Below are 142,031 nucleotides of genomic sequence, written 5' to 3' on the forward strand. Positions count from 1 at the left end.
GTAATCACTGGGTGCTAGCAAATTAAAAATTTGCTAATATTTAGTCATTTTTTAAGTACCCTAGTTGCTTTCTGAGGAGAAGGCCGATATCTTTGTTTTCCAAAATAAACAGAGTAGTGAAAATTTATTTACTGGCTGGCCATGGCATATGTGTCTTACTCTTTAAGCAATACTAAAAACAAGAAGAACAATATGGAGAGGTGTACATTTACCTTTCTACTCCCAAGCTAAGTTGGTATAGGTGTAGAAGTAATGGAATATATCTATTAAGAGAGATTCCCCTTTAGGATAATATGTATTGGGTACTAGGAATGATTGTTCCCCCTGCCTTTCTCTTACAGCCAGCAAGAAGCAAAAGAAAAAGAAGCTGAATCCAAAAGACCTAAGAGAGGAGCTGAAAAGGTAGTTATTTTGGAAGCTTCATACCACAATGCGGTTTTGCAGTTTCTCTTTAAAAATAACTCATGGAATCACTGAAGGCCTATGTGAGAGAACTCAAGGTTTAGTTAGTCCAGGGGTTGATAAAATTTTCTTAAAGGGCCGGACAGTAGATATTTTAGGTTGTGACCATTCAGTCTCTGTCACAACTACTCAACTCTGCTATTGTAGCTCTAAAACAGCCATGGATGATATGCAGATAAATGGGCATGGCTGTGTTCCAATGAAACTTTACTTACACAAAAAAGGTGGTAGGCCAGATTTTGCTCATGGGCCATAGTTTGCAAACCTCTGATTTACTCCATGCCCTATTTTTAAATGAAGATTTAAAATCCAGAAGGAGGAAGAACTTGCTTACAAAGGTAGTGAGACTATTGGTATCAGAATCTTCATACTTTTTCAAAGTTCTCACAGCTGCAAAACAGAAACAATTCAAACTTAGACTTCCTGACACCAAATCTAGCATTATTCCTAACACACTATGTAGCTTTGGATGAACACATTTGGTCAAACCAGGTGTGTTCCTTGCTTTAACTTTAATTATCTCTGGTGTCAGCAGTTGGCAGAAAAATAGAAGAGCAACTTTCCCCAATAATATTTTCTTGGTTTCAAAATGAATGACTCCAGGTAGATTTCTCCAGGTTTGTGGATATTTCCTTGCCCCCATCAAAAACTATTGATATTAAAAATAATCTATAATGAAGTATCACTTGGAATTCTGTATGATTGGTTTGTTTACAGTTATTTTTCCCACAATTGTGAGCCTGAATTTAAAAATAATATGAGTAGCTCATATGCTTCCCTTTTCAACATCAATAAGAAAATATTCTTCAGTATCAGACGATTTCTGATTTCACATTAGCTACTACCCATAAACTATCCTCTCATATCATATTTCTTTTGCTAAATATGACCAGTTAGGGAATCAGGCAGTGAACCTTGAAGGAAAGCTAGGAAAAAACTCACTCTTGTCCTCGCTGAGTTTTGACTTGAACTAAAAGATACAGAAAAAAACACAAGTTCAATCTTACTTGCCACCAGTAATTAATTATATGATCTTAAGTGATTTGCTTATTCTATCTCAATTCCTCATAACTCTGAAGCTAAAATTTACTGAGTACTTCCTAGATGTCAGTCATTGTAGATATAGTAGATATACATTATTTCACATTATTCTCATAACAATTCAGCACATATATTGAATACTTGATAGATATTGGCCATTATTATTTTAACTGTGTGGAACAGATACTATCATTATTTCCATTTTATAGAAGAGGTAACTGAGGCACAGAGAGGCAAGACCCCCTCATCCAAGGTCTCTTGGTGACAGAATGGAATTCTAACTAATGATATTATATAGCTGTCAACATATTGGGCTTGTCTGGACATACCTGGAATATTATGTTAAATTCTTTAGGAAAGGGGAAGAATTAAGAATGCAAAATGGTGCAAATGACTGAAACAGATTGGAACAGAAAGACTGAAGTATCTGGGGATGCTTTGCTCTTGGAAAAGCACATAGGGAGCTATGGAGAAGGACAAGAAAGCTTTCTCCAAATATATGAAGGACTTTCTGCGTGCAGGAAGGAAAATATACTCAATTTTTCTGAGGGAAGTAAAATATGTTGACTTTGCTTACTGGTTTGAAAGAACATATTCATCCCATGCAGTGACATCTTAGAAGAATAAAACTCTAAGAATAAGGATCCTATAGGATTGATTAGAGATATTTTCCAAGATCCTCCCAAAGTAGCACTATGGCTAATCTGTGGGAATGATCTAAGAAATTTTGGAATGAACTATCTGGAGGGTAACGAACTCATCACTGTAGGTATTCCAGTGCAAATTAGACCACTTTTTGGCAGGTATGACATAAAGGGGATTGAGACGTAATACAGATGGTTGCACCAGGTGAACTTCAAAGTTCTACCTAAGCCTTAATTCTTTAAAATTCTATGCCATGTGCAGTGTTTTTATTGCATTATAATATAATAGAGAGGGACAATAAAATCTTGACTAAGGACTGTGACCAGTCTGCAGAGAACCCAGTTTATTAAGAGGTTCTTGCTTGTGTGTGACTGCAGGTTCAGTGGATTTGGAGGCTATATCTCAAGGAAAAAGAAACAGAAACCTCTTTTTAAGTCTTGTGTGCTTACTAGGATTTGAACAAAACAGTTGCCAGAAAGAAACATTCATAGGTCATTTTCTTTTTTTTTTTTTTCCAGGAAGCACTTAGTAGGGACCCAACAAAGTAATTTCCAAGAAAATACCCAAGCTCTTGCCTTTTCTCCTCCTTTTAGGATACATGCAGTGAATTTCGGAGCCTTCTGAAAAATGGAAGTCTTTTCTGCACTCGAGAAAATGATCCTGTGCGTGGCCCAGATGGCAAGACCCATGGCAACAAGTGCGCCATGTGCAAAGAAGTCCTGTGAGTGCACAGATGAAGCCCATGCTGTGGGTGGCAGAGCCGGGAGGCAAAGAGCTGGGAAGATAATATAGATTGTGTTTGTCCTTTCCTTACGTGTAAAAATGACAAATGATGATCTCTAAAGCATTTTGGGGTGAATCTCTCTTTACAGAGGCTAAGATTCACAATTCTAGAAATAGGCAATAGATGACTAAGTTATTACACTACATTCTCCATTAGTTCTGGGGTAGCACCTTACAATGATCACACCATCTTTCTTGATAAAATCTTAAGCCCTTTGCTGTCAGGTGGATCCCTTTTCTGGATTATTTTGTAATCCCCATCGGAAAGAACATACACAGATTTTACTATCAATCTAACGCCTCTACCTGCATTTTTGGAAAAAAAAAAATCACATTTCTAGGAAACTAAAAATAGCTTTACACAAAGTTTGGAAGTACACCTAAAATATTTGTCATTAACAGTCATTTGCTGAACATGTACAATGTATAATGTGTATAACGGTCGGTTATACAAAGTTGAATGAAACAGTATTACCAAAAATCATATAGTTCAGTAAGGTTTAGACATGGGCATAAATTAATATAACACAAAGGAGGAATTGCTAAGTGAAAAATGATATATACAGTGTGTTGTGGTAGTTTAGGAAAGGGAGCGTTAATAGAAAGTTTTATGGAAGAATAGAATTAGATCTGGTAATTTGGATCATATGTGAACAGTATGGGAAGGAATGAGAGGAAGAAGGAACAGCGTAGGTAAAATCTAAAATTAAAGAAACTGTACTGTATGTACATAAAGAGAGCAAGTCATTTTAGTTTAGTCAGAGCTTACCCACTTCACCAACTGTGAATGCCAGATCATGGATTTTGAAGTCAATTCTATATACAGTGGCAAGCTGCTAAAATTTTTCAGCTAGGAGAGTAAGTGGCGTAAATATGGTTCCTTTCGGAAGATTCATATGTCAGCAGTAAAAAGAAGAAAAGAGGAAGGGACTAAAATTCAGAATACCGCTGGCGGTAGTAGGGGATTACAATAATCCAGTGAGAGGTAACTAGAGCAAGGGAGCTAGAATAGAAGGTGAGTGGGTCAACATAGGAGACACTGTGAAAGTGAAACCAACGTCCTGTGGCAACAGCTATGCGAGCTGAAGGAGAGGGAGCGGTTAGGGATGGCTCCAGTGTTTTGTTCTTTGTGAAAGAGAATCCAGGAGGAAGAACACATTTGGTAGAGAAGATAATTATTTTGGGACCTTTTGAACATGAGGTATTTGAGAGAAATCCAGCTGGAGGTTCACATGAGCATTTACAAAATGCTAATTAATTGTTCACCTAGTCTTGCTTGAGGTTATGTAAACGCTGGTTTTCTTCTACTGCAATGAGAGCTCTTCCAGGCAAAAGGATGCGACATAATTCATCTTTCTATTGATATTTTCAAAGAAGAGGGCCTGCAATGTAATAGGTGTTCAATAAATGCTGGTGAATTCCATACAAATCTAATCTGGTCATATGATGAGAAACTCACAGAAATGCATTCCACTCTCTGTAATCTATTATTCCCTACCTCCCACTTTCCAATTTCCAGCCAGAAAGAAGATGAAGAAAGAAAGAGAAAAGAAAAGGAGAGAAAAGAAAAGGAAGGTCAGAGAAAAGCTGCACGGAATGGTTGCAAACGTGGCAGAAGAGGGAAAGCTCAGGTGAGAGCAGCCTCTAATTTCCATAACCAGAGTGGGCTCAACTCAATGGCACTGGGACCCCGGCAGACCCTATGGTCAAAGGCTATGAATGTATGTAGTGCTGAGTTGGAAAGCATCCTTGGAAGGACAGGGGATTTTCCCCTTAAGACTGTAGAGTAATATCTGAGCAATTTTTAGTTTCTCTAGGGCTCACTTTGACTTCTTTAAACTTGGAAATAATTAACATGAATACCAGACCCCAGTCTCTTGACTCCTCTTTATATCATCTAGCTTTCAGGCCAATAAATGATCCTAGGAGAGTAAGTGGTATAAATGTAGAGATGTTCCACATCAGCATCACATGCTCTTCATTTCCTTTCATTATTCTCTCTTTCCCTGAATGGAGCCACTTTTTGGAAGTATATTTTCTGTTGTTCCTAGGCAGGATAATATGGTAAAAGAGCACAGGTTTCCGAGTCAGATAGTTTGAGGTATCATCCTACCCATGCCACTTGGACTTGCAAAGCACTGAATAAATCACTTCATCTCACTCAACTCTAGTTTCTCTTACTTAGCACTACTCTTATAGGGATACAATAAAATAATTTAGGCAAGTGTTTAGCACATTTCCTGAGACTTTTTTTTTAAGTGTCAGCATGACAGTGTTGCATGTAAGCTTACTCCTTGGGCATGTGAACACAACTGCCTGAGATCACAGCCACCTTATTTCTATTCTTATGACCTGGGGATATCAAGACCATCTCTTTGCCTCCAGATCTGACACAGGCCCAATATCTGCCTTTGATAAATTTTGGCTTTTCTGTTTTTCCATATTTTCTCCTGTAGGAACCTGAGTTCTCACTCTCAAATGATAGACTTGTTAAGACCCTTTTTCTATCTTCATAATTTGCTTAAGCCTGTCTTCCTTGGCATTTTGCATGATTCTGTGCTTTCTCCCAGCACTTCTTTCTCCCTTCTATCTACATTAGAGGTCAGCAAATTTTTTTTTTTCTGTAAAAGGCCAGATAGCAAATATTTTAGGCATTACGGGTCACACGGTCTCTGTCGCAACTATTCAACTCTGTTGAATAGCCACTATTGTGGGAAAGCAGCCATAAATAATATTTAAATGAATGAGTGAGGGTGCGTTTCAAGTTTTATATATAAAACTTCATATGTAAGAACAGACAGCAGGACACATTAGTCCTGTAGGCTATAGTTTGCTTACCCTTGATTTGTGCGATTAAATCCCAACCAGCTTTATAATTTCCCTTTGTAGAACCTTAAAAGCAACATTACCCATGACAACAGATGTCTTAGAATATGGATGATTCCAGCCCCTCCTCTTCTGTAGACAGCGATCCTAGATGTTACATGCCTTATAAGAGGACATAGACAAGAACTTCTTACTCAAATTATTTAACAAACTTAATAACAATACAACAGACCAAGTCATCCAAGAGGCCTGCTTTCTTCTTCCCTTTCAGGACCAATGTGCTGAGTATCGGAAACAAATGAAAAATGGAGCACTTAGCTGTACTCGGGAGATTGATCCTGTACGCAATGAAAATGGCAAATCATACAACAATAAGTGTGCCATGTGTAAAGAGAAACTGTAAGTAATTCTCTCAACCTGCATGTTTAAAAGATAGCCACCTGTTCCTCCTGAATTAATGGTTATTTCTCATTTGCCTATAGCTCCTTTCGTGAACACTACCCTTTTTGTTAATTCTCAAATATTATCTCTTTCTCTTGCATCCCCTAAGGAACAATGAGCCCTAGTAAGGGCAGCTAATCAGTGGCTGATTCCTACTCTATTTTCTATCATAATTCTGTGAACTGTGTCATCATGGTAGATAATTGCTCTTTAGAACACATCATGGCTAAATCCTAAGGATGGTTTGCAACGGTCATTGGAATAGTTAACCAACATAGTTTAAGAGGGTGGCTTCATGTCATATGTATGGGACACATTTATTGCGCAATCCAGGGTTTGTTCCTTCTATTTATTTTCTTTTGGTGAATGGTACTGATTGGAGTGGTTAATGATCCAACTCAGCCACTCTTGATTTGTGTTATTGCAGCAAGTAACATAACCACTATTGGTCCCATCTGTATACTGAGGTAGTTTTCTAGGTAACCTTGATGGGTACTTATAGTTCTAAAATTTGATGCATATATTACAGTGTTATTAATTATGGTATTTAATTGATATGCATTTAATGAGCACTTAATGCTTCTCCACACACATTTTTTTTCTCCTTGAAAAAAATCACAGTCTTGTGATTGTGGTACTACAGGCCATGTGATAAAATCTAGTTATTCCAAATGCTGCATTTTACAGATGAGAAAAACTGAATTTTTTTTTTTAAGTACAAGGTCTCATGGGGGAGTGATTTCAGAGCTGAAACTAGAATCCAGTTCTTCTGAATACCAGCCTAGTATTTATTCCATGTCATAAAATTCTTTAATAGAAGCAGGGTGGCAGAATGGGGCAGTGCTAGGGTATTAGCATCATATGGTTATCTCAGCTCCATGTTCTTGGACAGGTTATTTCACGTCCCTAGGCTTTAATCTGCTCATATTTATAGTGGGGGTGGGGCAGCCATAATCATAGTAGCCACATGATGTTTCTTTTGAAAGTTAAATGAGAAAAACTATGTAAAACTCTTAGCACAGTGCCTAGCACAAAGGAGGTGCACAAAAAATGTGAATGGTCACTATTAGCACTGTCATTAGTGTTCAGTAAATAACAGGTGTCACCATTAATAGCAATAAAAGAATGACTATTATGATCTCTTATGCTACCCTATGTTGCCCCTTTGCACACCTCATACTTCGTAGGTATGATGTACATAATTGAGATAGCTCTTCACATATGACTATTTCTTCCTGCATCACATATTAATAGTGGGTAATTTTGTGAAGGAACAAATGATGAATCTCAGATGCAAACAATTATTAAGATAAAACTTTGCTGATACAATCCATGTCATCTATGTTATAAGATACTTAACTGGGGCTTCCCTGGTGGCGCAGTGGTTGAGTGTCCGCCTGCTGATGCAGGGGACACAGGTTCATGCCCCGGTCCGGGAAGATCCCACATGCCGCAGAGCGGCTGGGCCCGTGAGCCATGGCCTCTGAGCCTGCGCGTCCGGAACCTGTGCTCTGCAACGGGAGAGGCCACAACAGTGAGAGGCCCGCATACCACACACAAAAAAAACAAAAAACAAAACAAAACAAAAAGATACTTACCTGGTACTCCAGGTAACAAAATATTTAACAACAGAACAAAGTATTTAACAACATAAATCAAATAATTTTACAATCTTTGGAACCCATTCATCTGACAATAAATGGTTTTTGACGGCCTACTATATAATAGGCACTCTTCACGGACAGGTGCTCTTCAAGTGAACAAGACAAAATTCCTGCCATATGAAACTATAATATAGGAAAGATTATAAACAAAGAAGTAAAAAGCTACATAACAAGACCAGGTGTTGATAAGTAAAGCAGAGTAAGGCAACAGAAGGGGATTGGAGGTGCTACTTTATGGTGTTTGAGGAAAGCCTGACAGTAAGGGAGACCTGAAAAAGGGAGTGAAATGAGCCAGCTGGCCATCTGAAAGAAGAAAGTTTCAGGCAGAGCAGAAGCCAATGCAAGTTTCTGTAGATATATATGAAATTCGCAAGCTCAGGGAAGAGAGAGGAGGTCATTGTGTCTCAAGATTACTGCGTGGAAAATTGCAGAAATTAATTTGGAAAGATCATGTAAGGCTTTTTTAGGCCAAGAGAAGGACATTGGATTTTATTCTATGTGTGATCAGAAGCCACTGGAGATTTTTGAGCAGAGTTGTGATTGTAGATTGAATTCCACCAGACTGAATCATTACAGGTGGTCTCTTTTTCCTAGTATTTGATTAAGATGTCATGACTTTATTATATTTGTTTGAATCCTCAGGATACATTTACTACCACTTCCCTATTTCTTATATATGAAAAGGGAGCTCTGTAAAATACACACACACACACACACACACACACACACACACACACACACACACATTCATGTTATATACATTCATACACGTTTCTTTTAAGCATAAAGCCAAATGAAACTTTTTTTTTACATCTTTATTGGAGTATAATTGCTTTACAATGGTGTGTTAGTTTCTGCTTTATAACAAAGTGAATCAGTTATACATATACATATGTTCCCATATCTCTTCCCTCTTGCATCTCCCTCCTTCCCACCCTCCCTATCCCACCCCTCTAGGTGGTCACAAAGCACCGAGCTGATCTCCCTGTGCTATGCGGCTGCTTCCCACTAGCTATCTATTTTACGTTTGGTACACAGACCTACTAGAGAATGGACTTGAGGATACGGGGAGGGGGAAGGGTAAGCTGTGACAAAGTGAGAGAGTGGCATGGACATATATACACTACCAAATGAAACTTTGAAGGAGAAATACGTGTACTAGAGTTCTGCAGTATTTGGATCTTGGGTCAACTGCATCAGAATCACCTGGCTTGCTTGTTAAAAATCAGGTTACTGAATCCCAATGTAGATCTTGTCAGTAAAATTGTTGGGATTGACGGTGAATCTGATTTTAAAAAATCTCATAGCTGATTCTTAATGTACATGAAAACTTAGGAACCACTGGCATAAATATTTTATCAGAAAGGTGAAAGGTTAAAAAAAAAAAACCCCAAAAAACCATGATCCTAAGGTACTTCCTATATCACTTGTCTTCTTTCTATCTTGGGCTCCAATGATATTATAATGAATTGAAATGGTACTATAATAGATTGACCTACAAATTGAGGAATAAGAATGGTGAATTGGTAAAGAATTAAAACCACAGCTTATGATAAAAAGGTGAAAGAACTGAGGAAGGCAGACTTGGAGACCTGAAACTTGCCTTTAGATATCTAAAGGATTAATATCAGGAAGAGGTAATGGATTCAGCAGGCTTGTTCTGTGTTTTCCTGAGAATGTGAAGTAAAACTAAAGGATGAAAGCTATAGGGAGATGAATTTGGATACAAATAAAGGAGACTCTGAGATTAACTTGACTTGATCTGCCTAGAATATCTACCCTGTAATGAGGGAGCTTCTTAATAACCAAAGTCACTGTCCATCTGTGAGAGGTGCAGAGAGGTTCTCTGTGAAGGAGGTGATTTAGTATACATAAACTCTAAGGCCCCTTCCAAATCTGAGTATGTGTCTGCAAGATGACTACTGACTCTTTTCTTTTCCAGGCAAAGAGAAGCAGAGGAAAAAAAAAAGAATTCTCGGAACAGATCAAATGGGAATGAATCAGCATTAGGAAAGGTGAATCATTAACTAGGTTTTGGCAAGAATGGTCTTTCTGTAAGTCATTACTTAACTATCAAAAATGTGGAAAGAGGTTGTCAATGTTACCAGTCAGGATATTGCCCTTAGAACATCAGAAATCATCATTAATGGGAATATCTATCCCTGATAACTTTTTCAGTGTAGAAATTTAACACCAGATGGAAATCTTTCGGTCTAACACTTTATAAAACAGTTTTATAAATAGTAGTTTAAGTATCTCAATAGCCTGGTCAACTAAGTTTTTTTTCAACCTCATTTTATAGATGGGGAAAATGAGGTTCGGCTGCTGTAACAAATTACTACCAACAGTGGTAAAGCAACCCAAATTCATCATCATACATTTCTGGAGTTCAGAAGTCCTAAATGGGTCTCACTGTGTTACAGCCGAGGTGTCAGTAGGGCTGCTTTCCTTTTTGGAGGTTCTGGGGAAGATCTATTTCTTTGCCTTTTTTTAAAATTTCTAGAAGTGCCTGCATTCCTTGGCTTGTGGCCATCTTTAAAATCAGCAGAGGCCAGTTGATTTTTTTTTTAAGCTGCATCATTCTGACACTGATTTTCCTGCCTTCCTATTTCACTCATAGGAATCTTTGTGATTACCCTGGGCCCACCCGGATAATCCAGGATAATCTCTCCATTCTAAGGTCACCTGGTTAGCAACCTGAATTCCATCTTCAACTTTAATTCCTGCTTGCCATGTGAGGCTACATATTTTCAGGTTCCAGGAATTATAACTTGGACACCTTTGTGGTCCGTTATAGAGCCTCCCACAGCAAGGTTAAGTGGCTGCCCAACTCGAGTCAAAATCTTTCAATTTTCAAACTCAGTCAAATACTACGTGAAAATAGCCATTTCCAATGTAATCCTTCCTTCTTTTCAGGATGTATGTGATCAGTTTAGAAGTCAAATGGAAAATGGACAACTTACTTGCACCCAAGAAAGTGACCCTGTCCAGGGTCCAGATGGCAGGACACATGGCAACACGTGTGCTATGTGTAAGGAAAAACTGTGAGTTATTTTTCAAAAATGGGCCTTTAGTTGTGAGTCTTAAAGGAAATAATCATTTCTCATCAGCTTGAGAAAATGACAATTATTTTTAAAGCACACCTGAGGTGTTTGTTCACTTTAGTTGAAGCGTTTCTTCTCATGTTTTTCTTCAAGGGAAAGGGAAGCAGCCAAAACAAAAACGAAAGAGCAGGACTGCATGAGAAACACAGTTGAAAAGAACAATGGAAAAGAGGTAATATATGTTAGATGTGCTTATACTTAAATTTGGATGATTGGTTGCAAGATTGATTCATTCAACAAATACTTATGGAATGCCTACTCTGTCCCAGTCGTTGTGGATATAATGATAAACAAGAAAGACATGGCCAGAACTTCAAAGAAACAGCATGGAATTCAATGCCCTAAGAGCAACTCTGATGCAATTACCACACATTTGCAGGAACAGTGGTAATTGTCAAATTATTGTTATTATCAAGTGGATTTTTTTTCTGAAGTTTTAAAACAATTAAGCAAATAGATGCCAAAATTACACACAAGAAAAAAAAGTATCAAAAGCTTGGAGCTCCAGGTGATAAATTCTTGACTTGGCATTCTAGTGCCATCTTGTATTCAATTGGGGGTTTTAAAATAAGGTTCAATGCTTTACGATAGCAGCACATAGAATATGACAACAGCACAATCTCTTCTAATCCATCTATGGACTTCAATTAGAAAAGTGAAATAGTGAAATTTCCCCAGGAAAGTTTTCCCATTAATGAGGCAACTTTTCATGAGTTCTATACTGACTACACAAAATGAAACATTAATAGTAATGTTCATTTTTGAAAAGCATGTTGGGAATTATGCATTTTGGTAGATGAATGGCTTTGAGAAAAGGCTTTACTGTACAACTTCAAATGATCTCTACTGGATATCTATTCTATTTCTAATATTGATCATTTTTTTTCAAGTTTTAAAATATCTATTTTAGCAATTTCAAACAAGAAGAAATCCTCTCTCAGCAGACCAGAAAGGCTCTTCACCCAACTTCCTCCCACTCCCCCTCCAAACCAAGTCCTTTTCCCAACAGCCTGGAATGCTATGCTGAACTTACTTATACTGATTATATACTTATGTAAATATAAATATGTAATTTTATACTTATTATATTTACATTGAGCCTAATGGAATTGCTTTTCTAGAGCTTTGCCAAGGTCAGGAGTAGAAAGAAGTAAAGAAGATATGAGAGCATGAAGTATATTCATTCACAAAGTGCAATCTTGAATTGGGTCCTAGAAGGGAGACTTTAGCACCTAATCTGATGACCCAAAAAAAGAAGAAAGGTATCAAACATGAATTTTATCTAATTATTTTCCCAAATCAAGTAGAATAATAGATGAGTTACACTAGTGAAATACATAGTAATTACATATTTCTAGTAAATTAGGCACTATACTAGGGATCCCTAAGCATGGAGAAGAGCTATTCACAAAATCTGCTATTTTCCCCCCAGCTTTATTAAGCTATAGTTGACATAAAACATTATGTAAATTTGTGTACAACACATTGATTTGATAGACTTAAAGAATGTAAAATGATTACCATTATAGTGTTAGCTAACACCTCCATCACCTCACATAATTACCATTCCTTTTTTGTGGTGAGAATATTTAAGATCTACTCACCAACTTTGAGTATATAACACAGTATTATTAGCTATAATCACCATACCATATATTAGAGCCCCAGAACTTATCTTTTAACTAAAAGCTTGTACCCTTTGACCAATGTCTCCCATTTTCTCCAATACCATCCCCTGGTTAACGACCCTTCTATTCTCTGTTTCTATGAGTTCAGCTTTTTTAGATTCCACATATAAGTGATGTCATACAGTATTTGACTTTCTTTGTCTGACTTATTTAACTTAGCACAGTGCCCTCAGGATTCATCCAAGTTGTCACTAATGGAAGGATTTCCTTTTCTCATGACTGAATAATATTCCATTGTCTGTGTGTGTGTGTGTGTGTATCTTGGCTCTTGTGAATAATAAAATCTGGTTTTTTTTTCAGATTTTTATTGGAGTATAGTTGATTTACAATGCTGTATTAGTTTCAGGTATGCGGCAAAGTGAACGAGTTATACATATACATATATCCACTCTTTGTTTTTAGATTCTTTTCCCATATAGGCCATTACAGAGTAGTGAGTAGAGTTCCCTGTGCTATACAGCAGGTTCTTATTAGTTATCTATTTTATATATAGTAGTGTGTATATGTCAATCCCAATCTCCCAATTTATCCCTCCCAAAATGTGTTATTTAAAAAAAAAAATTTACTGAAGTATAATAGTCATATAGAAAAAGTGTATGTATCATAAGTGTACAGCTATTACTAAGTGATCATATCTGTGATATTAACACCAGATCAAGAAATAAGATATCACCAGCAGACCAGAAACCCGATCATGCTTCCTCCTGAATAACCTGGTTTTGAGCTGAGCTTTCTCTTGGGGAAGAGAACAACATTCATTATTCATTTTGTCATTTATTTAGCTATCATTTATGCATTCTACAAATAATTATTAAGCACCTACTATTTTCCAAGCATTACTGTGCATATGAGAACAATAGCCATAAACAGAACAGATACAACTCTCTACACTTATGGAGTTTATACTGGAAGAACACAGATCATAGATGATGCGAATAAATAAAATGTAATAGCAAGGGGGAAATAAAGTAGAAAAATGCTATAGTAAATGCTGGGATACAATTTTAAGTAGCTTGTACAGGAAAGAGCTCTCTGAGAAGGTGACATTTGCACCTCCTAAAGGGATCAATTCCATACATGTAAGTGAGGGGAGAACATTCCAAGAAGAGGAACAGCAAAGCCTTGAGGCAGGGATCACAGTACAGCAAGGAGCCCAGTACAGTTGACACAGAGTGACCACAGAGACAGTCATAAAGGAGGCAGTCATTAAAGTAACAGGAGGCCATCTTATGTAGGATTTTGTAGACCATTTTAAAGGCGTTAGCTATTATTCTGAATGAAGGTTTTGAAAAGAGCAGTGACGTGATGTGATTTATGTTTTGAAAGAATGACTCTGCCTGCTGAATTGAAAATACACTGCAGAAGGACAAAAGAAAAAGCTAGACAGCTAGTTAGCCACAGCAGTAATCCACAGAGGCTGGTTTATACCATGGTGGTAGTGGTGGAGGTCATGAGAAGTGGATGAATCCTAGGTCCATTTTGGAGGTGGAGAATTTGTTCAGAGTTGATGTGCTATGTAAGAAAAGAGAAGCATAATTCTGTCTTTGTTGCTTCTTTATAATCCTTTATTTTAGTAGTTCAATCTTGGGGCAGCAGATACCTGAAAAATACTAAGGATATACCTGGTTCAGTCCTACCTTTACCAGTGATTATTAGAAGGGGCTTGTCTAAACTCTCCCTGAATTATCTCTATTGATAAGGAACTCACCAGAGTCTAAAACAGTCCCTTTAGATGTTTGAATTATTTAACAAAACAAATTAGAAAATAATTCTTTATACCTCTAAAATAATTATCAACAGACAGACTACTATTACATTTTCTATTTCTTCTCAGAAAGTGGTTTTCAAGGAATTTGTTAATTCCATCTAAGTGGTCAAATTTATTGGCATACAGTTATTAATAACATTTCCACATTATCCTTTTAATATCTACATTTATATAGTGTACCACTTTTTATTTTTAATATTGCTAATGTGTGTTTCTTGCATTTTGTCAATTTTGTAAATAGTTTATCAATTTATTAATCTTTTCACACAACCAATGTTTGGCTTTGTTCTGTTTTCTATTTCATAAATTTCTTTTCTTTATTATTTGTTTTCTTCTATTTCCTCTGAGCTTAATTTGCTTATTATTTGCTAGTTTCTTGAAATGGAGGTTTATTGATTTTAAAACTTTTTATGTATTTACTTAAAACTCTCCTTCAGATCACTGAGTTAGCTACTGAGTTTTGATATTTTGTATTTTCATTATCATTCAGTTCAAAACACTTCTACATTCCATTATGATTACTTTAGAGTCATGAGTTCTTTAGAAGTGTGTTGCTTAATTTCTAAATACTGAGGAATTTTATAGCTATCATATTTATTACTATAATTATTCCACTGTGATCCTAAGACTTACATTTTATGACTTCAATTTTGAAATTTATCAACACTGGCTTAATGACCCAGGATATGGTCTATTTTGGCAACAAATTCATGTCCACTTGAAAGGAATGTATAGTCTGCAGCTGTCAGATATAGAGGTCTATAAATGTCATTTAGGTCAAGCTGGTTAATTTTGTTTTTCAAATATTATACGTTGATATTTTTTGTCTGGGGTATCAATTATAAAAAGAAGTATGTTAATATTTCCATTTATGTTCGTAAATTTGCCTATTTCTCCCTTCAGTCAGTCAATTTTTGCCTCAGATATTTTGAAGCTATAGGTACATAAATGTTTGGGATTGTTAATTACTGAACTTATTATTTTATAATTAGAAATTCTCTTCTTTATCTCTGCTATTACTTCTTGTCCTAAATTCTACTTTGTGGGATATTAATATAGATATACCACCTTTTGTATGATGAGTGTTTGCATGTATATATTTTCCATCCTTTTACTTTGAACCTACTGGTTGAAATATAAAGATATAGTTAAAGAATCATTAGAGAAATGCAAATCAAAACTACAATGCAAATCAAAACTACAATGAGGTATCACCTCACACCGATCAGAATGGCCATCATCAAAATATCTACAAATAATAAATGCTGGAGAGGGTGTGGAGAAAAGGGAACCCTCTTGCACTGTTGGTGGGAATGTAAATTGATACAGCCACTATGGAGAACAGTATGGAGGTTCCTTAAAAAACTAAAAATAGCACTACCATATGACCCAGCAATCCCACTACTGGGCATATACCCCGAGAAAACCATAATTCAAAAAGAGTCATGTATCACAATGTTCATTGTAGCACTATTTACAACAGCCAGGACATGGAAGCAACTTAAGTATCCATTGCCAGATGAATGGATAAAGAAGATGTGGCACATATATACAATGGAATATTACTCAGCCATAAAAAGAAATGAAATTGAGTTATTTGTAGTGAGGTGGATGGACCTAGAGACTGTCATACAGAGTGAAGTAAGTCAGAAAGAGAAAAACAAATATTGTATGCTAACACATATATAGAGAATCTTTAAAAAAAAAAAAAAAGGTTCTGAAGAACCTAGGCGCAGAACAGGAATAAAGACGCAGATGTAGAGAATGGACTTGAGGACACGGGGAGGGGGAATGGGAAGCTGGGACGAAGTGAGAGAGTGGCATGGACATATATACACTACCAAATGTAAAATAGATAGCTAGTGGGAAGCAGCCACATAGCACAGGGAGATCAGCTCCATGCTCTGTGTCCACCTAGAGGGGTGGGATACGGAGGGTGGGAGGGAGATGCAGAGGGAGGAGAAATGGAGATATACATATAAGTATAGCTGATCCACTTTGTTGTAAAGCAGAAACCAACACATCATTGTAAAGCAATTATACTCCAATAAAGATGTTAAAAATAGTTATTATTAAAAAAAGATATAGTTAAAGTATACTTCTTGTAAATATTATAAGTTCAGTCATTTTGTTTCTCCAGTCTGATAATGTCTGTTCTTTAACTGAAGTACTTGGTCCTATTAATATTTAATATAATTATTGACACCACTGAATTTTAGTCTTTCATAATCCTATTTTTAAAATTTCTCTGTGTTTTTTTCCCTTTGGTCATACCTTAAGATTAATAAAGTTGTTGTTATTATTATTATCATCATCATCATTATTAAACTCACACTTCCAAAAGACTAGCAAGAAGAAATAATGTTCCTTCTTCTACATGAAAAATCTATGTATTTTTTACCTTGGGAAACATACTGACAACTAACATATACTGAGCACTTAGTGTGTGCCAAACACTGTATTATGTATGCATATAAATGCATTATCTGATTTGATTCCCTAAAACAAATGAGCTAAGAGCTATTATTATTCATGTTTTTCAGATGAGAAACTAAGGCTCAGAGAAGTCAGATAAATCACTCCTCTAATTAGTGGCAGAGCTGGGACTCAAAAACCCATATGGTTACCCAGCATTTACCTCTGAGTCTCTCCTTTCTAGATTGTATATAACCAGTGTCTTCATTTAAGAAAAAAAAAAGGGATATTATTTCTTGCATGGTAGTTTTTTTTCTATGGGCATACCTCAGTTTATCTGTGCCCAGTATCATGTAGGATTTCTGTTTTCTTATTGCTTTGTTTTTCCTTGTATCTTGGTTTAGCTACTTAACTTCCCTAGTAAAAAGAAGCCAAATCTAGGAGATTAAATCTACCTAACAGTGGTGTGAAACGAATATGTGAGTTTGTATAACCTATGTTACAGTTCCTTTACTAACCATTTATTCATACATGATTGAGGAAATCAAGAGGTTTTCCCCAAGCTCATTATCTCTTGAGTGCCACTGAGCAAATGTACTTTATGTTTTGCTTGTTCAGAACTCTGAGATGTGCAAACACTACCGAGTATTACCCAGGATGGGTTACCTTTGTCCAAAGGATTTACAGCCTGTCTGTGGTGATGATGGCCAGACATACGGCAATCCTTGCAGGCTCTGTCATGAAAATCTGTAAGTATACAAGTCCAATGAGTCCATCTTCCAGTGTAGAGGCTCTTGATGACAGTGCTGACCCACAGCAGTGTACTGATATGAATGTGAGGTGTGTTGCAAACAATTTACTAATCATAGCAGTTAAAATTCAAATGTTGTGAATGATCTTATTCATGCATAAAATAGAGAGGATTTAAGGTTTTCCCTTTAATAAAACTGTTCATATAGTTTACTGAGTGAAAGAGAAAGGAAAAAGTGGTGGGTTACAATAATTAGAGAAAATCTAAGCCCATGTGCACTCATGGGAGCGTGAACATCATCTACCCTTCGTGTAAAGAGAAAAAAGTTGAAAATCATTGCGATACAGAGTCAGCCCAGCCTCTAATCTCTAATGGCCTTATGACTGCCTGATAGTCACAGATTTCCAATCCTCTCCAAGTCTTCTTGGAGCAGGAAGTGCTATCATGCAGAAGAAAGCACACTGGAGCAACCGGCAGACCTATTCTCAATTTATCACAATCTATCTGCAGGCATATTATCTCATCCTGAGATTCACTTTCTTCCCTGGAAAACTTGAGATAGTTCTCTGGGCCAGCTAACTTCACAGGATTATTGAGAAGAATAGCGATTTTTATTTTAGTTAAATACAAGGAATTTGTTTTAATACTTTAATTATTGGTTGTAGATTTGTTGTTGCTTTTCTGCTCGAATGCTATTTACTCTCATCTCCATTCACATTCTTCACCTGTTCCCAGCCTTCATTTGACCAGCTTTAAATAAGGGCATGGTGGCAAATCTTGACTTTTCTACCCCACCCCACCTCAGACTTACATTGCAGTCCATATATGTTCATTCTCTCCTTCTTAGAACACTGTAAGCAAGGCCCAGAATTTAAGGATGGGACTGATATCCTGCTTTTCAATCCCAGGAAAATATCTGAATTTACATTTATTTCCTTTTAAATCAACTAACTCACAAAAGCAAGAGCCATTCTGCAGTTCATATACATAGACTAAAATCTGAATATGAGTGCTTTATGTGTTATATCTGTAAGTAAGTCACTTTCATATTCACAGTTTCACTGAATCCTCACTGCTCACTACAGAGTGGTATCACCTTCATTGCACAGATGGTTAATCTAAGGCTCAGAGAGTCCAGGTAATTTGTTTAAAATGACAAAGCTAGGAAGTAGATCAGACTGGATTTTAATCTTGTTGATTTGGGTCTAAACACAGTTTTCTTTTCTCTCCACTACACGGCTGTTAATATCCAAGGCAGTAGTTCCTTAAACATTTGGGGCTCAAAGATTCCTTTGATAATACAGAGAAAGTTACCTCTTTCCACAAAGGAAAAGAAAATGATGAAACATTAAAAATGTGGGCACATAAATCTCTTGAGATCTATCCATGGATCTTACAGAGTTTTAATAATTAAGGAATGTTAATTCTTAAATGTCTTAAATGTTTAAGGAATGAGTACAACCATTCATGAATCTGTTGCTATATATGTCTTATTTTCACCCCAGAAATCCTTCAACTTCTCTTTATTGTAAATGTCAGGCCCTAAATTATCCATCCAGTGCTCTACAAGCATTCCATTCACTGTATAAACCCACAGTAAGTTTACTCAAGGGAGCTTCAGAAATTATAGAAATGCCCATAATAAAAATATTGATAAAGTATTGTTTAGCTAAAGAACTGTGGGTATACATTAGGAAGAGAAGATTCAGGCTATCCCAGGCAAGATGGAACATTATTGGTTTCCATGGTCTTAGAGGAAGTTATAGGGAAGCAGTTTCAACTTGCACAATGTTCAAAGACAAAATGAACTGTCCTGATAGACAGTGAGTTTCCTATCACCAGAGCAAACAAGTAGATGTTTGCTATATAGTATTTCTTACGAGAAAGTCATTAAAATTCATCTTTTAAGATTCTTTCCAACTATTGATATAAAATTCACACTCTATGATCATATATTGTTATATTTTATAACATGCATATAGAATTTATATATATTTATATAAAGTAATTTTACAAAATATATTCTATTTTATAATCTCCAAGTCATATTATAGGTATCCAATAAAGTCAAACTTCTCTCTGGGATCCAGTTTTCCCATCTATAAAATAATGGCTTTTGCTCTAAATGATCTCCAAGTTTATTTCTGACATTCAGCAATTCCATGACTGTCTAGCGTACAGGAGAATGAAATGTGATGAAATAGATCCAGGCCTGGAGCACAAATCTGGGGCTCAATCAGGAGAGAGAGAATAAACCTGAATGATGCCTACTGGAAAATAGTTGAATGCAGATCCCGGCCCCTACCCCTAATTTCAGTTCTGGTTTGATGCCCAAATGTCATATTGATCCTTGGTTGTGTTTTGTCTTTTTTTTTCATTATAACTTTGAGTTTTCCCATCTTTGAAACTTCCTCTTCTGTTTTAGAATACGCCAAACTAATACACGCATACGCAGTGAAGGAAGGTGTGAGGAGAAGAGCAACCCAGAAACAACACCTCTCAGCATGCCAGCATCTGTAAGTACACCGGTGTTCATGATTACAGTGTCAGAACCAGGTGGTTCTGCTTCTGTTCTCTTGAACTGAGTGATGGACAGTTCTCTGGCCAGGGAAATGATACTAGGTTAGATAACCCCAGAATTGGTCAAATCTTCATTGTGAAGATAAATGATTACTGAAATATGTGGGAATAAAAATATAGTAGTTAACATTTTTAAATGTTTACAGTTTACTGGGATCAATGACAGACTGTTTATGAGCAATGTACATAATGTAACACTTCTGCAGAGTTTATTTTATTTTCTGTGATCTGCAATACAAAGATGAGACAGAGACCAAGCGAGGTCAGATACTGAAAGAGGTGGACTTAAACCTTATATCCTCGTATCAATACTTTGCATTAAGCTGTTTACCAACATGAAAAGTTGCCTTTTTCATTTAAATCCCTACAAGGATGTTATGACACACATTACAGTACTTTCACCTTATCTGAGGTTTTGCTTTCCATGGTTCTAGTTACCCAAGGTCCAAAAATACTAAATGGAAAATTCCAAAAATAAACAACTCACAAGTTTTAAATTGTGTGCTGTTCTGAGTAGCATGATGAGATCCTGTACCGTCCTGCTCCATCTCACCCAGGAGGTAAATCTTCCCTTTTTCCAGCATAGCCCACCTCTTAGTCACTTACTAGCCATCTAGGTTATCAGATCAACTGTCATGACATCACAGTCTTTTGTTCAAATAACCCTTATTTGAAGGAATAATGCCCCCAGGGTGCAAGAGTAGTGACACTGGCAATTCGTATATGCCAAAGAAAAGCCAAAAAGTTCTTCCTCTATGTGCAAAGTAAAAGTTCTCACCTTAATAAGGGGGGAAAAATATTGTGTGCTGAGGTGCTCAGAGGTAAGAATGAATTTTCTATCCACGAAATTGTGAAGAAGGAAAAAGAAATTTATGTTAGTTTTGCTGCTCCACCTCAAAGTGTACAAGTTACAGCCACATTGTGTGATAAGTGCTTAGTTAAGATGGAAAAGGCATTAGATTTGTGGACGGAAGACGAATAGAAAATGTGTTCTGACTGGTGGCAAGGTGCTGGGCCAGAAAGCATCAAGCCTCTACCAAGACTTCAGCAAGGGATGCCGTGAATTAGTGACACCAAGCCATTTACTACAAGTAAAGTATGGTTACACAGATTCAGGAATAGATTTGGACTGAAAAATATAAAAATTACTGGAGTGGCTGCGTCTGCCAGTGAAGAAGCTGCTGCCACATTTCTGACAGAGTTGAAAAGGTTGATTAAAGAGAAAGGATGTCATACAAAACAAGTCTTCAATTACAATGAGGCTCCTCTGAAAGAAGATACCCAACAGAACCTGCATTCATAAAAGTGCAAAGGAGGCACCAAGGCATAAAACATGGAAAGCCAGATTAACTCTGGTACATACCACAGGGCATATGATTAAGCCAGGCATAGTATACAGAGTGAAGAACCCACTTGCTCTCAAAAACAAAAATTATCTGCCTGTGTTCTGATACCATAATCAGAAAGCATGGGTGATAGCCATCTTGTTTATGGAATGATACCACCAATGCTTCAACCCAGAAGTGAAAAAATACTTGGAAGAGGAAGGCTTGGAATTTAAAGTCCTACTAATAACAGACAATGCACCTGGCCATCCTGAATCTATTTGCTATGAAAATGAAAATTTCAAGGTTGTATTTTTGCTTCTATATATAACCTCATGACTTCAGCCCCTTGACCAGGGCATCATTCAATTTGTCAAGGTCACATACACCTGCCTGGTATTTGATTACATTTGATCAGCAATTGATGCAGACCCTAATGTGGACAAAATGCACTGCTGGAAATCATTCACTATTGCTGACACAATAACATTCCTCGAAGCTGCAATGGATAAATTAGACCTAGAAACTGTAAATGCCTGCTGGAAAAATTTATGAAGTCATGATTGGTTTTAAAGGCTTCCTGGGGATCAATGGAGAAGTTAGGAAAATCATTCACAGGGCAAGACAAGTTGATGGAGAAGGATATTCTGACATGCTTAATGAAGTGGAAGAACATATTGAAGGCCACTGAGAAGTGTTAAAGACTGAGGAATTGGAAGAACTTATTGAGTCATCTACAGAGGGAGAGGAAGATGAAGAAATTGAAGCAGAACCAGCAATGTGAACAGTACCAAAATTTGCCAAAGTGTTTCAAATTGCACAGATATTAAAGGAAAAAATTATGGAATACGATCCTTGGATGGAACACAGCATTAAAGTTACCCGTATGATCACCAAAGGATTACAACCTTTGCAGCAACACTTTGATGAGTTAGAAAAAAAGAGTGACACCTTCCGATTACAATGTCCTTCCAAAAGTTTTTGGCAAAAAAAACCTTAAGCTATCAAAGATTCCCAACCATTGACATTATCTGCTCCTGTCATCCAGCCATCAACATCGTCATAGTTTGATGGGTTACCTGAAGCAGATGATCCTCCTTGTGACCTATTCAGAAGGTCAATGGTAGCCTAATGCTGTGTCACAGTACCTATGTCATTCACCTCAATCTCATCACATAGGCACTGTATTATCTCATATCACCACAAGAAGAAGGGGTGAGTACAGTGCAATAAGACATTTGAGAGAGAGAGAGAGAGAGAGAGAGAGAAGGACCACATTCACATAACTTGATAATTGTTCTATTTTATTATTGTTGTTGTTAATCTCTAACTGTGCCTAATTTATAAATTAAACTTTATCAGAGGTATGTATGTATAGGAAAAAAACATAGTATATATGGGGTTGGGTGCTATCTGTGGTTTCAGGCATCCACTGGGGATCTTGGAACATATATCCCGAGGGTAAGGAAGACCAATGTGTTGAGTTTAACGTTCTCCCTGGTGATGGCATTTGAGGAATCTCTTTCTCAGGCAAGATGATATGTGACCTGGGGAAAAAACTAGGAATTTTCAAATAAGAGAAAACTTTTTGTCACCAGATAAATATGGGTTCAGAGTTTTTGATGTTTTTCATATGCGAGACCTTTGGCAAATCACATAAATACGTAAACCAAAGCTCTCACTGAGTTATTGAAAATATTTAATAAATACTTTTAAGCATTTGGCCCAGTGTTTAAAAAGCAATGGCATTTATTATTATTATCAGGCCTAGGAGCCTAAAGTATGAATGTAGAGAAACAGACCCCGGCACAATGCTTATTTCTTTTAAATAATAAATTTATATTTGGTATTAAAATATACTTATCTTTAATAAAACAATATTTTAATAAGTTAAGATTTGATAGCTAGTTATTATTATTCACAACTGTTTTTACTCTATTCCACTGGCACAGAAAGCTTTGGCAATAATGGAATTAAAAACAATTCTGCCAGACTTGAGGATCTTAAGCAATACTAGATGAGACCATATTCAAAAGATCAGCGAGCCTTAATATGGGAAAGTGGAAAAACAAGAGCTATAAGCTAGGTGTTTCTGGTTTCACACTGGCAGCTGGAACGCAGGGTAGGAGGCAGGGTACTGGAATGAAGTCAGGAGACCTTCACTGTTTTCTCATGTGGGTTAAAAAAGTCATTTACTCTGGGCATTACACATATATAAAGAGAGGTTTTAAACTTTTGCTCTAGTCCCTATGTTGTGTTGGCTATCTTCTTATCTTATTAGATATAAACTGTTAGTGGTCTGCTTCTCATTTTATTGCCAGAATATCCTGTCTCCCCATCTTAAAAACATACCTGGTCACATACATCTCAAACAGGGAGGTAAAAATAATCTTTATGCAAGTCTTATAGACCACACCTTAGACTATGCCTTGCTGTAATCTCATGTAGACAACATGATGCAAACTACTTTATGAGGAATTTGCCATAGAATAATATTAATAAGATGTATTTATTCAAATAATGAAGCATCTTGCCAGAGCTAAGAACAAAAGGTTTTGCAAGTTCCTTCCTTTCATTTTGGGGTGTTTTTTTTCTCGCTAGAGTTATATAACAGGCATTAGTAATGACAGGAATTATTTATGGTTTTATCTGATGGAACAAATCATTAGAGCAAGAGGTGTCCTGGGCATGGGTTCAATTCCTGCTGTATGATTCTACTATGTGATATTGGATACCCCAGGGTGATATGGGTGGGTCATGGCTCAGGACTGCTCTGATAACCATTATGGGTGTAAATCCTGGAGGCTGGAAACTATTGCATAAAACTTGTTCCTCTGTAGAAGATTCTCTAAGAGAGTCTGGAATCTCAAGAATGAATAAAAGGCCTGGCAGTCACAACTTTCCTGGAAAAATAGACTGAAAATCCTACTTTTACTTCCTATTCTACGAGGTACTTTTCATTATACAGTAACTACTAAGATTAATTTAATATAGAGCTTTATCTGCTCTTTCCTTCTGCATCCTCACAGTAAATCTGTATTTAGGGCAGGGATCGTTATCTTTCCCATTTTACAGAAAATCAGCCTGGGAGAAATCCTGCAATTTACCAAAGTTAATCAGCATTTGTTCGGGGTCCACTGTAGCCCTGACTTCATTTCTTGTGCTCTGCCACCATCCTTTAGTTGTCAGGAGATTCTGAAAACCAAGGGCTCTAGAAAAGGCATTATCTCAATTAAATAAAGATTAGCTACACTGGAAGGAAATTCCTATGTTAAGAAAAATACCAGTACTATTTTCTGAGATGAATAAATGACTATTCTCAATTCCATGACAAAGATTTTCCAGGATTCAACAAGACCATAGCTTGCCAACTCAAATCAAAGGAAGCCTGATGGGGTTAATGTGAGAACTAAAATGGAGGTTTGAGTTTGGAATAATAATGCTGCTAGTGTTCCAGGTAGTACCAGCAGACAAGATGCAGTTACCTTTTTAAAAAATTTAAACGTTGATTTAATGTTTTAAATGTTGATTTCAAGAATATACAACTACATGGATGAGTCAGGCAGGAAGACAGTTGATTAAAATCTCATGGCCTAAAACAAACTATAATAGTAAAGCATTAATTGTTAGAGGAATTAGACTTAAGTCCTGACCAAATGTGACATCTTGGCAAGTCAGTGAACTTCTCTGAAGTTCAATTTATTCCTTTGTGAAAAGATGTGAATGACACCTTCCTTTTTTCATTACCATGACGGTCTCATGTAATCAAGAGCAGAGTTCATTTTTGTATCCACCTCAACAGGTAGTATATACTAGATACTCAATAAATACTCACTGAATCAGCTGAATAAAATGTGAAAGTGATTTGAAATTGTGCATTCTTAGCAGAATGCAGGAATCTATGGATTTCTTTGACTGTGTTATTACCATCATAAATGTATAGCCTGCATTTCTACAATGTCTTTGAGTTTCTAACATCTAACCTACCCATCTTCTCTTGTAGGTCAAATGATGAAAGAGTTGGTGAAAGCCATGAGGGAAAATGTGTATTCCAATTCTGAATTGCCTACCTTCACCATCTGTATATACAAAGAATTCTTCAGAGCTCGTCTTATTTACTATAGAAAACAATACAGAACTGTTGGGGGAATGGACTCACTGACTTTCAGTCTTTTCCATCTCTTTCCTCCTAGATTCTGTGATCTGAGGGCACAGAGACATCTTCACCCAGTCTGTGCTGTGGAAACCTCCTGATCACAATGCTGTCTGTCCAACTGCTTGTTCAATAAAAGTAAACCCCGCAGAACGCCATTTCTGGGATTTCTTTGTCACTGCCTGGAAAATAGAAACTTGTTTTTGCAGAAGCTGAATGAACTCTACCTTTTTGTTTTTCTAAGCCTATAGGTGGATGGAGAATGCTTTCTTCAAATTCAAGTTGCTCTCACAGCTGGGAAGGAATGTCTAGAAGAGAGGTGGGGATGTAGGGGTTCCCAGGCAGCCAACAGCTATATAAAGCCAAACCAGATATGAATCAATAATTCATAATTTCCTGTATCAGGGCCTTGGACCCATACGTAGTCTGGGGGAAGACCAAGGCAACAAGAGTTACCAAGCCCCATGTCAAGTGCTCAAGAGCTACATGTATTATAGCTAGAGGCTACTAAACTAGACAACGACCTAATACACATGAGAAATCCACCAGAGAATATAAGCACTAGATAGCGGTGGGATGGAACACGTATAAGCTCCTGCCTCAATGCTGAAACACTCTCATGCTCAGAACCTTGCTACCGGTGTCCTGTGACAGTATCTAGTTACATTGTTCACTTGCAGATTCCAGGCTAATGCTGAACACACTGTAGATGGAGGAAGCTGTGGGGAATCCACCATGCTTCTAGTTGTTCTCAGCTCTAGAACTGTGCTGGGAATGGCAGGCCTACTTGGATTTGGGGAGTTAATTTTGTATTGATTCCTCTGCCCTTTTTCTTTTAGATAAGTTGCCCATTATAGTGGGATTTTATGATCTTTGTCCTCTTTAACTGAGTGAAGATAAATCATTCCCTATGGTGTTTTTTTTTTCTTTTTATGTTATCATTAAGAAAAAAGAAAGAAGACTTATAAATCATTTTTCAAGCAGGAAAACACAGAGCCATTTCAGAAAAAAAAAAAAATGAGAAAACAATGTTGCTATTTTCTTTGGTAATTCCAGGACATACAGAATGGGTTTACAGATACTATAACATCTGAGATTGTATCTCCTTCCTGGTTATTTCTAGGAAGTTCAGAAATACCATTTTCCTGGCCAAGACATATGATTTTTGAGAAGTAGTCACTTTATGTCATTTTGAATATTTTACTGAGATAACAACAACAAACCCCCTGTCCTGCCTTCCTCATTATTATTTTGATTATGATTATCAGGTAATATGCACAGAAGACTATGTTCTCTCACACTCAAGACTTAAGCAACCCTTGATAATAATTCTGAGCACCAGGGAGAAAGTGTGGCTCAGGGATATGGTGAGGTGCAGGATAGGGTGGTCTAGAACGGGATGAGACACAGGAATGGAGAAAATTCCAGGGACCCAGTCAAAGTCAAGGGTAAAGTGGGGGACAGAGGTCAGGGATGAAATGAGAACCAAGGAAAATAAAGCAGGGAATGGACTGAGGCTCTGGGATTGGGGTTAAGAGTGTGAATGTGTTGAACACATTACTTGAGATTAAAAAAAAAAAAACAACTGAAAGTTGTTTATTTTGGAGACACAATCTGGAGGCAAATATAAAACGTCATCTGTGTCAAAATGGTCACAACAAAATAGCTTTATTAACTATCAAGTAAACTGACTTTTGAGTTGCTTCCTGAGTTATATCTTGACATCCGAATGGGAGGTAAATGAAAACCAGACCCATCTTACTGATGTTTCACGAACCAGCCCTAAAATTCTAAACCGGGAAGTGACAAATGATCCCGAGATGGACCTAAAGAAGGCCAGACTATTTCTATCACCTCTTCCTGGTCACTACCACAGACTTATGCATTTCTCTATAACTATACTTCAGATATGTGGGTTTTCATAGAAGTACCACTGTCAAACTCCTTATTTTTTCATGTCAGGAACTCACCTGAAGTCTCCCTCTCTCAAGGCTTCAGAAACAAGTACAGAGAGCACTTGTATAGACTACAGGTCAGAAAACTTTTTCACTAAAGAGCCAGATAGACTTTGTGGGATAAACAACCTCTGTCACAACCACTCAATGCTGCTGTTGTGTTAATATAATGAATTTACATTATGTAAATTCATATGCATAGCTATGTTCCAATAAAACTGTATTTATAAAAACAGGTGGTGGGCCAAGTTTGACCTGTAGGCTGTAACTCAGTTATAGTTAAGAATCTGTCTCTTTAGCTACATGTAAATCAATGAAATTAGAACATTCCCTCACACCATACACAAAAATAAACTCACAAAGACATGACACCATAAAACTCCTAGAGGAGAACATAGGCAAAACATTTTCTGACATAAATCGTAGAAATAGTTTCTTAGATTAGGCTTCCAAGGAAAAGAAATAAAATTTTTAAAAAATCAAATGAGACCTAATCAAACTTAAAAGCTTTTGCACAGCAAAGGAAATCATCGACAAAACAAAAAGACAACCTACGGACTGGGAGAAAATATTTGCAAACGATGCAACTGACAAGGGATTAACTTCCAAAACATACAAACACCTCATACAACTCAATATCAAAAAAAACTCAATCAAAAAAAGGGCAAAAGATCTAAGCACACATTTTTCCAAAGAAGACACACAGATGGCCAACAGGCACATGAAAAGATGCTCAACACATCACTAACTATTAGGGAAATGCAAATCAAAACACGATGAATTATTACCTCACACCAGCCAGGATGGCTATTATCAAAAAGAACACAAATAAACAAACGTCGGCAAGGATGTGAAGAAAAGAGAACCCTTGTACACTGTTGGTGGGAATGTAAATTGGTACAGCCGCTACAGAAAACAGTATGCAGTTTCCTTAAAAACTAAAAATAGAACTACCATATGATCCAGTAAATCCACTCCTGGACATATATCCAGAAAAGATGAAAACCTTAATTCAAAAAGATATATGCATCCCAATGTTCATAGCAGCACTATTTACAATTGCCAAGACATAGAAGCAAACTAAGTGTTCATCAACAGATGACTGGTTTAAGATGTGGTTTATATAGGCAGTGGAATATTAGCCATAAAAAGAATGAAATATTGCAATTTTCAGCAACATGGATGGACCTACGGAATAGCATACTAAGTGAAATCAGACAGAGAAAGAAATATTACATGATATCACTTACATGTGGGATCTAAAAAAGAATATAAATGAATCTATATACAAAACATAAACAGACTCACAGACATAGAAAACAAACTTATGATTACCAAAGAGGAATGGGAGGGGTGGAGGGATAAATGAGGAATATGGGATTAACAGACACAAACCACTATACATAAAATAGATAAGCAACAGGGATTTACTGTATAGCACAGGGAACTATATTCAATATCTTACAATAATCTATAATGGAAAATAACCTGAAAAAAATATATCTCTATATAGATAGATAGAGATGTAGATAGATAATGACTGAATCACTTTGCTTTACACCTGAAACTAACACAATATTGTAAATTAACTATATTTCAATTTTAAAAAAAGAATCTCCCTTATCCTTCTTCTTTGTAACTTGTCTTCTCTTTGCTCCCTTCTGTATACTTAAACACCAACCACACTTCTTATTCTATGATAATAATAGAAGATAATAAATGTTGACATTTCTAAACATTTAATATGTGCTTACAAATGAGAAAATCACATTCAAAGTGCACATTTGTACTCCAATCCAATACTCTTTGTGGCCTTGCTGGTTGACTTTGACCAAGGCCAGTCTCATATATAGCACAATTAGATCATGGTAAATGAAGGGAATGTGCCCTCAAATAGCACTCCCTGTGGCCTTTACCAATGATGGATAATACTTGTTTCCCTCATAGTAAAAAGCATAACAAGACATCTTGTTCTTTCTCTGATACCATCCTGGCACACAAGTCCCTTTTTCTTTCCAGTATTGAAATTAAAGTTAAATATAAATAATATGTGACTATAAATCATTCTTCAAGCATGAAGGGAGAATAGAAAGAAAGACTTGGTCATTTGAAAATCAGTCCCAAGAAAAAAAATCTCATAAAACATTCATCATCCTTGATGGACTTTTCACTTGACAGTAGTTCCTTCTGGATTATTTTGAGGGATGATGAGCTGTCTTCCTCCAGGCTATTCCATGCACTCTATCCTTATCTGTTACAGTCCTTGTAAATATCTTTCTAGCCTAAAGACATTTACCTTATTTTTTCCTTTAATGAATTTTAGATCCTCTTTTTCATTTCAGTGGACTTTTCAACGGCCTAACAGACTTGCCTGTCTCCATCCTTTCCAGCTTTCTTTTTTTTTAATCTCCAAATGACCTCTTCATCCTTTACAGCTTTGTTTTTTAATCTCCAAATGACCTCTTCAAAACACAGATCTGTTTAATTCCCCATTTTAATTTTTTTTTTAAAAACTCCTACTAAACAGCCACACTGCACTAAAACACAGTAAAACGAGAAAAACCTGAAACCCAGGCATTATCTTCCCAGATACCTTTTATCCTCTGTACAGTTAATCACTAAATCTATTAAATCTTTGGTTTAAACCATCATCAATCGTTCATGATTGACCGAAACAGCCTTATACATGATTTCCCTGCTTCAGCCTTCTCCCATCCATTGCATTCTCCACTGCAGAGTGATGATCTGAAATCCAAATTTGATAGTAATATGCATGAAACTTTTAAGTGGCTTCTCTAGCCCCCAAGATGAACACCAAACTCCTCCTGACATGCAAGGCCTCTCTGTCCACCTCTTCAGGCTCAGCTCTTACACTCTCCTCTTTCCCTTCTACCCTTGAATAATTTCCTTAAACTTGTTCCTTTATGTCCTCTCCTCTTAACATATCCTCTTTATCCACCGCTGGTCCTTCTCCCACTTTTTCCTTCCATCTCACAGGTTCATTCCTTCAAACTCTAGAATAATTTTTTCTCACCTCATTAAAGGTGTAGCTTTTTTCTAGAAGCCTTCCATGACTTCTTTCCCCTCTGTGAATTAGCTATTCCTTTCTTATGCTCCCATAACACCCTGTCCTTACACCTATATTACCAGCTGTCACTGTTTCCTAGTTGCTTATTTACAAGTCCATTTCTCTCACTAGACTGTGAATTCTTTAAGAGAAGAGATGGTTTAATGTTCTTGTTTTTATTTCCAGTGCCTAGCAAAATACCCAGCATGGAGTGTTGCTTATTAAAAGTTGTTGACTAAAGCTAGACCCATAAGAGACTTAAAAGAAAATTTAAAACAGGTACTCTCAGTTATGGTCAATGACATAAAGCCTACAAGGACTTTTGTTTTCAAAGAACTTAGAGATTCTGCATTCCCTTCCTGGTACAAATTTAAAATTGCTGGCACTGATGGTTGGAAACAAGCTAAAATTACCTGAAAATATGAACTTATAAAATGTATCTCCTCCCCAGATGAAGGCTAGATTCATGAGATGTTTCTCAGAAATATTAGAAAAGGCTGCAGCTAAAGAGGAATGCAAAAGCAGTAGGAGCCCAGAAAAAAATATGCTGTGAAGTGTATTGTTATAATTAGCCTTATTGTAACTTTCAACTAATTAATTTGCTCTTTATCAGCTAAATATATGGTATGTAGTTATAAAGAAAATCTCAATCAGGGAAAGGTTATTTTATTTCAGACTGATAAACTCCCAGGCTGACAGAGCTAGAAGAAAATCAGAGATGATTTATCCAGCATGTTTAGTATATGGGAATCCTGAAGCCAAAAGAGGGGAAGTGATTTTTCTAAGCTTACCCAGATAAGTGCAAAGGAGAAATACAAATTCAAGTAAATGGTTTTTAATCTCATGTCCCTTACACCACTCCCTCTGGCCTCATGAACCACAGTTCCATGCTTTTCATGTAAAGAAAATTATCTATCTGATTATGTTTTCAGACAAAAGGGTGGATTTTGTATCAAATGATCCTAGAAAACTTCATTATCTACAGAAACAGTCACGTCTGTTAATCTGTGGAATACTTCACTTCCAAATCTATGGATCATGTGGCAGGAGACAGTACACATGCAGATTTTTTAGCATAGAGTAATGGGATTAGCAATGAAAAGTGAATTCTAATGGCTTGACTTAACACGAAAGAAGTCCTGGGAGCAGTAATAAAATGGAAAGTTGCCAGCTATTATATTCTCATCTCTGGATCCACTTTGCTCCTTAAATTTTAAGTTAGAAAGTTGCCAGAACTCCTACTGCCAAGGTCTCTAAAAATGAGCTCTGACAAGTTGTGTTCGCAAAGGATATTTGCTTAGGTCCTGGCCTCTGGCCACAAGACAGACATGGATGATTCACGAAGGAAATGCCCCATCCGTCTCTACCCAGAGGCTGTTCCCAGGCACCCAGGAGAGGTGTAGGTAGTTGGAGAACCTCCAGTTATAAGTACCCACTGAAGAATTTCTGGTGGAGCTGTTTACCCCCAGGTTAGCACTTATCTGGAAGCACAAGGTAGGTTTCTAAAGATGAATGGAATTTTGACATAGTCATTTTAATGTCAATATGTCAAACAAGAATAACACAGCATCAACAACTAAGGCAGTAGTTAAAAGCTATTAACTAGTTTTCTTTTTATCTTTCCTTCACTCTCTATCACAAAGCTTGAAGAAAAAGGTATGTATTTTTACTTTACAGGATATTTGAAATAAACTGGACAAAAACATAAAAAGGGGCAAAAAATTACTCTTAATGGCTTGAGTACATTAGAAAGTAACCAAAGCAGAAGAAATTAAATTTTCAAAAGAAATCAAAGGGACGGAGTATTGACCAAGACTGCTGCCCGGCAGCTTCCTGAAGAGGAAGAGACTGCTGAGCGTATGACTATACAAAGTATCTGCTGAACCCTAGATTCACGGGGTTCTCAATCTCAGTCAAAAATCACCCTGTCTCATGGGTGGTACAGAATCATGGAGCAGCCTCAGTGAGGGGAACCATTTAAGGCTGGCTTGCACTGCTGAGATGCAGGCAGCAACCATGCCTGTTCAGAGATAACAGGGCCTGTTCTCGTTTTCTGTGCACTGCTTAAGCATCTCAGATCCTCATAAACTCCAATAATGAATGAGACCAAATCTCGGCAGAATGAAGACCTCAGAGTCAGACATAATTTTATTTAGAGAAGAAGAAACAGATAATGTTGTACATATACACTTATTGATCGAAACTGACATCTACTCTGTGTGGGACCCATGTTGGGGATTGCTAGGAATTCCTGTGCAGTGTATGTCCACATTAAAGGCTGGCTGCCCCAAAATCACACCTAATCAATTAGTTTTGAAAAAAAAAAAAAAAACTGAGCCTGTTAAGGAACTGGTAATAGAGATGAGCATGGATTTGTTGAAGGGTTTTTTGATTTGGGCAATGTATTGTGATGATGTTGAGTTTCAGGTAATTCTATATACTGTTTTCAAATCCTTAGCTACTGAGTAGATGGTGAAAGGAAAATGCAGTCATGTTAGTTTGTTGACCAGATTAATTCTTCGTATAAGTATTTCCAGAAAGAGAAGAACATGGGTAGTGAATTTTTAGATCATTATTCTTGAACCCTGAATTTTTTAACATCTTTATTGGAGTATAATTGCTTTCCAATGTTGTGTTAGTTTCTGCTGTAAAACAAAGTGAATCAGCTATACGTATACATGTATTCCCATATCCCCCCCCTCTTGCATCTCCCTCCCACCCTCCCTATCCCACCCCTGTAGGTGGTCACAAAGCACTGAGCTGATCTCCCTATGCTCTACAGCTGCTTCCCACTAGCTATCTATTTAACATTTGGTAGTGTATATATGTCCATGCCACTCTCTCACTACGTGCCATCTTACACTTCCCCTTTCCATGTCCTCAAGTCCATTCTCTACATCTGTGTCTTTATTCCTGTCCTGCCTCTAGGTTCATCAAAACCATTTTTTTTTTTTTAGATTTCATATATGTGTGTTAGCATACAGTATTTGTTTTTCTGTTTCTGACTTACTTCACTCTGTATGACAGACTCTGGGTCCATCCACCTCACTACAAATAACTCAATATCGTTGCTTTTTATGGCTGAGTAATATTCCATTGTATATATGTGCCACATCTTTATCCATTCATCTGTCGATGGACACTTAGGTTGCTTCCATGTCCTGGCTATTGTAAATAGAGCAGCAATGAACATTGTGGTACATGTCTGTTTTTGAATTATGGCTTACTCAGGGTATATGCCCAGTAGTGAGATTGCTGGATCATACGGTAATTCTATTTTTAGTTTTTTAAGGAGCCTCCATACTGTTCTCCATAGTGGCTATATCAATTTACATTTCCCACCAACAGTGCAAGAGGGTTCCCTTTTCTCCACACCCTCTCCAGCATTTACTGTTTGTAGATTTTTTGATGATGGCCATTCTGACTGGTGTGAGGTGATACATCACTGTAGTTTTGATTTGCATTTCTCTAATGATTAGTGATGTTGAGCATCCTTTCAAGTGTTTGTTGGCAAACTGTATATCTTCTTTGGAGATATGTCGATTTAGATCTTCTGCCCATTTGTGGATTGGGTTGCTTGTTTTTTCTGATATTGAGCTGCGTAAGCTGTTTGTATATTTTGGAGATTAAGCCTTTGTCAGTTGCTTCATTTGCAAATATTTTCTCCCATTCTGAGGGTTGTCTTTTCATCTTCTTTACGGTTTCCTTTGCTGTGCAAAAGCTTTTAACTTTCATTAGGTCCCATTTGTTTATTTTTGTTTTTATTTCCATTTCTCTAGGAGGTGGGTCAAAAAGGAACTTGCTGTGATTTATGTCATAGAGTGTTCTGCCTATGTTTTCCTCTAAGAGTTTTATAATGTCTGGCCTTACACTTAGGTCTTTAATGCATTTTGAGTTTATTTTTGTGTATGGTGTTAGGGAGTGTTCTAATTTCATTCTTTTACATGTAGCTGTCCAGTTTTCCCAGCACCACTTACTGAAGAGGCTGTCTTTTCTCCATTGTATATTCTTGCCTCCTTTATCAAAGATAAGGTGACCATATTGTGTGGGTTTATCCCTGGGCTTTCTATCCTATTCCCTTGACCTATATTTCTGTTTTTGTGCCATTAACACAGTCTTGATTACTGTAGCTTTGTAGTATAGTCTGAAGTATAGTCTGATTCCTCCAGCTCCGTTTTTCTTTCTCAAGATTTCTTTTGCTATTCGGGGTCTTTTGTGTTTCCATACAAATTGTGAAATTTTTTGTTCTAGTTCTCTGAAAAATGCCATTGGAGGTTTGATAGGGATTGCATTGAATCTGCAGATTGCTTTGGGTAGTATAGTCCTTTTCACAATGTTTATTCTTCCAATCCTATAACATGGTGTATCTCTCCATCTGTTTGTATCATCTTTAATTTCTTTCATCAGTGTCTTATAGTTTTCTGCATAGAGCTCTTTTGTCTCCTTAGGTAGGTTTATTCCTAGGTATTTTATTCTTTTTGTTGCAATGGTAAGTGGGAGTGTTTCCTTAATTTCTCTTCCAGATTTTTCATCATTAATGTATAGGAATGCAAAAGATTCCTGAGCATTCATTTTGTATCCTGCCACTTTACCAAATTCATTGATTAGCTCTAGTAGTTTTCTGGTATCATCTTTAGGATTCTCTATGTATAGTATCATGTCATCTGCAAACAGTGACAGTTTTTGTTCTTCTTTTCCAATTTGGATTCATTATATTTCTTTTTTTTCTCTGATTACTGTGGCTAAAACTTCCAACATATTACTATGTTAATAGTGGTGAGAGTGGGCAAACTTGTCTTGTTCCTGATCTTAGAGGAAATGGTTACAGTTTTTCACCATTAAGAATGATATTGGCTGTGGGTTTGTCATTTATGGGCTTTATTACGTTGAGGTAAGTTCCCTCTATGTCTACTCTCTGGAGAGTTTTTATCATAAATGGGTGTTGAATTTTGTCAAAAGCTTTTTCTGCATCTATTGAGATGATTATATGGCGTTTCTCCTTCAATTTTTTAATATGGTGTATCACATTGATTGATTTGCATATACTGAAGAATCCTTGCATTCCTGGGATAAACCCCACTAGGTCATGGTGTATGATCCTTTTAATGTGCTGTTGGGATTCTGTTTGCTAGTATTTTGTTGAGGATTTTTGCATCTATGTGTGTCAGTGATATGGGCCTATATTTTCTTTTTTTGTGACATCTTTGTGTGGTTTAGGTATCAGGGTGATGTTGGCCTTGTAGAATGACTTTGAGAGGTTCTTCCCTCTGCTATATTAAAGAGGAGTTTGAGAAGGATAAGTGTTAGCTCTTCTCTAAATGTTTGATAGAATTCGCCGGTGAAGCCTTCTAGTCCTGGGCTTTTGTTTGTTGGAAGATTTTTAATCACAGTTTCAATTTCAATGCTTGTGATTGGTCTGTTTATATTTTCTATCTCTTCCTGGTTCAGCCTCGGAAGGTTGTGCTTTTCTAAAAATTTGTCCGTTTCTTCCAGATTCTCCATTTTATTGGCATATAGTTGCTTGTAGTAATCCCTCATGATCCTTTGTATTTCTGCAGTGTCAGTTGTTACTTCTCCTTTTTCATTTATAATTCTGTTGATCTGAGTTTTCTCCCTTTTTTTACTGATGAGTCTGGCTAATGGTTTATCAATTTTGTTTATCTTCTCAAAGAACCAGCTTTTAGTTTTATTGATCTTTGCTATTGTTTCCTTCATGTCTTTTTCATTTACTTCTTTATGATTTCTTTCCTTCTGTTAACTTTGGGGGTTTTTTTGTTCTTCTTTCTCTAATTGCTTTAGGTGTAAGGTTAGGTTGTTTATTTGAGATGTTTCTTGTTTCCTTGAGGTAGGATTCTATTGCTATAACTTCCCTCTTAGAACTGCTTTTGCTGCATCCCATAGGTTTTGGGTTGTCGTGTTTTTATTGTCATTTGTTTCTAGGTATTTTTTGATTTCCTCTTTGATTTCTTCAGTGATCTCTTGGTTTTTTAGTAGTGTATTGTTTAGCCTCCACGTGTTTGTATGTTTTACAGATTTTTTTCCTGTAATTGATATCTAGTCTCATAGCATTGTGGTCAGAAAAGATACTTGATACAATTTCAATTTTATTAAATTTACCAAGGCTTGATTTGTGACCCAAGATATGATCTATCCTGGAGAATGTTCCATGAGCACTTGAGAAGAAAGTGTGTTCTGTTGTTTTTGGATGGAATATCCTATAAGTATCAATTAAGTCCATCTTGTTTAATGTATCATTTAAAGCTTGTGTTTCTTTATTTAGTTTCATTTTGGATGATCTGTCCATTGGTGAAAGTGGGGTGTTAAAGTCCCCTACTACGACTGTGTTATTGTCGACTTCCCATTTTATGCTGTTAGCATTTGCCTTATGTATTGAGGTGCTCCTATGTTGGGTGCATAAATATTTACAATTGTTATATCTTCTTCTTGGATTGATCCCTTGATCATTATGTAGTGTCCATTTTGTCTCTTGTAATAGTCTTTATTTTAAAGTCTATTTTGTCTGATATGAGAATTGCTACTCCAGCTTTTTTTTTTTTTTTTTTTTTTTTTTTTTTTGCAGTACACGGGCGTCTCACTGTTGTGGCCTCTCCCGTTGCAGGGCACAGGCTCCGGACATGCAGGCTCAGCAGCCATGGCTCACAGGTCCTGCCGCCCTGCGGCATGTGGGATCTTCCCGGACCAGGGCACAAACCCGCGTCCCATGCATCTGCAGGTGGACTCTCAACCACTGTGACACCAGGGAAGCCCTCCAGCTTTCTTTTGATTTCCATTTGCATGGAATATCTTTTTCCATCCCCTCACTTTCAGTCTGTATGTGTCCCTAGGTCTGAAGTGGGTCTCTTGCAGACAGTAATATATACAGGTCTTGTTTTTGTATCCATTCAGCCAGTCTAATGTCTTTTGATTGGAGCATTTAATCCATTTACATTTAAGGTAGTTATTGATATGTATGCCCCATTACCATTTTCTTAATTGTTTTGGGTTTGTTTTTGTAGGTCTTTTCTTTCTCTTGTGTTTCCTGTCTAGAGAAGATCCTTTAGCATTTGTTGTAAAGCTTGTTTCATGGTGCTGAATTCTTTTAACTTTTGCTTGTCTGTAAAGGTTTTAATTTCTCCGTCGAATCTGAATGAGATCCTTGCTGGGTAGAATAATCTTGATTGTAGGTTCTTCCTTTTCATCACTTTGAATATGTTCTGCCAATCCCTTCTGGCTTGCAGAATTTCTGCTGAAAAATCAGCTATTAACCTTATGGAGATTCCCTTGTATGTTATTTGTTGCTTTTCCCTTGCTGTTTTTAATATTTTTTCTTTGTATTTAATCTTTGATAGTTTGATTAATATGTGTCTTGACGTGTTTCTCCTTGGATTTATCCTGTATGGGATTTTTTACACTTCTGGGATTCGATTGACTATTTCCTTTCCCATGTTAGGGAAGTTTTCAACTATAATCTCTTCAAATATTTTCACAGACTCTTTTTCTCTTCTTCTGGGACCTCTATAATTCAAATGTTGGTGCATTTAATGTCCCAGGGTTCTCTGAGACTGTCCTCAATTCTTTTCATTCTTTTTTCTTTATTCTGCTCTGTAGTAATTATTTCCACTATTTTATCTTCCAGGTCACTTATCTGTTCTGCCTCAGTTATTCTGCTATTGATTCCTTCTAGAGAATGTTTAATTTCATTTATTGTATGTTTATCATTGTTCGCTTGCTCTTTAATTCTTCTAGGTCCTTGTCAAACGTTTCTTGTACTTTCTCCATTCTATTTCCAAGATTTTGGATCATCTTTACTCTCATTATTCTGAATTCTTTTTCAGGTAGACTGCCTATTTCCTCTTCATTTGTTTGGTCTGGTGGGTTTTCACCTTGCTCCTTCATCTGCTGCATATTTCTCTGTCTTCTCATTTTGTTTAACTTACTGTGTTTGGGGTCTCCTTTTTGCAGGCTGCAGGTTAGTAGTTCCTATTGTTTTTGATGTCTGCCCCCAGTAGGTGAGATTGGTTTAGTGCCTTGTGTAGTCTTCCTTGTGGAAGGGACCAGTGCCTGTGTTCTGGTGGGTGGGGCTTCCCGGACCAGGGCTCGAACCGTGTCCTGCATTGGCAGGTGGATTCTTAACCACTGCACCACCAGGGAAGCCCAAAAGAATATACTTAATATTTTTGATTTTGTTGTTTCATCTGCAGAATAGCAATAATACTGCTCTTCTTGTTTCATAAGGTTAACCATTTAACAAGCCTTCATAAAATGTTGTAAAGTGTGTTCATGCTCTAGAAAAGCAAGGTTTACAGAGCTATTAATGTTGTCTACTACAGTACATTTTAAAGAAATGTGCTTCTATGATCCTTTTCAACTTTCCTGCAACTAATATAATCTTAATGCCCTTTATACGTCATTTAAATGTCTATTTGCTCTTTACTACACCTATGATTTTATTTGTTCTCAAATATAGCCACACCATTATATTTGCTGAGCGATCAAAGGGTTATTATGTAAAACATCTTCTGGTAGATGAGTTTCAGGATGTAGCTGTTCCAAATGTCTGTAGCTCAAGATAATAAGGAAGCTTTCCTTGACAAATGAAATAAATACCCTAGCTTGGATTAATAGCCAATCATCATTGCAAAGGCCAATTTTAATGAGGATGGGACCCTGCCCTGAGTATATATATGTGTACTTGGCAGACTGCTTTTTCTCTCTTTCTCTCTGAACTTCTTGCCTCAGAGCAGCATCTCTCTACTACCCTCATTCATCATCACTATGAAGAGCATCATCCTTGCTCTGGCAGCCACTACATGGGCTGTCACTCCACCTAGTAAGTTACGATTCCTTTTTAATATTCATGCAACGTTAACTGCAACATATTCAGCCTTCAGTAATTATAGAATGTTAAAGTCAAAAGAAAATTTAGAAGACATCTATTTTGATTGGTCTAATCAACAGAGTGGGGGTGAATCAGACTTTGAGGAAGAGGAAGAGGAAGAGAGACTGAGAAGAATAAAAGGATTGTGAGCTTTCTGCTCAGTTCCTCATCGGGATCTCTCAGGTTTCTGACTTGGCCTTTCAGAAACCACCTATACAAATTTGAGACCATAATCCCAACTCTACCCTGGGCATGCCCACAGGATCTCCTGGACAGCCCTTTCTCCAATGACCAGAGATTCCCCCCACCACCTCATTTTTTTTTTTTTTTTTTTTGGTCAGAATCATATATCTCCAACTTTCCCCCGAGTTGGCCCTGAGTAAAGAAGTGACCTCTTTTAGGTCTGGCCTGGGCAAGGGATGTTGAGAAATGGGTTTTAGTTACTGTGAACAATGAAACAATGAATTCAGCTTTGCATTTCTAACTGTGGAATTTTCTATTTCTCCAATTCCTTCTCTCGAAATGAATCTCGTCCTACTCTCTTCTGGCGATCAAGCAATAGGGACAGAGGTGAGTACATTTTCGGCATGCTCTTGGCAAAAATGAAATCAGAGCTAATGTGTAAATGAGTCATGAAAGCAGCTAAACTGACTCACAGTGGGCTGAAATAATTCCCTAGGATGTAAAACTGTTCCTACTGTACATTCCTGGTGGTGTTTCTTTCTTTAAAGGTTACAAAATGAATCTCCTTGCAAAAGGAGAAGAGCAGATAAAGTAAAGTTTTACCTTTTGGTAGCATTTTAAACTTTTCTCAGTATTTTTCACATTCATTATCCCACTGGACTCTCATTATAACCCTAAAAAGAGAGATTAATATTTCCTTCTTAAACTGCTAATTCTCATTTAAGGACTATTCTAGGACTGATTTATTTTTGCAGCACAGCACCTGGTCCATAAAAGATCTTCTAGACATGTTTGCTGAAAAGTTAAAGAGACTAGTACTCTTTCCACTCTCTTCTCCCTCTTTACCATCTCAATATGAGAATGACGCAGAATTGAAGGAAGAGAATGTAGGGTATTATTTTTCTTCCAATTACAGGTGGACTGCACCAAATACAACAGAAAAAGTGCCAGGATTGCATGCACAAGGGAATGGAGACCATTATGTGGCATAGATCAGAAAACTCACAGTAATATATGTATGTTTTGTATGCTAAATCAGTAAGTACAGTACTCAATTTGGAGCCCTGTTTTGCTTTTGTTTTATGATCACAAAATTCACATTGGCCAAAATCTGCTTGGTTTTTAAAAACATGGTTTGACAAACCTTACCTTTTGTCATGATCCTCCAGTACTCTTTGGACATTGCTTTGTTTTGAAAAAATAGCTATATGTAAGGATATATATGTGTATATATTTCTTTGCTATCCAGCCAAATTCTCATTTATAGTATACAATGTCCCTCAGATTAGCTGCTACATATAGACATTTTTATTCCCACATTACATTTAAGGAAACTGGGTCTCAGGCGGGAAATATATTCTTGGTCAAAGTTTCATGAATCTCCTGTGTTACATCTTTCTTATCACTTAGTGGAAACTCAGAAGACAGCTGTCTCTATTTGGGCTGTTAGCCATGGACACTGTTATAAGACTGATCTATCCTTCATACCCCAGAGGAGAATCATGTTGCTTCTCTGATTGTCTGGAGAAGTCTAGGGAAGAGAATAAAAGCCCAAACGCAGAGTTGGAATTAGTTGGAATCCTCACCACCACCAGCCCCACCCATTAAATATTAAGTCCTCACTATAAACAACATCTCAGCTTCTAGGAGATTTTAAGAATGGTTATTACCAGCCATTCCAACAACTTTCTTTTTTTTTTTTCATTCCAACAACTTGAATTCACTCCTTTCTGATTAGTAGTTAAAATCATGGGCTTTTTATGCTAAAAACCCTGCAGAAAGTAGGCATAGAGGGAACTTTCCTCAACATAATAAAGGCCATATATGACAAACCCACAGCCAACATCATCCCCAATGGTGAAAAACTGAAAGCATTTCCACTAAGATCAGGAAAAAGACAAGGTTGCCCACTCTCACCACTCTTATTCAACATAGTTTTGGAAGTTTTAGCCACAGCAATCAGAGACAAAAAAGAAATAAAAGGAATCCAAATCGGAAAAGAGGTAAAGCTGTCACTGTTTGCAGATGACATGATACTATACATAGAGAATCCTAAAGACATTACCAGAAAACTACTAGAGCTAATCAATGAATTTGGTAAAGTAGCAGGATACAAAATTAATGCACAGAAATCTCTGGCATTCCTATACACTAATGATGAAAAATCTGAAAGTGAAATCAAGAAAACACTCCCATTTACCACTGCAACAAAAAGAATAAAATATCTAGGAATAAACCTACTTAAGGAGACAAAAGACCTGTATGCAGAAAATTATAAGACACTGATGAAAGAAATTAAAGATGATACAAATAGATGGAGAGATATACCATGTTCCTGGATTGGAAGAATCAACATTGTGAAAATGACTCTACTACCCGAAGCAATCTACAGATTCAATGCAATCCCTATCAAACTACCACTGGCATTTTTCACAGAAGTAGAACAAAAAATTTCACAATTTGTATGGAAACACAAAAGACCCCGAATAGCCAAAGCAATCTTGAGAACGAAAAACGGAGCTGGAGGAATCAGGCTCCCTGACTTCAGACTATACTACAAAGCTACAGTAATCAAGACAGTATGGTACTGGCACAAAAACAGATTGACAGATCAATGGAACAGGACAGAAAGCCCAGAGATAAACCCACGCACATAGGGTCACCTTATCTTTGATAAAGGAGGCAGGAATGTACAGTTGAGAAAGGACAGCCTCTTCAATAAGTGGTGCTGGGAAAACTGGACAGGTACATGTAAAAGTATGAGATTAGATCACTCCCTAACACCATACACAAAAATAAGCTCAAAATGGGTTAAAGACCTAAATGTAAGTCCAGAAACTATCAAACTCTTAGAGGAAAACATAGGCAGAACACTCTATGACATAAATCACAGCAAGATTCTTTTTGACCCACATCCTAGAGAAATGGAAATAAAAACAAAAATAAACAAATGTGACCTAATTAAACTTAAAAGCTTTTGCACAGCGAAGGAAACCATAAACAAGACCAAAAGACAACCTTCAGAATGGGAGAAAATATTTGCAAATGAAGCAACTGACAAAAGATTAATCTCCAAAATTTATAAGCAGCTCATGAGCTCAATAACAAAAAAACAAACAACCCAATCCAAAAATGGGCAGAAGACCTAAATAGACATTTCTCCAAAGAAGATATACAGACTGCCAACAAACACATGAAAGAATGCTCAACATCATTAATCATTAGAGAAATGCAAATCAAAACTACAATGAGATATCATCTCACACCAGTCAGAATGGCCATCATCAAAAAATCTAGAAACAATAAATGCTGGAGAGGGTGTGGAGAAAAGGGAACACTCTTGCACTGCTGGTGGGAATGTGAATTGGTACAGCCACTATGGAGAACAGTATGGAGGTTCCTTAAAAAACTACAAATACAACTACCATATGACCCAGCAATCCCACTACTGGGCATATACCCTGAGAAAACTATAATTCAAAAATAGTCATGTACCAAAATCTTCATTGCAGCTCTATTTACAATAGCCCAGAGATGGAAACAACCTAAGTGTCCATCATCGGATGAATTGATAAAGAAGATGTGGCACATACATACAATGCAATATTACTCAGCCATAAAAAGAAATGAAATTGAGCTATTTGTAATGAGGTGGATAGACCTAGAGTCTGTCATACAGAGTGAAGTAAGTCAGAAAGAGAAAGACAAATACCGTATGCTAACACCTATATATGGAATTTAAGAAAAAAAATGTCATGAAGAACCTAGGGGTAAGACAGAAATAAAGACACAGACCTACTAGAGAATGGACTTGAGGATATGGGGAGCAGGAAGGGGAAGCTGTGACAAAGCAAGAGAGAGGCATGGACATATATACACTGCTAAACGTAAGGTAGATAGCTAGTGGGAAGCAGTCGCATAGCGCAGAGGGATCAGCTTGGTGCTTTGTGACCGCCTGGAGGGGTGGGATAGGGAGGGTGGGAGGGAGGGAGACGCAAGAGGGAAGAGATATGGGAACATATGTATATGTATAACTGATTCACCCTGTTATGAAGCAGAAACTAACACACCATTGTAAAGCAATTATACTTCAATAAAGATGTTAAAAAAAAAAAAAAATCATGGGCTTTGGTGTCAGACATCTGGATTAGAATCCAGGATGCAGTTAGTAGATCTGTGACATTAGGCAAATACCCAATTCGCTACACAATTCTGTATTCAGTAAGACAGAAATTATAATAGTGTTTAGGATTCACTGTGATAAAACATGTCAAACCTTAGCTAAGCAGCTGACACAGAGTGAATACTCAAAGAAATAAACTCTTCTTCCTTTTTATAATTTTCCTCCTTCTTTTCTAGACCTTCTGAAAATTTACAAATATAATAGCAAGTGTTATCCAAAATAAGGTCTCTCAGGATATGCAAATTCATGCCCTAATAAAACCATCAGAGACTGAAGACTGAGATGGTATTGATTATATTATCTCATATCTTCTTTTTAGAAGGAAGAAATCTAATACTCAGAAAGGAGAAATGACTATAACAAAATTACATAAACTGTAAGTGCCAGAGATGTATGTGTGCATATTTTCTTTTAAAACTGCAAAAATGTTTGCACATTATATTATGCTTTTGATTTCCATCTGAATATTCATGGACTATTTTAAAAGTGCCCAATCTCCTTTTAATGTTGATCTTTTTATATTTTTATTTGTTTGCAAAATGATCATCTATCAAAGATGTTGATGGTAAATATCAGCTAACTAGGGTAGAATATTAACCAGCACTCTTCATTCTTAGTTCAGGTCAGACAACACAAAATGACATATGACTATGTTTTACTCTGTAGATTATGAAATATCAAATAACTGTATGACCCATTCAATAAAATTTACTTTTCCAGACAGAAAGGATCTCAACTCAGGAAACTTCATGATGATGAATGTGTAAGTATACACAGAAATTTTATTTATTCTTAATATAAAATGTTTTAACAATTTCTCACTTTCATCGAGAAAAAGTGTTTTCAGATATGTATTCTAGAAATGATCTATGACTATGAGTAGTCATAGATAAGACACCTGGCCAGCCTAAACAGAAAACCTAAAGTATAATTTATTTACCCAGAGGAAGACTCCACAAACTTTATTCGTAGCCCTTAACTGGGGCAGATTGATGTACATGTGGTTATTTTCTAATACTGCAACTAATTAGCAGGTTAAGAAAAGAACATTAGGGACTTAAGAACACTAATAACAGTAAAAAAAAAAAGTTATTTAAAAAGCACGAAAAAAATTCAAGAACACAAAAGTAGAGATAATTTAGGGGTAAAGAGCTATGTGAGTGGAAAGTCAATAATTTTAATAGAGCTTGAAATGTGATACTATAAGAGAATGGCAAACATGGGGTTGTGGTAGTAAAGACAGTTCATTTTAAGGATGGGCACCTAACCCATTGTGGTGGGTGAGGGAGAGAAATGCGGCCATGAGACTGTTACAAAAGTAAAATGATATTTGAAGGAGAAGTAGCAGTCAGTCTGATGGATGAAGTGGGTAAGGGCATGCAAAGTAGGATAAATATGAGAAGCAAAGGCACAGGGATGTTCAGGAGCAGGAAACACTGGGAATTCAGTCCTTAAATTCAGCTGGGATAAAAGGCAGAGCAGATGAGACTGGAGAGATAAGCATGGGTCATGAGGGGGCTTTCTGTTGATGGAATCAGTTAAATATTTGAACAAGATCAGATTTGGTTTCTAAAAATATCACTCTGGCATCAATGTGGAGGGTGAGTGAGGGTGCTGTTAGTCATATAATGAGCTAGTGTATTAGTATGCCAGGCTGCCATAACAAAATACAGATCTTCCTCCATTTAGGATGGGGTTATATCCCGATAAACCCATCATAAATTGAAAATATGCACCTAACCTACCAGCCTCACCTACCTTAAATGTGCTCAGAACACTTACATTAGCCTACAGTTGGGCAAAATCATATAACACACAGCCTATTTTATAAAGTAATAAGATGTTGAATATCTCATGTAATTTATTGAATACTGAAAAAGTGAAAAACAGAGTGGTTGTATGGGTACAGAATGGTTGTCAACATACGGATTGTTTACCCTGGTGACTGTATGGCTGACTTGGGTGCTGTGGCTCACTGCTCAGCATCACAAGAGAGTATTGTACTGCTTATCACTAGCTCAGGGAAAGATCAAATTTCAAAGTACAGTTTCTGCTAAATGCATATTGCTTTCACATCACCATAAAGTCAAAAAATTGTTATTTGAACCATCATAAGTAGGGAACTGTCTATACCACAGATTGGGTGACTTAAACAATAGGAATTTATATTCTCACAGTTCTAGAAGTCCAAGATCAAGGCACCAGAAGATCTGGTGTCAGGTAAGAGCCCACTTCCAGGTTCACAGTCTACTATCTTCTTGCTGTGTCTTCCCATGGTAGAAGGGGCAAGGTTGCTCTCCAGACACTGTTTCATAAGGGCACTAATTCCATTCATGAGGGCTATGCCTTCACGACCTAATCATCTCTGAAGAGTTCTACCTCCGAATACCATCACATTGAGGATTGACTACAACATATGAATTCTGGGGGGATATAAATATTCAGGCAGTAACACATGCGAGACCTTTAGGATGATGGTCATGCTAGCTCATGACTGGAATGGTGAGCACATGGGTGTTGACCCTGTAATAATAAATAATTTGCTTAACTATAAACAACAACAATGACAAAGTCTACATATTGTAGAGTGGATATATTGTAGAGTACATTATATAACCTATGTTTTAAAAATATATGTAATTATACAATAATTACATAATTTTCTTTTTTAACCTATAAATTGAAAAAGTGAGTTTACTTACATAAACTCTGCTTTTGTCTAAACAAAATTTTCCTAGGCAGATATGCAAGTCTGGACAATGTTGTCCTGTGGCTTCAATAAAAAACCCTGAGAAGGGAAAGACTTTCCCCTATGGTCCAGGGTGGGACCGATCACTTGTGTGGTGGCTTTCCTGTGATGGAGAAACAGCTCTGAGAACCTAAAGAATGGCAGATTAGTACTGTGGTGGAGTTATAATTGGTTAAAGAATGGACTAGACTGTGAAAGTTCTACGGTTTGGGCAGTGGAATTGACTTTCCTTTCTACTGGAGAACATGCAGTCTTAGGTAAAATCCTGTGAAGGATTTCCACATCCCTAATGGTGGTAAGAATCTACTTTGGCCACACACCTATGGTCAATGAACCTTCAACAAATGAGTCAAGAATGTACAATGGAGAAAAGACAGTCTCTTCACTGAGTGACACTGGGAAAATTGGACAGCTACATGTAAAAGAAAAAAATTAGAACATTCTCTAACATCATATACAAAAATAAACTCGACATGGATTAAAGACCTAAATGTAAGACTGGATACTATAAAACCCTTGGAGGAAAACATAGGCAGAACACACTTTGACACAAATTGCAGTAATATGTTTTTGGACCCATCTCCTAGAGTAATGAAAATAAAAGTAAAAATAAACAAATGGGACCTAATTAAACTTAAAAGCTTCTGCATGGCAAAGAAAACTATAAACAAAATGAAAAGACAACCTGCAAAATGGGAGAAAATATTTGCAAATGATGCTACTGACAAGGGATTAATTTCCAAAATATACAAACAGCTCATATAGCTTAATATCAAAAACAAAACAAAAAAAGAAAACAACTCAATCAAAAGATGGGCAGATGACCTAAACAGACATTTCTCCAAAGAAGACATAGAGATGGCCAACAGGCACGTGAAAAGATGCTCAACATTGCTAATTATTAGCAAAATGCAAATCAAAACTACAATGAGCTATCACCTCACACAAGTCAGAATGGCCATCATTAAAATGCTGGAGAGGGTGTGGAGAAAAGAGAACCCTCCTACACTGTTGGTGGGGATGCAAATTGGTGCAGCGACTACAGAGAACAGTATGGAGGGTCCTTAAAAAACTAAAAATAGAGCTACCATATGATCCAGCAATCCCACTTCTGGGCATATATCTGGACAAAACTATAATTCAAAAAGATACATGCACCCCTAAGTTCACAGTAGCACTATTCACAATAGCCAAAATATGGAAACAATCTAAAGGTCCATTGACAGATGAATGGATAAAGAAAATGTGGTACATGTATACAATGGAATACTACTCAGCCATAAAAATTAATAAAATAATACCATTTGCAGCAACATGCATGTACCTAGAGATTATCATATCAAGTGAAGTCAGGTAGAGAAAGATAAATATCACATAATATCACTTGCACATGGAATCTAAAAAAAAAAGATACAAATGAACTTGTTTAAAAAACAGGGACAGACACAGAAAACAAACTTACGGTTACCAAAGGGGAAAGGGTGGGGGAGGGATAAATTAGGAGTTTCAGATTAACAGATACACACTGCTATATACGAAACAGATAAACAACAAGGACCCACTGTATAGCACAGGGAACAATATTCAATAACTTGTAATAACCTATAATGGAAAAGAACCTGAAAAAGAATATATATATGTATTATAATATATATATATATAACTGAATCACTTTGCTGTACACCTGAAACTAACACAACATTGTAAATTAACTATACTTCAATAAAAAAATAAACTTAAAAAAAAAGAATCTGCTTTGGACTGTAGAGTGAGGTGTTGGTTTTTTAAAATATTCGTTTGAGGTGACACTGGAACATACAAACTGAATTATTTCATAGCTAGGAATAGGAGCCTGACATCTAGGAACAAAGCCCCAAATTGTAGCTTCTGGAATTCAACCATGGGTATGAGAGATGATGAGGAAGTCAAAGACTAAGGATTCTTTGAGGAAGATGGGATCCCTCAGTCTTATTTACTCTCCTCTCCCAATATTAGTTCAACTGGAATTTGGAAAAGCTAAAAATATTTTAGCTTGATTTTTTCCTATGTTTTTCTTTTTCTTCTATGTATTTTCCTCTATGTATTTAATCTACAGGATTAAATACTGTTTGTAGACCTCTCTCTGTTATCTTATTTTTGCAGCTATTAAACAGGGTCACATTGATAATATGCAATTCCTTTTATCTTAGGAAAGTTTGCTTCACTTTTACCTAGTCAATATATTGGATCTGTGGAAATTATTGTTTGATTTCTCATTGCTGTTATGGATGAGTATCAGAGGGGCCATGATTCATACTGGAATGTCACAAGAGTCAGGAAACTCAAATGTTAAAATTTGCTTCTTCAAGTCTGCCTTCCACGAGTAATTATTTGTTTAATAATATTCTCCTGCCAAGGTATAAGCTCCATTAAGGTAAAGAATATGCCATTCTTTTTCACGGCTGTATTTCCAGTGCCCATACAACTCCTGACAAACCAGAATCCCAGACAGTAGAAGGCCTACGGGAACTCATTTAACCAGTGATACCCTGCTAATAACAAAATCTGTGACAAAGCAAAGTTGAGAAAAATGTAAATTATTTATTATCAGGTGGGAAGTAATTTCACGCTCATTATTACCTTTGAATACTCATGCAATGCAATCAATCTGCGGCTCTGAGCCCATAAAGCCCATATCAGTAGCGGAGGCAGGCAGTTTTCCAAGCTGTTTAAATGTTAGCTCACTTAAACCTCCAAAGAGTTCCTTAAGGAAGGTTTGATTACCCCATTGTGAAAATGGGAAAATTCCGTCCAGAGAGGAAAAATTACTTTTCAAGTTGACAAAAATATTGTAACTTGATCTTTTGCTTTTATGTCCAGAATCCTTCCTAAACAATGGGATGCCTCTACCTCTGTGAACTGGGAGATGACTGATTTACTTAGGAAGATGACAGGGTATTTTCAAATTGTTCCATATTAGGCTCACAGAGCCCACAGGTTGGATGAAAACCACTCCTTTCATATTCTAAGTGACCCAGGTCCTTTCTGGAAGTTTCCAGTAGTTCTGTTTTTAGGCTTTTATTGAAATGAAGTAATGAGACAAATTAACTGAGGTAAATAAAAGTTTGTTCATTCCAGTATTGTTAAGAATAATGAAATTGAAATCAGCCTAATTGAGCAACTATGGAAGAATATTAATAAAAATCCATATATGTGATAGAATATGACACTAGGCGTTTAAATTCATGTTCCATATGACTATATTTAAAGATCAAGAAAATGTCACAGTACATTTCTAAGTCAAAAAAGTGTAAAACAATATATACTACAAAAATTTGATCAAATATGACAAGAACATGTATATATGTTCATTTCTGTGTATGTATAGATTTTTTTTAAAAAACTGGAATGATATAATTCAATACAGTTTATGTTTCACAGTTATCTATGGGTTTTGAGGTTTCTTGTCTTTTTATTTCTTTTCTAATATTTCTACTTTTTGAATTTTCTAAACTTGTATTTCCTTGACATAAGAAGAATTGCTTTTTAAAAAATGTAACATAGAGGCAGGAAGTTCAGAAATTAGGAGGAAACCCAGCTCTGATAAGGTATCTTCCTTGTTACAAAGCTGCAAAGGTTTGGATTGCTACAGGACAAGGCTGGACCCACTGCAAATGGCATCCACAGACCTCATCTGTCACTGCAACCTCCTCTCTTCCTCAGCTGTTTCCACATTTTTCATTCTGGCCAAAGGCACTAATTATTGTTGTGGAACATTCAATACTTCTATGCTCTTTCCTACTGTGGTATGTTTCTTCTGCTATTGCCTCTTTGGATTGCCCACCCAGGGCTGCCCTGGCCAGCGATCCGTTCCCACCACCCAAGTCTTGTAGGCATCTCTGTACTCCCTTCCCCAACACCTCCTGCTGAGTTTGTCTTTGACTCATCCTAAATGTTTGGCCTCCCAGGGCCTGCTCAGCCCAGCACACAATGCATCAGTGTCTTCCCTCTCCTACACAGCTATTCTATCTCCTCTTGAGGCGCTAACACATGCTCCTTAAAGGAGAGGCACCAGCCACAAATACATCTCACTTCCTTTCTGAGGTGAGTCAACCTGGGTACACGTTGCAGGGAGAGTGGGCATCTGGCATTGTGTTCTGGTACAGCTGGATCTCCCACTGTTGAAGCCCCATTCCTAAAAGAATCCAGGGAAGATGTCAGGAAGAGATGGGGATGTATTTAGAAAAACATGGAATCATAGACTGTCTCAGGAGCGGGCCAAGCAGACAGCTCTGGACATTGTGCCAGGAGCCTCCAGACATCCTGGAGAGTGGAGTACTGTGGAAACATCTCAGTGTCTCAGATAACAAATATCACACCATAGCATAAAGGCAAGTTCATGTATATTACCTATCAACATATGCTACAGAGCAGCGAAAACGGCCTCTAGGACATAGGGAGGACCAGGTCACTTTTGCAGGAACAGGAAGACAGGGAGAGTTCAATGTGGTCCTTGGTCAGGACCTGGAACCTCCATATACCATTCTTTAGGGTCAGAAAGGCTGCTACAAGGAAAGGTAATCCCAAGGGAGGATTTGCTCACTGAATTCTCCCTTTCTGTGTCTGGATGAAATAGCTTTGGAACTCCTGTGAGATAGAGTTTGCAGTCTCTCAGAATGCTCCAAGAGGGTTTAGCTTTCCAAGTCAGAAGATTCTCAGCACAGCCAAGTAGGCCTGGAGTATTAGAAATTTTTTTCTTAATCTCAAGAGGCAATCTCTGCTTCATGACCAAGTACAGACCTGCTTCCTCTATTGAGAAGCCCTTGTTGTCTAGAAGCCTCTAGCAGCCTCATCATTTTCTTTGTATCCTTTCAAATAAAAAAATTTTGAGAGAATCGTCAGATAAGGTGCCTTTTCAAGACACTTAAAATATCTCCATCCTAACATAATACAGTTATTCCCAAACAGTAACCTCTGATTTACTTCTGTCTTCTAAGTAGTCACAGGTCTGTCACTGAGATCTATACATTTATTTATAACTAACCAAAGTTTATTCCTGAGCATTTGTTCTCGGAGAAGGAGCATACAATACGTATACTGGAGATGAATATTCACTTCAGAAGTGGTCTTAATATCCTGATAGCCTCTTCTTTTGTGATTGTATCAAAAGGCAACATCCTGAAGCAGTATCTCAGAGAATTATTCTAAGGACACGCCAGGAGGAAAAATGGCCAAATCCTTCCCAGTACTCTGCTCACTTCTGTTCTTTATCGTGATACATTTGACGTTACCTTCTGGTGAGTAATGTAGCTGTTTTGCGCAGGGATGTAAGGTTGATTGCTGGGCTGTGACATGATAATCTAGAAGAGAAGGCTTTGAGATTTTTGTGTATATATATTTTTATTAAGTGTATCATTTTACTATACTTATATATCTGTATATAGAGAGAGACAGACAATGGAGTGTGATCAAAAAAAAAAAAAAAAAAAGGCTCTGGGCCAATGGGCAGGGGCCTTAGCTTTCCCATCTATTAATGCAGACTATAAGACCTAACTCGTGGGGACCAGGGGCTTGGGTGACTGGGTGAGGTAACATGTGAAAGTGACTGGCAATATGCCTCCAAGACAGTGCATCACAAAAATTCAGAACTTTTGAAAATGCTCTGCCATATATCTGACTGGGTCATTATCTTTTGTGTCCTTTTTTAGAGAAGTCATGTAGAGCGACCTAGCTTCAAAGACTGAAGAGCTTAGTTTTCTTACATATCTGCCATGAATTCTTGGGCATTTCATAAGATATGGGGATTGGGTTAAAAGATCTCTTTAAAGTTCTAGCATTTCTTAATTTCTTTCATATATTGGCTGTCAGCTCTGAATCCTCTCAAGCCCAGGCTAATTACTGTTAATCAAAAAATTATTTGGTACACTGGACTGGCAGTGATGCACCTATATAGTCTTCTGCTGATTATCTACCAGGAGTAAAAGAGTTACCCCACATTTAAAAAAAATGAATGAATATATGTATAAATGAAATAATGTTTTCAATTATTGCAAGCTTTCTTGGTACTACATAGAACTCTTTTATTCTGTCAACAAATTAAGCTATGACTTACCAGATACTAGATTCTTTAACTATTTTCATTTGTTATGGTTTCAGGCCCTCCACACTGGCGGCCACCACATGGAAATATTAAGGTAATTTTCCTCTAAATTTCCTGGGAACAAGGCTCTGAGTTTTCTTTGGAATTACTATTTTAGAACCTTACTGAGGCAAGTGATGTTCTTCAATGTCACATGAATGTGGCAGGTACACTGTAGGTATAGGAGTTCAGAGGAGAGTAATCCAAACTGGGACCCAAGCTGAGATTTGGTCATAGGTATACCACAGAGCCCTCGGTAGTGCCTGGAAAATGTTTATGGACACTGGCGGTTGCCAGGGGGCAGGGCAGGTTCTTATATGCCCACAGACTTGGGCATAACATGGTTTCTGCTCTGGAGGGGCTCACAGTTTGGTGGAAAGAATGCTCCTAACTGCCCTGTGATACGCAGAGAATGCCTACGGGAGTTGTGAATGGCAAACGCCAACTCTAAGATATAGACTGAGGAAATGTGAAGGAACAGGAAATCTCTGAACAGAGCCTCAAATTCTGTTTCCAACTCGTATGAGGGCAAAGTGACAGAGACACCTTTTTCATTTTCAGCTATACCTCTGAGCACTGAACATATTGTGGGGTAAAATAAATGTTTAATAAATGGGGGAAATAGTGAAATGAAAGATTGTTTTGGTTTTTTGATGTGGATTTGCATCACTGTAGTTCCTCACTTCAGGAGCACTTGCACTTTAAGCTTTTGTCTCATTAGTAAATTTTAAATTTTACTTCTTAAAAAAATATATTCATGAGTTGACTGGTGAGAAAGATGTTTTGAGGGCAGCTTGGCCTTCAAGGGACGCAGAGATCAGAGTGTAGAACCTGTCAGAGGCTATACCTCCAGCAAAAAAGTCTATAGAATTTGTCCAGGATTTATACTCTAGTCTCATAGAGTTGAGTCCTAAAGTTTTCCTCTTAAGAAGGTTGCCTGCAAGAGTAGTCCTCCACTTGCCCATAAATTTATAAACAAAAATAACCTTACTCATTCTTACTTATTTTCTCATGAAGCTTACAAAAATAGCCAGAAAAAATGAAGAGAGTGACTGTTTTTATAGTAAATTCTATAAATAATTCTATAAATAAAAGAAATAGGATGGTACAATAGAGAATATCTTTTGAAAGTAGAGATACTACTATCAACAATGTGGTCAGTGAAGGCTTCTTGGGCATGGGGATATCTGAGATGTGAAGGGTGAGAAGGAGCCACCCAGATGGAGAGCAGTGAGGAAGATTTACCTACTTGAGTCACTGATTAAAGACCTGCGTGACTGGAACACAGAGAGGGAGGGAGAGGGTGCAGCAGATGTTATAGTTACACAGATGAATACATAGCCTACTCACCCGATGAAAATATATCCTACTCTAAAGAGAAAGAAAAGCTATATTTAAAGATGATACTAATTATTCTTGCTATTATTTGACTATATTCATTCAGTTTGAACTATTTAAAATCTTACTCATTTTGCACATATTTATACAGCAAGACTAAGTGCCAATATATGTGCTGGACACACAAAGGTTAGTCTAATCAGAAACAGACCTTACCCTTATGGGCTTATAATTCTTTGGAGTGTGGAATTAGTCAAATAATTGTATAAATGCTTTATTACACACTGATTAGAGGTATTTAAAAAGGAATGGAAAGTTGGGATTGTATTTTGGGAACTCTCTGAGAAAGTAGGTCATAACTTTAGCTATGAAGGCATAATGAGTTTAGGTTCAAGAAAAAGACAATACATTTGATGGGGTGGTCGTGACAAACCACAAGACTCTGAGATGGAGGGACTATGGAGCACTTGAAGCAAAAACAAAACAAAATTTTTAAAAAGCCAAAAAAAAACCATGGAAAATGGCAAAGAGCAAGGTGGTATAAGGCAAGGTTGGAAAAGTCAGAAGGGTACAGATCACATAGGGTCTTTTACCTTATACTAAGAAGAAATTTTTTATGTGCAGTGAAATGCAATTAAAAGAGTATAAGTACAGGAATAATATGATTCAATGGATGTTTAAATTACAGAAATTAGAGGCTACAGAGGAAAGGAGAAAGTGGAGGGAGTAGTTGGGTGACAGACAGATGGTGGTGACCTGGCCATGGTGCTGGTGTTGGATAAGGGAAGAAGGGAGAAGAGCTCAAATATGATCCCTCTTTCTCTAAATAGCCCAAACTCCTACCCACCTTGTATTAGAGGTAATTTATCTACCTATCTTATGGTAATCATGGAGCCCCTGAGACTATCATCGTCAAGCTCAATCATCCCAGAGTCACTGCTCTCAAGCCATCACTGATACCAACATTGCAAGCAGACATGGGTTCTGGTCCCACTGAGACATGCCCCTTTCTTTGTTTTCAGTTTTCCCTACAAAATCAGGGAGTTACTCTAAATGATCTCATGTTTTACAACTTCAAGATAAGAGTTAGCTTGGAGATATTTTTAGTAGATAAGATGTGATAAATATTTTAAGTCAAGGCATATAGATTTCAGTGAAACATCTTTTCCAATTATGGGGCTTCAGTTTCCTTAGCTGAGTTACCACAGAAAATCTCTAAGACTAATTCCAGGTCAAATAGTCTGAGAATAAAGGAGATTGAGAGAGAAGCTAAATTTCCCAAATCTGTCCTGTTAACGCACTCTTCCTTTTCCCACTATAGCATAGCAGGCCTCCTTTCTCTCTTCCTGTCAGGAGGTCCTGACAACAAGGGCATCACGTACGTTGTTAGCTGATTGGACATACGTGGGTTCTGGTTCCCTTGCTTTGTGGAGGGGGAAGCTAGAGAGCTTTTGTCAGACCAGGATATGATTCTATGTTTAGATTTTCCTAGTAAAGTCCAGGGGTGTCTGTGAGTGTAATTCTAATCATATCATTCTTTTCAACTCAATTTCATGTGAAATGTCCATATAAGAAAGTAGATTGAGTTGGTTCAATGGAACAGTGAACCCCTGCCCTGGTATATATCAACCCATCTGTGGCAACAATTTGGTAACCTATGAAAATCCCTGCATCTTGTGTGTTGAGAGCATGTGAGTAATACTGGGAGAAAAGAAGAGAACAATGAAAAAGCTTAGTGCAAGGTGATTACCTCTTCTACCAAGTACAACAGCCTTGAAGCCAGGAATTTGCTCCAGTTTGCTCATAATAATCAGTCCCTGCTCAGGAGAACATGTGGCAATACAAAGCCCACTGGAGTAGAAAGCAGACTCGCTGTACTCAGTAGTGTTTGCTAGGCCCTTTCTTCTCTCAGCCCTCTCATTCCCATATGCCAATTGATAGATTTTTTTTCACTTGAAGCTTTAAATATCCCTTTGAGTCCTTAAAATTCTTTGATTTTAAAACAAACTATACTTTTGCCTTCTCTCAGATATCTTCAACTTCATATGTGTCTGAAACTCTGAGCTAGGATAGGTGACTATAAAGTTTGGGTCCTCTGGCTAGTTTAGTTTTTGGATTTATGTGACATGATTATCAGTGATTAGACACTAAGTCTCACTAAACTGTGGCTTCAGGGTTGATCTCTGTATAAGACAGTGAAGTTCACATGGAGAAAAACTCTCCCCGTGGCACCAGACTGAAGCCCTCCACCCAATGATCATTTTGTAATTTTCACAAAGAGCAATGAGACAGGAATGTGTAAACCTCAGGCCACCCCTACTAATGAGGAATTCAGCCAAAGTGTAAGAGTATTGACAGAGTAAGATGAGGACTGATATGCCTCATATATCATAAGCTGAGGCCTGATTAAGTAACTTATTTTCAAAGAGCTTATAATATAGGTCATAATATCTTCAGTGGCATCTTGGAATCATGGAAGGATAACAGGGTAGGAAATCCAATAACCTGGCTTTTGTCTGTAATCAATGTCCTTTATGCTCTTAGTTTCCTCAAATATAAAATAAGGGTGATAGATAATTCTACAAGTATTTTTGTAGCTCTGATATTATATTAATGAAATATTTATTCTGATTCTTCCTTCAGGAAATCTCAGGGAAAAATTAGATTTCTGCATGATGGAAAATGCTGAGTGGACTCAGACATGAAAGAAGTACCTTTTTTTATCTTTCCATTGAGAAAATCCTTCTCTTGCAACTCACCCCTCCTTAGATGTGTTCTTAGTGACAGAGAGCTACCCCTAGTGAGCTTGTAGACCTCTCCCCTCATTGATTCGCTGCCTTCCATATTCTCCCTAATAAATAAACTTTTCTGAAAGTCTCATTTAACATGGGTCTCAGATCCGTATCTCAAGCCTCAGAAGTAGAACAAAATGAACATTTGAGCCAAAGGTCAGAGACAAACACAGGGCTTAATCAGGTCTCTGATACTGTAAACTGTGGAATAATCTATCAATATGTAAAGGCTCCTGGTTGTCTTCCAAAGAACACAACAGAAATTTCTTCCATATTCCTTCAGAATTAAAAAAATATATATATATTAATAGGAAACGTGCCTAAAATAACCAGCTGAGCTTCCCCTCGCAGCTGTAACCAGAGTAGTCATCCATCCACCAGCTCTAGTTTGTCTAAGACAGACTTGGAATAGAAAAAGTACACCCTGGGAGAGTGCTCTAAGCTTTCATAGCTCTTGTCTGAGAGGAAACTGCTATCTAGAAATTAAATGAAGGTATAAGAGCATTCTCAGAACTACCAGTCTTGCCTGAACCAAGATAGCAGAGTAGAAGGACGTGCTCTCACTCCCTCTTGCGAGAACATCAGAATCACAACTAGCTGCTGGACAATCATCGAAAGGAAGACACTGGAACTCACCAAAAAGATACCCCACATCCAAAGACAGAGGAGAAGCCACAGTGAGATGGTAGGAGGGGCACAATCACAGTAAAATCAAATCCCATAACTGCTGGGTGGGTGACTCACAGACTGGAGAACACTTATACCACAGAAGTCCACCCAGTGGAGTGAAGGTTCTGAGCCCCACATCAGGCTTCCCAACCTGGGGGTCCGGCAACAGGAGGAGGAATACCTAGAGAATCACACTTTGAAGGCTAGTGGAATATGATTGCAGGACTTCGACAGGACTGGGAGAAACAGAGACTCCACTCTTGGAGGGCACACACAAAGTAGTGTGTGCATCGGGACCCAGGGGAAGGAGCAATGACCTCAGAGGAGACTGAACCAGACCTACATGCTAGGGTTGGAGGGTCTCCTGCAGAAGCAGGGGAGGCTGTGGCTCACCATGGGGACAAGGACACTGGCAGCAGAAATTCTGGGAAGTACTCCTTGGTGTGAGCCCTCCCAGAGTCTTCCATTAGTCCCACCAAAGAGCCCAGGTAGGCTCCAGTGTTGGGTTGCCTCAGGCCAAACAACCAACAGTGAGGGTACCCAGGCCCACCCATCAGCAGTCAAACGGATTAAAGTTTTACTGAGCTCTGCCCACCAGAGCAACACTCAGCTCTACCCACCACCAGTCCCTCCCATCAGGAAACTTGCACAAGCCTCTTAGATAGCCTCATCCACCAGAGGGCAGACAGCAGAAGCAAGCAGAACTACAGTCCTGCAGCCTGTGTAACAAAAACCACATCCACAGAAAGATAGACAAGATGAAAAGGCAGAGGGCTATGTACCAGATGAAGGAACAAGATAAAACCTCAGAAAAATAACTAAGTGAAGTGGAGATAGGCAACCTTCTAGAAAAAGAATTCAGAGTAATGATAGTGAAGATGATCCAGGACCCTGGAAAAAAGAATGGAGGCAAAGATGGAGAAGATGCAAGAAATGTTTAACAAAGACTTAGAAGAATTAAAGAACAAATAAACAGAGATGAACAATACAATAAATGAAATGAAAACTACACTAGAAGGAATCAATAGCAGAATAACTGAGGCAGAAGAATGGATAAGTGACCTGGAAGACAGAATGGTAGAATTCACTGCTGCGAAACAGACTAAAGAAAAAAGAATGAAAAGAAATGAAGACAGCCTAGGAGACCTCTGGGACAACATTAAATGCAACAACATTCGCATTATAGGGGTCCCAGAAGGAGAAGAAAGAACCCGACAAAATATTTGAAGACATTATAGTCGAAAACTTCCCTAACATAGGAAAGGAAATAGCCACCCAAGTCCAGGAAGCGCAGAGAGTCCCATACAGGATAAACCCAAGGAGAAACACACCGAGACACACAGTAATCAAATTGGAAAAAATCAAAGACAAAGAAAAATTACTGAAAGCATCAAGGGAAAAACGACAAATAACATACAAGGGAACTCCCATAAGGTTAACAGCTGATTTCTCAGCAGAAACTCTACAAGCCAGAAGGGAGTGGCATGATATACTTAAAGTGATGAAAGGGAAGCACCTACAACTGAGATTACTCTACCCGGCAAGGATCTCATTCAGATTCAATGGAGAAATCAAAAGCTTTACAGACAAGCAACAGCTAAGAGAATTCAGCACCACAAAACCAGCTCTACAACAAATGCTAAAGGAACTTCTCTAAGTGGAAAACACAAGTGAAGAAAAGGACCTACAAAAACAAACCCAAAACAATTAAGAAAATGGTCACAGGAACATACATATTGATAATTACCTTAAACGTGAATGGATTAAATGCTCCAACCAAAAGACACAGGCTCACTGAATGGATACAAAAACAAGACCCATGTATATGCTGGCTACAAGAGACCCACGTCAGACCTAGGGATACATATAGACTGAAAGTGAGGGGATGGAAAAAGATATTCCATGCAAATGGAAATCAAAAGAAAGCTGGAGTAGCAATACTCATATCAGATAAAATAGACTTTAAAATAAAGAATGTTTATAAATAAAGAGACAAAGAAGGACACTACAAAATGATCAAGGGATCAATCCAAGAAGAAGATATAACAATTATAAATATATATGCACCCAACATAGGAGCACCTGAATATATAAGGCAACTGCTAACAGCTATAAAAGAGGAAATCGACAGTAACACAACAATAGTGGGGCACTTTAACACCTCACTTACACCAATGGACAGATAATACAAAATGAAAATAAATAAGGAAACAGAAGCTTTAAATGACACAACAGACCAGATAGATTTAATTGATATTTATAGGACATTCCATCCAAAACCAGATTACACTTTCTTCTCAAGAGCGCACGGAACATTCTCCAAGATAGATCACATCTTGGGTCACAAATCAAGCGTGAGTAAATTTAAGAAAATTGAAATCATATCAAGCATCTTTTCGGACCACAAGGCTATGAGATTAGAAATGAATTACAGGGAAAAAAACGTAAAAAACACAAACACATGGAGGCTAACAATACATTACTAAATAACCAAGAGATCACCGAAGAAATCAAAGAGGAAATCAAAAAATACCTAGAGACAAATGACAATTAAAACACTACGATCCAAAAGCTATGGGATGCAGCAAAAGCAGTTCTAAGAGGGAAGTTTATAGCTATACAAGCCTACCTCAAGAAACAAGAAAAATCTCAAGTAAACAATCTAAACTTTCACCTAAAGGAACTAAAGAAAGAACAAACAAAACCCAAAGTTAGCAGAAGGAAAGAAATCATAAAGATCAAAGCAGAAATAAATGAAAAACAAACAAAGAAAACAAGAGCAAAGATCAATAAAACTAAAAGCTGGTTCTTTTTTTTTTTTTTTTTGAGGTACACGGGCCTCTCACTGTTGTGGCCTCTCCTGTTGCGGAGCACAGGCTCCGGACGCGCAGGCTCAGCGGCCATGGCTCATGGGCCCAGCTGCTTCGCGGCATGTGGGATCTTCCCGGACTGGGGCACAAACCCGCGTCCCCTGCATCGGCAGGCGGACTCTCAACCACGGTGCCACCAGGGAAGCCCTAAAAGCTGGTTCTTTGAGAAGATAAACAAAGTTGATAAACCACTAGCCAGACTCATCAAGAAAAAGACGGAGAGGACTCAAATCAATAAAATTAGAAATAAAAAAGGAGAAGTTACAACAGACACCATAGAAATACAAAGCATGCTAGAGACTACTACAAGCAACTCTATGCCAATAAAATGGATAACCTGGAAGAAAAGGACAAATTCGTAGAAAGATATAACCTTCTAAGACTGAACAAGGAAGAAACAGAAAATATGAACAGACCAATCACAAGCACTGAAATTGAAACTGTGATTAAAAATCTTCCAACAAACAAAAGCCCAGGACCAGATGGCTTCACAGGCGAATTCTATCAAACATTTAGAGAAGAGCTAACACCTATCCTTCTCAAACTCTTCCAAAAAATTGCAGAGGAAGGAACACTCCCAAACTCATTCTATGAGGCCACTATCACCCTGATACCAAAACCAAAGATTCTACAAAAAAAAGAAAATTACAGACCAATATCACTGATGAATATAGATGCAAATATCCTCAACAAAATAGTAGCAAACAGAATCCAACAACACATTAAAAGGATCATACACCATGATCAAGTGGGATTTATCCCAGGGATGCAAGGATTCTTCAATATATGTAAATCAATCAATGTGATACACCATATTAACAAATTGAAGAAGAAAAACCATACGATCTTCTCAATAGATGCAGAAAAAGCTTTTGACAAAATTCAAAACCCATTTATGATAAAATCTCTCCAGAAAATGGGCATAGACGGAACCTACCTCAACATAATAAAGGCCATATATGACAAACCCACAGCAAACATCATTCTCAATGATGAAAAACTGAAACCATTTCCTCTAACATCAGGAAAAAGGCAAGGATGTCCACTCTCACCACTATTATTCAATATAGTTTTGGAAGTCCTAGCCACGGCAATCAGAGAAGAAAAATAAATAAAAGAAATCCAAATTGGAAAAGAAAAACTGTCACTGTTTGCAGATGACATGATACTATACATACAGAATCCTAAAGGTGCCACCAGAAAACTACTAGAGTTAATCAATGAATTTGGTAAAGTGGCAGGATACAAAATTAATGCACAGAAATCTCTTGCATTCCTATACACTAATGATGAAAAATCTGAAAGAGAAATTAAGGAAACACTCCCATTTACCACTGCAACAAAAAGAATAAAATACCTAGGAATAAACCTACCTAGGGAGACAAAAGACCTGTATACAGAACACTATAAGACACTGATGAAAGAAATTAAAGATGATACCAACAGATAGAGAGATATACCATGTTCTTGGATTGGAAGAATCAATACTGTGAAAACGACTATACTACCCAAAGCAATCTACAGACTCAATGCAATCCCTATCAAATTACCAATGACATTTTTTACAGAACTAGAACAAAAAATCTTAAAACTTGTATGGAGACACAAAAGACCCCGAATAGCCAAAGCAGTCTTGAGGGAAAAAAACAGAGCTGGAGGAATCAGACTCCCTGACTTCATACTATACTACAAAGCTGCAGTAATCAAGACAATATGGTACTGGCACAAAAGCAGAAACATAGATCAATGGAACAAGATAGAAAGCCCAGAGATAAACCCACGCACCTATGGTCAACTAATCTATGACAAAGGAGGCAAGGATATACAATGGAGAAAAGACAGTCTCTTCAATAGGTGGTGCTGGGAGAACTGGACAGCTACATGTAAAATGAAATTAGAATGAATGAAATTACAACACTCCCTAACACCATACACAAAAATAAACTCAAAATGGATTCGAGACCTAAATGTAAGACCAGACACTATAAAACTCTTAGAGGAAAATATAGGAAGAACACTCTTTGACATAAATCACAGCAAGATCTATTTTGACCCACCTCCTAGAAAAATGGAAATAAAAACAAAAATAAATGGGACCCAATGAAACTTCAAAGCTTTTGCACAGCAAAGGAAACCATAAACAAGACGAAAAGACAACCCTCAGAATGGGAGAAAATATTTGCAAACGAATCATCAGACAAAGGATTAATCTCCAAAATATATAAACAGCTCACGCAGCTCAATATTAAAAAAACAAACAACCCAATCCAAAAATGGGCAGAAGACCTAAATAGACATTTCTCCAAAGGAGACATACAGGTGGCCAAGAAGCACATGAAAAGCTGCTCAACATCACTAATTATTAGAGAAATGCAAATCAAAACTACAATGAGGTACTGCCTCACACCAGTTAGAATGGGCATCATCAGAAGATCTACAAACAACAAATGCTGGAGAGGGTGTGGAGAAAAGGGAACCCTCTTGCACTGTTGGTGGGAATGTAAATTGATACAGCCACTATGGAGAACAGTATGGAGGTTGCTTAAAAAACTAAGAATAGAATTACCATGTGATCCAGCAATCCCACTTGGGGGCATATACCCAGAGAAAACCGTAATTCAAAAAGACACATGCACCCCAATGTTCAGTGCAGCACTATTTACAATAGTCAGGTCATGGAAGCAACCTAAATGCCCAACAACAGACGAATGGATAAAGAAGATGTGGTATGTGTATACAATGGAATATTACTCAGCCATAAAAAGGAACGAAACTGGGTCGTTTGTGGAGATGTGGATGGATCTAGAGACGGTCATACAGAGTGAGGTAAGTCAGAAAGAGAAAAACAAATATCGTATATTAACGCATATATGTGGAACCTAGAAAAATCATACAGATGAACCGGTTTGCAGGGCAGAAATTGCGACACAGATGTAGAGAACAAACGTATGGACACCAAGTGGGGGAAGTGGCCGGGGGTTGGGGGTGGGGGTGGTGTGATGAATTGGGCGATTGGGACTGACATGTACACACTGATGTGTATAAAATTGATGACTAATAAGAACCTGCTGTATAAATAAATAAATAAAATTCAAAAAAAAAAAGGAAACGTGGAGTGTTGTGCTCTTCCTGGCCATTCCTGTTTCCCACTTTCCACATTAAACAATCTCACTTTTGGACTCAGCCTTTAAGCAGAGGCATTTATGCATGTCTGGCTTGGATCAGCAGGGCCCTACATTTTCACCAGCCCCCCTTTTCTCCGTAGAGGAGGTCTACATTAATGGTATTCATGAATGTCCCATTGATCATTGGTTTTTTGGGGGTTTTTTGCGGTACGCGGGCCTCTCACTGTTGTGGCCTCTCCCGTTGCGGAGCACAGGGTCCGGATGCGCAGGCTCAGCGGCCATGGCTCACGGGCCCAGCCGCTCCGCGGCATGTGGGATCTTCCCAGACCAGGGTACGAACCCGTGTTGCCTGCATCGGCAGGCGGACTCTCAACCACTGCGCCACCAGGGGAGACCCTGATCATTGGTTTTTTTCTTAAGTTCTCTTGACACTCTTGACATTTTAACCTTTGAAACATATAGGGACATGTTCTTCTTTGGGTTATATTCTCTCTCTCTCTCTTTATATATACACACACACACACACACACACACACACACACACACACATATACACACACACATACTTTATATGGAAAGAAGACTAACATAAAAATAACATGTTCTCTTTTCCTCAGCAGCTTGCTCCTTACTGGCCTGGGAAAGAATATCTCTTTTGACTCTGAATATCCTATAAGACTGTTGTCAGATTGTTTATATGTTCTGTTGGCTCTTTAACCTTAACTACCATGTTGATTACATGGGGGGACACATGGCTCCAGGGTCCTCTTAAAATTATCTCCGCATCTTATTAGAAAGAAGCCAATGGACTTCTCCCACTGACACTTTGGGTATCTGTTACAGAGGTGCCAAGGGAAGGATGCCATCTGAACTGGCACAATATGCAGTCTCTACCATACAGAGCTTAGGGTAAATCAGTGGAAACAATCACCTTGGGTCTATCATCTTTAGAATATGAAAAGCAAATAGCTCTGGGGAGAATGACAGTCTCTATCTTTATAGTGTGTCAATTTCCACTGCTCTCAGTCCTGGGCCATGCAGGAACACCAAGACCTCCAGGGAGGATTGGTTTCCAACACTATTGCTTTGACTTCATGTTCACAAAACTCTTCCTTCAGTAGTAATCCATCTTCGATTAACACCATTCAGTAGCTTTTTAATCTCAAACATTTTAATTTTGATCTCTACAAGTTTGATTCATATCTTACATGTTCCTAACTTTTTTTAACATCTGGAATACAGTTACAATAACTATTTTTATGGCTCTATCTGCTAATTCTAATATCTGTGTCCATTCTGGGTTTGCTGCTTTTCTTCTCATTATAGATATTTTAGGATATTAGACATTATGAATTTTACCTTGTTTTGTTCTGAATATTTTTGTATTTCTAGAAATATTCCTGAGCTTTGTTCTGACACATAGCTCAGTTACTTGGAAACATTGTGATCCTCTGGAATTTTGCTTTTAAGAGTTAGATGGGATCAGTGCGGTATTCACTAAGTGGGCTAATTACCCCTCATTACTGAGGCAAGACCCTTTTGAGTACTCTACTCATTGCACCATGGATTATAAGGTTTTCTGGTCTGGCTAATAGGAACAAGCACCATTACCAGCTCTGTATGAGACATGGGCTCTGTTATCTCTAATCCTCTCTGGTGGTTCTTTCTTAGCCTTGGGTAGTTTCCTCACACATAAGCACAAATCAGTACTCTGCTGAGCTTTCTCTCCAGTTCTCCCATGGTCCTGCAAACTATAGCCACTTTGGTCTCTCTCCTCTCAGCTCTGTCTCCTCAATTCAGGGAATCCACTTGCCCTCTCGGGGCTCCTCTTTCCTCTTCCTAGAATCTCTCACAATGCAGAAACCAAGGCCAACCACAGAGCTTACCATATTTGTTTCCCATCTCTCAGCAATCAGCACTCTTCATTGTCTGACTAGACAGTGTCATTGTTTCATATATTTTGTCTGATTTTTTGTCTTTTCAGGTAGGAAGCATAGCTGGTCTCTCTTACTCCATATTACCCAAAAGTAGAAGTCAGCTTTATCTTTATCATGTCATTGTACTTAGGTTTTCCTCTGATATCTTCTAAAGTCTAGAGTACAATGTCATTATTTTACTTTTTCTAAGGACTCCAAAAGATAAGATCATGCTCTGTAATAATACAATTCCCCCCCCACAGAGGATAATAACACGTTTACTTAAATTTGCTATACACAACAGTAAGAACTTTCATAATATTTTTTTCTGTTATTTGAGAGTAGACATTTTCAAAAAAGGAAAGGAGGTGAGCATATTTACCTAAATGCAAGACTTCCTTCCTTTTAGTGCAACCCCTAAAAGATGATCAATTCCACAAATACCCTACCATTTTCAACATGAAAGGAGAGTACCCCTTAGCGTTCCTAGCTTTGACAACAACTGCCTGTGCTTTCTCTCCCTCTCCCTCTCCCTCCCTCCCTCCCTCCCTCCCTCTCTCTCTCCCCCACCCCACTCTCTGGCAGGTGTTTTGAATTTTGAAATCCCTCTGTCTGTCTGAAATCCCTAATTGTTGATCAGTCCCAGGTTTTTGTCATTGCCATCTTCTCTTTACCCATCCCCACCTCCTCTGCTTGACAATCTCTCTCAACAACTATAATTACTCTATTGCCTATATATACTTACAACTCACATTTTCACATCATGAGACTGTACCCATCTTCTTAGTATCAGATAGTAAACATCTTAATTTCACTGGCTCAGAATTTTTAAAATCAATCTATCCAATATAAATTTTATTTTTTCCTTTCTAAATGTGCTCCTCCATGTGTTTAGAGTTAATGAAAGTTAATGTCACTACTCTGAGTCCTTTCTCACTCAAACTCAATTTCAATATATAATTTCTATATATTCCTTATTTCATCTTAAGTATAAATTAAACCCATAAACATGTATTTAATCCAAGTCTTCATCACATTTCTTGGTTTATTTTTATGTTCTTATTATTACCTCAGCCTCCATTCCCTTCTCCCAGACATAATTCTGCCTCCATTCTATAATGATTTAAATATGATCTGTTTTAAAAAGCACTATTTTTTGTCTTCTAATACAAACATCTTAGTATGACTCATAAGATACATTTTTCATCTGCTACAGGCACTCTATGCCCAACTTTAACCATAATAACTCTTGAAGGACTTTTAACAAACCCTATTTACCCATAAGGTGGCAGTAAAGCACTGCCGTTTAAATCAGTAACTTTGACTAGACCTATGAGCAACTCATAACATACCAATAATATGATTTTGAGGCAAGTTGCTAATGTTCAATGAGCTACATATTTCTCACCACTTAAAATGGTGATAATACAGGGCTCCAATCAAGATGGCAGGGTAGAAGGACGTGGAACTCACCTCCTCCCACAAACACATCAAAAAATACTTCTACAAATGGAACAACTCTCACAAAACACCTACTGAACACTAGCAGACCTCAAACACCTGAAAGGACAAGAAAGATCTCCATGTAACCAAGCAGGATGAATGGAAAAAAAAAAAAAAAAAAAGAGGAAGCAGGATAAGACCTGCACCCCTGGGAGGGAGCTGAAAAAGAGGAAAGGTTCCCGCACCCTGGGAAACTCCCTCACCTGTGGGGAGATCAGCTGGGACAGAAATACAGCTTCAGAGGCTCAGAGAAGAGCATAATAAACAGTTTGTGGCAGACAGAACAGAGAGAGACCTATACAGATGGTCATGCCACCACCCTGTGCGCCCCAGCCGGAGACATGCGTCTGCTGGTATGGGTTGGGACTGGGTGCTGAAACTTGGGGTTTAGAGGACAGACCCAGTGAGAGGAATGCGGTTGGCTGCACAAAGACAGCCTGAAGGGGCTGGAGTGTGATATGGTCTCATCTGGGAGTCTCTGCGGAAGAAGCCCAGGCCTGCCATAGAAGCAAAGTGCCATTGCAAAGTGGCATGCAAAAGGAGGGGGTGGGGTCACCTTAGCAGCCTCTTTATCCACACGCCAGCCCCCACCTCCAAAGGCTCCAGGAGAGCACGCCCCAGCCGTCTTAGGGTTTCCCTCCTCAGCAGACTACGCTCCCCAGCTGCCACCTCAGCGGGCTCTTGCACCCCAACTGCCACCTTGGCGGGCTCCAGGAACAATTGCCAATGGGTTGCCCACATGCAGAGGCAGGGCTGAAACCAGAACTAAGCCCCAGGGGCTGCACAAGCTAGGAAGCAAGGCTAAAGTGTCTCCCCGCTGCTGCGCAAGCCTCAGAGTTACACCCCCACCACTGGCTTTCTAAATTCAGCACCTGCAAGACATCCGAGTGGACAATGGGTGCTCCTGTGACCAAGATGGACCTGGCCTTAGCAGCTGTAGGCCACAGAGGGTCCAGGTGCATGACTACAGCAGTCTTGGGACCTGACTTCAATGGATCTGTGCTGGTGGCCTTGTGAAAACAATGCCTGAGGGACACCGGGGCTGAATGCCGACATTCCCATGGTTGAGGCAGGGCCAAGAGCAGTGCCAACAACAGTGTATTTTGGGAGCTTGCACAATGGGTGACAGGTGAAAAAACAGAACACACTCACTGGTGAACAGCTCTGGCAGAGGAATACTCAGTAGCTCCTTTCCCAGTGGGAGCACCCCAATCCCACCTACCTCCCAACACAGCTCAAAAATGCAGCTCAGAAATGGATCTGGGGCCCTCTACTACAACAACGAGGCAACAGACCCAGCCCGTGACAGGGCAGTGACAACCACAGTGCAAAGAGGAGGTCCTGCTCAATATCCAGTGCAGGCTCTGGTCACAACACCAGTCACACCTCCCATCAAGGGAAATAACATCCAGCATATACTGAGGAAAGAGGTAACAGGCATCCACACTAAAAATAGCCCTCGCAACAAAATATATTAAATCCACACAGGCTAAACAGGAACGCTCCCACATAAAAATAGCCCTCCAAGACCATAGTATATAATGGTTTCTCCCAAGCTCATACAGCCAGAGAAATATAAGTAAAATGAAGAAGCAGAGGAACCACTCCCAATTAAAAGATCAAGAGAATTCCCCTGAAAGAACAATCAATGAAACAGACCACTTTAGTCTAACAGACATCGAAGTCAAACAGGAGATAATGAAAATACTGAAGGAATTAAGAAGGACTATTAATAGAAATGCAGATTACTATAAAAAGGAACTAGAAACTATAAAAAGGAACCAAGAAAAATTAGAGAACTCATTTGCAGAGATGAAAGCTGAGCTAAAGGCGATGAATACCAGACTGAATAATGCAGAAAAACAAATAAATGACCTGCAAGACAGAACAATGGAAATCACCCAATCAGAATAGCAGGCAGAAAGCCAAATGAAAAACAATGAAAGCAATAGAAGAGACCTATGGGATAATATAAAGCTTGCCAATCTACACATACTAGGGATCCCAGAAGGAGAAGAAAGAGAAAAGGGGATTGAAAATGTATTTGAGGAAATTATGGCTGAAAACTTCCCAAACCCAAAGGAGGAAACCGATATCCAGGTACAGGAAGCACAGAGGGTCTCAAACAAGATAAACCCAAACAGCACTATACCAAGAAATACTATAATAACAATGGCAAAAGCTAACAAAGAGAGGATTCTGAAGGCAACAAGAGAAAAACAAAGAGCTAATTAAAGGAAACCCCCAGAGGACTATCAGCTGATTTCTCTACAGAAATGTTGCAGGCCAGAAGGGAGTGACAAGGAATATTCAAGGTCCTGAAAGGGAATAATCTACAACCTAGGATACTCTACCCAGGAAGATTATTATTTAGAATAAAGAATTTCCCAAACATGCAAAACCTAAAAGAATACAGCAATACTAAACCTATCCTAAAGGAAATATTGAAAGGTCTTCTCAAAATAGAAAAGAAGTAAGAATCTATAGGATAGACAAAATCATAATTGGAAGGTATATCACTCAAATAAGCCAGTACACAGATTTTTTTTAAAAATCAAAAAATTTCTATGAAAGCGATGATAACCACAATGAACAGCAAAAGGATGAACGTCAAGCTATAAAAGAGGACATCAAAATCATAAAATGTGGGGAAGAGAGTAAAAAAATGTAGATTTTTTTCCCCAGAATGTGTTTGAGGCTATATAACTACCAGTCTAAAACAAGCAGACATAGGAAGAGATTAATATATTCAAAAGACAGGGTAACCACAAATCAAAAATATACAATAGATTCACAAAAACTGAAAAGAACACAAGCATAATACAAAATAAAATCATCAAACCACAAAAGAAAAAACAAAAACAAAAAGGGACAAAGAAAAAAATATAAAATCAATGGGAAAATAAGGTTTAAAATGGCAATAAATACATGTCTATTAAAAATTACCTTAAATGTCAATGGATTAAATGCTCCAATCAAAAGACACAGAGTAGCATACTGGATTAAAAAGCAAAACAAAACCAAGATCTTACAATATGCTGACTACAAGAGACTCACTTTAGGGCAAAGGAAACACATAGATTCAAGGTAAGGGCATGGAAAAAGATATTTCATACAAACGGAAATGAGAGGAAAGCAGGGTCACAATACTCATACCAGACAAAATAGACTTTAAAACAAAGGCTATAAAGAAAGATAAAGAAGGACACTATATAATGATAAAAGGATCAATACAAGGAGAGGATATAACACTCATCACCACTTATGCACCCAAATACATAAAACAAATACTAACAGACATAAAGGGAGAAACTGATGGGAATACAATAATAGTAGGAGACTTTAACCCTCCCACTCACATCAATGGACAGATCTTGGAGACAGAAAATTAATAAGGCAACAGAGATTCTAAATGATACAATAGAAGAGTTAGACTTAATTGATATTTTCAGGACATTACACCCCAAAAAAGCAGAATACATTCTTTTCAAGTGCACATGGAACATTCTCTAGGACTGACCACATACTAGGGCACAAAACAAACCTCAACAAATTTAAGAGTACAGAAATTATTTCAAGCATCTTTTCCAACCAGAATGGCATGAAACTAGAAATCAGTCACAGAAAAAGAAATGATAAACAATTACATGGAGAATAAATGATATGCTTCTAAAAAAACCAATGGGTCAATGAGGAAATCAAAGAAGAAATTAAAAAATATCTTGAGGCAAATGACAATGAAAACACAACCACACAAAATCTATGGGGAATTCCCCAGTGGTCTAGTGGTTAGGACTCAGCACTTTCACTGCCATGGCCCAGGTTCAATCCCTGGTCAGGGAACTAAGATCCCACAAGCCATACAGGATGCAGCAAAAAGCACTTCTTAGAGGGAAGTTCACAGTGAAACAGGCCTTCTTTAAGAAACAAGAAAAATCTCAAATAACCTAACCTACCACCTAAAAGAATTAGAAAAAGAACAACAAACAAAACCTAAAATCAGCAAAAGGAAGAAGAAAATAAAGGTCAGAAAGAAAATAAATAAAGATTTGAAAAAAATCAATAAAACCAATAGCTAGTTCTTTTAAAGGGTAAACAAAATTGACAAACCTCTAGCCAGGATCACCAGGAAGAAAACAGAAGACCCAAATAAACAAAATAAGAAATGAAAGAAGAGAAATCACAACCGATACTGCAGAAATACCAAAAAAACCATAATACTATGAACAATTATGTGCCAACAAATTCAACAACCTGGAAGAAATGGACAACTTTCTAGAAACACACAGTCCACCAAACTGAATCAAGAAGAAACAGATAACTAGAACAGACCAATCACTAGAAGCAAAAAAGAATCTGTAATAAAAAACAAAAATAAGAATCCCTACAAACAAAAGTCCAGGGCCAGATGGCGTCACAGGCAAATTCTACCAAATATATAAAGAATAACTTATACCAATCCTTCTTAAACTCTTCCAAAAGACTGAAGAGGAAGGAACACTCCCAAAGACATTCCATGAAGCCACCATCACCCTGATACCAAAACCAGACAAAGACACTACCAAAAAAGAAAATTATAGGCCAATATCTTTGATGAATATAGATGCAAAAGTTCTCAACAAAATATTAGCAGATGAATCCAACAACAAATTAAAAAGATCATACACCACAACCAACTTGGATTCATCCCAGGGTCATAAGGCTGATTCAACATACGCAAATCAATCGACGTGTTAAACCACATCAACAACAGAAAAGACAAAAACCACATGCTCATCTCAATAGATGCAGAAAAAGCATTTGATAAAATTCAACATCCATTCATGATAAAAACTCTTACCAAAGTGGGTACTGAGGGAACATATCTCAACATAATAAAAGCTAATTATGACAAACCCACAGTCAATGTAATACTCAACAGTGAAAAGCTGAAAGCCTTCCTGCTAAACTCTGAAAAAAGACAAGAATGCCCACTCTTGCCACTTCTCTTCAGCATTGTACTGGCCTAGCCACAGCAACCAGACAAGAAAAAGAAATAAAACGTATTCAAATTGGTAGGGAAGAGGTAAAACTGTCACTATATGCAGATGACATGATACTATATATAGAAAACCCTAAATACTCTGCACAAAAACTATTAGAACTGATAAACAAATTCAGCAAAGAAGCAGGATACAAGATTAATATACAGAAATTGGTTGCATTTCTTTACACTAACAGTGAAATATCAGAAAATAAATGTAAACAAACAATTCCTTTTAAAATCGCATCCAAAAAATAAAATATTTAGGAATAAACTTCACCAAGGAGGTAAAAGATTTATATGTTGAGAACTACAAAACATTAATAAAGTACACTGAAGATGACTCAAAGAAATGGAAAGATATGCCATGCTCTTGGATTGAAAGAATATTATAAAATGCCCATGCTACCCAAAACAATCAACACATTTAATGTGATCCTTATCAAATTATCCATGACATTTTTCACAGAACTAGAACAAATAATCCTAAAGTTTATACAGAACCATAAAAGACCCAGACTTTCCAAAGCAATCTTTAGGAAAAAAAACAAAGTAGGAGGCATAACCCTCCCAGACTTCAGACAATAATACAAAGCTCCAGTAATCAAAACAGCGTGGTAATGGCAGAAAAACAGACATATGAGTCAATGGAACAGAACAGAAAGCCCAGAAATAAACCCACACACCTATGAACAATCTTCAACAAAGGAAGCAACAATATACAGTGGGAAAAAGACAGTCTCTTCAGCAAATGGTGTTGGGAAAGTTGGACAGCCACATGTAAATCAATGAAATTAGAACACTCCCTCACACCACACACAAAAATAACCTCAAAATAGTTTAAAGACCTAAATGTAAGACATGACACCATAAAACTCCTAGAAGAGAACATATGCAAAACATCCTCTGACATAAATTGTAGCAATCTGTTCTTAGCCCAGTCTCCCAAGGCAATAGAAGTGAAAACAAAAATAAACAAATGGGATGTAATCAAACTTAAAAGATTTTGCACAGCAAAGGAAATCATAAACAAAATGAAAAGACAACCTATGGACAGGGAGAAAATATTTGCAAATGATGCAACTGACAAGGGATTAATTTCCAAAATATACAAACAGCTCATACAACTCAATAACAAAAAACAAACAACCCAGTCAAAAACTGGGCACAAACCCTAAAATGGGCATTTCTCCAAAGAAGACACACAGATGGCAATAGGCACTTGAAAAGATGCTCAACATCGCTAATTCTTAGAGAAATGCAAATCAAAACTACAATAAGGTACCACCTCACATAGGTCAGAATGGCCATCATTAAAAAGTCTACAAATAATAAATGTTGGAGAGGGTATGGAGAAAAGGGCACCCTCCTACACTGTTGGTGGGAATGTACATTGGTGCAACCACTATGGAATACAGTATGGAGGTTCCTCAAAAAACTAGAGTTATCATATGATACAGCAATCCCACTCCTGCGCATATACCCAGACAAAACTATAATTCAAAAAGATACATGAACCCCTATGTTCACAGCAGCACTGTTTACAATAGCCAAGACATGCAAACAACCTAAATGTCCATCAACAGTTGAATGGATAAAGAAGATGTGGTGTATATATATGTGTGTGTGTGTGCACACACACATACACAAACACACACACACACACACTGGAATATTAGCCATAAAAAAAGAATGAAATAAGGCCATTTGCAGCAACATGAATGGACCTAGACATTATCGTACTAAGAGAAGTCAGAAAGAGAAAAACAAGTACCATATGATATTACTTATATGTGGAATCTAAAATACAATACAAATGAACATATCTACGATACAAAAACACACTCGCAGACACAGAGAACAGACCTATGGTTGCCAAGGAGGAAGGGGGTCAATGGTGGGAGGATGGATTGGGATTTGGGGATTAGCAGATGCAAATTACTATCTATAGGATGGATAAACAACAAGGCCCTACTGTACTGCACAGGGAACTATATTCAATATCTTGGGATAATCCATAATGGTAAAGAATATGGAAAAGAAATATATATGTATAACTGAATCATTTTGTTGTACAGCAGAAATTAACACAACATTGTAACTCAACTATACTTCAATAAAATTTAAAATAAAATAAAATGGTGATAATAATAGCATATACTGGATTTTGAGGAGAAATGAAGGTCCAAAAAGTTTAAATAGGTTTAAACTTTAAAAAGTTAAATAGTTTAAATAGATGTCCAGGTGAGTAACAAACGGGGGCAAAATCTTAGGTAGAAACAAGAGGGCCCCTCTTTCATTGCCTACTTATTAATGCCCATTTCTGAACCCAGTTAAGGGAGAAAGCTTGAGATGGAGAGAGATGTCAGCAATTTCTGATGTTACTTTTCTTTTTTTCTTCTTCCCAGGAAGGTGAGAGCTCCTAAAATAGTCCATGCTGAGCTCTTATTCGGATGTCACATTAGATGAAAGTTGAGAAATGTTTCTAACTAATGAACGAAACATCACTCTTACAATTCTATGGGCTTATTTTTTCCCCTACTGATTAGATCCTTTTTACCCGAAGAAAATCAATTCAAAGAGTCAGAACTGAGTAAACTGTTAACCATATATTTTCCAGACAAAAATTAGGAGTTAGTTGGAGTGTGTGGGTCTGTGTAGGCAGCCAAAGAGGTTCATTGTTATTTGAGACAGCATGCAAAAAATAAGACAACCTACACTGCAGTTAGTTTTCTTCAATTTAAATTTTAAATCTGTATTTCAATGTAATTTTGCTTTGAAATAATAATATATACTCTTCAAGAAGAATTTAAAAATACAGAAAAGTAAATTTTAATTAAAAAATAAAATTAACCAAGCTCTAACATTTGTAACTTGGCATAATGAAAAGGCTTATAACATGAAAAAAATAAATAAATAAAATAAAATTAAGCAAAACATTAAAACTAAGACACACTGTCATTAATATTAGATGAAAATCTTTCCTGAACTCTTCCTGTTCCTCTCTCTCTCTTAATGACTAAGTATATAGATTTAGTGCAATGGAAATGATATCATAAAAACAGGAACATGCTACTTTTGAAATGAGAATTTGCTGAATACAAGGTCCATATGCAAAAAGAAGAAGAAATCAGGGACTTCCCTGGTGGTGCAGTGGTTAAGAATCTGCCTGCCAACGCAGAGAACACGGTTCGATTCCCGATCCAGGAAGATCCCACATGCCACGGAGCAACTAAGCCCGTGTGTCACAACTACTGAGCCTGCGCTCTAGAGCCCACGAGCCACAACTACTGAGCCCGTGAGCCACAACTACTGAAGCCCGTACACCTAGAGCCCGTGCTCCGCAACAAGAGAAGCCACCTCAATGAGAAGCCCACACACCGCAACGAAGAGTAGCCCCCGCTTGCCGCAACTAGAGAAAGCCTGTGCACAGCAACAAAGACCCAATGCAGCCAAAAATAAATAAATAAATAAATTTATAAAAAAAGAAGAAATTATAATTTAAATGTGTGTAATAAATAGAAGATGAAACATTTAAAAGATATTTCCCAGAAAATCAAAAATAACAAATGTATAAGGAAAAACTCTAATAAAAAGCGTGTATCATATCTACTCTGAATATTACAAAACTTTCATGAAATATTTTGTTTTAATCTCTAAATAAATGGAAGTATATACCCATTCATCAATTAAACAATTCAATATTATAAACAGGTACATTCACTCTAAATTGTAGATTCAATATAATCTTACTCAAATAGGTAGGTTTTTTTTTTGAGAATAACAATTTGATTTTCGAATTTATATGAAAATGTAATAGGAATAAAGAGCAGACAATATAATCTTGAAGAAAAACAAAGATGAAGGACTTACACTACCAGACAACAAGACTTATTCTCAAGCAATAATAATAAAGAAAATATATTGGTGCAAAGACAGACAAAGAGACCACTAGGATGGAATTTAGAGTCTAGAAACAGACTCATACATATATGATCATTTGATTAACAACAAAAGACACTGAAAAATTATGAAAGAGAACATCCTTTCATATACCCATGGGATATACATGTTGGAGAAAATGAATACTGACTCATCTTAATTTGAATTGATACTTATAAAAACAATTCGAAAAATCTTTTGAAGGGAAATATGTCTTCATGAACTTAGTGTAGGCAAATATTATTTAAACTGGCAAAAAAAAGCACTAAGTCTAAATAAAAATATGGTGAACCATGCAATATTAAAATTAAGAATGTCAATTCATCAAAATACACCATTAGTAGAGTAAAAGGTAAACCACCAACCAGGAGAAAATGTTTCCAATACATATATCCAACAAGTGGCTCATATTAGAACTATGTGGTGTCTAAGTTTTAAGATTAAATAGAGAGGTCAGCTAGAAAGAATATACTCACTGCTGGAAGAATTAGGCTCCCTCTGCTTTCTCTCCTTTTTTAAAATTCACATGAGCAGTAATATACCTTAAGCACACAGAAAGAACAGCTTAGTGATTCACTTATTCTCCCATTTTGGTACGGAACTTTGGAGTTTAACTTTCCATCAGAGATGACTAAATCTAATTTTTAAATTCATTTGTTTCAACCTTTATTTCATGGTGTCTCTCTTCATTCTTCCCCTCACCTACCCAACCTATCAGAAGAGGAAAACAATAAAACTGCCCTTTTCCAAATCTTCAAATAGTCTTATCTGTGAAAAATTTGCAGAATTTTGTAATCTCATTATTTCTGCATCTGAGGTTAAATTTCAGGTTAGGAGTTAAGCTTTGACATACCAGACACCTTTTTCTTTCCTTATTTTCAAATTTTGCAATGTACTTTACAACCTGGTCCCCATGTATTTTTTTGGATGCTGATGGAAAATTTTGACACACTTCTCATTTTTGTGGTTCATTTGTTTAAATCTAGAAGAAGTCAATTCTATGACCTGATTTCACTCTGCCACTGTGCTTTGGTTATCAACTGCTGGATAGCAAATACTCCAAAACTGAGTGACTTAAAATAACAACAATTTGTTATTTTCACAGTTTGGGGGATTGACCAATTAATTCTGCTTCACATGGGGTCAGCTGGAGTACTGGTGTGGCTGGAAGCTTCAAAATAACCTCATTCACAAAGCTGCAGTTGGTACCGCCTGATATCATGGAGCTCAGCCATAACCATCACCTGGGAGCACCTGTTCTATTCAGCTTCTCTGCCATAAATAATATTAATTCAATTTTAACATACTTTTTTCTGGCTGGAGAGAATTTCCTGAACCCTGAGCTTTTCATCTACACTCTTCTTGAAAAATGGGCAATTCTTTTAGTTTACTTCTCCCTTCCTTAATCTTAGTGACAGCTAGAAGAACCAAATGGCAGACAAAGAAGACTTCAGAATAAGAAATATTACCAGGGATAAACAGGAACATTACATAATGATAAAGGAGGCAATTATAGATGTGTGTTCACCTAATAACAATCCTAGATGTGTGTTCATCTAAAATCAGATTATCAAAATATATTAAACAAAAATCAATAAGACTCTAAGAAAGAATTTAAAAAATTAACAAATATAATTGGAGATGTCAACACTTCTCTGTCATTGATAGAACAAGTGGATGGAAAATCATTAAGAGTATAGAAGACCTGAACAACACAACCAGACAAATTGTTGTAACTGATATGCATAGAGCACTTCACCAAACAACAGCAGATTACATAATTTTTTTCAATTGCACATAAACATTTACCAAGATAGACCATATCATGAGATATAAAACTAATTTTAAAAACTTCACAGAATAGAAATCACACAATGTATGTTCTCTAGAAGAAATTAAATTAGAAGTCTACAACTGAAAAATATCTCAAAAATCCCCAATTATTTGAAAGTTAACACATGGTTTCTAAATAATCCATGAGTTATAGAGAAATATTCAAGCAGTTTTTAACAGAATGATATATGAACACAATCTATCAAAATTTGTGGGTTGCATCTAAAGTAGTTCTTACAGGGAAGTGCATAGCATTTAATGGTGTAAGTAAAGAAGTGTATTAATCGGTAATCTAAGTTTTCCATTTAAAGAAACAGGAAACAGAAAAGTAAATACAATCTAAAGCAAGTAGAAGGAAGGAAATAACAAAGGTAAGGGCAGAAATCAGTGAAATTGAAAGAAGGAAAACCACAGATAAAAATCAGTGAAACAAAAAGCCATTTATTTTAAAATGGTTGCCAAAAAGGGGGGCTGGGGAAGGAAGGGAGTAAAAATAACCAGTATCAGAAATAGTGGAGGAAACTCACAGATACTAGTTGGATAATAATATGATGAATGCACTCCATGCACATGAATTGAAGTGCTTAGATGAAATAGACAATGTATTGAAAGTCACAAATTATTAAACTCACTCAAGAAAAAATAAATAATGTGAACAGTTCTATCTAGTTAAAATTTTTTTCAGTAAAGACACTTCCAGGGCCAGATGGATCAAAGATAAATTCTACTAAATATTTAATGAAGATTTAATCCAAATCTACACACTCTCTTCCACAAAACAGAAGAGGACGGACCACTTTCTAACTCATTTTATGAGGCCAGCATTACCCAGACATCATAGTCAAAGATAAGAAAAAAATCAATACACAGAAATTTTCCATAAAATATTAGCAAATCAAATTTAGCAATATGTATTTCTGGATAAAACAAAATCAAAACAAAAACTCTCTGCCAACTAGATATGGAATGGAATTTCCTTAACCAGATAAAGGGTATCTGTGAAAAATCTGGATCCACCATTATACTTAATTACGAGAAACCTAATGTTTTCCCCCTAAAAACAGAAAGAAAACAGGGGTTTCGGCTCTCAACACTTCTACTCAATATTGTATGGAGGTTCTAGTCAGTACAATAAGGCAAGAAACAGCCAAAAAAAGGGAAAGAAAAGAAAAAGCATCCAGATAGGAAGGAAAGTAATTAATAAAATTGTCTTTATTTGCAGACTACGTGATCATCTATATAGGAAGTATGATGGAATCTACAAAGCAACCTATTAGAACTAGTAAGTTTAGCAAGGATGGAGGGTATAAGAACAAAATACAAAATAAATTCTATTCCTAATATACTAAGAGGAAATAATCAGCAATTTAAATGAAAAATAATGCCATTTCTAACAGTATCAAAAATATGAACTATTAGGAAATATATATGATGAAAGTTGTGCATGTCCTGTACATTGAAAAAATAATTTGCTGAGATAAATATAAAAGTCCCAGAAAAGTCAAAACAACATTGAAAAAAGCAGCTTGAAAGCTAACTGGTTTTAAGAATTATTATAAAGTTACAGTAATCAAGACAGTGTGGTATTAGAGTCAGAAAAGACAAATAGATAAAAGGAAAAGAATAAAGAATCCAGAAATAGAGCCATACACTTATAGATAACTAATTTTTACAAAGATGTAAAGACAATTCAGTGGAGAATGATAATCTTCAACAATGGTGCTAGAATGATTGGATGTATTTAAGCAAAAACAATGAACTTCAATCCACAGCTTACATCACATACAAACGCTAATTCAAAATGGATCCTAGAAGTAAAATATAAAACTATAAAAAGTTTAGAAGAAAATATTTTGTGACCTTAGGTTGGCCAAAAGTCTAAGATATGACACCAAAAGCATTATCTATAAAATAACTATTTGTAACATAGACTTCATCAAAATTAAAATCTTCTTTTTAAAAACACTTAAGGAAGAAAGATGAGACAAACTAGAGAAAGTATCAATCTTTACAAAGCATATATCTGATGAAAGAATGGAATTTAGCTCATATAAAACTCTCAAAACTTAATAAAAAGAAAACTAACAACCAAATATAAATGTGCAGAAGATCTGAATGGACATGTCAAAGCATATATATGGATGGTAAATAAGCCAACCAAAAATGTATATTTGGAAATCAAAGGGATGGATCTAAAACATTATGATACGTGAAAGAAGCCAGACAAAAAAAGAGTACATCCCGTATGATTCCATTTATGTCAGTTCTTTTAAAAAATAATAGGGGAATTCCCTGGTGGTCCAGTGGTTAAGACCACTTTCCAACACAGGGGGTGCAGGTTTGATCCCTGGTCAGGGAGCTAAGATCCCACATGCCTCCTACAATTGTTTCTTTCTTACTGCTCCCCAACTCATAAAACGGCAACTCCAGTTTTTCCAGTTGCTAAGCCAAATCCTTGACTATACTCTTTTTCTCACACCCAACATGTGACCCATCAGCAAATTCTTTTGGCTCTATCTTCAAAATATGCCCTAAAGCTAACCACTCTTCATCACGTCCATTGCTAATCCTCAGTGCAGCCACTGTCTTGTTTCACTTGAACTATTACAATCTTCTAATTACCATCCTTGCTTCCTCTTTCAGTATGCATTCAACATTATACATCAACACAACACATTCAGCCAGAATAATTCTAAATAAAATTTTTATCATGCCACTTCCTTCATCATAAGTCTCTAATAACCAGGTTAGTTCTTTGATGAAGGCCCCATACTCCTACCTGGGAGCAATTCTCTGTTTTTTATTTTGTCCTCTGGTCCCTTGGTTATTCCCTCTGAATCACCTCTCCTCCCCTGGAGAACCCCCCCATAAAAAAATGGCTTATGTTTACAGCTAAGTAATTTTCTTAACCTACTTTCTGTCCATATATATTTTGTATCACATTTCACAAAACATGGCTTCTTCATTTTTTACTGTCTGTCCCTTTCAGCCTAGGCTTGCTTAGTTTCTTCAAAAATGTTTTGGGTTCTGCAGGTACCATTTTGCATTACATTTTACTGGACAAAAGGCACATTTCAAATCTATTCGAGAGAAGTCCTTCTCAACCTCTGGTCCCTGTATGGTTACTGTCAGACAATGCCAAGTAGGTGCTCTATTGTTTCACAGAGAGTTGATGAGATATATCCTTAGGGTCCTTAGAAGGTCCTGACTAACTAGTACAAGGGGCTTATGAAGGATCATCTGAAAACTATCTGAGGTTTAAGAGGGTTCGATAGTTTCATACTTGTATACACCTTGAGATGTTTTACTGGAAGCAACCAGGCTTTTATTTTTGTCCCGAGTCTCTTTCTGAGAGAGACTAGGGATGAGAGACAATTGTTTAAAATCCAGAAAGCCGTAGGTTTTTATTTATATCCCCTCTAGATTCTGCTTGAAAACTGAACAATTCCTTCTTTAGCTCAGCTCTCTTTTTTCTGTGCCTCTTGATGAAATCAGTTGATATTTTCAACATTTAACCTAGAAATCTCCTTAGCAAGATTTATCAGTTTATTAGATGACATTTTTCCTATTTTCCATGTTTGCTAAACTTTTCATCACTAAATTTTTAAAAAAGCCTCCTTTCCTCCAGCTTCTTGTAACATTTTTGTCATTTTTATTTAAGCCCTCTCCAATGGCCTCCTTGAGGCTCATCAGCCTTCTGCTAATAGTTTCTTCTAGGCCCTTCTAGCTTCTGCCTACCACTCAGTCCCAAAGCCAGTGCCATATGTTTAGATGTTTGTTATATGTATTTGTTATTTCCACACACAACTTCCAGATACCAAATTTGGTTATACTTATTAGTGCTACATTATAAACCAACTTTAAATCAGTGGTATAAAATAACAACCATTTGATAGTATTCATGGATTCTATCAGGGCAGGGAACAGGGAACAGGCAATATAATTTCTCTCTGGTCCATAACATGGAACTTCAGTTCCAGAAGATTCAAATGGTTGAGATGACTTGAATGACTGGGAAGTAAAATCATCTGGAGGTTCTGACATCTGGCCAGGCTGAGTTCAGCTGGGACTTTTGACGGGAACATTTATGTGGGACACTGTCAGGTAACTTGGGCTTCTTACAGCATGATGGCTGCATTCTAAAAAGGTACACACCAAGAAGGTGATCCTGTTCAAGCTCCCCCATTACATACTGAGTATGAGGAGATGATGGGGGCTGACAACATGCCTTATAATGTATAGGTCTCCATAAAGAGCTGCTTTCAGTAATCCTAAACTTTTTGCTGGTTGCAGTGACTGGGTAACACTTTATACTGTCTCCTTTGAGGAGTGGAGTGGGTATGTCCTAAGTGTGGGGAAAAGGGTGTGCAAAGTTATCTAGTAGTCACAGGGGATAATTGTCTACAAAATTCATACTCCACTGTTAGAATATACAATCATTGCTGGGAAGTGGAAGCCCAACAAGGGAATTGATTTTTCTACCCCAAATTGCATATAACTGTGATCATGTGACTAGTTCTCAGCAATGATGAGTGTGTTGTGTTTTATTTTTAAGCCAAGTTGGTAAAAAATCATGTGTGACTCCTCCGCAATAATATTCTTCTTCCCATCACCTTGATGCAAATGAGCATGGCAAATTCGAGCCATGTGTTGAAGTCAGAAATGAAAGAGGACTAGGTCTCTTCATCACAGCTTGGAGAAAAGCTGCCTGTAAATCAGGGATAGTCTTCTGGACTTGACACAATTGAAAAAACAGACCTCCTCCTGTGTAAGTTATTATGCATTGGGGTAATTTGTTATATTAACTGAGATTATCCTACATAAAACAATTTGTAGGGAATTCCCTGGCGGTCCAGTGGTTAGGACTCCGAGCTTCTACTGCAGGGGGTATGGGTTTGATCCCTGGTCAGGGAACTAAGATCCCACATGCCGCAAAGCATGGCCACAATTTGTAATAAAAGGTATGATGTGAAATTTACCTGCATCAAGAGTATGGAGATAAGGGAGTTATTGGGTTGTACTATCCGACAGATACAGGATGGATTCAGTTTTTCGTATACTCAGGCAACAAGACCAAGTCATACATATTGACTTCTATATGTAACATAACTGAATAAAATCTAGCTTTTGTAAATTGAATCATATAAGCATTGATCCTCCCACCCAACATAGTTAGCTTCTACTATTTTTTCTAGTGTTTAGGAAGGATACTGGCATATGACAAATAAATCTTCACCCTCAAAGGCTACAGAGTAATAACGAGTAACATCTATAAGTTAGGTATATACTCATAATATAACACATGCTATAAGCCATGAAAGGTAAAATGCTATGTTTTATTACAAGTCAGAAGAGAGAGATTGATTTCTTCTTGGGCAACTGTGGAAAACATTTCAGAACAGTCTTTATTTTAGCTTGTTCAGGCAAGTTGAATCAGATTCTGATAGGCAGGGGTAGCAACAATTGTTTTAGAGAAAATATTAATGAACAGAAGTGCAGGAAGAGAAAATACAGATTACTCAGGAGTCTAGTGGTACGAGCCTCTGATGCTTGGAAAGGAAACAAGGAGATGAAATTGAGACAGACGGTAGGCCAGATCACAGAAGAACCTTGAATCCCAAGCTAAAGCTCTTTAACTTTATTGGCTAAGCTTTGTAAGCAATGGGGAGGCACTCCCAGTTACTGTTTACCTGGAGTAACTTGTCTGGACCAGTGCTGATAGACATGGGAGAGAATCTGTGTAGCAGAAATAATGGTATTGTTGAACTTAGAAATAAAAATTCTTGCAGAAGCTTTTCTCTAGTTTAGGGCAAACCTAATAATGCCTTGTTCGAACTAAATCACTTGACCTGTGAAATACTGCTTCCTTGTGATTTTAAAAGACTTTGGCAAACTTTCCCCCCATATGGTAGAATGTATTAGCAAACATTTAAGAGGCTTCCTCTGATGGTTATAATTAAGCTTCAAAGGGAACAGGCAAAGTCAGACATTGAGTTGGGCTGAAACTATTTCCATTTTCCTATTGTTACCAATATGCAATCTACCCTAGCTTGCTTTCCATCATATTTTCCAGAGGGTGAATAAAGGTTCCGATTTTGGTGGTAGAGAAAATCAGTATGCCAGCAAGAATTTTTAATGCTATATGATTCAGAGCTAGTTGAATCACCTTGGGCCACTGTACACTCTGTAAACAGCACGACACTCTGAACTTTTGGGTCCTGGCCTATTTTCAATCTCCTTTTCAGCTATCTTTACCAGGTATCCTATGCTTCAGCCTACTGAACTATTTGGTATTCATATAGTCAGTAGTCTTTACACTTTCAGCTTGATTTTATCTATACCTGTGTGCCCTCCTCCTCTACTTCATCATCCAGTCTTATTTTGCTACAGAACTCTTATTTTCCTTCAAGATTCACAGTTGTGCAAGTATATGTTTTTAATGAGAACTTCTATGATGATACTATCATTAGAAAAGATGTATGATACTATCTTAGAAAAATTAATTGGATCTTTATGCACTCGCAGCACCTTGAAAAATATATTTTCTAGAATGTTATTACATTCTATTTGAATTGTATTGTCTATATCTGACTTGCTAAATTGTGAGCTCCCTGAGGACAAGAATAACACAATGTTATAAGTGCTAAATTCAAAACGTGCAACTTGCTATGAGAAGCTAGAAGAAGCAAAGCCAAATAATCCTATAGAAGCCATTCAAAAGCCTCAACACTCAAAGAATGGTATAGAAAATTAGGAGGCAGTTAAGCTAAGGTAACCAAAAGATTAGTGAGTAAAAAAATATAAATAAATATGAAAACAGTTTGCATTTTTTCATTCAAAAATATCAGTAGGAAAATTTAGAAGAAAAGTAAGATAAATCCCTGTCTTGCCCTCAGGATCATTATAATCTCATAATCTCACATTGTAGATAAAGCTATCAAACAAGAATTAATCAGTAAATAATGTAACATAGCAGTTCAGTACCAACCTGAATTGGTACTGAATATATATGTGTCTACTATATACCTTAGATATACCAGTCTAGTTACCATGTCAAAGAAGACAACAAAATTACTCTGACCTATTTTTCTTGACACCTAAGGATAATGGCATCCTTCCACAGTGTCCCTAAACCTATACTATAATAATCTCTTTTTCTCTCTTACCCAAATGAATGCCAAGCTGTAACACTTAAATTTAAAAATAAGAGATTTGAGGAGGCTTAATATAAAAACACATATACAAAATGCAACCTTAAAAATGAATTCAAGTAGAAGTATACAAAAACAATAAAGAAAGAAAGTCAAGAAGAGAGAAATCTCTGAATGAATTTTCTTAAGACAATATTAAGAGTTATAACATCATAAATTGATACAGCCACTATGGAGAACAGTATGGAGGTTCCTTTAAAAACTAAATCTAGAATTATCATATGACCCAGCAATCCCACTACTGGGCATATACCCAGAGAAAACCATAATTCAAAAAGACACATGCACCCCAATGTTCACTGCAGCACTATTTACAATAGCCAAGACATGGAAGCAACCTAAGTGTCCATCAACAGATGAATGGATAAAGAAGATGTGGTACATATATACAATGAAATATTACTCAGCCATAAAAAGGAATGAAATTGGGTCATTTGTAGAGATGTGGATGGACCTATAGACTGTCATACAGAGTGAAGTCAGAAAGAGAAAAACATATTGTATATTAACATATATATGTGGAATCTAGAAAAATGATACAGATGAACTGGTTTGCAAGGCAGAAATAGAGGCACAGATGTAGAGAACAAACGTATGGACACCAAGGGGGGAAAGCGGCAGGGGGGTGGGGGGGGTGGTGGGTGGTGGGATGAATTAGGATTGACAACTGGGAGATTGGGATTGACACGTATACACTAATATGTATAAAACAGATAACTAATAAGAACCTGCTGTATGACAAATAAAATAAAATTCAAAAAAAGAGTTATAACATCAGTTAACTTCCAAAAGTTTTATATAGAAAACTATACTTTATGGCTTAGATTGATTTCCACTGTGGCTAAAGTAATATAAATAAGTGTAGATAGCTTTGATCATAGTGAAATAGGATACGAAGGGAGTGTGGATTATGGGGAAGAGGTGATCAGTGGTGCAGGTTACATGAATTAAAAGAGAGGGAGAGAGAGCTGCCACTCAACAACGTGCAAATTGCAAAATCTGACTCCCAATGATGTGATTAACTATGTGCTCCTGAATGAGTCAGTGAGTATTAGAACCTATTCCTTCTACCTCATTAGGAAGCAGGGAATGATAGAGGGGTTTATAAGTGAGATTACAGTCCTGTTGAAATGTGGCTACAGGAAATCAAAGAAATTAAAGGAATGGTAGAAAACTAGACATAAGCAAATATCTACATATTTAAAACAAGGAAGAAGACAGATTTTGGAAAATATTAGCTAGAATAATAACTAATGACCTGTGGTGAACACATAGTGCAAGTTATTTTTTAAAAATCATATTTGTTTTTTTGAATAAATGTGGAATTGCTAAATACAAGACAAAAATTTGGATAAAAGATTAATAAGATATAGATTCTGTTCACAAGGAACATCTAGACAAATAGAGGATATGTCTGATGGGCATAATTTTACAAAGTAGAACAGTTTCACAAGAAAAGCAAAGACACATGTCATGAGAACTATGAAAAATAAGTATTACTAGTGTCAAACGGCAAGATTCTCAAACTCAAATGCCTTCTAGGGTTAGCAAGTAAAGAATACATTTGAATGTGGCAGCTACCACTAAACTTTAGCCGACTTTTGCCACGGCAATGAAGGGCCCAAATATTAAAAAAAACAAACTTGTGTTTTATTTTCCTGTTAAATATTCAAACTGTAAAAGTCGTGGACTATTTTTTAAAAATTAAAAAACATTGTGTGGGTCAAATAAAATATATCAACATGCCAGAACTGATCTTCATGGTACTAGTCTAGGATAAATTCCTTAGAGGATTAAGAAATGTTCTGTGAAGAATTCAGTAATTTGGACTTCCCATTGTATTATATATAGAATTTAGATGTGTAGTGATTAAAAAAAAGAAGATCCCAAGCAAAGACAACACCACAAGTTAAGGCCGGGAAATAGGAATGTGATGGAAGTAAATGAGAAACTATGGAGAGCTTATTTTGGAAGAGGTGTAGTCTATGATGATGTGGAACAGGAAATATGACAATATGAGCATTTAGGGGAAAAGGTGAGGATGATCAGCATTCCACAGAGATTCTTTAAAAGCAGTCATGCCAAATATATTTTACTGTATTTCATAAGGGTGAGAGCTTGGTAGCATGCCGGAAAAAATATGAACATTGATTTCAGTAGAGTAACCTTGGAGATAAGTTGGTAAAACATCTTCGAGCCTTTTTTGTTCAACATTTTTCAATGATATTGATGATGATCAAGAAGACGTTTACTAGATTTATAGCTGATACAAAGTTGGGAGCGATCACTAATGTGATGACATACTCAAGTTTAAACAATTTTGAGAGACTAAATGCAAAATTCCAACAAAACAGTCAAGGTGTTTTTGAGCCAAGAAAGTCAAAGAAATAAGATGCATGAAGATAACCCAGAAAGCCATCTTTAAGAATGGTAAGACTCAGAAAGTTTAATTAACATCCCTTAAATCACAGAATTTGTGGCAGAAGTGGAATGCACATTCCAGGTCTATCTAGAATCAAAGTCTATGGTCTTTCTTAGTCATCAAAGAACCACCAACTATATAAAAGTACTATGTCTATTTCTTAGAACTTTAGATTGTACTTTGTATTGAGTGGAAGATTGAAGTAAATGTTAAGGTCACAATAAATTAAAAACTCTATGTTTTATTATTTTCTGATCAAATATTAATGAAGTTTGGACCTAATATGCTGAGTAGATTTTTATATAAGCTATATAAAATTTTTATATAAGCTAATGCTTATAACTTATTTTAATTGTTCTTTTCTTCATTTCATAGTAGCAGCAGAAAATACTTGTTTCAACAAAGATATTTCAATCTCAGTCATTTAACAAATATTTTCTGAGTGCCTATTAATTGCTAAGAACATTTAAAAGTCCTGTGGATACCACAAAATTTCTCCCATTAAGGACCCACATTTTACCAAATGGGCATGTCTCTGGTTCCCTTTCTCATTGGCTCTCCTCACTTCTTCTTTTCCCCAAAGATAGCATCTAAACCCAGAAAAAAGCTTCATGACACTTGCAGAACAGTGTCTCATCTGCACTGGCCTCTGGTGAGGTGTTTCTTACCAGTTGGTTCCTGGATATTGACTTCAATCTCCCCATGAATTGCTGCAAAATGTCACATGGCTCCCATGGTCCCTGTGTTCCCTGCTTGTTTCTCCACCCCCTCCAACTCCTTTTTTATCTATCTGATTTTAAGGACTCTTGGGGAAAGAAAAATTTATATTAACAAATAAAATGTCAAAAAATACAAACATAAATATGTGTATGTCCCTGGACACAGACCTAAGCGTTTTCAAAACAATGAAGCTGCACCTCAATAGATGAATTGATATTACAGAATAAGCAGCAAAAGTTATAGAATCAAAATCACCCTTAAAATTCTTTAAATGTGTACAGATGACTTTGTGTGTATTACTCTGAATGGTAATACCTGCGGGTAAATGTATCACCTTATGTAACAGAAAATGTAATTTTACAGAGTTTTTGCTTTTAATTACATAAAAGAAAATGTGCATAGCTAATTTTTGGAAGTCAACTGAATGTATGTTGGGACTGCATTCTACTACGTCTATATAAAAGCCATGACTTTTACTGCCTTCTCCCATACCTCCTTTTATTTATTTTGTGTGTGTGTACATGATTCAACTCATTGAAACTTACCCTTAAATTATTTCCTATATTCCTTTCAGAGTATTACAGAAAACAAAATTCAAACTTCTCCCATCTATTTACTTGTAGCCAAAAGACTAGAAATACACAGCTTCTTTAGCATTTAGTTTCTCTGTAAACTATTATCTCAGCTTCTTAGTAAAGGAGTTAATTTAGTGATTCCCATAGCATGTTGCTTACCTTTCCCTTTAAGTTGTATGAAAAGAAAATAAATCTTTCACATGGGCTCAAAAACCTAACAAAAATTATTGTTCAAGATACTGGACATATCCTAAAATATTTATATATACCACTGATACAATATTCCCTCCCCAACACCTGCCCAGAGTCAAAATTTAATTTGTGCTTTCATGCTCCCAAGCTTTGTTGTGGTGAACAGGGTAAATGATGAAGAAACAAAACTGAAAACATTCAGAAAAAGAGGGTAGATTCATTCTTCCTAAGAATCATTCTACCAAAGCACATACTGAAGGAAAGCTCTTGAAGGATGGGGGAGGTAGGGAAGGACAGAGTGGAAGGTGAGGAGACAGTAACATTTAGGTAAACAGAGATCCTGAGAGTTTAGAGCAAGGTACAGAAGCAACTACCATAAATGAAATTTGGGGGAGAGAAGTTTAAGCAGGTATCTTAGGAAGGACACCATGGATTTTTATGATGGAATATCACTGACCACCACTGTTTTTCATTCTGTGTTAACTCTTTTGAACTGTTTTCATTTTGAAACACAAGGTTATGCTTAGACTGGCCCTAAATATTCTGATCACAGAGAAGAAGAAAGAAACGGAGAAGGCAAAAGTGCAAGCATTGGGAGTGGAATGGGGAAGAGGAAGGGAGCACCATACCTAAAACCAAGTCTTTGCAATGTTTCAAAGTTTCCAAGCACTGCCTTCAGGGAGGTGGATCTGAGATCTGTTCTCCCATCTTCTTGCTTGGCTGCCTCATGAAGAAACCCCTTCTCTGCTGCAAACCTCAGCAGCTCAGCATTTGGCTTGCTGTGCATTGGGTGAACCAAACCTGGTTTGGTTAACACTTGCCAGGCACATACTTTCCCTTCCCAATCCTATCTATACTCCTCTCTCCTCTATCATTTAAGTTCAAGTCTTTAAAAATTGTCAGGGAGGCAATGAAAAGAAAATAATTCTCACTTTTATCACAGTCACGCTTCCGTTCTGAATAAACAGTAATATCTTATTTGATTATCAAATTCAGTAGAATATAGTCACCATTTTCAAAGACAGAAAATGCATCCTAAATATTGAGATGAATCAAAGTAAAATTCCTAAAAATATGTAACTTCCAAATGGAAAACAAATATCCTGAAATAAAGGGAATAATAGCTGAACTTTCTATATATTTTCTTAAAGTGACTGTTTTAAAAGGAAACCAATTATTTAGATATATAACTTCTAAGTTAGTTATTTATACATTGCATTAATCACTTGTGTTTAAATTGGGCACGTTTTTCATAGTCTTCCCATACTCGAAATTGTTATATTTTTCTTCATGATATTTTTAGTAGCAGTTTATGATTTGAGACAGACTTTCTCATAGTTTATCACTATAACCATGGTGGGGTTTTTTGTTGTTCCCTTAAAGAAAGGTTTGGCATCCCACTCTTTGACCTGTCTAGCAATTAAATTGGCCATGACAGTAGGATTCATCTAATTTTGTATGAAAAGTATATTTTCAAGGAGTCAAAACATAAAGAGCTTTATTATGACTACTTTTTTTTACTTTTCAGAAAAAGGAGAAATCTTAAATATTCTGCATTTCAAATATTCCTCAGTTCAGTAACTGTTAAAAATATTTTTTACAAATTAAAAAAAGATACATTGACTCCCTTGTTCATTTTGGCTCAAAATTGAAAATCACTGGCATTTGACAACAATATTTTAAAAAATAACAATCAGATTTCTGCCCAGAAAATGATTTTGCTGATACAGTTCTGGTGACAATGTAGACTACCTACCTCTTTCAGGTACACCTTGGATGACATGGACTCTGAAAATCCAAGTTACATCCAAGATTCCATTCCCCTGTGGTTACTCATCTGGATCACAGACATGTAGACATAGCACCAAGTGGGACTCCATCAATGAGTCAGTCATCCCTTTCATGCAGCAAAACCTTAGAGGGAAGAGCAAGGAGGATGTATTGGCTATTAGGAAAGCGCAGACTGCTGGCAGAAAATGACATCCTCTAATAAGATCTAAGGTACGACTCATACAATTGTCCTAATTTTTAAGATTGATGGGAAGCATAAAGCATTCTTTAAGTTGGTGACTGGTTCCAATAAATGCCTATATAGTACTGCATATGGTTTTAGAATGTGAGTTTATAAAGAAGGTGGAGATCCCAGCTCCCTCCATCATGTCTATATATATGTCTGAGTGTGTGGTTTAGAGCTCTGGGGAGTGTCTTGACAGAGAACCTGAGCTGGACAAAGCAGCCTTAATCTGAGTGAGGTAACCAGCACCATGAAAATATCAGGTGTCCTTCTGCTCCTCTCTCTGGCTCTTTTCTGCTTTTATTCAGGTGAGTTGTGTTTTTTTTTCCCTTAAAATTAAAATCCAATACTTATACTAAACGGGAAAAGACAAATGAATTTGTCCACCATATTTCAGAATCCTAACAATTTTTATATAAAAGACCAATTCTGAGAGATCATTATAATGACTGTGATGATGAAAATGGTGATGGTAATAATTACAGAAATAACTTTCATCTGTTGAGCATATACTATATTCTAGGCATGTACCCAGGGCTTTTATGCATTATCTCCAATACACATAGCAAGGTATTCATATCCAAATTCCATATATAAGAAAACTGTGGCACAAACAGTTAAGAAAACTGCAAGGACTTGTAACCAGTAAGCAGAATTTGGAATTTGAATCCGGGTCTTTAGACATCACAGATGATGTCTGTTCCACAGAAACAGTATGGAGAATGGGTACTTATTTTAAATATTAGCTTGGCTTTCCAAGACAACGGAAAGCTTTCCAGTCCTCATTATTCTTCTAATTAGGACTCAACTGAAACTGAAACAAGCAGAAAACAGGAAACTCAACTGGAGAATCCTTCAGAAAAAAGTTATTGAACCTTAGAATTCAGAAACATATATGCTATTGGTGAACTAAACAATTCTTCAAGTAGGGGAATATCTTTGGCCACCTAAATGAGCAACAGTCATATATTCTATGAATTCAGATTGTTCAAAGGACAATTGTACTTCAGTTTGATGTTTTTCATCACATCATCATCTGTGTGAATGAACAGGGCCATTGCACCTATTTCTTTCCTTCTTTATTATTCTACTCTATGCTATTGTAGTGGGCAAAATACACACTAGAGTCTCTGGACCCAAAACCTAGGCCCATCTCATCTACCAATGTCCTGTGTCAACTAGAGAAACAGCTCAACTCTCTGAGAGATTCTCTCATTTTTAGAATCCTAGACATGAGACTGAGTCCTGGGACCTTCCAGGTCTGGTGTACCATTTTCTGTGACAAAAGTAGTTGAATTTTGCTGCTATCAGAAATTTAAATGCCCAAACATGTAAAAACAACAATTTTTCAATGAGATTGAGCAGATGAAGAAGTCATTGTTCACGGGAAACTGGTCATATTTTCATAAACAAATCCATTCAGAAATATTTAAAAAATGCATAAACGATTTCTGTGATATTATGTAGTAAGTTTGACTACTAAAGCCAAGTAACTCGAGTAAGTGGCTCAGTCAACTGCTGAGATGACATAAAAACAGATTTGACTATATTAAAATCTACTTGCAAAGACTGACTCAGAAATCAACTGACAATCCTTGTATTGCTTCTCTTTAGAAAGGCTAATTGATCTATTTAATTGGACCTGGTTGACCAATACAAACAAATACTATCAATAATACTAAAACAGGGTCCTTGATAGACATGTTGGCATTTGGAAATGCATAGTGCCCAAGAGCCTTAATGTTGAGACCAAGAGAAATGAATTTCAGTCCTGGCATTTCCATTTTATAGCTGTGTGACCTTTCTGAGTCTCATTTTCCTCATCTGTAAAATGGGAATATAAAAGGACTAGTGCTAAATAGGGAAGTAAATGAGAAAATGCATGTAAAGTGCTTAACATAGTGGATGGAACATATTAAGTGTTCAAAAAATGTCTATTAATGTTACTATTACTAAGTTTTAATAACAAGAGTACTAGTTGGACTCAGGCATTGTTATTTAAGCTTGCTTCCACTTTGACATTTCATACATATAAGACGTTGGGCAAAATCTCTCTTCTGATCAAAGATCTGTACAGCTGAGAAATGACTGAATATTGTAACAATGAGTCTTCCCTGGTTATAAAAATCACTTGGAGTGTTTACAGAACTACAGACTTCCAGACCGTATTTGGTCTTATATAATGGAATTTTTCAAGTGGTTGTCCTGGGAATCTGTATTTTTAATAATCAGTCATGCCATTGCATTAAGGTTGGTAATCACTACAGTAGATGAGCATTAACTTTTTTTCAAATTTAAAAGCTTTGTTCTCTCCTTATCCTTATCAAAATTCAGCAGCTCGTACCAGGATTGAAGCTAAGACTTTTATTATTTCAGGATTTTAAACTACTGTGCTAATTAGCCACGACCTAAAATCACACATACAATTATGAAGATGCAAGACTGTATTTATGGACTTCTTCTCTTTCGGGAATTTAGAGAGATGTAGCAGGAAAAATGAGTCACAGCAAAGAAAATTAGTTTGTCCTTGCCAGTCTAAATTTGGGCCAAGTCTTTAAAGCTGAGTATAGAAAGCAGAAGAACAATTTAGGACTCAAAGAACAAATAACAAACCCAATCCCTTTCCTCAATTGCCTGTGACAAAGTCTTTGGGGAGGGACCAAAAGCACTGAAATTTGGAATGGCAGAGTTAGAGGAAACTTTCCAACCCAACTTCTCCAAAGTGATGCCAGAAATGATAAAAATCATTCCCACAGTAAATTAGTGACTGGGCCAAGACGGTAACATGAATCTCCAGATCCTTAGACTATTTGTCTCACCCCACCCCAACCTCCAAGAAATATTACCTCATCACAGTCCATATCCACATATCACTTGCCAAGTTTCTACTGTTCCCTAAGAGGAGAGCACATATAAAAGAAAATAACCAAGCCATGACTTGTTGAGATGGCCAAGAACCAAGAACAAGTATCATCCTAGGCTTGGGGATTTCCTAATTTTGCAAATCTCACTTTTTGCGTATTCGGAAATTACAGTGTTTGGATTTTATGCTTTTTTTTTCAGGTGTCTTCAGTCAAGGAGTTCAGGTCAGTACATAATTTTATTTATCCTTCAGACCTGAGTGGTTCTTGGCTGGTACTCCCTGACCAAAGAGGTTGTCTATGGGTAAAAGAGCAAAGAAATGGACAAGCAGGCCAGATGAAGAAAACAGCAGAAGTACTTAGTTTTCTAACTACAATATCTTTATGAGAATACTGTTTTCAGTTTAAAAGAAACTAAACACCCACTCCCAGATTTTGTTAAAGTAAAATGAATATAAATAAAAATAGAATGAACTTGTGGTAACATTCATGCTCTTTCACTGATTTCACTGTGTGATCTTAGGCAAGTTACTCAGCTTTTCTGAGCTACAATTTCCACAGCTATAGAAAAGGGATATTATTATTTACCTCACAGAATTGGACTTAAATTACATAAATTATGTGGGAGCATTTGGTAAACTATGCATAGTTACAAAAACTATGAAAGGATTAGTTATTGATCAATAATTAACAGCTTCTGAAAGAGTTAGGACAGAGGTTATTATATTCTTTTTAGAAGTAAGGCAACCAAGAGTTGACAGAAAACTTCTTTAGTGCTTTATACTGAGTATACACAAACTGATCAATCAAACTTAAATACAACTTGGGTTAAAAATTGGAATGGGCACAAATTATCTTTATTGTTTGGCTGATTTTTTCCAAATTAATCCACCAACATTTTTCCAGTTTTCTTGTTCTAACTATCAAAAAGGCAACAGAAACGAGGTATTTGCTCTGCCAATCACATCCCATGTCCATATTGAACATTAATACTTGACTTGGCACTGGTTGTTGTTTGCCTTGCTGTGCCCAAGAAACCTTGGCATCAAAAGTTTCCAGACACTACTGCCAACTAATTGGAGTTGGCAAAGAAGTTGAAAAATATTTTCCAACCCTAATATAACTACTACATTGCATAAGACTTTTTTTTTCAAATTTTAGCATCTCAGAAATTGGAAAGTATCTTACAATGAAAGACACCTTACAATTAATTGCCTCTGTGTGTGTGTGCATGCACCTGTGTGTGTCTAATGCATGCACACGTGTGTTTGTACTGGTATACATAATTGTACATTTTTAAATTGATTTCTTATGTTTAAATACACATGGTAGTACAGCCTATGTTAAATATCCAAAAAAAGAAACATGAAAAGGACATGAGATCCAGCCAATACATTTTATATCCCATTAGGTAGTAAAATATGATTAAGACCATTACACATAGGTTTTTAAAATATGGAATTTAATCCTGATTTTCTCATTAACACAAAAGTCACTTCCCTTCTTTGGGCTCTCATTTCCCAGATTGTTAATGTTTCCCAGATTTTTAGTGGTTCCTAAAGTTCATTTAAAATAATCTATCTGCTTGCTTTAGGATCTCTGGGGATGCTTACTAAATATTAATATGTAGATCCTCAGGGACCATGCCAGGCTTACTGAATAATAATCCCAGGTGGGAGGTTTTGAATCTGAGTTCTAAGAATCTAGTGCTGGGATGTACTGACTTTGGAGCACTCAAGTATGTTGGAGACTATATAGATGAGCTCCAATTTGAAAACTTCCTGCCTGTGTAGTTTGAAGGATGTCTCTTTCCCTTCTCATTGCCTTTGTTTCTACATCTGTAAAATGAAGAGTTGGATTTAGTGATCTTTAAAGCCCCTTCTGGCTTAGGTATCTGAATCAGTCTGAACCAAGCATGCCTTGCGAAGACTGCTGTCTCTTTTCCATTCAAATATAAAGGGCAGGGGCTTCCCTGGTGGCGCAGTGGTTAAGAATCCACTTGCCAATGCAGGGGACATGGGTTCGAGCCCTGGTCCGGGAAGATCCCACATGCCGTGGAGCAACTAAGCCCGTGCGTCGCAACTACTGAGCCTGCGCTCTATAGCCCACAAGCCACAACTACTGAAGCCCACATGCCTAGAGCCCGTGCTCTGCAACAAGAGAAGCCACCACAATAAGCCCGCGTACCGCAACAAAGAGTAGCCCCGCTCGCCGCAACTAGAGAAAGCCCGCGCGCAGCAACGAAGACCCAACGCAGCCAAAAATAAATAAATACACAAATATAAAGGGCAAAGAGGGTACCACCTTTAGGATGACATCAAGGCTACCCCTTCTCTTCTGCATGCCTGGAAAGAGGGTGACAGTCCCAAAGCCAGGCAGAAAAAGTTGAAACTAACCTTAGAAGCATGCCTGCCCAAGTTTGATCCAGCCAAGACAAAAGGAAGAATGATTTTTTCCAACACTCAAGTCAATCTTTTCATGCCAAGAAGTCTCTCCATTATGAAGCATCTGATGGGAGATTACCGCTAGCAGTCTAAATTAGAGATTTGTAAAAGTTTCTCATTCTTTCAAAAATATTATTTGAGCTAAACAAAAAGCATGTTCTGAGACTTTTGGAATTCATGGTCCTACAAATTCATGGTCATTTCCCTGTAAATGTAAATGACTAATATGCTACTAACTCCAAGTAGGAACATTAAATAACATAAAATAATAATAAAATAAAAATAACTTAAAAACTACAATTTACCATCACCACCTTTCATTACAGAAATTGTAGTATAATAACAAATGCTTGAAAGTCATAATCTCAGAATAAGGATAGTCCTTTAACCTGGATAAATTTTGCTTCTAGAATCACTTACTACACTATGTTTATTTTTCTTATTTCCCCTATCAGGCTGTGTATTTGGGAACCATATACTTAAAGAGATGTTTAAATGAATATTTCTGATTGGAATTAACAAACCTCTCAAAAACAATAATTGGCAACCATTTTCTTTTACAATAATTTTGGGGATATCTAAGTTCAGTTTTATTTGTATTTTAAGATAAATGCATGGTAAATTTTAATAGTAAAACAATGCTCCATGACTAGAATATGTTTGGGGCTGTTAATTTTTCCTAATTAGCTTGAATTCACTTATAATTAATATACTGACAGAATACCTAAATACAATTTGGAGATGTTAACCAGCCTCTACGACTTAACTACAGAGGAAAACTGAAGCCTCAGAAAGAGGACCTTGCTGAGTCAAGTTTACCAACAGCAGTAAAGCTATGCAGTCTACAACTCAGGACCCCTGACTCCATACTGAGTGAGCTTCCACAGCTCCATGCTACCTATAACCAGCAACAGAAAGCCATTGTGCAGTTCATGGGAAAGTGCTTTGAGCAGTATAATTGTCTAACAAATACATGTCTTAAACAAAGAAGTAATTAAAACAATAGTTTCAAGTAAGATAACCTGTCTCCACATGTTGAAGGAATTCTGAAACTTGAAGGAAATGGAGGAAAAGAGAACAGAATTGACTGCATTGGCTCAGGTCAGAAATGTTGAGGGTGGGTATAGGTGGTAAATTTGGAATTAGTGAAGATGCTTAAGATAAAGAAATACATGAAAGACAACACTTGCAAGGGGATAGAAATGATGTTTTAATCTGAGGGTAGGCTGAGGAATCTGAAGAATGGTGCTGTTATGAAAAATGGAAAAATTAGAATGTAAAACTAGTTTGGAGGGAAAAATAAAGTTATATTTTGGTCATAAATGAATATTAAGTATGAATCAGATTGTTGATTAAAAGTGTCTTGTACATTTCTGACCAACAGACATTAGAGATTTTGCTGAAGACTCAAGAAAAAAAAGTCTAGGACTCATTAGCATCACCTGGGAAAACATGTTCTCAGAGAAAATCAAGTGTATAAAATTTTCTTGAAAATGAACATGAATACTCAGGAGGAAACTAGAAAAGACAATAAAAAGGATAGAGAAGATATAGGTGGAGAACTGGAGTACTGACATATACAGAAATCAGGAAAGAGTTTTGAAAAGATGGGAGTGGTCAAGAGTAGCACATATAAAGAAATCATGAACATTTTATAAATAGCCAATGGATGTTCCCTGAAAGATGTCATTTTTTTAGACCAGTTTTGGTAGTGTGGAAGGAGCGTGAAAACCAGGAAAGTAGAAGCCAAGTCAGGGACGGGTTAGGAAAACTGGTACAATAAAGAAAGGGATTGATTTAACCACATAAGTAGTCAAGGGAAGAAGAAATGAAGTCCTACATCCTAGGGAAGTTGTGTCTGAAATTTTTCTTTGGCTTTATTTGTAGAATTAAAATATTAAACTAAAATATCAATGATGCTGACTCTTCAGTTGATTTAGTGACCATATAAACTCACTTCACACCCAAGTTAAATGATTTTGTAGTCACTGTTAGCAAAGATGACTAATTTGGGTAACAAAAATGTCACTGCATTCCAAAATATTTAGGAAGGCACAGTTCTTTGAAGAACCATAAGAGGTCAGGCTGATACTAAACACTGGCACCCAATGCCTGGAAGTAGTATCTGAAAGCTGGACTATCTAAGGAAATAAATGGAGGCACTTGTTAAATTCAACACCAATCTAAAATTTTTAAAAAACTGTTTTAAGGGCTTCCCTGGTGGCGCAATGGTTGAGAGTCTGCCTGCCGATGCAGGGGACACGGGTTCATGCCCCGGTCCGGGAGGATCCCACAGGCCGCGGAGCGGCTGGGCCCGTGAGCCATGGCCGCTGAGCCTGCGCGTCCGGAGCCTGTGCTCCGCAACGGGAGAGGCCACAACAGTGAGAGGCCCGCGTACCGCAAAAAAAAAACAAAAAAAATTGTTTTAAGCTAAATGAAGTAGGGTAAGAAATAATGGGCTCAAAATTCTAGAACGTGATACAATTTACATTATTAGTGTTTATAATAGTAATCTTACACATGACACTTTACAAAGTGTTTTCATAGGATTTATCATTACAACAACCCTAGAAAACAGGCATTACTGGCCCCTTGTTAAAGATGAAGAAATTTAAACTCAGAACACTGAGTGCACAAAATAATGCAGCTAATAAGTGGGAGAAACAGAATTCAGACTTAGGTTAGTCTAATCCCATCTTCAGGATAATCCCCTAGAATTACAGAGTTTTAGGGCACTTGAAGTGGGGGGGGGGTAAGGGTTGTCTTTCAGCTCTCCTAGGTCTCCCAAATGCCTCATGGAGGACACTTTAAAGGAGAAAAGATAATCCTATTGTCACCCTTTGTCTAGACCTGCTTCAGCTTGGACTGAGAAGCCAATTGCTTGGATTCTGTTCAAAGGAGTCTAAAATAAAAATACAAAAGAGGAGAGAAAATCTCAGCAGAGGAATGACACGACACTCCAAAATCAGCCTACTTCTTTTTGGTTCTGAGAGATGTGGGCTCTTTCTAGTCTCAACTCTGATATTCCTCTGCCTCACTCTTTGTCTCACAAAAGGGATTTCTGGCTGGCTCTACAAAGGCATTCTTAACCTCGCCCAACCTCTGGCGCTCTCAGAGAGTGGTCCTTTTCTGCCCCCAGTCACCAAGCTAAACATTTTCACACAGTGAGTGAAGTGGATCCTCTAGACATAAAGGAGGAAGCATTTGGGCAATAGTTGTTGTTCTCCCACCCAACTGCACAACTAAGGACCCAGCTTTATTTAAGCTACTCCACCGGAAGAAGTCACAGCTAAATCTTGGGTTATCAAAGCTTGGAGCATCATTAGAGTTTATCTAGTCTGACGGTACTTAGCATGTGCTATGAGTTACAGAGCCTTTCAGAATGTGATGAGAGACATAGTTAGGGCAGGCCTACAATGAGCAGTTTCTTTTCTACACTCCTCCTCTAGGACTATTTCAAATATTCCACACTGACTTTCTACAACTCTCAGGTGACCACATCTGATCCTTATAAAAACCCTGGGAATGAGACATGGCAGCTGTGTTTTCTGGTTTGGGGGTTTTAATTTTTTGGTTAAGAAAATTGAGGCGCAGGTATTGAGTACTTTGTCCAAGATAACACAACTGGCCAATGGCAAATGGCAGAACAAGTTCTATAATATGATTCCTGAGCTTACTTCAGGGATCATGAAAGGCCACTGCAATTTACAGGTATGTAGGTTTGTATCTATGTTAAGGAGGTTTGTTCATATACCGTTTGGTTGATTAGGTTTTATTCGCTGAAATCCTTTGCTTTTCCTAGTCTCATTCCCACGGGGCAGTGGAAGCGGCAAGTGGGTTTGGGGAAGCAGCTGGGTTCTAGAAATTCTCAAAGCGAAGACCCTCCCCCAGTGCCACTCCCATATCTGCTTTCTAAAGGACAAAAGACGCTACATCACAAGATGAGAAGGCCGGCTGCCAGGGAAAGGTGGCTTAAGGAGGCGTCTCTTTCATGTAAGAGACTTTCTTTTTTTCTTTTCCTTACCTGCACTGAGAGGCCACCTCCGGTATCTTCCCCATAAGCGTCTTTGCCGTAAACATCTTTGCCCCGGGTGTTTTAGCCATGGGTAACTAATTAGCCGTAAGGCAATTTTGCCGTAAAAGATTAACAGGTTGATCGTAAAAGATTAACAGGTTGATTGTTAGGGTTGATGATTTCGGTTTCCACTGGTAGGCAGTTTGGTTTCATTTATCCATTGATTCAGTACTCCAATTTTTATATTACATAAATCTTAGCCCTCATAATAGTCTAGACGGTGAGGAGCACACTGGCAGTCTTAAAATAGTGGATGATAAAAACTACACATATGGGCTCGATAGAAAACATGGTGATAATACTTACTTGACAATATACCAGGAACAAACAACAGTGTAGAAGCTTTTACGAGGCAATTCAAAGCTTAGTTACAAATGTGCATCCTAGTATTTGGAAAACAATACCTCTGTTAATGAAGGCAGAAATTTTAGCAAAAAAGAAACAGTGCGATGCCAATGCCAAACGAGGAGACGAATCAAGCAAAAAAAGATATAATACTATGAACTAAAGACGTTGATGGCAAATGCTTAGGTACAGCCCACAAAATTAAATTAGGTATTTGTGCAATATGGCCCTGAATTTGCACACATTTTAAATGAATTCAAACATGCTGTATTTTGCAATAAAGTCTTTTTAATTTTGCTATGAAAAATAAATTTCATTATATCCTCATTAATGTCCCTCTTTTATTTTTAGTAATTTTATCTTTTAGAGCAAAATTGCCTTAGGGTCAACTAGCTATCAGTGAAAGTGTTTGTGGCAAAAATGCTTGTGGCAAAGATGCTTACAGAAAAGAAGTTTATCGTGAAAATATTTATCTAGAACCTGTAGAGACACACATATCTCTGACTTGAGATGCCCTTTTCTCAGCTTCCACATTGCCTCTATTTGTCCCACTACGGCATTTACGACACGTTGTGCTGAAATCACCTGTCCCTCTGTTTCCCTAATGCAAATAAGATGGTGAGCTTATCGAGATATTTATAACCACTTCCTCTTTGTATCACTAGCACCCAAACTGTGTTTTCAAAATACTATCAATAACTACCCATTAGCTCTTTGTGAAATAAAGGAAAATATCTATGATGATTCTGTGGTTTAAAGAATTTTCTTGACTCAAGCACACAATTGCAAATGTGTATATTAATGACATAAATACAAAATGCATTAGCTTTTGAAAAAAATATATTCTATGTTTTACAATATCCTAAAGATTTTCCAGCTTTTATTTTCTGTTTGGAGACCTAAAGAAAAGATTACTCTCCTGGAAGTGGTATGAGAGGATGGAGTGATCTTTAAGAGCACAGAAGAGAGTGGGCCTGTAGGTAGGACTGTAAGAAGCCTAGGTATCTCCTATCTGACCGTGCACTAAGAAAATCTCTGGTTAGCACCATACTACCCAATCTTAATAGTACAAGATGCCAAATTTCAACAAAAAGTGTATATTTAAGAGTCTCAGGTATCTTAAATCTGATATATGTGATAATATTTTTAAACTCAGTTGTATAGCTCTTTTGCTGGGCATTTTCTCATGCAAACCTTCAGAGGGCTTTATCAGTATATAATGGTTTGCTAATACTTTAAACAAATGGTTCCTCTTACCTCTGCCCATACAGTCCCCTAATAAGGTATTTTAATAAAGCCTACGTGGCCTGACTATAAGCATGGTCAAGGGTATACCATGACACTTGGTCTTTATTTCTCTCTATGAGGATGTGTTGGAAATCAACCATAGTATACTGTTGGAAATTCTGGGTCAGCTATGAGGAGTATGTTCAAGCACTGGTCTCAATGCTTCTGGTTGTGTGGCACTGGTAAGCCACTTAATTTCCTGAGGATCAATTATACATATTGGCTAGAGCTTCCCTGGTGGCACAGTGGTTAGGAATCCGCCTGCCAATGCAGGGGACATGGGTTCCAGCCCTGGTCCGGGAAGATCCCACATTGCCGCGGAGCAACGAAGCCCGTGCACCACAACTACTGAGCCTGTGCTCTAGAGCCCGCAAGCCACAACTGCTGAGCCCACGTGCTGCAACTACTGAGGCCTGCGCGCCTAGAGCCCTTGCTCTGCAACAAGAGAAGCCACCGCAATGAGAAGCCCGTACACCGCAACGAAGAGTAGCTCCCACTCGCTGCAACTAGAGAAAGCCCGTGTGCAGCAACGAAGACTCAATGCAGCCAAAAATAAATAATAAATAAATAATTTTTTAAAACAATTATACATATTAGCTAATATGTATAATATTGTTCAGTGTGCATCTCAGGGTTATTGTGAGACCACTGAGTTGATCGATATGAGAATAGTTTGGAGATTATGAAGCAATTAATAAACATAAGACAGTATTATTTTAATGGAACTGTGATGGGGTAAAGTACAGTCCCTCTATTCATGTTTAAATGTCACTTCATTCAACATAGCTGCCATCTGAAGAAGTTCAGTTCTACCTACTGCATATTGCCTGTACCCTGGAATAAAATGGCTCAAATATTATTTGCACGCCAGATATTGACTCAACTGACACTGAATTGAAAAGAATCTTAAAACTTCAGACTACTTCTGAGAGACCACTAGAACCAAGGGGATATATTAGCAGCATAAGCTCTATCATTCCTTCTATAGAGCACTTGATGATATTAATCAGTCATAGCGTGCGTTCTCACCAAGGTTTGATGCAACCTCAGAATCCTTCAAAACAGAGCAGTTTAGGGTAGCCATTACTCAGTTATTGTAGTAGGCACAAAAGTTCAAATTCTACAAACAGACTCTGGGACAGAGTGAATTAACATAATGACATTGGAATTTTGTTTTCAAGAGTTAATAAATGGATGTAGCAGCCACAGGGAAAACTAACAAGCTAACAGATAACATCTGGGAGCTCCTAGCAGTGATCTTTAAAGCAGTGCAGAAGGAGTGCTATTGGAGTTACATTAATACAGTTTAAAAAAAAAAATGTCATTTAAAGACCAAAATCTACTCTTAGTTGGAACAATTTAGTGTTGGAGCAGAAAGTCATACCTATAGCATTTGCCTTACTTCTTCTGTAAAAAGTAAACATCTGCCTTACATCATTATCTTACTCCTGAATACAATAATTATAGCCATGTATTTCCTATTTCTTAAAAAGTCTTAATTATGTTTAATATATTCTAGTTAGAAAAGGAAAGTGATTTCCTATTTCAGGAAACTTTACATCACAACTACATACAGTACTATAGATAATTCTAAGTTTGCTGTCCAAAACTTCTGTTCTGAGGGACAGCCCCTTAGACAGAATGCACTAAAATCAATGTCTGTGTGTTTACTTTGCTAGATTGACTGTGGTGAGTTCCAGGACCCCAAGGTCCACTGCACTCGAGAATCTAGTCCCCACTGTGGTTCTGATGGCCGGACATATGGCAATAAATGTACCTTCTGTAAGGCAATGGTGTAAGTATCATACTCACCAAAACTTCCTTGCAAACACAAACTTCCAGAATAAGACTATAACACTTTCCTTGAGATATTCTAGAAAGTTCTACTCATACCCACCCATAGAAACTGAAGAAATAAGCTGCAGGCAGATGGGTTGAAAACATATGGGTCTGTGACACAAATGAACCTATCTATGAAACAGAAATAGAATCACAGACATAGAGAATAGACTGGTGGTTGCCAAGGGGGAGGGGTGGGAGAGGTTTGGATTGGGAGTTTGGGATTAGCACATGCAAACCAGTACATATAGAATGTATAAACAACAAGTTCCTACTGTATAGCACAGGGAACTCTAGTCAATATCCTGTGATAAACCATAATTAAAAAGAATATGAAAAAGAATGCATGTATATGTATAACTGAGTCACTTTGCTGTACAGCAGTAATTAACACAACACTGTAAATCAACTATACTTCAATTAAAAAATTTAAAAATAAAGAAAACATATGGGTCAAAAACAAACCAAAAAAATTATCTAAATTATTTGAAAACATAAACAGTTAGTTTACTTTGTTATTATTAAATTTGACTCAGGAAAATTATTTTCAAAATTTATACATCTTTAAGAATTTTGACACAGTTTCTTATTTTTTCCTTTATTTCTAATTAAAATTTCAACAATTTTCATTCAGTTATGTTTGTTATTATTAATAATTTTGGAAAATATGAAAGAAATTTATAAAAGTGCAGTCAAGTTTGAAAATTCATCAAAATCAAAAACTTGTGAGAAAATTTATCAAGAAAAATATTACTTTAACCAAATTACTTTCAGACATTTTATTTTATCACAAATTATATGTTGCTAAGGCACCAAGTCCCATTCATTCTTCTCTTTTAGTCTGATGAAAAGAGCCTTTCAATAAAGAATAGAGGAGAGGATTATCCCTTATTATCCAGACATTCAAACTTTACAGATAGTATACTAGGAAGATCCTATCAAGAGCCAATATTTATTGAAGTTACATGTTTATAAGAAAGAACGGTGCTGTAGCTTTTAGCCAATTGACCGTGAGATTCCTGATTAAATATAATTTATAATTAATAAAAATTTATTCAATCAGTCAACCAATCTTTTGGTCTGATTGCTCTAAAAGCAAGGGGGTTTAACCCAGATAAAAGTTTAACCCAGATAAATGTTACCTCACTTCCTCTATTGCTGTCATCATTTTCTTGTATTAGAGTTTCTTCTATGAATGCCTTAATTTCCCTCAATTTAGCCATAAAATTCCTAAGCACAGGGATTATATAAATCCCTATCAATAATAACAGGGCTAAGCACATAGAATGATATAAATAAATATTGAATCAATGCATAGTACATGTGTGTCTATGTTTCTATATAACATATCTGAAAAATCAATACCAAAATCTACCCAGGAAAAGTGCAGTAGGGTAAGGTGCGATTTGATTTAATGGTCCCATATTGCTGAGAAGGCCTGATATATGTCTGCTATAAAATGCCAAATGCCTGAATATTTGGTTCAACTTCTTACATCTTCTATCAGGTTAAAACTATGACAGTATAGTCTCCTTGCCATTATATCTCCTGTCACTTTTACCTTTTCTAGTTGTATACATATTTATTCTCAGATAATGAACAGTTAAAACCAAAAAGTCTAAACCCTAGTAAAACTCTGAAGTTTGTTAAGATTCAGGCCTTCTGCATTAGGCAGATGTTACCTCTGAGTGCATTTAAATAACCCCTGCCTAATCACAGACATGGATACCTGTAAAGCAAATGATTACATGGACTATGACAGAGTTAAACCTTTTTCCAACCTCTGTAAGGGATACTAATGATATTGCACTGAGCATATATTTGTCTTTCTTTTTTGTAGGAAAAGTGATGGGAAGCTCAGCCTAAAGCACCATGGAAAATGCTGAATCAGAACAAGCGTTTTCTGCTGACTTGCCAGCTCCCTCATCCTTCTTTTCTTGCCTCTGCTCTTACTTTTCTCTAGTGAATCCCTTCAATTTATAAAGACACACCTTCTACTCTACCTTGAGCTTGGGGAGTTCAATATATATTTCCCTTGATTCACTCATCAATAAAGTAAATTCTGTAGAAGTACTGTTTGTGTTTTTCCTTTGTGATCAAGAAAACATACAGATACAATATGGAATATTGACCTGGCGTAAACCTGGATAAAAAGACCTGTTTTTCTGATCAAAATCAACCATGCAGTCACTGCGGGATCTTAGGAAAATCCCTTCTCCCTCTCTTATTCTTGGAATTTCAATGTGAATAATTTTTAACAAAATGACCATATGTTTATAATTATTTTACAATATCTACCATTTAAGTCTTAGATCATGAATTATAGGTTCTTTCCAATTTCAGGAAGAGTATTTTATATAAAAATAAAACATTTATCCTCTCTGGACCATAGTTTTCTTATCTCTATGGAATGATGGATTACATTACTACGTAATAGACATTACATAAAGACACGGTTTATTTGGTTTCCCAGCAACATCGAAGGGTCTAACAGAAAGAAGTGAATATATATTCAATGAATAATGAATAGATGCAAAGTTTCTAAAAGTGTGCACATTAAAGAATGTAGTTAATTGATCTTAATCATGGAATGAGAGAACTGGATGAAATGTGAGAAATCTTAAGGCCCAGAGAAAGCTTACTTATACTGCCAAAGAAAAAAGCTCCAGTTAGCAGAAAAGTCAAGGTTAAAACATAGCTCTTTGGGCTTCCCTGGTGGCGCAGTGGTTGGGAGTCCGCCGGCGATGCAGGGGGCACAGGTTCGTCATGGCCGCTGGGCCTGCGCGTCCGGAGCCTGTGCTCCGCAACGGGAGAGGCCACAGCAGTGAGAGGCCCGCGTACCAAAAAAAAAAACAAAAAAAAGCTCTTTTGATAATTAGCTCAGTCTCCACGTAGCTGGCTCAATCCTAGGTAAACAAGTTGAATATACAAATATCTCATTCTTAGCCATCCAGTTGGAAGTATTGAAAAATCTCCCTTTGAGTACTCTAATTCAGTAAAGCATGTATTTACAAATAACATCTTCCTGGATGAACTCACACGGAAGACTTCTCTAGATGCTTTTTCTAGGTGATCATCCTTCTGCCAGCAAACAGTTACTGGGTGCCTACTCTGAAGCAGGCTCTGTTCTCCGTGCTTAGAATCCAGTGATGGACAGGGGTGAAAAAGGAAAAAAAAAATCCCTATCTTAATGAAGTTTACATTCCAGGAAGGGGAAATAGACCCAAAAAACCCAATAATAATAACATAGTAATACTTAAGGCTAATTGCAATTCTAAGAAGAGTCCTAACTAGGAAGACATGGAGATGAGGGAGTTAGCCAAAAAACTTCATGTAGAACAGCAAATGAAGAAGCTAGAACACAGTCCTTAAGGCTGAAGCACACCTGATTTATTCAAGGTTCAGCAAGGAAGCCATGGTGATTGAAGAGGAGTGAGTGTGTGGGCAAATTACAGGTGATAAGGTCAGAGAGGCATGAGCCAAATCATGAAAGATTTTGTAGTCATTGTTAAGATTTTTTCTTTTATTCTTATGTATAAAAGTGTGTTAACTATAGATATTAAGATCATGTTTCTGTTTGTAAAATCTCAATTATATTTTATGCACATAGATGTTACCCTTTATGTATATAATGGAAGAGGGCCTAACCAAACTGGGGGATGCATTTGATATTTAGGTAAAGAGCCTGGGAGTGGATTAGGTTGTGCTAGGGAAAATAACTTCTCCTCTGTCAAGTGTGGCATTTGCACTCTTCCATGCTTAAAGGTTGTTCCCCTTGCTGAAGAAAAATAACCACATAATACATAATTAGGATAAGGTGATTCTTAAGAGGGTGGATCTTTGAATTGTACTGACCAGAATGTGAGTCATGACTCTGACATAAGGTATGTGTCTTTGAACACGTCATCTGACTTCTTTGTATTGTGATTTACTCACCTGTAAAATGGGGATACTAGTCTTTACCTCCTAAATGTACTGTGAAAATTAAGAAAATGATGCATGTAAGCACTTAGTCTCTGATATGCAACAAGAGCTCAAACATCAGTAACTTTTATTATTATATTCTGTCCTCAATTTCAGCATTACATTGTCTTTATAAAGCACTGGTCAGGACATCTTTGCTCTTTTTCTCAGTATTTACATAGTTTTTAAAATGTCTATCTTCTGTTCATTTAACATTTTTGAAAATTCACGAGGTGGTTTTTTCTGTCAATTTTATCTGTGTACTAAATTCCCCGCTCATTAGAGAAATTAAGCCCTTTTCTCTTTAGTTTCTACTCCCTGAAGTTATTTAGCTACTCGAACATCAACATGTAGAGTGCTGTGTGTATTTTGATAACTGAATCACTTCACATTTTTGGAAGTACTACCTCTCTACGTGGCTCACTCCTCCTTTCTCCTATTGGAACTTTCACCTCCAGCCAGGCCAGATTCCTGTCAGCTGTCCACACAAAAATTACATTTCTACCACTTTGCCCTCTCCTGCCTGAAATGCCTCTTGTGCCACCTTCTGTCACTCTGCCTGCCTTTCTCCCTCATACAAATCTCATATCTACATCTTAAGACTACTATTTATTTGCAGGCTTATTTCCAGTGCCATAATTGAGTAAGTGAGCAAAATACTATCTCTTGTCTCGTTCTGAGCTAGTCTTTGGGTATGAAAGGGAAGCATATAAAAAGCAAACCACAGAAGACCAGCAATCATATGCTTCTTAGAAAGAAGAAGCAACTCATATATAAAAATCAACACTCAAAATACAGGAGTTTGGGTTCAAGGATGTATACATTTGTCAAACCTCGGTGAATGTACACTAAAGATTTATGCATATCATAGTTTGTGAATTTTACATCAAAAGAAAAGGGTGTAAAAATGTAGTGTAGTCTTAGCTATAACATGCATAGTGAAGTTTTCAGAGGGAAGGGCATTGATAATCTGCAATTTACTTTGAATTGCATCAAAGATGGATTAATGAATAAATGGATCAATATGGGATGAAACAAGTGTAGTAAAATACTAATGGTTCAATCTAGAAGGTGGGTTTATAGGGAATCAGTGTAAGATTATTTTAACATTGTTGTATGTTTAAAACTTTTCCTTACAAGTGTTTTTTTGTTTTTGTGGTACACGGGCCTCTCACTGTTGTGGCCTCTCCCGTTGCAGAGCACAGGCTCCGGACGCGCAGGCTCAGTGGCCATGGCTCATGGGCCTAGCTGCTCCTCGGCATGTGGGATCTTCCCGGACCGGGGCACGAACCCGTGTCCCCTGCATCGGCAGGCGGTCTCTCAACCACTGCGCCACCAGGGAAGCCCACAAGTGTTTTTTTTTAATGATTTTTTAAAACACACAAACTCTGCCAACAGGAGCAGATACTGATAATTCTGTTTATGTTCCTCATTGTTGTGATATCCAGGAAGGATCACGATGTTTCAAGTATAGTTTGTACTCTTCAAAGCATAAAAAAGACCAATTTATTTGATCTGAACACCCATATCTATCATTATACCTTCAGATGACAATGGGAACATCGTCAAAACTGGGTCATAATAAACTTATAACCACTAACTATCCTCAGGCATGTTTTTTTTTTTTTTTTTTCCCCACACCAACTGTTGCCAAGTCACGTCCTTCTCAGCTCTTCTCCATTTACTGGTTTTTTGAAGTGAAATTCCTTGCAAATATGAAATGGTGTGTCAGTGATTAGGCTTAAGTGAAGGGGGCTTGTCTGGGGTTTTTTCTGTGCCAATGTAAAGGTTTCTTGAAGTGAAAACCCACAAACTCACACACACACACACTCTAAAATGAAAAGGGGAACAAGAGGGGGGAAAAAGGCCAGAGAAAATAGTAACTAAGATAAAGACTGAAATAATTCACCACTAATAAGGTTAACCAACTATATACTATTTCCCATGGTCACTGTGATAAGCCCACAAACATTATCACATTAAAATTCAACAATAGTTGTGAAGTTACAGTCCCATTTTATAAAAGAGAAGCCTGAGGTAGAGAGATATAAATGATTTGCCCATTATCCTATAGTCAGTGTGTTTCAGAATCTGGATTTACTCAACATGGTTATGCCAACCCCATGTTCCTAAACTACCTTTCACATAATCATAGTAATTTGAGTGACTTGGATATAAGTGTTAAATTGGAGGGATTATATCGTATATATTTGGAGACATCAGAAATGGAAGTAGTCGTAATTCAACAAAGGCTTAAGCAAATGTGTAAAGAGGGTGGCATACATCTTCCATAATTCCTAATATGTGAACAATTATGTTAATTTTGTGATGGGCCTACAGCTCTAGCCTGAGAAGGCCTGGTTCAAAAGGGCTACTAACCCTAAAATAGGCATTTAGTGAAATGTTCCCTGTCTCTCTCAAACTTTCCTTTCTTCTTTCCCAGTGCTGGTATTTGTGACTTTACAGAATTTTGGCTCATTACAGTTCTGCAGTTTGACTTAAAGGAAAATAAGCTGAACAGATTTTTCCTTCTTTAGTTTGAAAAGATTTAGACCTAAACTAACAAAAAAATGTGTCCTTGTAGGCCAAGTTTACCTCACTACAGCTACCCTTTAGATTTGATAAGATGTGTATACTAAAGGAATGAACATAAGAAAGCACAATTCCATAAGTTTTGGTATACTGTGTTCCCAGTTTCATTTGTCTCAAGTTTTCCCCCCTTTTGATTTCTCCTTTGACCCATTGGTTTTTGGGGAATGTGTTGTTTAATTTCCACATATTTGTGAGTTTTCCAGTTTTCCTCCTATTGATTTCCAGTTCAGTAGTATTGTGATTGGAAAAGATATTTGATATGATTTCAATTTTTGTAAGTTTGTTAAGACTTTCTGTGTGGCCTAACATATGATCTATGCTGGAGAATGTTCTTGGTACACTTGAGAAGAATGTATATTCTGCTGTTGTTGGATGGAATGTTCTGTTTCATCTGGTCCATCTCATAGGTCCATCTGGTGTACACTGTAGTTCAAATCAAATGTTTCTTATTGATTTTCTGTCTGGATGATATTTTGTTTAAAGTAGGATACTGAAGTCCTCTACTATTATTATACTGCTCTCTATTTCTCCTTACAGTTCTGCTAAAATTTGCTTTATATATTTAGATGCTCCAATGTTGGGTGCATATATATTTACAATTGTTATATCCTCTTGATGACTTGACCCCTTTATCATTAAATAATGACCTTCTTTATCTCTTGTTAAAATCTTAAAGAAAGATATTGAAGAAGACACAAATAAGTGGAAATCCTGTGTTCATGGACTGGAAGAATTAATATTGTTAAAATGTCCATACTACACAAACTATTCTACAGATTCAATGCGCTCTATAAAAATTCCAATGGCATTTTTTACAGAAATAGAAAAATTAATTCTAAAATTCATATGGAACCACAAAAGACCCTGAAGGGTTAGAGCAATATTGAGAAAGAACAAAGCTATAGACACCACACTACCAGATTTCAAATTTTATTATAAAGCTATAGTAATCAAAGTGGTATGGTACTGGAATAAAAATGGACACATATAGACCAATGAAACAGAACAGAGAACCCAGAAATAAACTCACATGTATATGATCAACTAATCTTCAACAAAGGCACCAAGAATACACAATGGTAAAGGATAGTCTCTTCAATAAATGGCATTGGGAAAACTGGATATCCACATGCAAAAGAATGAAACTGGACACTCATCTAATACCATATACAAAAATCAAGTTAACATGGATTAAAGACTTAAAAACAGTACCCAAAGTTTTAAAACTCCTAAAACAAAAATAGAGAAAAATCTCCTTGACGTTGGCCTTGACAATGATATTTTGGATATGACACCAAAAGCACAGGCAGCAAAAGCAAAACTAAACAAGTAGGACTACATCACGTAAAAAAAAAAAAAAAAAGTTAACAAAAGTGAAAAGGTAGGAATATTACTCAGCCATAAAAAGAAACGAAATTGAGATATTTGTAGTGAGGTGGATGGACCTAGAGTCTGTCATACAGAGTGAAGTAAGTCAGAAAGAGAAAAACAAATACCGTATACTAACACATATATATGGAATCTAAGGAAAAAAAAAAAAAAGGTCAAGAAGAACCTAGGGGTAAGACGGGAGTAAAGACACAGACCTACTAGAGAATGGACTTGAGGATATGGGGAGGGGGAAGGGTAAGCTGTGACAAAGTGAGAGAGTGGCATGGACATATATACACTACCAAATGTAAAATAGATAGCTAGTGGGAAGCAGCCGCATAGCACAGGGAGATCAGCTCGGTGGTTTGTGACCACCTAGAGGGGTGGGATAGGGAGGGTGTGAGGGAGGCAGATGCAAGAGGGAAGAGATATGGGAACATATGTATCTGTATAACTGATTCACTTTGTTATAAAGCAGAAACTAACACACCATTGTAAAGCAATTATACTCCAATAAAGATGTTAAGAAAAAAAGTGAAAAGGTAATCTATAGAATGGTAGAAAATATTTGTAACCATATATCTGATAAGAGGTTAATATCTAAAATATATGAGGAGGGCTTCCATGGTAGCACAGTGGTTAAGAATCCACCTGCCAATGCAGGGGACACGGATTCGAGCCCTGGTCCAGGAAGATCCCACATGCCACGGAGCAACTAAGCCCATGAGCCACAACTACTGAGCCTGTACTCTAGAGCCCATGAACCACAACTAATGAAGCCCGTGTGCCACAACTAATGAAGCCCGTGTGCCACAACTACTGAGGCCTGCGCACCTAGAGCCCTTGCTCTGCAACAAGAGAAGCCACCGCAATGAGAAGGCTGTGCACCGCAACGAAGAGTAGCCTCCACTCACCGCAACTAGAGAAAGCCCACACACAGAAACGAACACCCAATGCAGCCAAAAATAAATAAATAAATTTATTTTTAAAAATTAAAAAAATAATAAAATATATAAGGAACTCATATAACTAAAAAGAAAATCTGATTAAATAATGGGTAGATGAACTGAACAGACATTTCTCCAAAGAAGACATACAAATGGCCAGCAGGTACATGAAAAGTGCTCAACATCACTAACCATCTTAAAAAATGAAAATTAAAACCACAGTGAGCTATCACCTCACACGGTTAGGATGGCCATTATGAAAAATTCAAAAGGGAACAACACTCTGACATAAATCACAGCAATATCTTTTTTGATCCATCTCCTTCAGTAATGGAAATAAAAACAAACAAAGGGGACCTAATCTTTTGCACAGCAAAGGAAACCATAAGCAAAACAAAAAGACAACCCACAGAATAGGAGAAAATATTTGCAAATGATGCGACCAACAAGGATTAATCTCCAAAATTTAGAAACAGCTCATGTAGCTCAATATATATATATATATATAAAAATAAGCCAATCAAAAAATGGGCAGAAGACCTAAATAGACATTTCTTCAAAGAAGACATACAGATAGCCAAGAGGCACAAGAAAACATGCTCAATATTGCTAATTATTAGAGAAATGCAAATCACAATAACCAAAACATGAAACAACCTAAATGTTCATTGACAGATGAATGGATAAAGATGTGGTACATATATACAGTGGAGTACTACCCAGCCATTAAAAAGAATGAAATAATGCCATTTTCAGCAACATGGATGGACCTGGAGATTATCATACTAAGTGAAGTAAATCAGAAAGAGAAAGACAAATATCATATGATATCACTTATATGCAGTATCTAAAAACAAAAATGATACAGATGAACTTATTTACAAAACGGAAAGAGACTCACAGCTTTAAAAAACAAACTTAAGGTTACCAAAGGGGAAAGGTGAGGGGGAGGGATAAATTGAGAGTTTGGGATTGACATATGCATACTACTATATTTAAAATAGATAACCAACAAGGACCTACTGTGTAGTACAGGGAACTCTGCTCAATATTCTGTAATAACCTAAATGGAAAAAGAATCTGAAAAAGAATAGATACATGTATATGTATAACTGAATCACTTTGCTGTACATCTGAAACTAGCACAACGTTGTAAATCAACTATAGTCCAATATAAAATAAAAAGTTTTCTTAAAAAAAGGGAACAAGTGTTGGCAAAAAGGGAAACTCTTGTACACCGTTGGTGAGATTATAAATTGGTACAGTCATTATGGAAAACAGCAAGGAAATTCCTCAAAAAATTAAAAATAGAACTACCGCGTGGTTCAGCCACCCCACTTCTGGGTATATATCCTAAGGAGATGAATTTGGATCTCAAGAGATATCTGTGTTCCCATGTTCACTGCAGTATTATTCAGAATAGCCAAGATATGGAAACAACTTAAGTGGACAGATAAATAGATAAATAAATTTTGGTATATATTGTTAAAAGATAAACTGAGGCACATTAAAATTTACAAGAGTTTATTTGGGCAAACATCCATTCAAATCAGCCAGTGCCAAACTGAAAGTGGTTAGGAGTGCTCTGCTGACAAGCTAGGGGAAAGGCTTTAAAGAGAAGATGTGGAAGTAAAGCAAAGAATTACTTGATTAGCTGTAGCTTAAGTGGTTGTCTTATTTGGGAAAGCCCAGTTGGTGGCTAGCAATTAGCTGTTCTTAAGTTTTGTTTTCTTGGATTCAAGTGCACTGACTCTAGCTTAGTTTGGGTTTGCTTACTACATAGCTACTAAGTCACTAGAGCCTCCTCAGTCTAATGGCCTCCTTGTTTAATTACTTTAACAATATATACAATTGAATGTTATTCAACCAAAAAAATAAAGAAGAAAATCCTGCCATTTGTGACAAGAAGAATGAACCTATAGAACATTATGCTAACTGTATTAGCCAGACACAGAAAGATAAATATTGCATGATCTCATTTACACATGTGGAATCTAAAAAGGTCAAATTAACAGAACTAGAGAGAATGGTTGTTGCCTAGGGTTGGGTGGGTGGAGAAAGGGTACAAACTTTCAATTATAAGGTAAATCAGTGGTGGAGCTCTATTGTACGGTATGGTGACTAAAGTTAACAATCCAGTATTGAAAAAGTATGTAAGATCATCTCCTGAGAAAGGGAAGCAGTAGTGGGAGAAGGGAACCACGCAATTGTCAGGTCGAGCAACAATGGCAGTTACCTTATTTTATTTTTCATAGGAATAATTTGACTTAATAAATACCATCATCAAGTTGCCATTACACAGAAAACTATTTGCTCATCCAATAAAATCTCACTCATTTTGTGGTAATAATCTTGTTAGATGTGCAATGCTTTGGAAACTTTTATGGACAGTTTAAGCAGACATCATTAAATACTTTCTTCTGAGCCTATAAAGAGGCACTGAGTCCCTCCTACAGATGTCATAACTATAGGTTAATTTCTGGGACTTACTGAAAACCTTCATACTCTTTTATGTAAGTGAAACCGGCAGAATCTCATAAACATATCACCGGGTACCATTTCATTTCTAACGTTCTCAGGAACGCAAGCTTTTTGTTCCCTAGATCCTAGATTCTAGATCCTAGAATCTGGGAAGAAACTTGCATCTACCTGCTAATAAGTTCTTTACACGCCTGGTTTGAAGGAAACTGTTGAACCATGCTGCCTAGGTGAGAAGTGCAATACTGCAGAAACACACTACAAGGGAAGCCCTGTTTGATAGAAATGTGTAGGCCAGTAGACAAAGTAAAACAAAAAGATGACAAAAGGGAAGAATCATTCTTTTTCAAGAATTTCCGTCTTTGCCCCTCTAGCTCAAAGGTTATCTCTTCACTGGGGGCCTTGACCACCTTAGTCCTCACTATCAACCCTATCTGTATTAGCAATCACTCTGTCCGTGCTCTTGGTGCATCTGTTCTATAAGAAGTTTGTCAGCCTATTTTCTGGAAAAATATCCATCATATAAAGAGATCCAGCAATAACACAAATGATGTAATTGATAGATGAGATTATTAAATTAGTTATCCCTCATGTTCTAGAAGGTAAAGATAGAGCATGTTAATAGATGGAAGATATACATGGATATATAAAGAACCAGAGTGTATTGAGAAAAGCAAAATGAAAATACACCATGTGATATTAACAGTAGGTTAGCTATTTCAGAAGAAAAGATTAGTAAACTTGATACAGCATTGGAATGAACAAAAATAAAATACAGAGGGGAAAAAACAGAAAAAAGGTATTGAAGAGAGCATTAGTAAGTTGTGGGACAACTTCATGCAGCTTGGGAAAGGGTGATGAGGGAATAAAAATATGTATTTGAAGAAATAATAGTTACACAATTTCTAAATTTGATGAACACAAGAAACCCATAGATCCAGGCATCTTAATGGACCCCAAGTACAAGAAATACGACAATCCTTAGCATAGCCTGTGAAATCTATTATCTTAAGACCTGCATTTGAGTCTAACCATTACTTTCATTTCTAAACATATACGTTAGCTCTTATTTTTTTTCCATATTATGCCTTATTCTTGAAATACTGGTTATCACTCTATGTGTCTCCGACTTTCTAATAACTCTGAGGGCCAAATCCTCTGTGAAGTCTGGCTGTGACCACCTCCTCTCTGCCATACCTTCATCCTACTCAAATGAATGTGCTCTCTTCCGTGCGCCCCTACTCATTTGTATGTAACTTTAATCAGATTGTTTTCTTCTCCTTTAGCCTGTGAGCTTCTCTTACTCATCTTTAAATTTCCAGAATCAAATAAAGTACCTGGAATCAGTAGGTTCCACCCAGCAACTATTTGAGAAAAGAATAAAGAATGTAAGCTGTATGAATCTGTCTTTATTTCATTGTCAGCATTTAGTAATACTTGAAGTGGTGTTCAATTATTATTTTAGAGTGAAGGAAGGAATTTTTATTAGTTAGCATTTGAAAAATCAGAAGGATGTCTACATACTTCTATGCACAAGACATTGTCTGTGCATGGAGACACAGGAGTGGAAAAAGATCCATGAGCTTATATCCTAATGTGTATGTGCCTACATTTGTCTATATGATTGTATTTATTTGGTAGTGGGAAAATATACAAGTAAATAAGTAAGAAAGACAATTTTTGATGTTGAAAAGCATTATGGAAGCAATAAAGCACATTGATCTGAGGTGGGGTGGAGGTATTTTGAATTGACAGGGAAATCTTCACTGAGCAGGTAGTATTTGAACTGATTTTTCTAGAAAAAATAGAAACTAGCTATTCAAGTTTCTTGGCCAGGAATTTCCCAGGCAGAGGAAACAATAAGAGCAAGAGCCATAAGGTGAAAAGTACCTGGTGTATTTGAGAGAAAGAAGTGTGGATGGAATTTATGCCCAATGACTAAAATCCATCTGTGAAATACTTGTTAAAATAAAAATGCCAAATAGGAACCATCATGCACGTGTTGCCTAAAAGCAAGGGGTTGAAGAAAATAGCCCTCTAATTCACATTCATGGGGAATATCAAGGGTTTTAAATTTAAAGACCATTAGGAGTATGCTCTCTGTCATTCTAATAAATTCCTTGACCTTGAAATCCCTCACGTTTTAATTTTTCTAGTAGTTGTGACAACAAACTTTATTAATATTGTGCACAAATTGTACAGACTGGTCCCAAGGCTCTGATGGGGGCAGATTCAAATATGCAAATTGTTAGAAAATTACTTGATCACAATTATTGCCGAATGCTGGTGAAAGCAAGTTCTGAGTGTATTACATACAATTCACTTCATTCTGCCTAAACAACATTTTGGACGATTGTTCCTCACTATTTGAAAATGGCATGAAATAAGCTTCTTTGGTTTCTGGTGTCTCTAATAGCTGGGGAAATAGATTACACAATCAGGGTGGAGAATCCAGCTGGCTGCCAAATGTATAGGTACTTAGAAGCATGCATATAGATCTACTTATAAATACAGCCTGTAGAACATCCACAGTGGTGAACTCTATTGACACATTCCTTGCAGACCCAGCGGATATCATTGACCATGAAGTCATCAGTCACCCTTCTGCTTTTGGTCAGTGTGACCTATTTGTTCATCTTTGCTGGGGAGTACTATATATATACAAAATGGAATTCTGGACCAGACTGGTCATTGTCAGCAGTCATGATGTGATGTTATTGTTTATGATGATGGTGATAAGGATGGTTAATGATGGTGACTGCCCATCACACTATAATTTTAGAGGAAACTTTTACTTACAGAATTAGCAGCTTTAATTACCACTATAATACTATGCAAGAGATAGTGTCACCTAATTGCAAAAACAATGTTATACCTCATAGGATGAGATGGTCTGTCCTAGGCCAAATGGGCCCCAAATGTCTAATCTATAAGTTCCAGGACAATTGTGTTGCCCTCAGCAAACCACAATTAAGAGCATAAGGTTACAAATAAGCTTCATTTTTCAAGGTAACAACTTATATTGAAATTAGAAATTCTCATATAAAGTCCCCTTCAAGAAATTCTTATCTAAAGAGCTTCAACTACCAGAATGTTCCTGAGATGCTTCCATTTTACTGAAAGCTGAGGCATTCTTAGTTACCCTGTAGGTAAGCAAAGTAAAAGATAATTAGAGACAGAGAGAGAGATACAGAGACAGAGAAAGAGAGAGAGCACGCGAGTGAAAGAGCCCAGGACTAGGATCCTAATATCTGGCCTCTAACCTTCATCATACTACCATCTTTTTCTTTAATATTGAACAACTTACTCCCTTTCTCTGGCTACTCTTCATCATATTAAAATAGAGTGTGAACCTCATTTGCTCTGAGACTTCAATAAAAGTTTATGGTTAAGTACATTGGCTTTAGAATCTAAGACCTGAGTTTGATTCCTGGCTCTATCATTTACAAGGTGCATGTTCTTAGACAAGTTATTTGCCCCAGATTTCAGTTTCCTTATCTTTAAAATAGAATTATTAGTATGACTTAATGTATGTAAGATTTAATTCAGTGCTTGAGATATAGAAATCCCTCAGTATATGGTAGATATTGAGAATGGTGGTAAATTATACGATTGTTTTTCAGTGCTTTCCAAATTATTTTGTATTTTTTTTTTATTATATAAGCACTTTGTTGCCCAATTGTCTTGATTATCCTTTAATCAAATGGCTTCTAGATTTTGGAATTTTCAACTTCTTTCTGGTTAAATATATGCCTCTTTGGCACCTATTTTTGCCTTCCTTTCTTAAGATATAGCCTAGTTTTAAGGTAAACGTTAAAGTGAACATGATTATATAAAAGCCACATAAATCATCAATAGCAAATGTAGTGAAAAGAGCTTTGTACTGGTCATTTTTAACCTGGCCTCTAGCTCAGCTGTGTAGTTAACAAGCTGTGTGTCCTGGAGCAGTTTTCTTCCTTTCTCTGGGCCTCAGTTCTTCATCCATAAAACAAGACAGTTGTAATTGATGGTCTCTGAGGATAATTTTAACTCTAAGATTCTGATTCTTGAATCTTCCTGAGCTGTGGTGATTTATCATTGTTCTCTCCTTGCAGAGGCTGTGAGCCAAGGAGGCTCTGGGGTATGTGTTTCTCACTCTCGTGGGCCCTTTTCTATTACAACAAGAGGTTGTCTTACAGCAAAGGTGATCTTGAGTTGGGAAGTACTGTGACTATTTTATTAAGGTCTTCTGAGTTCATTTGGTTGGTCTGGTGAGAAGGTGGAATGACAGCATAACATGCTTATTTAGACAAAATGTCATTATTAGTGCAGATGCCTTTTCCTTAACAGTAGAAAAGGACTTGAAGATTACCTCCCATTTTCTTTAAATTAGTCAGATGTCACATTTCCATAGAAAGAGTACATATACAGTTAAAGCCATTAAAACAGCACATTGCTTATAAAAATATGGGATGAATATCTTTTATTTTCTAAATAAGGATAATTTTGAGAGTGAAAGTAGTTTTTACATAGTATTTTCAAGAAGACTATCGTCAACTGAGACTATCCAGGCAACTCAGAGCATACGGTTACTCTAGATCTGAGTGCCTTGCTCATAAAAGTCTTTACGAACACTTCACAAAATGCATTCCTCTTCCCTACACATACATATCAGACCTACTGATTGAACCAGAATGTCTAGGGATGTCGAGGCCTAGGATCTACATTTTAAGAAGCCCCCCGACATTAAAATTGGAGAATCACAGCTCTAAATTTTACTAAACACACTTGGGTATAGAGAGAGAGTACTTGCCAGACTCACAGACACTGAATCTTTGGTAGCTTGTTTGGCAATTAGTAATCACAGAATCTACATTCTTGAGAGAGTAATTTGTAATAACAGGGTCTACAATCATAAAAAATAGTTGTATACCTTAAAAAATTTTTAAATGTAGTCAGTATAGTTTTCTTTTTGAAATACGGGTTTTGAGAAAGAGAATATTCAAGTTTACATTCGAGCCTTGTTACTCAGTAAATGTTTGATTTTTGGTAACTTACTTCATCTTTCTGTGCCTCACTTTCTTTATCAATAAAATTCAGCTAATAATAGTACTTAATTCAATATTACATGAGTTAAGTGCATACTAAATGCTAAATAAAAATGAACAATTATTAAATCTTTATTTTAATGATTTAATCTTAATAACTGTTACATTTATTTCACTTTTCTAATTGAAGATTAAATATTTTAAACAAAATATTTATAAAGAGATATAAAGAGAAACAACTCTAGTACTTTAAAAAAGTTAAAGTTAATTCATTCAACAAACATCCTCCACACTAATACCAAAGAATGCTCTAACATTTTAACTTTATTCATATGACTCTCTTACTTCAAAGTCATAATGTTCATCTGCCAAGAAGATAATATCCAAATTCTTTAGCTGGCTTTCAAGTCCCTTATCAATCTGTTGACAATCTCCTTGTTCAGCCTCATTCATTCTCTATCCACCTATGACCCAATGCTTTGACCACACTAAACGGCCCTACTGTTTCTAGCATACCAGGACCCTCATATGCCTTGGCTAAGGCTGCTCTTTCATTCTGAAAGACAATTACCAGTTACACCATCGTTAAAAGTGTGCTCATTCTCTCATTTAGAAGGACCCTTAAATCTACCCTCATGTACCCTACATCTATGGAAATCTCCTAAGAGCAAAATCACTTCTACTCTGTCATCCCTATGAATGATTTATTACTTTCTCATCTGCATTTCTATTGGATTTTATTAATATACTTAATTCAACATTTATATTATGCTACCCTTCACGGATAGTCTTCTCTCTTAGAATGTGAGCTCCTTAAGGTCAGAGAAAGTGTTTTCTCTTGTGTGGATCCTAGGTCTTTAAACATGGAAAAAATTCAATAAATACCTCACCTAATGAATGGATAGGTGGATGAATGGATAAATGAATGGACTGGTAGATGGACAGATGAATTTATGAATGAGTGAAAGATTCAGCAAATGTTAGAGAATATACAAGATAACTATCAGATGTGAAATACAGTATTTCTATTTTCTGAAAACTAGCCACCTACAAGAATTTTGAGATAAGTTTTTGTGATCCATACATCTTACCAAAAAATTTAGTTTAAGATGGAAAGGTCTAAACTGACTTTTTATATTTTAAGTTTTTAAAAAATCTTTTCATTTTGAAATAATTTAACTTTATACAGGTAGTAAAAATAGTCCAAAGAAATACTATATGTCTTTCATGCAGCTCCCTCAAGTGTTAATATTTTATATAACTTTGGTACAATAATCAAAATCAGGAAATTAACATTTATACATAACTGTTAACTAATTTATCATCTTGTTCAAATTTCACCAGCTGTCCCAAAAATATCATTCTCTTGGTGTAGGATTTAATCTGAGATTACATGTAGTTGTTTTGTCTGTTCAGTCTCTCCGACTCTTTCTAAGCAACAGTTGCTTTCTTGAGGCAAAATTCAGTTGTAAGATTTTAATTAGAAATTTGACAAAACTACAATGGAATTTCAAGTTACTGGCACAATGTAGGTATTCAATGTTTGTCGAATAAAAAGTAAAGAAATAAAATTGATTTCTTTATGGAAGCATACAAAAGGGAATTAAAAAGGAAACTAAGCAACAAAAAGGGAGAAAATAAAACTTTGAAAATTAAATCATGCTAAATAAGAGAGAACATAAAAGAGAATGTATTGTCTTTAGAAATTAACGTCTGGGGGGGCGAAGTCAAGATGGCATACTAGGAGGATGCGGAATTCATGTCTCGTCACAACTAGGGCACCTACCAGGCACCGGTGGGGGGCCACGGACACCTAAGGGGATGGGAGGAAACCCCAGGGACTGGTAAGACATGGGGTGTGAGGGGAGTGAAGGGGGAGAAGAAGTGGAGGCAGGATGGGACTGGCCTCCTGAGGGGTGGCTGGGGCAGGGGAAGATATCCCATACCCAAAGGGGTAAATTGGGGAACCATTAGGAGGGCAGAGGAACAAAAGGGAGCATGAGCAGTTTTCTCCTGCCCACTCGGGCCCCCGGAAACTGCTGAGATCTCAGGCCTGATCCTCTGCCCACCTAGGTCCCCTCCAGCTGGGTGGATCCTGAGGAAGTGGGAAGGAGGGAAGGGGGAGCGAAAGTAAAGGCTGGACCTCCAGGACCAGCACCCCTGAGGGGTGGCTGGGGGAGGGGAGGAGTTCCTACACCCAGAGAGATCCACCCACAGTTAGGGGTCCAGCAGCGATGGGGGAGACCCTGGGGGAAATGGTGGGGGAGGGGTGCAAAGGAATGGAAGGGAATGGGGTCAGTGCTTTCTCTCTCCACTTAGGCACCGAGGAGCCTGTTGCATTCCTGGTCCTAATCCTCTGCCCTGAGAGCCTCCCTCCTGCCATGCAGAATCCAAACCCCACCCCTAACCCCCACCCAGGGCCCTACCTCTACACTCGGAGACCCCCTCCAACACACTGGCCTAAACCACACCCACACAGCCTCACTCAAGGTCCTACCTCCAAACTCTGGAAACACACACTCCAGAGGCCCTCATTTCCATGTACTGCCTCTCCCCTTCCACGCAGGTCCTAAGCAGAGGCCCCATCCCACCCTTGAACATGGCCCCGCCTAGGCCCCTCCCCATGCTCAAACATCTCCACACCCACCAGGTCCTGCCCCACACTGAACCCTGCCTCTGCCTAAGTACCACCCCTGCTTAAACTCCACCCCCATAAACAAGGCTTTTTTTTTTTTTCTTTTTTCCTCTTCTACAGAGGGGTTCTGTTTTACCTTGTTGATTCACTGTTACTGATTCTTTTATATTTTTATTTTTCCTAATTAAATCTTTTATTTTTCTAATTTTTATTCTTTATACTTTCTTTTGTTCTCTTTTGGCTTATTCCCCCACACTGTTTTTTTTGTTGTTTGTTTTGTTTTTTCTTTTGTGGTTTTATTTTACCTTGTGGCAGTTGTTTCAATTATAGTTCTATTTTTCCTAATATAATTTTTATCTTTCTAATTCTATTTTGTTTTTTATTCTTTGATATTATACTGCTCTTTTTTCCTTTCTTTCTTCCTTTTTTTTTTTTAACCTTGCCACACGGCTTGTGGGATGTTGGTTCCCAGGCCAGAGGCTGGGCCCAAGCTCTTGTGGTGGGAGCTCCAAGTCCAAACCCCTGGACTAACAGAGAATCTCAGACCCCAAGGAATATCAATCAGAGTGAGGACCCCCAGAGGTCCTCATCTCAGCACCAAGACCTAGTTCTATCCAACTGCCTGCAAACTCCAGTACTGGATCTCGGGCCGAACAAGCAGTAAGACAGGAATACAGCACCACCCATCAAAAAAAAAAAAAAAAAAAAAAAAAGAAATGACAAAAAATATGTTATAGACAAAGGAGCAAGGTAAAAACTTACAAAACCAAATAAATGAAGACGAAATAGGCAGTCTACCTGAAAAAATTTGAGTAATTAAAGATGATCCAAAATCTCAGAAACAGAATGGAGAAAATACAAGAAACAATTAACAAGGATCTAGAAGAAGTAAAGAGAAAACAAACAATGATGAACAACACAATTACTGAAATTAAACATATTCTAGAAGGAATCAATAACAGAATAGCTGATGCAGAAGAACAGATAAGTGAGCTGGAAGATAAAATAGTGGAAATGACTACCACACAGCAGAATAAAGAAAAAAGAATGAAAAGAATTGAGGACAGTCGCAGAAACCTCTGGGACAACATTAAATGCACCAACATTCAAATTATAGGGGTCCCAGAGGAAGAAGAGAAAAAGAAAGGGTCTGAGAAAATATTTGAAGAGTTTATACTTGAAGACTTCCCTAACATGGGAAAGGAAATAATCAGTCAATCCAGGAAGCACAGAGAGTCCCATACAGGATAAATCCAAGGAGAAACACACCAAGAAACATATTAAGCAAACTATCAAAATTTAAATACAAAAAAAAATATTAAAAGCAGCAAGAGAAAAGCAACAAATCACATACAAGAGAATCCCCATAAAATTAACAGCTGATCTTTCAGCAGAAACTCTGCAAGCCAGAAGGGATGGGCAGGACATATTTAAAGTGATGAAAGGGAAAAACCTACAACCAAGATTACTCTACCCAGCAAGGATCTCATTCAGATTCGATGAAGAAATTAAAACCTTTACAGACAAGCAAAAGCTAAGAGAATTCAGCACCACCAAACCAGCTTTACAACAAATGCTAAAGGGACTTCTCTAGGCAGGAAACACAAGAGAAGGAAAAGACCTACAATAACAAACCCAAAACAATTAAGAAAATGGTAATAGGAATATACATATCGATAACTACCTTAAATGTAAATGGATGAAATGCTCCAACCAAAAGACATAGACTGGCTGAATGGATACAAAAACAAGACCTGCATATATGTTGTCTACAAGAGACCCACTTCAGACCTAGGGACACATACAGCCTGAAAGTTAGGAGACAGAAAAAGATATCCCATGCAAATGGTAATCAAAAGAAATCTAGAGTAGCAATTCTCATATCAGACAAAATAGACTTTAAAATAAAGACTATTACAAGAGACAAAGAAGGACACTACATAATGATCAAGGGATCAATCCAAGAAGATTGTCTCGATTACTGTAGCTTTGTAGTATAGTCTGAAGTCAGGGAGCCTGATTCCTCCAGCTCCGTTCTTCTTTCTCAAGATTGCTTTGGCTATTTGGGTCTTTTGTGTTTCCATACAAATTGCGGAATTTTTTGTTCTAGTTCTGTGAAAAGTGCCATTGGTACTTTGATAGGGATTGCATTGAATCTGTAGATTGCTCTGGGTAGTATAGTCCTTTTCACAATGTTGATTCTTCCAATCCAAGAACATGGTGTATCTCTCCATCTGTTTGTATCGTCTTCGCTTTCTTTCATCAGGGCCTTATAGTTTTCTGCACAGGGCTCTTTCATCTCCTTAGGTAGATTTATTCTTAGGTATTTTATTCTTTTTGTTGCAATGGTAAATGGGAGTGTTTTCTTGATTTCATTGTCAGATTTTTCAGCATTAGTGGAGGATTGCAAGAGATTCCTGTGCATTTTCTATCCTGCTACTTTACCAGATTCATTGATTAGCTCTAGTAGTTTTCTGGTAACGTCTTTAGGATTCTCTATGTATGGTATCATGTCATCTGCAAACAGTGATGGTTTTATTTCTTTTCCTATTTCAATTCTTGTTTTTTTTTTTGTCTCTGATTGCTCTGGCTAAAACTTCCAAAACTATGTTGAATAATAGTGGTGAGACTGGGCAACTGTCTTTTTCCTGATCTTAGTGGAAATGGTTTCAGTTTTTCACCATTGAGAATGATGTTGGCTGTGGATTTGCCATATATGGCCTTTATTATATTGAGGTAAGTTCTCTCTATGCCTACTTTCTGGACAGTTTTTATCATAAATGGGTGTTGAATTTGTCAAAAACTTTTTCTGCATCTATTGGGATTCTCATATGGTTTCTCTCCTTCAGTTTGTTAATATGGTGTATCACATGGATTGATTTGTGTATATTGAAGAATCCTTGCATCCCTGGGATAAATCCCACTTGATCATGGTGTATGATCCTTTTAATGTGCTGTTGGATTCTGTTTGCTAGTATTTTGTTGAGGATTTTTGCATCTATGTTCATCAGTGATATTGGCCTGTAGTTTTCTTTTTTTGTGACATCTTTGGTTTTGGTATCAGGGTGATGGTGGCCTTGTAGAATGAGTGTGGGAGTGTTCCTCCCTCTGCTATATTTTGGAAGAGTTTGAGAAGGATAGCTGTTAGCTCTTCTCTAAATGTTTGATAGAATTCACCAGTGAAGCCATCTGGTTCCAAGCTTTTTTTTTTTTAAGATTTTTAAAATATTTTATTTATTATTAGTAATTTTTGGCTGCATTGGGTATTTGTTGCTGTTTGCAGGCTTTCTCTAGTTGCGGCGAGCAGGGGCTCCTCTTCATTGTGGTGCACGAGCTTTTCATTGCAGTGGCTCCTCATTGCAGAGCACAGGCTCTAGGCACGTGGGCTTCACTAGTTGTGGCACGTGGGCTCAGTAGTTGTGGCTCGTGGGCTCTAGAGCGCAGGCTCAGTAGTTGTGGTGCAGGGGCTTGGTTGTTCCATGGCCTGTGGGATCCTCCTGGACCAGGGCTCGAACCCGTGTCCCGGGCATTGACAGGCAGATTCTTAACCACTGTGCCACCAGGGAAGCCCTGGTCCTGAGCTTTTGTTTGTTGGAAGATTTTTTTTTAAATTTTTTAAAAAATTCTTTTCTTTTTCTTTTTTTAAACCCCACATTTGTTTAGTTATTTATTTTTTTGGCTGTGTTGGGTCTTCGTTTTTGTGCAAGGGCTTTCTCTAGTTGTGGCAAGCGGGGGCCACTCTTCATCACGGTGTGCGGGCCTTTCACTATCGCGGCCTCTCTTGTTGCGGAGCACAGGCTCCAGATGCGCAGGCTCAGTAGTTGTGGCTCATGGGCCCAGTTGCTCCGTGGCATGTGAGATCTTCCCAGACAAGGGCTCGAACCCGTGTCCCCTGCATTAGCAGGCAGATTCTCAACCACTGCGCCACCAGGGAAGGCCCATTTGTTGGAAGATTTTTAATCACAGTTTCAATTTCAGTGCTTGTGACTGGTCTGTTTATATTTTCTATTTCTTCCTGGTTCAAGTCTCAGAAGGCTGTGCTTTTCTAAGAATTTTTCCATTTCTTCCAGGTTGTCCATTTTATTGGCATATAGTTGCTTGTAGTAGTCCCTTATGGTGCTTTGTATTTCTGCGGTGTCCACTGTAACTTCTCCTTTTTCATTTCTAATTTTATTGATTTGAGTCCTCTCCCTCTTTTTCTTGGTGAGTCTAATGGTTTATCAATTTTGTTTATCTCCTCAAAGAACCAGCTTTTAGTTTTGATCTTTGCTGTTGTTTTACTGTTTCTATTTCATTTATTTCTGCTCTGATCTTTATGATTTCTTTCCTTCTGCTAACTTTGGGTTTTGTTTGTTCTTCTTTCTCTAGCTCCTTTAGTTGTAAGGTTAGATTGTTTATTTGAGATTTTTCTTGTTTTTGAGGTAGGCTTGTAGAGCTATAAACTTCCCTCTTAGAACTGCTTTTGCTGCATCCCATAGGTTTTGGATCGTTGTGTTTTCATTGTCATTTGTCTATAGGTATTTTTTGATTTCCTCTTTGATTTCTTCAGTGATCTCTTGGTTATTAAGTAGTGTATTGTTTAGCTTCCATGTGTTTGTATTTACAGATCTTTTCCTGTAATTGATATCTAGTCTGATAGCATTGTGGTCAGAAAAGATACTTGATACAATTTGAATATTCTTAAATTTACCAAGGCTTAATTGTGACCCAAGATATGATCTATCCTGGAGAATATTCAATGAGCCCTTGAGAAGAAAGTGTATTCTGTTCTTTTGGATGGAATTTCCTATAAATATCAATTAAGTCCATCTTCTTTAATGTATCATTTAAAGCTTGTGTTTCCTTGTTTATTTTCATTTTGGATGACCTGTTTATTGGTGAAAGTGGGGTGTGAAGTACCCTACTATGATTGTGTTACTGTCTATTACCCCTTTTATGGCTGTTAGCATTTGCCTTATGTATTGAGGTGCTCCTATGTTGGGTGCATAAATATTTACAATTGTTGTATCTTCTTCTTAGATTGATCCTTCAATCATTATGTAGTGTCCTTCTTTGTTTCTTGTAACTGTCTTTATTTTCAAGCCTATTTTGTCTGACATAAGAATTGCTATTCCAACTTTCTTTTGATATCCATTTGCATGGAATATCTTTTTCCATCCCCTCACTTTCCGTCTGTATGTTTTCCTAAGTCTGAAGTGGGTCTCTTGTAGACAGCATATGTACGGGTCTTGTTTTCGTATCCATTCAGCCAGTCTGTGTCTTTTGGCTGTAGAATTTAATCCATTTATATTTAAGATAATTATCAATATGTGTGTTCCTATTACCATTTTCTTAATTGTTTTGGGTTTGTTCTTGTAGGTCTTTCCCTTTCTTGTGTTTCTTGCCTAGAGAAGTTCTTTTAGCATCTCTTGTAAAGATGGTCTGGTGGTGATGAATTCTCTTAGTTTTTGCTTGTCTGTAAAGGTTTTAATTTCTCTATCTAATCTGAATGAGATCCTTGCTGGGTAGAGTAATCTGGGTTGTAGGTTTTTCCTTTCATCACTTTAAATATGTCCTGCCGCTCTCTTCTGGCTTGCAGTGTGTCTGCTGAAAAATCAGCCGTTAACCTTATGGGGATTCCCTTGTATGTTATTTTTTGCTTTTCCCTTGCTGCTTTCAATATTTTTTGTGTTTTTTCTTTCTTTGCAGTACGCGGGCCTCTCACTGTTATGGCCTCTCCCATTGTGCAGCACAGGCTCCAGACACGCAGGCTCAGTGGCCATGGCTCATGGGCCCAGCCGCTCTGCGGCATGTGGGATCCTTCCGGACCAGGTCACGAACCCGCAGCCCCTGCATTGGCAGGCGGACTCTCAACCACTGCGCCACCAGGGAAGCCCTGTGTTTAATTTTTGATAGTTTGCTTAATATGTGGCTTGGTGTCATTCTCCTTGGATTTATCCTGTATGGGATTCTCTGTGCTTCCTGGACTTGATTGACTATTTCCTTTCCCATATTAGGGCAGTTTTCCATGATAATATCTTCACGTTTTCTCAATCCCTTTATTTTTCTCTTCTTCTGGGACCCCTATAATTTGAATCTTGGTGCGTTTAGTGTTGTTCCAGAAGTCTCTGAGACTGTCAATTCTTTTCATTCTTTTTTCTTTATTCTGCTCTGTGGTAATTATTTCCACTAGTTTATCTTCCAGGTCACTTACTTGTTCTTCTGCCTCAGTTATTCTTCTATTGATTCCTTCTAGAGAATTTTTAGTATTGTTTTAGTTTAGTTTAGTGTTTAGTCATTTATTGTGTTGTTCATCATTGTTTGCTCTTTTAGTTCTTCTAGGTCCTTATTAAATGTTTCTTATATTTTCCCCATTCTATTTCCAAGATTTTGGATCATCTTTACTACCATTACTCTGAATTTTTTTTCAGGTAAATTTCCTATTTCCTCTTCAGTTATTTGGTCTGGTGGGTTTTTACCTTGTTCCTTCATCTGCTGCGTATTTCTCTGTCTTCTCATTTGTCTTAACTTACTGTGTTTGGGGTCTCCTATTTGCAGGCTGCAGGTTTGTAGTTCCCGTTGTTTTTGGTGTCTGCCCCCAGTGGGTAAGATTGGTTCAGTGGGTTGTGTAGGCTTTCTGGTGGAGGAGATTGTTACCTGTGTTTTGGTGGATGAGGCCGGATCTTGTCTTTCTGGTGGGCAGGACTGTGTCTGGTGGTGTGTTTTGGGGTGTCTGCAAACATTATTTTAGGCAGCCTCTCTGCTAATGGGCAGGGTTGTATTCCTGTCTTGCTAGTTGTTTGGCATGGGGTGTCCAACACTGGAGCTTGCTGGTTGTTGAGTGGAGCTGGGTCTTAGCATTGAGACGGAGATCTCTGGGAGAGCTCTTGCCAATTGATATTACGTGGGCTGGGAGATCTCTGGTTGTCTGATGTCCTGAACTCAGCTCTCCCACCTCAGAGGCTCAGGCCTGACAGCCAGCTGGAGCATCAAGACCCTGTCAGCCACACAGCTCAGAAGAAAAGGGAGAAAAAAGAAAGAAAGAAAGAAAAAAATAATACAGTTATTAAAACAAAAAAGTAAAAAAATATTATTAAGATAACATGAAAAGAAGAGAGCAACCGAACCAATAAACAAGTCTACCAGTGATAACAAGTGCTAAAAACTAAACTAAGATAAACTTAAAAATCAGAAACTGGTCAGTTGCCTACAGCAATCCCCAAGTGTACAGTTGCTCCCAGAGTCCACCGCCTCAATTTTAGGGTGATTCATTGTCTATTCAGGTATTCCAGAGATGTAGGTACATCAAGTTGATTGTGGAGATTTAATCCGCTGCTCCTGAGGCTGTTGGGAGAAATTTCCCTTTCTCTTCTTTGCTTGCACAGTTCCTGGTGTTCACCTTTGGATTTGGCCCCACCTCTGCATGTAGGTTGCCCTCTGGCATCTGTTCTTTTCCCAGACAGGAGGTGGTTAAAGGAGCAGCTGATTAGGGGGCTCTGGCCCACTTAGGCCAGGGGGAGGGAGAGTTACAGAATGTGGGGCAAGCTTGTGGCGGCAGAGGCCAGCATGACGTTGCAACAGTTTGAGGCGCACCATGTGTTCTCCTGGGGAAGTTTTCCCTGGATCACAGGACCCTGGCAGTGGCTGGCTGCAGAGGCTCCTGGGAGGGGAGGTGTGGATAGTGACCTGGGCTTGCACACAGGATTCTTGGTGCCTGCAGCAGCAGCATTAGTGTTTCATGCCCGTCTCTGGTGTCTGCGCTGATAGCCGCGGCTTGCACCCGTCTCTGGAGCTTCTTTAGGCCGGCCTCTGAATCTCCTCTCCTCACGCACCCCAAAACAATGGTCTCTTGCCTCTTAGTCAGGTCCAGACTTTTTCCTGGACTCCCTCCCGGCTAGCTGTGGCGCACTAGCCCCCTTCAGGCTGTGTTCACGCAGCCAACCCTACTCCTCTCCCTGGGATCTGACCTCTGAAGCCCAAGCCTCAGCTCCCAGCCCCCACCTGCCTTGGCGGGGAGCATAGAAGCCTCTCAGGCTAGTGAGTGCTGGTCAGCACCGATCGTCTGTGTGTGAATCTCTCCACTTTTCTCTCTGCATCCCTGTTGTTGCACTCTCCTCTGTGGCTCCGGAGCTTCCCACCCCACCCCTGCCAGTGAATAGGCTTCCTAATGTGTGGAAACTTTTCCTTCTTCACAGCTCCTTGCCTGAGGTGCACGTCCCATTCCCTATTCTTTTGTCTGTGTTTTTTCTTTTACCCTACCCAGGTACATGGGGAGTTTCTTGCTTTTTGGGAAGTGTGAGGTCTTCTGCTAGTGTTCAGTAGATGTTCTGCTGGAGTTGTTCCACATGTAGATGTATTTTTGACGTACTAGTGGGGAGGAAGGAGACCTCCATGTCTTACTCCTCCGCCATCTTGAAGGTCCTCCCACTGAATGTTTTTTATACATGTCTTTTGTAAGGAGAAAAAAAGGATATGAAGGTGGTTGAATGCGTTTTTATAATGTGGCTCTAAATCTGTACATTTTAATGGATACTTTCATTAAAAATTAGTACTGGGCTTCCCTGGTGGTGCAGTGGTTGAGAGTCTGCCTGCCGATGCAGGGGACACGGGTTCGTGCCCCGGTCTGGGAAGATCCCACATGCCGCAGAGCCGCTGGGCCCGTGAGCCATGGCTGCTGAGCCTGCGCGTACGGAGCATGTGCTCCGCAACAGGAGAGGCCACAACAGTGAGAGGCCCGCGTAACACACACACACACACAAAAAAAAATTAGTACTGAAGAATGCAAATGAGTAAGTAACCCCCATGTGGGTCACTCTTTTAGAGGTGAAAATGTTTACTGAAAAGCAGAGCACGTCTGATATCACAGATATAGCAGCTTGAAACTTGCTTTCTTGTAGTTGGTCTACATTTCTGCCATTAAAACTAAGCTTTAAATGAACATTTGGGGGTTTCCCTGGTGGCGCAGTGGTTGATTGTCCGCCTGCCGATGCAGAGGACACGGGTTCGTGCCCCGGTCCAGGAAGATCCCACATGCTGTGGAGCGGCTGGGCCCGTGAGCCATGGCCACTGAGCCTGTGCGTCTGGAGCCTGTGCTCTGCAACAGGAGAGGCCACAACAGTGAGAGGCCCACGTACCGCAAGAAAAAAAAAAAAATAGATGAACATTTGGCCACTCAAATGAAGCCTGTTTCTTGCTGGTTGAGTGGTGAAGAGAAATAAAAAAGCATCAGACTTGGAGCACAAATGAATATCCTAGATCCGTAATGGCAGAGTTGCCTGGCCTGCCAGGATCACCAAACTATCTCTTGACTTATTTGTGAGAGACAGAGAGAATAATATAGTTTTCTCCCAAGCTTCAGAAATCACACAATATCTTTGAATAGTCTCTGCAATTCATTCAATTATAGATATGTGCTATGTTTTAGCTGTCTTGGCTAACACTGGTGATCAGAAGATTGACCTGGAGTACTTGTTAGAATTCAAGTTCCCAGATTCCTCTTCTAGAGTTTTGGATTCTTTAGGATAAAGAGAAGCCCAACTCTCTGCACTTTTAATAAACACCCAAGTAATGGATTATTTGTTCACCTTTGAAACTATTTCTTTAATTACAGTTGCCAGAAGTATTCATGTCTTTTAATCCACTAACCAACGAACCAAAGAAAGAGTATTTTAATAAAGATAATACTATTTAACATTTTATTGATTGAAATATTCATGATTACAAATTACATTAGGTTTTGTATTATTGCACACACAATTAAGATGGGTTTTCAACTGTCACTGAATAACTGAAGACAAAATAGAAATCTTTCATTGGCAGGTTCTTAGAGTTGGAAAAATTCTTCAACGATCTATATTCCATCTTTTGTAGTATTGAAGGCTTTGTCTGATCATCTAGGAATTTAAAGCCCTGATGGAGAAGACTAATTGTAGAATCCATTTCACAAAAGAATTGCTATAAAAGCCATAGGAATGTGTGGCTGAGGCAGAGTCAGCAACAACCCCAATGACTAAAATCAAAATTTCCACTATCTTCCCTGTAAAGAAAGAAAAAGCAAAAAAGAAAAATTATGCTTAAAAAAGTATTTAAAATTGCCTGAGCACTGCACTAAGCGCTTCTCCATGAGGAGAATCTGAATATAAGAGTTTTAGGAGAGCTGTGCTCCCCTTCCTCAAACAGGTAGCTGGGCCCCTCCTTACCCCCCTACCCTACACAGGTCCTCCCAACCACCTGGGGCTACTTGACTCTTCCTACATGCTCAGTCCTGACTCAGCCTTGGAACCCACTGAGGAGAGACCTCAGAGAGGAGGATTAGAGATTGTTTTCATGATTCTCTAGAAGGAGAAGCCCATTTGGGGATTAAATGAGAGGAAACACCAGTGAGAGGAAATGAAGTGGGAAGTAGGAAGGCTGGCTGAACCTTGAGACTGGGAACTCCCTCGGGGGAATGAGGCAGCAAGGGAGGTTAGGTGGAAGTGTCCTAGCATGCCCTGCTCTCTAAGGAAAGTTTGGAGTCTTGTCAAGGAGATCAGGGGGCAAAATGGACCACTGGAGGAGTTCCTTTCTAGCATAAATTGCCCATTGTGATGGATTTAAATTTCTGAAGTCAGTGGTTTTTCTTGCTCAGTTATGCTCCCTGTAGCTTGGAGCTACATCACAGAGGTTCTCATTCAGCCTCTGGAGTTAAGAATTACATTATATCGGTCAGCAGACTTCCATTAGTAAGTCACAGCAATTAAATCAAGTTAAAGTAATTGATTTATACAGTTGGGTAACATCCAACAGGGATGGATATACTTCGAGTTCAAATGAAAACTACTTTTAGGAATGAGACTTAAGGGAAAGGTACCAGTGTGTTTCTTTGGCTTTAACAGAGAAAGTACAGTTATTTTCCATCTATACTGTGACCTGGCTATCAGAAAAATGGAGGTTCCTATAATTTTGTGATTGTTTCTTCATTATTTTGGATGAGCCAATATTTAGTCTTGTGTTCTTACAGCTTTTCATTGCAGAAAACACATTTATTGGAGTACGTTCGGCCATTCGTTGCACAGATTGGGTCCATTTCTCTGGTGCAAAAATGTAACTGATCCACATACACGTTACATTCTGGCTGTTAAACAGACAACATAAAATTTTTCAGATAATAAACTTTTTGAATAAAATATTTTTTATTCCTAATACAAAATGGTATGCATCAAAATGGAATATATTCTATAGTCTATATTGAGGTTTAAAAATAGACATAAGTCATGCACAGAGACATAAAAATATATTGATATATTTTTGCAACCCCAATATTTTTTGTATTTTTTAAAAACATACAAATGGCTAAATGCATTTTAATAATTTAGCCACTCTGCCCCTACTTCACCTCATACATGGATCAGATTTTCACCATTATCTCATACCACAAAAAATTATAAAAGTGAATTTGTTATAATTCTTCTGTTTTCCTCAATAGTTTCACTAATAGATAATCTGATAGTTTCAGATTATCACCGTATATGTATGTGTTCATATATATGTTTGTATATGTGTAGTTAACCATATACGTGTATATATATAATTTGTGTAGTGATGGCAGTGTTGGTAATTTACATAAATAAACAATAGTGTGTGTATCCTTACATGATCTGCTTTTTAGGCATCTTTAAAAATGTTTGTTTAGATGTTTAGAAATACAGTTGATTTTCTTCACCTCTATGTAATATTCCAATCTGTGATTTTATGAAAATTATTTTATATTCCTGTAAGTGGAAAATTAGGTTTTTTTAAAATAAATATCTGTTTGAGTCCCTGCTTTCAATTTTATTTTATTTATTTTTTAAAATTTTCTTTATTTTTGGCTGCATTGGGTCTTCGTTGCTGTGTGCAGGCTTTCTCTAGCTGCAGCAAGCAGGGGCTACTCATTGCATTGGCTTCTCTTGTTGTGGTGCACAAGCTCTAGGTGCACAGGCTTCAGTAGTTGTGGCTCGTAGGCTCTAGAGCACAGGCTCAGTAGTTGTGGCACACGGGCTTAGCTGCTCCGCGGCACATGGGATCTTCCCGGACCAGGGCTTGAACCCGTGTTCCCTGCATTGACAGGTGGATTCTTAACCACTGCACCACCAGGGAAGCCCAAAATTAGTTGTTGTTGTTTTTTGTGGTACGCGGGCCTCTCACTGTTGTGGCCTCTCCCGTTGCAGAGCACAGGCTCCGGACGCACAGGCTCAGTGGCCATGGCTCACGGGCCCAGTCGCTCCACGGCACGTGAGATCTTCCTGGGCCGGGGCACGAACCCGTGTCCCCTGCATCAGCAGGTGGACTCTCAACCACTGTGCCACCAGGGAAGCCCCCTAAATTAGTTTTATTTAATCCTCTTCTTTTTCTAGGGTGAACAATTCCACTTTAAACTGTTTTTTGATGCCTGTATATAACAAGGTTTAGGCTCAATAATAAAACTGTGAATAATGGGATACTTTTACCTTGTCTGAAATGACGGATGGTTTTATATAGCTGGCAAGATTCTATTTCTTGAACTTAGTGTAAGAATGACACTTTATCTTACTTTTTGAAGGACTATTCTGTTATAGATATTTTTGATAAAATTTGCTGTTAAAACTTAAAATATAAAAAAAATTAAAAGTTTACCTTTTTCAATTCCCACATTAATCAGTATGAACTTACAGTTTCACGTGTCTCTCTTAAGGGTACAAAAGCAGTTTCTGCAACCATCACACAAAAGGTAAATTGAAAAGAAGAAGATGAACAGGGGAAAACAATGTCTCTGGTGGGAAGTACCCACATCTATGCAAATCACCTACTCAAACACAGCAAGTAATGAGGTGAGGCTTTTGTGGTAGTATCAAAATAATCATCTCACAAAATAACTTCAAATCTGGAAATAGAATTCTAAATTCATCTCACTCTGAAAAATAACTTTAAGTATGGCTTAATAATCACCAAACCCTGCTGTGGAGATACCACTTTTTTTCATTTTTATAAATAGAGACATCCTAGTCAGAGAAGACAATGCCTTGCTTAAGGCCACTTAATATGAAGAAGTTAATTACTACTTAGTATTCAACTCGAGTATCATGGATCTCTTTAATATCTCACAGCTACTTTACTCTGAAATTCATGGGCCATCTTGTGCTTTAAGAAAGATAAGTTTTCAGCAGAGGGATCAATTACTTCTCTCCTTACACAAAGCCTTGACTTTAGTGGACTCAGAGCTGGCAAACAACAAATAGGATTGTCAAGGATACCAGATCTAGAGGACTTTTTTACTGCCCACACTCTGCATTTAGCAACGATGAAATCTGACCTCCAAAAAGGGGGAAAAATCAGGTAAATATCTTTAATCATAAATAAACAAACAACTAAATTTTACTGCTCATTCTAACCCCCTCTGTCTCTACCTTTCTAAGGTGGGAAATGAGAAAAAGCAATCTACTGATGTAATTTTTAAATAGGTATTTGTAACATTTCATTTTGCCTGTTTAAGTATTACATACCCAACAGCAATCTCCTTCATTCCTAGATAATAGCAGTTGTTTCCTACATTTCCTAAAATATGTTAGTTGCTTCATCCAGGTCTGAAAATTTTACTCACCAAAATAAAGAGGAAATGCCAAGCCAATAATGAAAATAACTTTGATCCATGATGAGAAGAGAGACATGTTATCAAGTCTGTAGAATAAATGCATAGGAATGCTTATAACACATGGCACAGGGACAAATTGCCCATTTCCAAATGAAAGTTTCTTACAGCTAAGGGAACTGCCCCCCTCTCCTAGGTTTGTAATTATGCTGGGAATCTTCCCCCCAACCCACATGACACACATGTGAACAGAAGGCCTTGTAGAAGACTTGAGAGAAACACTAGGACAAGTTCTCTTTGCCCATTTAAGGAAGAGCGGCTTACTCTCCCAACCCTTGGCTCGGCCAAGGAGCCTGGCTGCATTTAAAGAAATATGCACTTTGGAATTTCAGTTTTTCCTCAGAAAACAGAAATAGTTATTTCAGGAAGGACTGACCTGCAGCAGTCCTCACAGCAATGTGACACACCAGGGCTACCTCCACAGCATCCCCACCTGACCTACCTGAAACAGAGAAGGCAGTGGAGAGTGAGGTCTGCAGCTCCAGGGACTGTGCCTGTTTTGATTCCCTTTCCTTCTCAACCACTTCCCCCAGCTGAAGAGTCTCCTTTATTGGACTGTTGGTGACCAGCCTGGTGGGGTAAAACAGATAGCCCCCAGCAGATAAGACCCTGAGGTTTTCTGTGTTCTTCCTCACGAAGATCTCACACAGATCATCTCTCAGCAGGGGTTTGGGACAATTTTATCTGATGAACACATGTATGAGGAAGGGGAGAAGGTGACAATTCTTTGAAACTCTAAGGTACAGAAGAGATGGGAAGCTTTCCGAGTTCCTGAGTTGAAAAGAAAGGATAATCAAAACAAGAAAGAAAAGAATGAGTTTGGGGAACTATAATTAGATACATACCTACACCCTTAGTATTTTGAAGGACAGTAGAAGTCCATTAGACTCAATGGGAGATTTGATTTTTATTAAACTTTTTATCTTGAGTTGAATGGAGATTCTCATCAAGCCATAAGCACTAATGCGGAGAGTTCTTGTGTTCCTTTTAATCAATTTCCCCCACTGAGAACATCTTGTAAAATTATGGTACAAATTCACAACCAAGAATGCTCAAAAAGACTGTCAGGGCAACCAGCTATGGAAACCTGAGGTAGAGGACAGAATGTGAATATTAAGAAGAGAAAGAAGGCTTGGGAATGAAATTGAGACCACAGGGGACAATGCCCTCAACTATATGATGAATAATTTGATCTTTACCTCAAAGTAAAGTGGGAAACTGTGCAGGGTTGGAAGTAGTAGGAAGGGGTATATAATATGAGCTATTTAATTAATCTGCTTCACAGTCTGACTCTGTGGGAAGAACTCTGGCAAATGAAAGTCCTGAGTTCAAATGCCATCTACCACTGAGTAACCTTGAGACAATATTCAGACTTTCTAATCCACTATTTCCTAATTTTAAATGTGGGAATAATTTCTGTCTCAATGATTTGCCATAAACATTAGGGATAAAATATTAAAACAGGATGCACTTAAAGTTGTGCTAGATTACATTTGTCACCCTAACCGAACCTTTTTTTTTTTTTTTTTTTCAGTGAAGAAAGCCAAGATTGAGAAAAGAACCTTTGAGTCTAGCACTGTTCCATGCCAATTTAATGGGAGGATACAAAATCTGGTAAGTGCTAAAATTTTTCCTTTATTATAGGAAGTTATTATCATGCTTTCGCTAGATTTTGAATTATTTACATAGATACCATCAGAGACATCTGTGCAGATAATCCTTCTGGCACACAACCTTGGAGGGTAAAATTAAACTGAAGTTTAGAGTTGAAGTGATTGTACAGTCCTTGAATCCCACAACACTGGATTTTTTCTCTTATGTGCATCCATTAGCAGAGATTAAGAGCAGGAGACACTGCCTATGAGATACAACAGGCCATGAGGTTTCTAAATTAACCATGAAAGGGAATGTTAGATGTGTGGGTTATTTGATGCATATTTTTTCTGAAAATGTTTAATGTGCATAAATACATTTATACTGTAAAGTTACAGATATTTAATATACAACTATACTAAAATCACATAGAAATATATGCATATGTGTATATATGCAGATATATGCATGTGTATATATGTCTATATATGTATGTCTATAATTCTATATATTCACAAATATACTAACATTTACATGTAATAACACATATATATGTAATAACATTAATATAGACACACACATATATATATACACACACAGAGCATATAGATATACATAGATATCTATATATGTAAGTTATCTAAGTGAGCCCTAAATGTCATCACAAGTATCCTCATAAAAGGGAGACTGAAGAAGATTTGATGCAGACACACAAAGAAGGCCAAATGAAGATGGAGTTAAGAGAGATCTGAAGATGCTGGCCCTAAAGATGACTGATGATAAATAGATAGATAAAAATAGAGACAGAAGAATAAAATCAAGACATTTCTCTGTAACTCAGTTTTTCATTTAACAATCAATGGTATATCTTCATATAAGCATATACAAATACACAATTCCTTTTAAGTTATTCCTGCTACCAGTGTTGTAATGAACATGGTGTGCAGGTCACTACATGCTCATTCAATTAGTTCTATATTTTTAGTAGTTGCATTTTTGAGTCACATAATATGTGCAGTTTAAATTTTAAAGATAAGACCAGTTTACTTCCTGAAAGCCTTATATCATCTTACTATGAAAAAGACAGATTACAAGTATGGTTGGTTCTCTGTATCTCACCAAATGAGTGTCATCTGAAATATTCATGTTTTCACACTCACAGTTAAATATATACAAAAATATAAAATGTATATATTTGGATGATTTTGTTCAGTGACAAAATTTCTCCAACTGGGAATAAGCTGAAATTGTTTATTAAATAAGTTAATGAAGTCATAATTTCTATTTTTTTACTTTTAAGAATTTTCATCTACAAACATGGTTTAACTTCCAAATTATTTAAGTGCTGAATATGTGAAGAAAATATGCCTCTCTAATTAACACAATTCATAGTTATGTTCTGTAAATGAGAAATTTGGAAATCTTTGGAGAAACTTCCTGTTATATATACATATACAAATGGAACAGCTTATTTGAAGTGGTGATGGGTGAACTTTGGCTACCCGGCCTCTTTTGTCTATTTAGAGTTAACTCTAGCTGGAGAACGCTGAACTACATGTCAATGTTTCCTCTCTAATATTCCAAAGTTTATGGTGCTTAGGAGATCCTGTTAGATGATCCCTGAGCACAAGATAATGCAGTCTGTTTTACACTGTCACAAGGTTCCCCTGCCCCAAATATATATTCCATTTTTACTGAGTATGACATAACAGGCATACCTTGGAGATACGGAAGGGTTTGGTTCCAGACTGCTGAAACAAAGTGAATATTGCAATGAAATAAGTAACACAAATTTTTTCGTTTCCCAATGCAAATTAAAATTAGGTTTACACTATACATATGTAGCCTATTAAGTGTGCATAGCACTGTGTCTTAGAAACAATGTGCATGCCTTAATTTAAAAATACTTTATTGCCAAAATATGCTAACCATTATCTGACAACACAGGGTTGCCACAAACCTTCAATTTTCAAAAAACACAGTATCTGAAAAGTACAATAAAGGAAAGCATGACAAAAGACTAATGAACATAGATGAAACAGTCCCCAACAAAATATTAGCAAACCTAATTCAACAGTATGTTAAAAGGATCATACAACATGATCCAGTGAGATTCATCCCAGGGATACAAGGATGGTTCAATTTCCAGAAATCAAACAATATGATACACCACACTAACAAACTGAAGAATAAACGTTATAATGATTATCTCAATAGATGCAGAAAAAGCTTTTGACAAAATTCAACATCCATTTGTGATAAAAAAGTGAGTATAGACAGAACACACCTCAACATAGTAAATGCTATCTATGACAAGCCCACAGCTAACATTATACTCAATGGTGAAAAGTCAAAAGCATTTCCTACAAGATCAGGAAAAAGACAAAGATGCCCACTCTTGCCACTTTTATTCAACATAGTATTGGAAGTCTAGCTGCAGCCATCAGAAAAGAAAAAGAAATAAAAGGAATCAAAATTGGAAAGGAAGAAGTAAAACTGTCACTGACTGTAGATGACATGATACTATACACAGAAAATCTTAAAAGATGCCACCAAAAAAACTACTAAAGCTCAGCAATGAATTCAGCAAAGTTGGAAAATACAAAATTAATATACAGAAATCTCTTGCATTTCTATATACTAACAATGAACTATTAGAAAAGAAAGTTAAGAAATGAACACCATTAAGAAACTAAGAAAACAATTGCATCAAAAAAATAAAATACCTAGGAATAAAAAGACCTGCACCCATAAAATATAAGACACTGGATGAAAGAAGTTGACAATGACACAAACAGATGGAAAGCTTTGCTGTGATGGAAAGATTTACCATGTTCATGGATTTGAAGAATTAACGTTATTAAAATGATCATAGTACCCAAGACAATGTACAGATTCAGTGCCAAAACACCAAAGGCATTTTTCACAGAACTAGAACAAACAGTCCTAGAATTTGTATGGAAACACAAAAGACCCTGAATAGCCAAAACAATCTTGAGAAAGAAGAACAAAGCTGGAGGCATCACACGCCCTGATTTCAAACTATACTACAAAGCACCATGATCAAAACAGTATGGTACTGGCATGAAAACTGACACATAGATCAGTGGAGCAAAATAAGACCCCAAAAATGAACCCATACTTATATGGGCAATTTATCTACAACAAAGGAGGCAAGAATATACAATGCAGAAAAGACAGCCTCTTCCATAAATGATGTTAGGAAAATTGGACAACTACACACATAAGGATCAAACTGGACTCTTCTCTCACACCAGGCACAAAAATAAATTCAAAATGGATTAAAGATTTAAATGTTAAGACCTAAAACCATAAAACTTTTTGAAGAAAACATAAGCAGTACACTCTTTGACATAAGTCTTAGCAATTTTGTTTTTGGATATGTCTCCTCAGGCAAGGAAGACAAAAGCAAAAACACCCAAATGGGACTACATCAAACTAAAAAGCTTTTGGACAGTGAAGGAAACTATCAACAAATCTAAAAGGCTGCCTACTGAATGTGGGAAGATATGTGCAAACTTATTTCTCACAAGGGATTAATATCCAAAATATACAAAAAACTCATATAACCCAGTATGAGAAAAACAAACAACCCAATTAAAAATTGGGCAGAGGACCTGAACAGACATGTTTCCAAAGAAGACCTACAGATGGCCAACAGGCACATGAAAAGATGCTCAACATCACTAATCATCAGGGAAATGCAAATCAAAACCAAAATGATATATCACCTCATATCTGTCAGAATGGCTACTATCAGAAAGACAACAAATAACAAATGTTGGCAAGGATGTGGACAAAGGGGGACCCTCATGCACTGTTGGTGAGAATGTAAATTGGTGACGTCTCAATGGAAAACAGTATGGAGATTCCTCAAAAATTAAAAAAAAGAACTACCATATGATCCAGCAATTCTACTCCTGGGTATTTATGCAAAAAAAAAAAAAAAAAAAAAAAAAAAAAAAAAAAAAACTAAGTTGAAAAAAAAAAAATCCCCCCTATTTT

At 37.3% G+C, this 142,031-nt stretch overlaps 4 protein-coding genes across 9 annotated transcripts in view; 3 read left to right on the top strand and 1 right to left on the bottom strand.

Annotated features, from left to right (window-relative positions):
- Positions 1-25,799, top strand: part of SPINK5 (serine peptidase inhibitor, Kazal type 5) — a 44,826-nt gene extending 19,027 nt beyond the window's left edge. Inside the window, exons 6-15 of the mRNA XM_029216825.1 lie at positions 342-402; positions 2,742-2,869; positions 4,451-4,562; positions 6,029-6,156; positions 9,805-9,877; positions 10,779-10,906; positions 11,060-11,138; positions 17,456-17,586; positions 20,014-20,104; positions 25,497-25,799. Of these exons, the coding sequence (XP_029072658.1) occupies positions 342-402; positions 2,742-2,869; positions 4,451-4,562; positions 6,029-6,156; positions 9,805-9,877; positions 10,779-10,906; positions 11,060-11,138; positions 17,456-17,586; positions 20,014-20,104; positions 25,497-25,505 (940 nt within the window). The 3' untranslated portion in view covers positions 25,506-25,799. The remainder of the gene's footprint in view (positions 1-341; positions 403-2,741; positions 2,870-4,450; positions 4,563-6,028; positions 6,157-9,804; positions 9,878-10,778; positions 10,907-11,059; positions 11,139-17,455; positions 17,587-20,013; positions 20,105-25,496) is intronic.
- Positions 25,800-51,867: 26,068 nt separating this feature from the next.
- Positions 51,868-56,806, top strand: LOC114892146 (serine protease inhibitor Kazal-type 14-like). Its single transcript, XM_029216826.1, has 5 exons — positions 51,868-51,935; positions 52,789-52,834; positions 52,898-52,946; positions 55,691-55,808; positions 56,761-56,806. The coding sequence occupies exons 1-5, from the start codon at positions 51,868-51,870 to the stop codon at positions 56,804-56,806; spliced, it is 327 nt and encodes a 108-aa protein (XP_029072659.1).
- Positions 56,807-68,233: 11,427 nt separating this feature from the next.
- Positions 68,234-105,661, top strand: SPINK6 (serine peptidase inhibitor, Kazal type 6). Its single transcript, XM_029216827.1, is given in 5 exon segments — positions 68,234-68,422; positions 93,960-94,010; positions 100,148-100,222; positions 103,616-103,731; positions 105,616-105,661. Coding segments are annotated over 5 exon segments (477 nt in total).
- A 26,815-nt stretch (positions 105,662-132,476) lies between these two features.
- SPINK9 (serine peptidase inhibitor, Kazal type 9) overlaps positions 132,477-142,031 on the bottom strand; it is a 23,368-nt gene continuing 13,813 nt past the window's right edge. Inside the window, exons 1-6 of one of the 6 annotated variants that reach the window (XM_029218744.1) lie at positions 139,724-139,753; positions 136,789-136,854; positions 136,365-136,441; positions 135,437-135,474; positions 133,765-133,880; positions 132,477-132,803 (exon numbers count right to left, since the gene is read on the bottom strand). In XM_029218744.1, coding sequence (XP_029074577.1) covers positions 132,758-132,803; positions 133,765-133,880; positions 135,437-135,474; positions 136,365-136,431 — 267 coding nt within the window. In that variant the 5' untranslated portion in view covers positions 136,432-136,441; positions 136,789-136,854; positions 139,724-139,753 and the 3' untranslated portion in view covers positions 132,477-132,757. The other 5 variants (XM_029218740.1, XM_029218743.1, XM_029218742.1 and 2 more) reach the window with 5 other exon arrangements.

The sequence above is a fragment of the Monodon monoceros genome, unplaced genomic scaffold (genome assembly GCF_005190385.1).
Source record: "Monodon monoceros isolate NGI ecotype Baffin Bay Population unplaced genomic scaffold, NGI_Narwhal_1 Super_Scaffold_12, whole genome shotgun sequence".
NCBI classification, from domain to species: domain Eukaryota; kingdom Metazoa; phylum Chordata; class Mammalia; order Artiodactyla; family Monodontidae; genus Monodon; species Monodon monoceros.

Coding starts and splice junctions, on each gene's coding strand:
- LOC114892146 (XM_029216826.1), top strand. CDS start 51,868: ATGGCCAAATCCTTCCCAGTACTCTGCTCACTTCTGTTCTTTATCGTG. Junction 52,835..52,897: donor CACCACATGGAAATATTAAG/GTAATTTTCCTC, acceptor TTACTATTTTAG/AACCTTACTGAGGCAAGTGA. Junction 52,947..55,690: donor ATGTCACATGAATGTGGCAG/GTACACTGTAGG, acceptor TGTCCATATAAG/AAAGTAGATTGAGTTGGTTC.